Source organism: Saccostrea echinata, unplaced genomic scaffold (assembly GCF_033153115.1).
Source record: "Saccostrea echinata isolate AGI-Se365-2 ecotype Australia unplaced genomic scaffold, CSIRO_AGI_Sech_v1 ptg000054l, whole genome shotgun sequence".
Lineage (NCBI taxonomy): Eukaryota > Metazoa > Mollusca > Bivalvia > Ostreida > Ostreidae > Saccostrea > Saccostrea echinata.
The window spans coordinates 58,350,165-58,488,098 of record NW_026889803.1 but is presented as its reverse complement, the minus strand read 5'-3'; the positions used below and the strand labels follow the sequence as shown (position 1 = coordinate 58,488,098).

Sequence of the window (137,934 nt, the reverse complement as noted above, 5' to 3'; positions counted from 1 at the left end):
AAGTAATCAATTGTTAGGAACCAGTAAGTTGTAAGAACTTGTTTCCGATCCATTTGCTTGTGTCCATAAAATATGTTCAAAACAAAGAAACGATCTGTTGAAACCATGCTGTTGGTAAACTACAATTCGAATTTCCTCCATGCTAATAAGTATACGTAAGTCTTTATCAATGAATAAATACCAGACGTTAACCGCAAGATATTGGGTGCATAATATATAGGCAATGTATCATGAATAAGTATTTTTTAAAAATCATAATTTGTTATTACTTACCAAAATTTTGTCTGACTCCTATTTCTCCGAAGGTCGTAAAGGATACCGAGGATTTCCGAAAATTTTCGGAAGGCATTGCGCACGAAAACCTTGAAGTTGATGAACACGAAACTCTAAAGCTCATTTTCTCGTAAAAAGTTTTATTCTATTTAGCAAATTGTACATACCCAAAATTAGTGGGAGAACAATATCTAAAACTAAATACTAGGAGAAATAAGACATATATAGCAGATCTTATTTAATTTTGCAAGTTTTAGCTGGTCTACATAATGACGATATATAATAATACCAATATATACGTTGCTTGAAATTCAAATTAAAAAATTTCTATAATCATAAATTTTTGGCATATTTTTGGTATTTAAGGGACAAAAACATACTAAACTAAAATTAACTATTGTCAATTTAATATCAAAAAGTCATTAATTTTCTGTTCAGAGAGGGTCAAAATGTTAAGGCGACCGGTTTTGGTCTACTTATTCTACTGGGCTACTTAATGCCAATATATAAATATGAGCGGTCTCCTAAATGGCACAACCATATATATATATATATATATATATATATTTTAGTACGTTAAATTAATTGTTCGTTTTGCATTAACGTCTTTTAGACCCTTTCCGCCGCCCATAGGAAATGCTATAATTTTAACAAAGCAGACAGAGAAGAGTTCAGTATCAATGTGAAAGTGTAAAATAATACTGACAAGAAGACAAACATCGTAAACTGTTGCAAACATAAACTATAATAAACTATGTATTGAGTGCTGAAATTTTTGGAACACTGTTTCAATTCTAAGTTATACTCGACCTTTTGACAAGTAAATTATATTGAATACTGATTACTAAATTGAGCTCTGCCTTAAATACAGCCCATCAAGAATTCAGCATGCCCAAAATTTTCATGAATCTCGTAAAATCTTAAAAATTACATATACATAGTAGTTTTCATCTCATAAAAAAAAATCAGTCCCCATCTAGTGATTGAAAAATTGCCCGAATTGGGAGCGGAGATTCACAGTTTCTTTTGCACCGGGCATGTTTTGAATATGAAATGAAATACATGTACTGTCATAAAACCTATTTCCTTTTCAATGCGGTAAAGGTATGCAAGAAATGAACATGTTCAATATATTTGTTGCTCATTTTTAATATTAATACGTTTAAAATATGAGTTATTATGTGTTAATCGTGTTTTATTGTGAACATATATTAAAATACGTTGCAATATTTTCGTATGTATATGACAACTCTTGATATAGGTGCCACATTAATCAATAGTTGTACATTTGCAGACTTGATTGTTCCAGGGTAATATACTTACAACCAAACAGATAACTTTGCAATCTATTACTTTATAAAATGAAAAAAAATATTATGAATTAAAAAAAACACTGATTGCAGTAAAAGGAAAAAGAATCCGTCACGATTTGTTTATTAGGGAGGCAAGGTGGGGGGACGTAGATTTCCTCAAATATTTTGTTGACTTCACTTCTTTGAAATAATAAAGGCAAGCAACACGTGCATTTGTAAAAATGTCTTTATTCAAAACTAATCGACGATAAATATTTTTTCCCTTTAATGGCAAGTGTCTTTTATTTAAAACCGTTTTGTCTGCCAGCTGACCGTCAATGACTATTTTCATCAATGTAAAAAAGAACAGATGTAATGTTATGCTGAAATATAAAATCCTAAATTTTATAATTTTTTATTCAATCATCTCTTTTTAAGAAATTTGGATATACTTAGTAATATAAATTTAAAATCAAATGATTCTGAACATTTTAAGGATAAATAACGCAAACAATTTTTTTTTTCTTCCAAAATTCAAATATCTTTGCTTAAATAGGTGCTCCCCTGACTAAATAAGTGATATCTGGCTAGTTAAACAACTTTATGTTTAACCATACCAAATAAATTAGTGGAAAGTGGGGACTATCTTTATATTTTACACAATTAAAAACCTGATTAGACTTTCAATTGAAAGAAATATTTAAGAATAGCAATGTGTGTGTGAGGGTGTGTGTGTGTGAGAGAGAGAGAGAGAGAGAGAGAGAGAGATAAAAAAAAATTGTTTGTGGTATATGTATAGGAATGAGAGTACCAAATTCCCCGGATGTTCAAATCATTTGTTTGTTAGAGAACTGAATAGATAGGCGTTACCGAACAGATTGCCTGAATTCAGGTGTGTAATTATTTTCATTTTAAAGTAAAATATTAATGTTTGAAATAAATGATGGAATGAGGGCATGTTAAAAACATATATAAATACCAAGGGAGATTGAAGGAATGGGGGCCGATTTTCTATGCTGAGTGCCATTTACTGTCGAAGACACCTTCACTTGTTTTCCAGAGTGCTTTAACCAATATGTATCACATAAAATTGTTCTGAAAAGAACATTTAGTGATTTAAACAACATAAATAGTAAGAAAGAATTACAGAAACCCTAGCAAATAAAAGTACTGTTGTTCGCGAATGGAAGCCAATGGCAAAAAGTGAAGTAAACATTCTTCCTACACTTTTTGCTGACTGTATACAGTAGGGATTTTCCCTCTCTGACCATTCAAGTCTAAAGTCCGTTTTTTTAAATCTGATATTTCATACTCTTTAACATGGATCAGTGTTAAACAACTTTATAGGATAAATGCTTCAATTAAAAAAAAAAAGAAGAGAAAATGAGTTGAAATTACTACCATTGATATATTTTTCTAATTCTTTCACTTTACTATATCACATCATCATCCCTTCTTTCAATCACAATAATATACAATTGTATCATTATTAAGCACTAGAACCTATCTCCAACCTTACCTATCGGTAATTCATTTCTTTAATAAAATAATGAAATACCTCAAAAATAGCAAGAATATTTAATAAATAATTGTTATTATCACCTGTTTTTGAAGAAATGCTATGATTTTTAAAAGCAAGAGAAGAGTCAAAAAGGAAATTTAACTAAATGTACTGTAATATTACGTATATTTTCTATATTGAGCGCTGATTACTAGTATATTGAATACTAAATATTGATGATTATAAACTTGACCTCCCCTCCCCCCGAATACTGCACATAAAAATCAGCACACCCAAAACTTTTATGACTCTAGAAAAAATCAGAAGTTAAACATGCATGTGGTTTTGTTTTATCTCATAAACAAAATTTAGTCCCTGTCTTGTTCAGAAACCCTCGATTCGGGAGAGGACATTTCTTTCACCTCCAATTCCTTTTTTTCCCTGGGCCAAGTTTTAATACTGTTGGCTGTTGGAATACTGTTATGACACCTATATAGACATCAGACTAATGATATTAATTATTGCTCCCAAGTTTTTCTTTCACAAGCGGTAAACATTATTAGAAGTATTCATAAATGAGATAAATATTTATCAAAAGTTCATGAACATGACTGTACAACATATGTGTTGCTCATGCTTATGGTAAACACAGTCATGTTAAAACATGGCAAATGTAGATTTGAAACATAAATTGAACAAGCTGTGTACATAAGATACTTGAGCAAGATACAAAACAAAAATCATGAAGTGTAAGAATTGTTTACGCTGATCTGATACGATTGTAGCTGTGTACAAGGTTTTTTTCCCCCCAAGAATGAGTCTAACAGAGGTTTTTTGACTATCTATTTTTACTCCACTTTCCCCTTGACATTCACCGTTTATTAAGTTTTAACGTGTTTCTGTAATATTATTCTTTAAATGAATTTCTTTGGTTTTTCTATGGGTTTATTTCAGTGTTTATGATTAGTAAGATGAGAGAAACTTCACGCCTAAAATTAATTTTCAGGTATAACAATAAAAAAAAATCAGAGGGTTTGATTTGCCCTGTCGAATAATTAATGACTGGTATAAAAATCTGAAGTAAACACCAGTTTTTGCTTTTATACCCTTAATGTATTTACTAATGTGTCTGAAATCAAATCAAATGACGCACAGCTTAGGGAAGTCGCGTATTTGTCAGTATGGTTAAATGTACATGATACATCATATTTCTCAAGTTTCGAAAATATCAGATTACTGACTTTCAGGGGCCCGTTTTACAATGAAATATATGGAGATAACGAACAGTATTCAAGCTCAAAAGTCCATTAAACGTTACAAAATAGGTGCAGAGCAAACACGGACCTCCAAAACATTAGAGGTGGGATCAGGTGCCATGGAGGAGTGGGCATCCCCTGCCGACCGGTCACACCCGCCGTGTGCTCCTTGTCATGATCAGGAAATAACGGAAAAATCCGTCGACAATTCAGTGTGTAAATAATGGCCTAACAATTAGTATGAAAAACGTCAGTCAGCATTTGACTCAATGATAAATTGTATTTGCTGACAAGGTCATTGTATCGACCATAGAACTTACGAGATGATGACTTTAAACGAGACTGTTGATATTCTTGTTTCATCAACTTGTTTGTCAATAATTTACCTCGTATTAGAAATTGTACATACGTAGAGCATGCTCTTGCGTATCGAATCAACTGAGAGATATAAACCCCGTATGCAGGTGATGAAGGTATATTGCTGCATAAGTAAGGGAAGTTGACGATTGAAAAGTTAAAGTCATCACGTTTATCATGAAGCTTGGTTGTTAGATTACCATTAACGTCTTTTTCAAGTAAAATATCCAATTATGAAACAGATGTGTCAGATTCAGATTCTGTGGTATTTTTATCTCAAGCTCACCGGGATATATCGTACCGACATAAGAATGGAAATAACCATTGTTAATTGACAATACGTCGTCGATATATCTAAATGTCGAGTTGAAGGCCACAGCAAGTGTTTTCTTCTTTTCACGTATAGGATATTGGACAAATTCTGCTTCATATGAATACAATAAAAGGTCTGCTAATAATGGGGAGCAATTGGTACCCATGGGAATTCCAATAGATTGTTGGAAGACCTGGTCTCCAAAAACCACATAGATATTGTCAATCAGAAACTCAAGCATCTTTTTAATGCCAACTTCAGAGTACTTGTGTGTACAATCCGAATGTTTTTTAACAAAATAATTTTGCAAATGACCAATGACAAGGTAAGTAAATTTACGAGTTCCATTTTTATTGAAAAAGCAGCTGTCAATGATATCAAAAAGCCTGGATTTTAATTTATCGTGGGGAATGGTTGTGTATAAAGTTAAAAAGTCGTAAGTTTTTAAGCTGTTGATTTTAGTAAAATCTTGTGATTTCAAATTTTCCAAAAGTTCCTTGGAATTTTTAAGTATCCACATCTGATTTACACCACTTCTCGAATATATTGTTGCACAAATGAACTTACAACTATGACCAAAAACTTTAGTTGTCAGATTGTAAAATTTTGCAGAAATTAATGTTTCTGTTTAAAATCGCCAGCGTAAAAATATGTCTCTACATTCCTTATTAAAAGATTGAAACCATTTTAAATTTTATGTAGATTAGAAAGTTATAAGCAGAACTATATTTTGGTCTTAGTCGTAAGTTATTTTGTAAAAAGGGTCCAGGATCAAAGATCAGTCTCATTTATTTATTTAGCTTTTAAGGATTAATTCTTAGTTATAGGTTTAGTTTGTAAGAAAACAATACGAATCGTGAAAAAAGCAAATATACGGACCCCCGGAATCACAAGATATGGGATCAGGTGTCTTAGAGGAGAAAGCACCCCCTTTTGATCAGCCACACCGCCTTGCATTGAGACCGATTAAACGGAATAATCTTTAACCAAAATTACTGTAAAAACAATGACTTAAAAGTTGGTATGAAACAATTGATAGATGTATTTGCAAACAAGGTCATTATAACGATCATTTAATTTTAGAAATGCTGAATTTCAACGACATTGCTGAAAGCCTTCGCAACTTCAACATAATTACCAGTAGCCTGTCTCGTTTAAAAATTGATCATACTAAGAACATGCTCTTACATACCGAATTAGTTGGGAGACAAACACTATATGCAGGTGGTATTTACTGTGTTTATAGGGAAAACAACAAAGACTAAAGTTATCATACTTATCATAAGTTGATGCTACGGGTATTTTAACAACCTCGTTTAAAGTCAGCATTTCGTAAATTTTAAGATAGTTATAATGACCTTTGTAAGCAAATACAACCTATCACTGGGTCGTATTTTAACTGATATGTTTCATATCAACTGTTGGGCATTTGATTACGGATTACTCCGTCTACCGTGTTCAATATATAGGACTCATGGTTTTTTTTTTTTTTTAAATTTTCTTTAGATCAATCACTGTTCGTTATCTTCACATATTTCATATAATTTTGTTATTAATTGGAAATTAGCGTCTATAGTCAGTAAAAATTCCAAATATAAAACAAATGTGGCAGACTCTGTGTTCTCATATATATAAATATATATAGAGAGAGAGAGAGAGCACAAAGAAATTCACTTTTACAAGGATACCCACTTTCGCCCCAGCCAGGGGTTGAACTCTCGACCTACGGAATCTGTCTCCTAGCAGTACAGGAACAGCGCGCAAGACCGCTCGGCTATCTAGGCAAGTCAAAAAACTTGCTTTCGATGCCGATGGAATTCTCGCGGCGCTGCCCTACACTACACGGTCATTGAGAATGAAAGTGAGATACAGTTACTTGGACATTAGTTTTATTAGAGGATCGTTACATATATATATATATATATATATATATATGCAAATAACTATTGCTAATTGTTTAATATATCTAAATGTCGAATTGAACGCAGGAGAAAGAGCTTTCTTCGCAGAAGTGTAGAATTTTTTTTTTAAAATTCTGCTTCATGATAATATGAAAATACACGTAGGTGGCTAACAAAGCAGCACAATAAGTGTACATCTGAATTCCTATAGATTATTCCGAAGACAACATAGATAGCGTTAATGATAAACTGCAGCATCTTTTTGATATCAACTTCAAGGTACTTGTGTGTAAAATAGAATGATTTTAAACAAAGTATCTTTGTCAGTGGCCAATCACAACAATTAGCTTTTGATTTTTTTTTTGGGGGGGGGGGATTTCAAATTTTCTAAAAGTTCTTCTTTGAAATTTTTGAGAATCCACATAATATATACACCACGTTTGTCAATGCTGTGTTACAGTGCATCTGAAGTTTCGCTTTCAGAGCAGTTAAAATTTTTGTGATGAGTAAAGATAGGGGCTTAGTGGAACGTTTACTGGACCCTGCAATGTATCTTTGTAAAGATTTTTTTAAATGAAATTTGGAATTCAGTATAGGTACATTAACTGAAATTCACTACCGTCGACTTTAATGTTAAAATAATTTAAAACTGAAACTTTATTTTGAGGAATTTCATCCTTAGAAAGGGAACTGTGTGAATATCTCTATAGAAAGAAATACAATGTAAGTCTCGAAATTTTCGAAAAGCCCTGGTTTTTTTAAATTTAAGTAAGATTGTATTAAATGTGAAAAAAAATGAAGTACATGTATTCATAAATACACTCATGATACATACATACATATATTCAGTATCCAGATGTACACGTAAATACTGTAAATATAAAGACAATGGCCTAATAAATTGGGTTTTTTCTGTATGTAAGATCGTGTTTGGAGTATATACGATCAAATTTTTAAACCGAGGCAATCTCCTAAAAAATTGAAATGAATGAGATAGAGCTTTCTACTATCTCTTTTAAAGTTATCATTTCGCAAATTCTATGGTCGTTATAATGACCTTTGCCTGCAAACACAAACTATTCTCAGGTTGTATTTTGGCTGACATGTTTCCTGAGGCCATTACATCAATGTAGACTACGGATTACTTCTTTAACTATATAAATACAGAGGTTCCCAGCGGGTGTGAACTGGTCGACAGAGGATGTTTACTCTTCTATACATTTTATCCTACCTCTGGTGTGTCTCGGGGGTCATTTTATCCTACCTCTGGTGTGTCCCGGGGGTCATTTTATCCTACCTCTGGTGTGTCCCGGGGGTCATTTTACCCTACCTCTGGTGTGTCCCGGGGGTCATTTTTTCTGCCCTGTTCACGTTCGCCTTAACAATTGATGGTACACAGAACCAAATCAGTTGAGAGACTTACACAATATATGCAAGTGATAAAAGAATATTGCCACATTAACATCGGAAGTTTTGAGGATGAGAAAGCTGGGATCACACTGTTTGTCATATAGTTTCGTTGTTAATTTGTCCAACATCATCTTCACAATGTCAAGGTTTTATGATATTGTTCCTCTTTACAATCTTTGTGAAGAGGAACGATATCACAAACCTTGACATTGTGAAAATGGTCTAGCATTCAAATAAAACAAATGCGTCAGACTCTGTGGCTGTGACGTCTTTTTTTCTAGTTCATTGGGGTCAGGGGATACATCAGGTCGATACAGACGTAAACTAAATGGTAAAATAGTTCGATCTTGTTAGTAGACACCCTAAAATTGATTGGCATGGATTTCCCTGGTCACCTACCACCTCTGTTGCAAATTCAAGACTCCAGATGGGAGTCTATAGAACATGCCCATAACTACACTAAGAGCATGACCTTTTGACCATTTAATGAAGAGGTTTGTATCCGTGGCATATGCCATCTTTGTATCCAATTTGAAACTGGAAAGCCAAAGAGCACTCAATAATCGTGTGGACATTGTTATGGACGCAAGGCACGCACATTGGGAAAAATTACTCTGTGCACTTGCAAATTTGTTGCGAGGGAATTTTTTTTTCTGTTATAGATTTGTAATGCACTTGATCTTTGAATTTAATATAAAGTCCAAATCATTGACACAGAGAACGAAAGTACAAAGTTCGTATTAGTCAGAGCTTTGAAAGTTCTTGAGGAGATACCATGCCGTAGTTAAATAAAAAATGATACTGTACATGCATTAATTCTCTCTCTGTCCTCCTCCTCATCACTCTCTCTCACACACACACACACACATACACACATCACTCTGCATTTTACAAATACAGTATCATTAGCATCGTTTAAAATAATTTATCACATTGAATCGTGCTGTATTCTCGATAGAAAAGAAAAAAATACAAAATATTAGATATTTTTAAAGACACTTAATCCATTGAAATGAATCACGTCTCGTATCTCATTTTTCTTTGGCACCTCTTTCACGAATATGTGATAAAGCGATTTTTTCCCGGAGAATCCTTATATCAAACACAAAACATTAAAATAACTGACTCAAAAGCGCATGTTTATTTTCAAAAAATAGAGACATGTAACCAAAGATAAGAAAGGGAAATTTGTTTCTTTTTATAGAGTGGAGGAGAAATATAGTCATTATTTAACCGATCATCCTGACCCTATGACAAACGATTAAGTTCTCATTAGTAATATTCAGGATTATTGGAGTATATAAACCGCAAATTCTTCATTACAGTAATAGCCTGCTCAGTGTAATAAGCAGAAAAAGGAAACGGCCTATTATAGTGGCTAACAATATCGACTCTGGTCGATTTTCGAGGTCGGCTTCTTTCAGTGAGGATGTAGTTGAAAATGTAGCAGAAATGTAGAAATGTAAATCGGCTTATTGTGAAGAATGACGAATATCTGGTGCCTCGTGGCCCTGGTTTCGGTTGTCCAGCCGTGTTGTCTCCCCAGACAAATCCAGTTTGACATGACAGCTAAAGGATATGAGGAATTTTTCGGACAGAAATTTTACTACACGGTAGGTACATCTACATTTTCTTTGCTGGTTTTTATATCTATCATTTTTAAAGAGTTATATGAATTAAGGTGACGGTGTATTTTTTTCTTGCATACTTATACTAAGTATCCTTTTCTTAGCGATGAATATTACCTTGAAAAAATAGCTTTCTGCTTATTAAGACTATTTGGTTTTAAATATACAAGCTCTATGTTTAAAATATGAGAGTGTAAAGTATCTTCTTTAATTAATATATCTTTTTTATATAGGACCACAGAACATTTTATTATGATGAAGATAGGAATTGTACCTTTTTGAGATCAAGATCTGAAGCAGGAGATGTTCAGTTAAGCATTCTAACTAACTACTCCTCCGGAACTGAATACACTGTGGGGGACAATTGCTTTATGAGATCACTTTCTTCCACATTTGAGAAAAAGTGTTTGTCAGATAATGCTGTTTTCCAAAGGGAAATAATAATGAGAAATGATACGGTTATTTCTCGTGTGCACGTGTACAAGGCAAACATTTCGGAGAATGGTCGAGCATTTGAACGAGAATATGGGGTGGTTCCTGAAGGGGATACTTGTTATTTTCTTTGGCAGAAAGACACTGACCGACCCCGGAGACTTGAAGATATGGAATATTCTCCTGAGACAATTACCTTTACAAATATTCAAAAACAAATTTTGGATAATTCTGTATTCGAGGTTCCAGAGAAATGTGCAGACGCAGAGATAATATAAAAAGCTGTGATGTCTATTTTTTCACTGAACAATGGATAATGTCATGCTTTTATTGTTTAAGTGTCCTTGGAGCAAATCAATATTATCTATTGACCATTACTAGGGTTAATTTCTCTGTACAATGGTGTAATATGAAGATTCTTCAGCGGAAAATCAAAATCGATTCGTGGATGCATTTAATTTTTGATATTGTGCATTGAAATCCTCAAAAGCTTCTGACAGGATATTTACTTTACGAATCTGCATAATGCAAGCCTCCCTCTCAGCAGTGTACGTCTGTTATATGGCTTAGTAAACGTCGTCTGCAGACATTTGCTCTAGTGCATTGAGCGAATAATATGGCGACTGCCAAGTGACCATTACATTCAATCGATTGATGGCAATTGTTCTCTTTATTTCCCTGCGGGGATATTGTTAACGATAAGTGAGCAATACCACTGGCAAACTGTGGTAGATGAGAATTTTCCATAAAATAGCATCGTTATATATATTCATGAAATTGAAACAAAAACTATTGAATAAACAGTTATTTCTGCTCAAATATTGTAATTTTGTATCATTATTTATTGTTTTGCAAAATAAAACCGAGTAAATCTAAATCTTTTTTTTATTGAATTATTCTTTTTTTTTGATAACCCTAAGTATAACTATGCATTAGATGATTGATACTTTCAGCATGTTCAAACGTGAGAACGTGTATTTTATGACAACTTTGTATGGTATTAATCTCGTCATTTATATATGTGGATAAGATCTGCAACACATGGGTTTTACAATTTTTTAAACTTGTGATCCCATGATTTTATGAAAGCTTGTTTTAGCCTTAATGAAAGATACAAAATTATTGATGGAAGATATATATTTTCGACAAACAAAAAAATGTTTCCACAGTGTTAAAATATTTATAGGTCCTATTAACCTATTTATATTATTATTATTATCAGAAACTCGAGCTTTTAGATAATAAGATATAATTATTTATGTCGGTAAATCGTTTTGTCTGCCTATAAGAAATCGGTTATAATGTCGATCGAAACGTAGTTGTAGTTGATTTAACGAATGACAAAAGAGATAGTTCAATTTATTCTTTTAAAACCATGGAAATATTTCCAAACCGGTACTTCTTTGTACTCTTGCTTAATTTTTTTTTTTTTTTTTTTTTTTTTTTTTTTTTAATTAATTTTATTAATTTTCTTTTTTTTCTTTCCTTTTGCAATTTTGCTTCTTTTGCTTTCTGTAACTTTGTCCATTTTTGTTTTTGCTTTCTTCTTCTGTACATTCTTACTCTTGCTTTAATAATTAATTTACTATGTATTTGCCTTGGCCTTGATGTAGGGAGAGGGCTAAAATAGGCTGAGCCTGCTGCCTAATCCTATTCACTCTTACATCTGTGAATAAAATATTGTTTAAATTAAAATTAAAACCATGGAAATGTTACAAGAGGTACATAACATATAAACAATATATAAACTGGATCAAACAGTAGTATGAGAACAGGGTAACTTAATTCTACAATAAATGTGCAGAGTTTTCTTTTTTTTCAAAATTGAAAAAAAAAACGCACAAAACTTTACAATATTTTGTTTAGAGTAATCTATAGTAAAACATTCTCTGCGTAAATTAAATGATACAGGCCTTTGTCAGAAATAATGATATTAATCTCCTGTCTGTTGCATTTACATAAACAACAAAATCTTTCCTTTTTTTGTGAAAATTCTATTGCTGCAGAGTGTAGCTTGTTCTAAATTTTACAATTTTCCCCTAATCTTATGTGAAAACAATGGAAAAAGTTTTGCAATCTCAAAACTGGTTTTAATTTTTAGTATAATTTCCACTTTTTGAACATTTATGAACATTACCATACCACTTCTGTACAAAAATGATATTTTAACCATTTTTTCAGTCTTGGAGTAATTCATTTTACAACATAAAGAATGTTTGTTTATACCATAAGTTACATAATGCACAATTGTAAATAATTATTGCACAAAGACGGAAGGGCTATTTTCATTTCACCCTTTTCTTATTGCTCTTATTACAAATATACAATTCTAAACAACTTTTTTTCTTTTCCATGCACGAGTTTTGCTACTTTGATATAAATATAGTATAGATGTTAATATATAAGGGAAACCGCCGGTTTCATCACTTAAATTTAGATAGAATTGAAATTAATACAGTAAATTTCCTAATTCTTCGTATCATATCAAACATTTCTTTTGGGCTTGTTCACACAATGCTTTTCAGCTTTACGGAAAGTTCCACATCGAGAGAATACAATGTCTAAATATTTGTATACACATGAAATGACACATTATCAGCATTGTAGTAAAACGAATCTGTTGGAGGCGAATTTTTTTTTTTAAATATTACAGTTTTCTGTATACGCAATATGAATAAACTTATGTATGTGAGTGTTGCAAATCATCAAAAGATTCAGACGTAAACAGTAATAGTATTAATAGAATAAAATGTTAAGCAAACAATTTTTAGATTTGTAATTTCCATATGATGAAGGACTAAGCTCTTTAACTTGAATTAAAGATAGATAATCTTGGAAGCTCAGTGAATATTTAAAAAAAAAATATTATCTACCAAAAAAAAAAGGAATGTGTATTTGTATGAAAATCATCTTAAATAGCTATTGGGTCTCACTGAGCTATTGGTTCTGGGTTGTTTATTGAGTCTGGAATTAGAAATAAGAAAATAATGATGAGGGCAGTGGAGATCCTTAGTTTTGTTCAATTATTTATCTTTAAACAAATGTTACAGGTTTTCAGATTGAAGTACAGTTATTCTATTTTATATAATTATTTATTACTTATAATATCATTTTTATTATTTAACTAAACTAAATTCCTAAACTTCAAAAAAAAAAAAAAAAAAAAAAAAAAAAAAACCCTACGAACAGAGATACAAAGCGGGTTCTAGTAAATGTTCAATCAAGCCTCTTTCCTACGAAAATACTACGGCGTATAACAGCAGTGAAGGAGAACTGAACAATTAACATGACATATTCAAGAAGGGATACTAACTAGATGTAGATATTTTAAAATTTAAAACTTGTAGAAAAATTTAGAAGTGCAAAATTTTACCAATATAATTAGCATCAAAACGTACGGCTTTTCAACACTTCAATTAAAGACCAATGGCCCGTTTTACAAAATAACTACGACTAAGACCAAAATTTAATTCTGCTAATAACTTTCTAATTTACATTAAATAAATAATAGTTTTAATCTTTTTAAAAAGAATGTAGAAAGATACTTTTACGCTAACAATTTTAAACAGAATCATCAATTTTGCAAAATTTTACAATCAACTGTAGTTTTTGGTCTTTGTCGTAATTAATTTGGTCGTAGATTCGTTGACGTCAAAGACAACCGCTTCTTCAATAAAAATGGAACCCGTAAATTTGCATACCTTGTCATTGGTCAAATGCAGACATATTTTTTTAAAAAAACATTTCGATTCTACACAAAAGCACTCCGAGGCTGATATCTAAAAGATGCTTTAGTTTCTCATTCATAACATCTAAGTGGTTTTCGGAGACCAGACCTTCCAACAATCTATTGAAAATCCCAGGGTCATATTTATGCCCCGTTATTAGCAGATCTGTTTTTGTAATCATATGAAGCAGAATTTATTTAAAAACTTCCACATGAAAAGTAAATGTCTCTTGCTGTGGCCATCATGCAATTGGATATTTAGATATAGGTATCACATCGCTTTGTCAATTAACATCATTTATGTCCATTGCTATGTCGACTCGATATATTCCAGTGAACTTGAAATAAAAGACACCAAAAAGTCTGCCATAAGTGTTTCATATATTGATGTTTTAATTTACTGACTTTAGACGATAAGGACCGACTTAGAAATAAAATGCATGACAAAAGAGATGATTTCAGCTTTTCCATCATTAACTTTCCTTATTTATTTGGTTATATTTCGCTATCACCTGCACATGCATATGTTATATTTACGTCTGCCAACTTAAGTTTAAAATATATTTATTCAAAACAAATGAAATGGTTTGAACAGCAGGCATATTGCCTATAATCGTTCTCTCCATAGGTCAAGGTAATAGAACAATTAGTGGTACATTTAACATTGAAAAACAGTATGTAAAATAGATCATTAATTGGTACATATATAAGGTGAATCCAGAGAAAGAGAGAGTAAAATAAAGAGAGAGAGAGAAAAAAAAACAAACATAATAAAGCACATTTAACAATGAAAAGCAGTATGTAAAATAAACCATTAATTGGTACATGTATAAAGTGAATTCACAGAGATTGAGAGAGAGAGAGAGTAAATAGAGAGAAAGAAAGACCATAAAAAACATAGTAAGTCTGCCAACTTATTCGATACTCAAGAGCATGCTCTGAGTACGATCAATTTTAAACAGAGGCAGACTATTGACAGATAAGTTAATATGAAAAGGATTTTAACAACTTCGTTTAAAGTCAGCATTTTGTGAATTCTAGTTAAAAGGACCTTGTTAGGCTTTTGTTTTTATATTAAATTTGACTACGGAATATTCATCTACCTGATCAATACACAGAACTCACGGCGGATGTGACCGGTCGACAGGGGATGCTTACTTCCCTAGGCACCTAGCCCCACCTCTGGACTTTCTAGGGGTCCGTGTTTTATGCCATGTTCACAGATTTGTATTGTTTGTAGAATTTTTTTTTTCGATCAGTGTTCGTTATCTTCACCCTTTTCACGGATTTCCATTTAACCGATCCTGACAAAGAGCACACGGCGGGTGTGACCGGTCGGCAGGGAATGCTTAATCTTCCATGGCACCTGATCCCACCTCTGTTTTCAGGGTCCAAGTTGTTTCTGTGCATAATTTTGAGATTGATCACTGTTCGTTATTTTCACATTTCATTTTTTTTTCGTGATTAAGGCTTGCTCAAACCATCAAAAGAGTATCGTACTGGACCATGATATGTGTTCAGAGTTTTATTTGGAAATATGCTGAGGACGCTGTCTGGCAAAAGGACCAGAGAAACGATTGATTAAACTGTTACAAATAAGATGACTTCAGCTTTTCCATCTTCAGGTATCCTTATTTATGTAGTGATAATCCACTACCACCTGCATATGGTGTAAATGTCTTCCAGCTAATTTGACACAAAGAGCATGTTCTGAGTACGATCAATTTTTAAAAGGAGACAGGTTACTGCCAAATAAGTAAATGTTACAGATATTTCAACAACCTCGTTTAAAATCAACATTTCGTAAATTCTATGGTCGTTGTAATGACCTTATTTTCGAATACAACCTATCACTTAATCGTGTTTTTAATGACATATTTCATACCAATTGTTAGATCAATTATTGTATAATAATTTTGACCATGGATTAATCGTCTACCTAATCAATGCAATGACTCTTTCTCCTCCTAGGCACCTATTTCACCTCTGGAATTTCCAGGGGTCCTTGTTTTATGCCCTGTTAACAAATTTCTATTGTTTGTAGGATTTTTGATCGACAACTGTTTGTTATCTTCATCTTTTTCATATATATTTTCTATATATTGCAATAATCTCCATCAGTTATATATCAGGATCGTTTCAACAATGAACTATAGACATAGTATGACATAGGTAACAATAAGGATATACACAATAAGAATTAGCGTCAGAATGTGATATTTCTTATTTGCAAACATTAACTATATTAGATTAAATAGATATTGATCAAATTATTTCCTATTGGTTGAATGTTGTCACGATCTAGATCAATGCATTATGTGTAACAAAATTTTAACTGAAAATTATGATAAACTCTTTCGAAGAGCAACATGTCGCTTTATTGTAAGGGACGCATCCTTTTTAGGTTTTTCTTTTGCATCTTTTATCATGGTTCCTTGAACTAAAACAGTGGTTCGCTTTATCTTTGAAATCATCTCTAATAGTCCTCATTAGAAAAGGCTGCATAATGTCAATTGATATGCAAGAAACCCCCTTAAAGAAATGTCTAAAATTTGGCCCCCTGGAGAAGATATTGGACACAAAAATACGTTCAAATTTTCATTAAATCAAATATGAGAATTTTCCCTTAAAATACCCCAATGATCTTTCGGAATTTTACATAGCTTACTACATTTATACAGACACAAGAGGGATATAATTAATAAATATTTGTACTACAGGTAACAGACGTATTTGATATTCTTAGTGAATTAGTCAAATTACATTTTTTCAGATTGTCTGATATGACATTTTAGCCCCAGGTAAAACTCATCATTTTTACAGTCAATGATAAAAGACAAGACATCTTATTAGATTAAAGGGTTACCATCCATCCCTGCATATTGACAGATATAATTACTGAGAACGTGCCTATTGATATATCACCAAATATCTTCACTAAATGTGAAAATTTATCAAATACTAGGGAAAGAAATACTGCAGACTATCAAAATCATATTAAAAATAAAAATTTCATTTTAGTTTTATGGATAACTAATCATAGCAATGCTGTAAATATGAAGAATGAAGAATACTTTTTGAAAAAAAAAATTCCTATATATTACATTGTAAAACTTTGATCGACCACTCTGTCCCTAGGAGTTATGATTTGCACAAACTTGAATCTACACAGATTGAGGATACATTCATATAAATCTGACTAATCATAGCAATGCTGTAAATATGACTGATCATGGCTTTGCTGTACTTGAGAGGAAGATTTTTTAACGACCCTACCCAATTTTCACTTTTTTAAAATTATCTCCCTTTTGAAGAGGTTGTGTCCTTCATTTGAACAATCCCCATCACCCAAGGAAACTCTATGCACATTTGTTTAAAATTGGTCAAGCGGTTCTGGAGAGGAAGATGAAATTGTGAAAAGTTTACATGTAGGACGACAACGAAGCAAACGATAACAACGACGACAACAACAGACAACGGACATCAGAATCGAGTCCAGTTCTGTACCGCACTAGTAAAAATATAATCTAATGTATTTGTATAACATTAATCGGCAAGTGATTTTAAGGCATCCATCTTCCCATCACTAAACTTACCCTGCATCTGAAAAGTAAAGTGTTATTTTGTTTAAGTGTGGATATTATCATATAGCCTGCATGGTTCCCTGGGTCCCTGACAAATGCCGAAGATCGTTCTATGGAAGTGTTCCACGAAACAATGTCCTAATTTTTATTGTTGGGATTTTCATGAGATTCCAGTTATTTTGGTTTTTTTATGCCCCCGTAATCGAAGATTCCGGGGCATATAGTTTTTGACCTGTCCATCCGTCTGTCTGTTTGTCCGCAAAAACATTGCCGCTAACTTTTGATTGGATGGAGCTTTGGCTTTCATATTTCACATGTGTATTCCTTGTGACAAGACCTTTCTTTGGGTTCCATCATATTTGACCTTGGAGTTTGACCTACTTTTGAAAAAACTTTAACCTTGGTCATAACTTTTGAACGGTTGGTGCTAGGGCCTTCATATTTCACATGTGTATTTCTTGTGAGAAGACCTTTCCTTGGGCACCATTAATTTTGACCATTTAACCTTGACCTTGATGTTTGACGTACTTTTGAAAAACTTTAACCTTTTTCATATCTATTCAATGGTTGCTGCTAGGGGTTTCATATTTCACAGATTTATTCCTCGAGACAAGACCTTACTTTGGGTACCAACATATTTGATTTGCATTAGAAAAAGTTTAACCTTCGCTACAAGTAGCCATACGGGGGCATCAGTGTTTCTTAAATGCATCTAGTTTTTTTTTTTTTTTTTTTGTTTTTTTGTTTTTGTTTTTTGGACGCCTTGTTTTAAGCTCAAAGATACATCATTTTGAATGAAAGAAAACCGTGGTAAAGGAATTAAGCATATTTCATCAAAATGACTTAGTTCGACGGCTGATATTTTTCTTAAATTATCAAGAAGGAAAATCCAAGAACCATGGATATCTCTGATATATGTACAATTGATCTGCCAAAAAAATCCTATCTTGAAAACTGTAGAAGGATTATCCAGACAAAGGATATGCCCATAAGCAATATTTTGCATAAAAATAAAGTTCAACAACTAGAGTAGGAATTAACCGGACAAAATGAAGTACCCTTTTGGCAGCATCCCGCCTGCCTTTTCCACCATTTCAGTAACCGGATTTTTACCCAAAATCCCGGTTAAAATAAAAAAGGGCCATAAAATTTGAAATGTTTGCATATATATTAATATGTTTCACGAACCATGCTACTCTTGAAATGATTTGATCCAAAATATACACAAGGAAGATTGTAAAATTCCCCTATTAAAACCCTACCTTACCCCCATGGGCCATGATTTGAATAAACTACACTAAGCTAAGGATGCGTGCATATAAATATGACTAATCATGGCTAGCTATTCTTGACAAAAAGAATTTTAAAGATCTTTTACATTTCCATGTAATTACATGATCCCCTAAATTCAAACTATACTACATAAGGATGATTTGAATAATCATGGCCTTGCTGTTCTCGATTTTTTTTTTAATTTTACATTCCCATGTCAAACTTTGATCCTCTATTGTGATCTCACCCTATCCGCCGGAGCCATGATTTGAAAAATTTGAATCGATACTCGCTGAGGGTGCATCCTTATCAATATGACAAAATAGGCTTTGTTGTTCTTGAAAAGAAGATTTTTAAACAGGTTTATCTATTCATTCCCTTGTAAAATTTTGATCCCTTATTGAGATTCCAAATCCCGGGTTAGGGGGCATGATTTGAAAAACATGAATCTACAAAACCTGAGGAAGATTCCATATAAATATGACTAATTATATAACTTCTCTCAGCTGATAAAGCAGGTAACAACATTGCTTTTGTTTGTAAGTCTTATTAAGTGCATTTTACAGGAACGTACATTTAATTCTGCATGTTGTAATCCAACTCATACTCAAAGTTTTCTTTCTAAAGAGGAATTTTTTTTTCAAAATCCAGTGGCGGATTTAAGGGGGGGCGCACCCGGCGCGCGCCCCCCGTAAACTTGTCAAAATTAGTGTAAATCATAGTCGAGAAAATGTAAAAATTTCTACTTGGTAGACCTCATTTTTATCCTAAAAAATCTCTAGAATCCAGACCCCTGCCTACTTTTTGCGCCCCCTCTAACTTCAAATCCTGGATCCGCGCCTGAAATCATATGTCAGTTTTAAATATGTTTAATATTCCTAACAATCAAATTGAATTTTAATTATCATGCACATACTGGATGTCTGTTTACATAAAATCCTTAAAAACAATGATACATAGCGAGTTCCAGTAAACGTTCTATACAAACCTCTATTCTTTACACCTACGAAAATATAAACAGCGGTGAAGGAGAAACTGTAGGAGTACTGTACAACAACATGAGAGGGGTGTTTTTAAGCATCTATGGATACTTAAAAATTCCAGGGAACTTTTAAAAAAATTATATTCCAAAATTTAACCAAAAGCAATAGCATCTAAACGCACGACTTTTCAACACTTCATACAACCATTCTCCATAATAGATTAACGTCCATGCTTTTTGACGTCATAGACAGCTGCTCGTTCAATAAAAATGGAACCTGTAAATTTACGTATGTTCTCATTGGTCATTTGCAAAATTATTTTGTTAAAAACATTCTGATTGTACATACAAGTACTCCGACGTTGATATAAACAGATGCTTGTGTTTCTGATTGACAACATCTATGCAGTTTTGGAGATCAAGCATTCCAACAATCTGTTGAAATTCCCATGGGTATAAATTGCGCAGAATTTATTCAAATACTTCTACATGACAAGAAGAAAACGCTTGCTGTGGCCTTCAATTCGACATTTAGATACCAGTATATCGACGAGGTTTTATCTATTAACAGTTTTCATTTTCATTCCTACGTTGATTTGATATTTCCCTCTGAAATCGAAATAAAAGATACCACAGAGTATGATACCTCTGGTTTATATTTGAATATTTTACTAGAAAAAGAGGTTGATGGTAACCTGACAACAAAACTTTGATAAACGTGATGACTTCAACTTTTCTATCGTCAACTTCCCTCACTTATGTAGCAATATACCATTATCACCGGCATATGGGGTTAATGTCTTCCAGTTGATTCGATAAGCAAGAGCATCCTCTACGTATGAACAATTTCTAAAACGAGGCAAGCTATTGACAAATAATTTGATGTTACAATGATATCAACAGTCTCGATTAATGTCAATATTTCGTGAATTCTGTGGTCTATACAATGACCTTATTAGCAAATACAATCCATCGTTAAGACGAATGTTGACAGACGTTTTTCATACAAATTGTTTGGTCATTATTTTGACACCGAGTTTTCTACGGATTTTTCCGTTTGCCCAATCATGACAAGTTCACACGGCGGATGCTTATTCCTCCATGACACCTGATCCAACTTCCGATGTTTTATAGGTCTGTGTTTGCTCTGTTCCCATTTTGTATTGTTCCAATGAACTTTTGAGCTTGATCACAGTTCGTTATCTTCATATATCACAGCCCTGCTGTTCTTGAGTAGAAGATTTTAAAAGATTTTTTCCCAAATATTCCCATAAAAAAATTGATCTCCATTTGTGACCCACCCTACCCCTGCGCTCATGATTTGATGAAATTTAAATCTGCGCTATGTAAGGAAGTTTTTATATAAGTTTCATCTTTTATAGTCAAATCATCTGACTTAAGGTCAAGATCTAGTAAATGAAAGGTGCCTACAGATTTCTCAAATCTGAGAATTAAATTCCTTTAATGATGCTTTATAACTTTAGCTTGGTCAAATAAGGTGTTTCGGGGCATAATTTGTAGGTGAAAAATAATACTTTAAACTGTCATTTTCAATGAAAAATTAAGAAAACAAGTCATGAATATGGGAGTTTTTTTCCATATCAGACAAAGAAAATATTTCCAGATTGCCTACAGTCTCTCAGAAAATGGTAATTTGTGTGTTCTTGGCCTCTTCTTTAAAATAATATTAAATTGAGTATAGATATCGGGATTACTTTTCACATGATTTCAAATTAAATTCCATGAAAATACTTTATTTTCTATATACATAATTCTATTAGAGCCGTAAAGTACGGGAAAAAGAAAATTGAAATTGATTATGACGTCATAATGGATCTAACACCAAAAAAGTCATTTACTAGATCCTGACCTTAAAGACAGGTATTTTAGATAATATTTATCGTATGATATAAGTATCAATATTTCCAATTCTAGTTCCTCAGATTGGGACTTTGAAGGGCATTTTCTTCCAATCAATGTTATGCTTCCCCTCAAGTTGATTGTTAGCTGTCTACTGCAGTTTTACAAGATTTTAACTAATGAATCCTTCTGATTTAAAAACAATAGTCGAAACTTGGTTGGTGATTTGCCAATCATAATATCGGATCCCCTTTTTGCAATATTAACTCATAAAGTCTTATAAACTATACTAATTGCGAACAGGGAACCCTACTCTGAACATGCTTTAGCATACCGAATCAATTGGGAGACATAAAGACTATATGAAGGTGATAGAGAAATATTGCTACTTCAATAGGGGAAGTAGACGGAGTAAAAGCTGAAGTCATCCTGTCTGTCCTGTTCCGCTGTTAGTTTTCCATTATCGTTTATAGTCAGTAAAACATTCAAACTTGAAATATACCGTACGTATATCGGGTAATTTTGGCGCCGAGAATATTTGGCAATTTCAATACGAAATCTGCACGGGGGTATACCCTTCGCTTTCGTTACACCTGATTGCTTTATTGTCACAGGTATCGGCGTGGAATAGTGAGACGTGTTCGTGCTTGTAAATTTACATTGCCTTTGTTTACATTTTATTGCAGTTACGTGTATTTGTGTTTGTATAATACAGTGACCTGTGCAACTGTTTAAGTTTCTTTGAAATCTTTCTCTCTTGCCGTGGAAGAAGAACAGAGTGATTTTTGTCGCTACCGAGTGCTACTATAGTATGTGGCATACGTCCGTCTACACAGGTGACAACTGATTACACTGAACAGTGACCAAATGAACGGCTTATATATAGGGGCCCTTAGATATGACGACTGAATAAATGAATATGGCGGACAAATTCCTTTTACGAATCGTGTTCAGCTTTAACTCATCAGACAATGGAAGTAAGTGAGCATCATGCAGAGTAGAGATTTATACACTGGTGGTTGTCAACAAACAGCCAATATATTTTATTAACTCCCTAGTGCGCCGATAATGTGATGGGTCGCCCCGCCTGCTCCCAGCGAATATCAATTGCAGTTCTATCTAAGAGCTGGTTAGAACAACTTGTGACACAAAATAAGATGGGCTCACAATTTTTTTAAGCTCGCAATATAGAGAATACCTAGTCTCCTTGACAAAAAAAATTGTCTTATTCATTGACATATCCGAAAAACATACAGCTTCGGATTTTCAAAGCTTTATAAGTGGAACAGATATAATGCTTGTCCACCATTACTCTCGCTAACAAATACACATATACTTTGGATAATTCTCAATACTGGCAACTACTTCGTGAAAGAAAAAATACTTTTACTCAATTTTCCTGAATTTCAAACTTTGTTCGTTACGTTCCTGAGTTATTTTCTACTTTCGTTTCTTTTTTAATTATCCCCCTTTGATAAACAATTCGTCTGCATTGACAACAATGCAGTTGCAGGAAAAAAAGGGAAAGAAATCATCATACATTTGTTAAATGTTTGTCTCTGAGATGACTGGTATGAACATTAGATCTATGCAGAAATGTTTATATGCTTACAAAGCGGGGAAATGTCATTAAATTCTTAGGAAACGAATGCATGAGAAAAACGTTAGATCTATGCAGAAATGTTTATATGCTTCCAAAGCGGGGAAATGTCATTAAATTCTTAGGAAACGAATGCATGAGAAAAACGTTAGATCTATGCAGAAATGTTTATATGCTACCAAAGCGGGGAAATGTCGTTAAATTCTTAGGAAACGAATGCATGAGAAAAACGACGCGAGAGGGAGCGAGAATTCTCTCAAAGTTATACAGTCGGCAACTGACTTTTCCATATTTTGAAGCATGTTGTGTTATGCGGGACAGGTTGTGATAGATATATATATATATATGTCCGGTTTGAAATTCAGATGAAGAGATGCGCAAATGAAATCCAAAATCTCTGTGACCTAGAAGGAATTGTTAAGGTTATATTTGAGTAGCTTCCCTTTGCATTTGAGATCCTAAAGATATTGGCTTACCTTGGAAATATAAACATTGTTTTTAATGACCAGTTCATTGTAAATATAAAATTAAGAGGCAGTCCACCAAAAAACCAGGCATGGGTGGCACATCGCATGTCAGGGATTTTTGTTATTTTTTGCATGTAGACTAGCTAAAGGAAGTCTTTTAACATAGTGACAATATTTTTTTTGTTTTCTATGCCAGAAGTCGTACTTTTGAAATTGCTTGATTCTAAGTGCAAAAAGGTCAACGTGTTAAGATAATTTCAACATGTCATTTATTTGGTCTTGTAGTTTTAACAAATTTTAAGAAATGAACATAGAAATCAATAATATGTGTAAAATAAACACTTTTCTTTAATTTTATGTGGGTTTTGAATACTTTTGTTTTTTATTATGGAAAAGTGGGGTGGTCGAAAACACTTAACTTGATTATATTTGACAATATATACCACAGCCAATTAAGAGATCTCTAAAATCCAATACATTTCAATCTAATTTTTTTGTCTGTAATTTATGTATAAAACAATTGCTGATATAATGAAATATAAAATAAAATTGGTGGGAACGGGGGAAACAAGAAAAATATGAGGCGTCAAACTTTGCCAAGTTTTCAACAATTCCCAGACATTTTCGCCTTCCTTTCAGCCAATGAGGTCATTCAAAAATAAGGCAAATGTTTATCAAAATGCGTAATTTATGTCAATACAGAGTTTTAAATTTGATAAGATGTTTATTAATTTAGAATAAGATTACTAAAGATTTTCATCACCAAAAGGTTGGATATTAATGATTGGAAAGGGAGGGGGGGGGGGTAGGGCTTGCATGTAGGCCTAGATACGTACATGTAATGTCCTGCCCACTCCTGGTATATATTCATGATATACGTAATTTATTGTTTTCTTTCTCGGCAACATTTTATTAAAGTAAAAAAAACCCATTAATATACTATTTCATTACAGTCATTACAGGCAGGGAAATTCCCTGGCCACGGGGTCATAGAGACAACCCTGTATCTGATACATGTACCTGAACTTTATTATGACCCCTCCCAATATGACCTTATTGTAGAAGGTATCATTAATTATTTGGCTAAGTTTCCAGACAGGTTTTTTTATCATCTGATTAAAAAAAAGGATTATTATATTTATATTGTAAATGTGTGAAGATTTTTCTGCTTGGTTTCCTTGTGTTTTATTTTAGTGTAGTGTTAATTTTTAGTGAATACTCTGTTTGATTCTATATTGTGTATCAATTTATATTGATATATGCATTTGCCTCAGTATTTAACTACCTGGAAACATGATGATGGTGACAGTTTTTGCATACTGTATGTCAGTAACTTATAGTGATGATAACCCTTACCTGACCCTACTGGTACATGCTCATTGTACATAATGCATATGTCCCTTGATAATGGGAGGCCGATGGTGCGATCTGGCTTGCATTTGCCTTTGTGTCCTGGGTATGTGCAGTTGTTATTTGTGGGCTTCCAATATATACCCAATGCACCGCGATGGGCCTTGCATACGGATTTGTTGTCATTCACCGTTGTAATATCGTAACAGAGACCAGCTCTGTTTATAATCAAGTCCGATTCGGGAATCTCTTCATGACTACACTTTAAATATCGTAAGTGGCCGCTGGTGGATTTCGTACAAGTTTTTAGGGGCACTACTTCGCCAGAACAGCCGCCTCTCTTCAGGCTCTTGTCAACGAAACAGACGTCGGCTGCCATATTGTTTATCATAGCTACTACTTCACATCCGCACAAAATAAAGTAAAAAAAACCACCAGAGTCATCGTAAAAATTCACAATACCCATAATTTGTATATAAAAATTACATAATTGTTTTTAATGAATGTAGCTATCTTCAACAGTTTCTTTTTCTTATATTTGTATAGCTTTCGATATCAAGGGAAGTAACTCTTCTGTCAACAAGTTTACGAAAGTTGACTTCTATTTCTTAAGTTTTTTAGTATTGTTTAACCTTTTCCCACTGATTTTATTACAGATACTTAAAGATGAAATATGCCTAACTTGATTTCATTGAGAATTAAAATTCTGCTTGAAATGTATTAGAATGTGCAGCCGTATGTTTTGGAACAAGTTACAATGGTTTATATAGGGATAGCGAGAGAAGACAGATTTTATGATATTTTCTTCTCTACTTTGTTTTCGAATAAATCCACATTTACATAGGTCCAAATAAAGAATAACAATACTAATTGTACAATGAAAACCAAAATTCCTCATATTGGATGTGCCGCCTATTAATGCAATACTGCCTGGTTTTCTTGTGGAATGATTTATAAGATTTACCTCCCCTTAAATGCATTCTCCAGGCAGAGGAGGTAGAAAAGAGAAGAGAAGTCAAATGGAGGTCAAAACATGATTTATCAGAATGGGCTTGATGCAACTTTTTGATCTATGTGGTCTGATCTTTTTAATCAAAATGACTTCCAAGATTTTTCTGATTAATTTGAAATATTTATAAATGGAAATGGATGTTCATTTACAAGCACTGCCAACCAAATGCCCTGCTGTGTGTGACTTTCATAATGGAGAATCTGATTGTAATTTTGCAAACACTTTTTATGTTTATGAATGTGACAGAGATATCTTGAGTCATCTATATTCTCTACAAAGTGCGGAAATAATAGACAAGCATGTATATGATGCTCACGTATGTCCTGAGTATATATATATATATATATATATATATATATATATATATATATATATATATATATATATATATATATATATATATATATATATATATATATATATAATATGTTGACGGTGTGACCGTTAGGGCGAGCGCAGATACTTTTATAAACTGTAATTAGACCCATCTCTTCAAACCGCACGTGACATATTGTACGTCTAGACTCTGACGTCACAGGACGTCCTATGTAAGTTGCATTACCAAACCAGAGACATATCAAACCAAAGCCTGAACGCTAGCATGTTTTAATGAAGAACGTTTTATATACTATTTATCGGAAATATATCCATTAAATCAAGACCAGTTCATTTTTTGTTGAACTTTTGTTGTCATTCTCGCGAGAACGTAGCTTAAACAAGCGATGCATTGTGGGTCCAAATTTACAGCGGAAAAAATTCTATTGAATGAATGAATATTGAATGCTAATATGTTGACGGTGCGACCGTTAGGGTGAGCGCAGACATTTATTCGGGTTTAATTTAGATCGGGCTCGTTCGTCAAACTGCACGTGACATTTGGTGCGTGTAGACTCTGACGTCAGATGACGTCGTATAAGTTGCAATACCAAACCGAAGCCTGAACATTGTTGACTTTAATGTAGAACGTTTTATTTAATATTTATCTGCAATATATCCATTAAATCAAGGCGAGTTTATTTTTTGTGAGTTAAACTGTTGTTGTTATTCTCGCGAGAACGTAGCTTAAACAAGCGATGCATTGTTGGTCCAGAATTATTGCGGAAAAAAATTCTATTGAATGAATGTGCAGTAGTCCGAATTTTCTCTTCGCCCAGGCGTTGTCGTTAGAGCTCGCAGTGACGAGCGGCGCTTAGCGCCGCTCGCTGCGCTCGCTATTAATATTATATCGAAGTGAGTATTTCACGGTTGATAAAACCGTTCTTTCAATGAGAATATGTATAAAGCATCGTCAAGAGTTGGGGCACGATGGAAAAGACCCAAGAGAGCCTGTTCCTATCCTGGTCATCAGGAAAAGATGAAAACAGACAGAGGAGCCAGTCCAACAAAGTGTAAAGAACTCTGGTTAAATACAAGACTAATATTACCAGTAGGGTAAGGTTGGTTATAATTATTATGAACCTAGTAAGTAGTTACCAAATTTTCAATAAAATGATTATTAATAAAGTTGCACTGAATTATGTGTATGAAAGAAATATTTATTCCAGTAGAATAAATTTAAATATAAATTCAAGTTAAGTTTAAAGAGCATATGTATACATGGAGTAATTTGAGAAATGCAAACAGGTCACTGCATGCAAGTAGAAAGACTTATATGGTCTGTTAGGATCTTATTTGAAAATTACACAAACTATCATAATTTAAAAAATGAAAAAAAGAGAAGGGTCATTTAGGCCTATTTAATATTGGAAATCTGCATTAATTTTGTTTTTTAACCTTAATTAAGGCATTCACAGAAAGCTATAGAAAAAAAAAATATATATCTCAAAACAGTTTAAGTACAACAGGTGATCACTATTATTTATATGTTGTTTATTTACTCAATATATTTTTAAGTGTAGGAAATTTAAAGAAATTGAATTCGATAATGATGTGTATATGCCATAAATAAGTTCTATTACAATGTACTTGTACTTTGACAAATTGTGCATTATTTATTTCAATTACTTGTCTTGTAGCAATTTGCAAGAGGTGCTCAATGGAGCATAAGAGAGGAATGTTTCTCTCTCTTACATTGTACAGTTTGTGGAAGAACTTGGTAATTATAATATATGTTAAGTATACATTAGCTAGCTAGTATGCAAAAGGATACATTTTAGCAATTTTCAGATTCAAAATGTTGAAATTTTGAGAAAAAAAAAATTGAGAATGAGCAAGGACTTTGCAACATGCTTAATAATTTTATTACATATAAGACAAAATCCTTTGTTAGGTGGAAAGTACTTGTAAATTTGTTGTAAAACTCATGAAATTCTGAAACTCCAGTGCTGCATGTAATATGTTATGCAATACCATTCTAGTTTAGTACATTATTGCATATGCAACTTGTGCCATCCCTGACAAATTTAAGTTTTATATTAAAAAAAGAAGTATTTGTTTAGAAGATCACATTATTTTACTTTCAGATTGGTGTGAACAAAGTAGGACCCTCCATAGAGGCAAGTGCATGCACACAAACAAAAACTGAAGGTAAAATATTTCTGGTTTTTTTTACTTTGATAATATATGTGACTATTGCATTATCATCATTCTTGCCATTCTTACCTGAAATTATTTTCTAAGTATATGACTTTATTTTGGATATCCAATTGTATTCCAATGAAAATTTACTTTTAAATATTAAAGATCCTTTGTTTAAATCATATAGGAAAGTATTTATAGCCACATCTTAAAATCTTGACAAGAATAGCAAAGCAATGATAAGTCATAATTAGGGCCCTGCTCTGCGGGCGCCCTATAGTGATCAGTCTGTCCATCCGTCCGTCCGAGATCTCTTGTCCGGGGCATATCTTCTCTCTCCTTGGCCCAATCTGGCTCATACTTCACCATAGAGTGTCTTTGGGTAGAGGGTGTGCAGTGACCTTGAACCATGTTTCTAGGTCTAAGGTTAAGGTCATAGCAGAATTATATGAAAAATCCTTGTCCGGAGCATATCTTCTCTCCCCTTGGTCCAATGTGGCTCATACTTCACTCACAGAGTGCCACTGGTCAATGCCACTGGTCAGTGGATGTGCAATGACTTTGAACGAAATTTCTAGGTCAAGGGACTACTTTTTGACCCCTTTAGACTCAAACAACACATCCCTTAATAGTACACAAATGTTCCTCTTCAAAATAAACCCTTTTCAGCTACCTTACATTTTCATGTTCGTTGCTGAAAGTGAGGCCCTTTGAGATGGCCACCATCTCAATGATATCTAGTTGGATTTGGAAGCATCCTCTTGTAGCATTTACACATTTTTTTGTATTATGTGCTTCCAGTTTGCTTTCTAGTGAGGAAATAATTATTTTACTTACCAGCCACAAGTTCCTGTGTCCCTTCCCTACCTTCTCAGGACTGGTATGAACAGAACAAAACACCAAAAGAAAAACTAAATGAAGCTTTGCAGAGACTTTCAGGTAAGAGGAGTTATTACAGGGGTTGAAATTATCATGAAAATCCCATTAGTCCAGGGGCTACTGATCAGTAAAAAATTACTAGCCCAAACCTCAAACTAACTAGCCCAACAATTTTTATGCAAAATGAAAACATAACAAGTTTAAGTTTCAAACGTTTTGTTGACAGGAACAAATTAAACTAAACTAAGTGCTCAGTCAAAAGAAACCAGTCTTCATGGAAAAGAGAAAGTAAACTGACGAGAATTTTTTTTTTCATTCTGCTAGTCTGACGGACTATTGTTACATTTAATTTAGCTAGCCCGAGTCTTAAAATGACTAGCCCCGGGCGTCGGGCTACTGTATGTTTCAACCCCTGTATTACATGCATGTATTTAGTATCAAACAGTTTAAACCCAGGCATCATTCATTGAAAAATGTGTATTTCAACCAAATTAGATATATAAATGCTTCTTATGAGGGAAACAAAAATTGTGAATTTCAAGGTTCCTATCCCCTAGGGCCTATGGGATGGAGCAAAAACCATCTACATGCAATTTAATGCATGCAATCTACAAATTTTTATAACTCTTGGACATCTAGCAGGTACTATTGTGCAGGTACAAATTATAATAATCCATGAGCCCATAATTGTTAACTTTATGCCCATCCACCCCTTCCCACGGGTTAAGGGTTCATGCTCCAGGGTGGGTCTTAAACTAGGTCATATATTGAAAATAATCATTACATTTTCTTCTCATGGACATCTAGCAGGCAAATTAATTGTATGTTTACTATGAACTGCTAGCTTTATATAAAAAAAAAATGTAAAATTCATGTCCATGCAGTGGCTCCAGGGATAAGACCCATGGGTGGGACTAAGATGATTATATATTAAAATCAAATATACATGAATTTGATGATTATTATTGAGTTATATCAACAAACTCTGAAACTTTTTATCACAAAGTTCTAATTCAAGGTAGAAATTCATGATTACTGAAAGCTGAAGTGAGCTTTTCTCAGATCACATTTTCTCTCTGTCAGTACATGCAAATTTGTTCGCCCGCTGCAAAATTTGTGCGTCTCTGGAGGCGCACGGTTATTTCAAACACTGTTGAAAACTGAAATAAAGCCCATTACACATGACATGTGCTTGATTTATTCGTAATGTTATTGATAAATACAACAAACACATAAAACGAAATTTTATCTGACAACAACAAGTGAACCTGTCAACATAAAACAGAATCCAAACTTTGTTAAGTTCGTTAAGTTCCATACCTTCTCAGTAGTATGCAATTAGTGAACTTCGATCCCGATCGAATGTGAATCGAAGTCCGGTTTTTATGTACAGCTTCCGTCTTGAAACTAACGACTGACTTTCAACAGTCGTTCTTTTTATTATTTAGAGACTCCTTTACATTAAAATGCACTTGTCCAATCGGACAATCTGTTGTTAAATGTTGCAGGTTCTCGCTAAATGTAAAAGAGTATGTAAAGCAGATTTTTGAAAACTGTGAAAAGACAGGGAAACGCCCAAACTACACAGCCTTAAGTGGAGAACTAAAAAAAGCTTCCGATGAAAATGGATGTCGCCTCTTTAGGCCACATGAGTGGCTGACAGCAAACAGCTAAGAAACTTGTTTGCTTCTTACATTAATAACAAGAAGAAAAGGTGCAAAGGCAGAGAGAGTACAAGTCTTTCAGTTGAATTAGCAGGTACAGAAAGCATTGTGAATGATGAAAATCTCCAAGAAATTGTCATGAATCTCAAGGCAGAAGAACATCACCAGACAGTATCAGCTATGTATAAAAATGTGTTAAATGTTGTAAATATGTAATCTTGTGTATCCATGGCAACCTATTTGATAAACATGTAGGTGTGAAAAGTTTATTTTCTGCAATTTTTTTTCTAATAGTTAAAGATATTTCTAAAGATACGAGTTACAATTCCAGTATTTCATGAAATGCACTTAGCATATGAATATATTAGCATATATGTATTTCTAATTTAACACTGGATATTTTGCTTTGTTTGGTAACCATGGTACACATTTTTATGGTAGCTTTCAAGCTATGTTAGTATAACATGTTCTTTTGTTTCTATTTCATAACACAAATAATAGTCCTTTTTAGTCAGATTATATATGTATTAGCAAAAGTAAAGATCTGAAGTATTCTAAGAGTATCCAATGCCTAGCTTGCCTGAATATAAGCATTATCAGGGGTGTTGTTTTAGAAAAATTGAAAAAAATGTAAATTGTATGATGTTTCCATGGCAACATTTACATATTTTTTTCTGTATTTGTACACCAATGTTTTATTTTAAATTAATGTTTGTAAATATTGGACTTGTTTTCATGATTTTCTGGTCGAAGAGTAATGAATTGATTAAAGTAATTTTCATCCTTTTCAAAGAAAATGATAAAACTCCAAGAATATGGCATTTCCATGGCAACATGTTCTTTATATTTAAATGACAAAAATAAATTTCTTAATATTTTTAAACACTTTGCCTTTTTATATAGAACAGTGAGTGAGTTATTAATACCACAAAATAAAACTTTTTCCTGTAAAAATAAGTTCAATGAATAACAGCCATTTGATGTTTTTAAAGAAAAAAACATACCAAGATAAAACCGTTACCCATGACAACATATATGTTCTGCATTAAAATGTTTTTAAGTGTCTTTTATGTAGAATTGTGTTATAGTTGTCCTGTTTGTTTTGAAATATTATAAAGTGACATGCTGAAACATTTCCAGTTAAATTATGATATACTAGATATGAGCTTTTTAACAATTTTATTATGATTTGCAATACGTCAAAACATAGCATTGTTCATGACCTCATATCTGCCCTATTTGAAAGAGTCCAAAGATAGATTTTTTATATTTTCCTAATTATGGTCTGTACTTAGAGGTGTAATTACAATAAAACAAATTGCAGTGTTTACAGACTCTTTAAAAATACTTTGAAAGTTCATAAATATTTGAATTTTTTGGAAATGTGAACTTTGGAAGATTTGTGACCTTTTTGTACTTAAACTGGATAAGTACTAAATAAATTTTACTATCCTGACTGATACTTTTATGCCTATGAATTAATTTCAATGCATGAAATGTCATAATTTGTTGAGACTTCCTCAGATATGTCTAGATTCCATGATTTTAAGCTCCTAGTTTGACTACATGTTCTATTTTTAGTAACATGCCTCTAAGTCATGAACTAAGGCAACAATGACAAAAATATATGTGGCAAATTTAATGGTATATCAATACTATATTGCACACAAAAATTGATATCAATACATAAATCCTGCTTGTGGACTGTTTTGCATGGTTTTCTCAGAGACGCTCACTTAAAATGAAAGAAAGTTTTATTTTATTATTTTTTAATCATAATTAAATGATAAGAAATGAAAGACTACATTTATTTCTTAAATGAAAACATTTTTAGAACGTTATTACAACGTTATTTTGTGTGGTTTTTAAAACGTTTTTTTTTAAATCAATTTTACATGTTGCATATATACTGAATTACAAGATGTATTAATTATTTAGTGTTTTATTATTATTATAACCAGAGAAATATAAAATATGTCTCTGTTATGACACAAATTATTTTTACTTAAGATATGTTCATTTGAGTTAAATCTTGCAAATATATCCACAAAAAAATAATAAATATAACTCCTTTGTTAAATTTTAATAAATTATTGTTGAATTGTGTTCTAGTACAAAATGTGTGATGAAGCCATACTTACTTCTTAAATAAATATAGCATGCATTGAAAAAAAATATTAAATAACTTCTTTGTTTCAGAATATTCCTGATATGCCTACATCAGCAAAATAATCCCTCGGCAACAAAGTACAATTGAACCAGGCAAAGGAAAGGCGACCAGTCAGGAGTAGCAAGGACAAAATCAAATACTACCCCTTCCTAGTCAAGAATAATGTTCATTGTATCAAACAATGGGTCTGTTATTTAAGTCTTACTCATCCCTCCATGTGAAGACCAGGATAAAAGGTAAGCAGCTTCAGCGTGAAGCCGAGTTGACTGACAAAGTCCAGCAGTCAGTATGCATTCCGCCTGCGTTGCCCTGCTTTTCTTTATCTCGGCTTGCAGCTCCCATACCATTCGGGAGACCGTCAGCTGCTGTTCTCCCAGTGAACTTCAAGGTTATGCCTACAGTAGTGGCATCGTTTTTCAGAGCGGACAAGAAGTATCCTTCTATGTAAGTTGCTGCAGCTATTTACTGTAGATTCCTTATTTTACGCGAGTACTTTACATTGAGCAAAATGACTCGTCAAAGTGTCAATTTCATGATCGGGCAAACGGGAAAAAATCACGCCAAATCGCAGGAATATGAATTTGTGAGAGTTCTTTTGATCAAGACCTTTCACACAGATTTCAACAATGTAAGAATATAAAAGAGTAATTTTATTTAGCGAGTGGTGCTTCTCACGAAATCGCGCGATAAAAAATGTCTCGCTTACATATAGGAATCTACAGTATTTCAATGTAGAACCTAATAATCTTTCACATCCTTTACTTAATATTTATTGACCTGGCTTTTACAAATTTCTTACAGGGCAATTCATGGTACTATTACTCCGAAGTACAACAGAAGATAGCCACGTTGTCATATATTTTGATCCCAAGCCTAGGAAATCTGACGGTGCAGGTGAAAACCTTGCAAGACTACACCACCAGCAGAAAGTACACCGTAACAAATGGAATGTGTAACATCACTAGCCTGCCTGGACCCTTTGCCCGATCCTGTCTGCCATCCAATGCTGTTTCGTTTGGTTCACTCAAGTTGGGTTCCCCAACTCAATATCTTACTGTGAACAGTTACCAATACACAGCAAGCTCTGCTGTAACAAAAACGAGCGTCGAATCAATGAAGTATCAAGAGACCTCTAGTTGTTACGATGTTGTGGTGTCTGTCAGCACTCGCACCTTGGGGGGAACTCTTATCTCGAACGTGGACCTTGCTGCTGGGAACCACCAAACCACCATTTCCAATACTGATGTTTTCAACGTACCAAGCGAATGCACCAACAATTCCTTTATGAAGGAAAAGGAGCTCCTTCGAGACCTTCCGCTTGATTTCATGAAGTATATCATTTAAAAAGACCTGCTTGTGTTCCTGATGCATGATTTTGAAATGATTTATACCCTTTTTAAGTTTTTTATTTATTTTGATTTAGCATTATACTAACTGTTATGTTTTGCTTTGAACAATTACTCCCCATCATTACAATGGGACTAGATATAAAATACATGTATATGAAATTTGATTTTGATTAAATGCGCAACACAAAATTGTTTGATATTCTAGCTATATTTTCTGCGAAATGTTTTTTAAACTGTGGATATTTGTCACAAACGTTATGAATGTTCTCCAAAAGTGTATCATAATTGTTAATAAATCCTTAAAAGCAGTAAAAGTGTTATTTTTCAAGTTTTTAAATATACTAATTGAAATATTTGAAGAAAAAAATGTTAGCCGTAATGGTTATGGATTTCATTCACAGGAATTCCTTTTAAATTTACATGTATTTATTTTGTCACTTGTGCGAGCTGTCCGTAAAATTCATCAAATTATGAATTATACCCCATTGACAGGAATTTGGCCTCGATAAAATCTCGAGAAGCTTGTGTCCAGGATTTTTCCCCAGTGCATATTGTATTAACCATATCCCATGTCTGGTGTTTCCAGGGGTTCATATGAGATTGATCACTATTCGTCATCTTCATCTTTTACATTTATCTGAGTTGTGCTTAGAAAAGAACGACTTGCAATCATACGTACTCTTCGAATTCCCGTTGATGTGTAGGTTTTCAAGTTGAGAAAAAAAAAAGTTTGTTTCTGCTTTGAATATGACAAAAATTATTTTAAAATCTGATTTTTTTTTCTTTATTTTTCTTTAAACAAATTTATCTGCAAGTTGTTTTCTAAATATTTTGCATATGTTGCTCATGTGCAAACAATATGTGATTCATCTCCAAGGTAATTTTCAATCAATTTACGGGTAGAGTACAAATCTCTTCTTTTTAGCTGGAAATGAGTCTTATCCAGCGAGTTGCGTGTGTTCTATCCCTGATCTCATGATTTTTTCTGTTTACAGTATTTGTTTAGTATTCGATAATTTCTTATTTGATTGCGTCATGCACTCGAATGTCATAGGACACCTTAACATAAGAATTGTCATTTGTCAGAATTCGCCGCTGTTATATTGTAGATTCTACTTTTGACATTTTGAGGGCTAATTTGGTACGAAAACTATAGAAACGTACAGCAAAATAGTGCCCCTTATGCTTAAATTATTATTATTATTTGGTGGAGTGTCGGATAATTGGTGCTGTCTGAGATTACAGTGTAGTTCTTCACTCAGTAGTGAATATTTGATATAACATCTTTAGCAAAAATCTACTTTAGTTAACTATAGTTTACTATAGCTAACTACGGTAAATACTTTGATACTTTGATTTAATTATGAAACTTTAGAATTTTCTCGGAATTCGAAGCTATAATCTCTTAAATTCGATAGCAATGATGTAAAATTTGGAAATATTCTGTGAATAAACAAGTAATATATCCATTAAGTATAAAAAATGTGCATGTATGAATTGGAGAACATAAAATATAGCAATCTGCAACCCATATTAAAAATACTTTGATTTATTATAGTAAAAACTGATTTACTATAATAGTTAAATCGTTGATACTATAATCAACTATACAATTTTTTTTTGTTAGGGATGAATCAAAGTAAAGCTAAAAAAGAATACATGTACTTGTTGATAAAATATTCTGATTTAAACAAAAGTAATGTTTATATTTCAATCAATGGTAATGTCTAAAAAATTCACAGACATCATAGTTCATGAATGAAACTTTTTCAATGTGTTCCATTTGTACCATGCAGAAAACCACTGCTCCTCTATATAGTGAAAGTTAAAGTTTTTATACAAAGTATGGGCCATAAAAGAAGTTTAAGATAAAGGAATAAGTATTTTTTTCCCCTAAAAACTACAATACTACATATTGTCTAATTGATATGCAAGCATTGTTATGAAGTGTACTTTCCAATTTGTTTATAGTACGACCCCAGACTCCAGGTAGTGGCCACAAAAGGGGTCCAAACTTTTACATTAAAATGCACACAAAAATCTTGCAAATTGTCAAACTTTATACAAGTTTCTTCGTGTATTTTACATTCGAGATTGTTTAAACCATAGCGCAAGGGACGGGAATAGGGCTATATGTGCAAATAGGGTCTAAAATGTTAAAAAGAAATGCATTGAAAATACCTTTAACATTGTCTGTGATTACCTTAAAGGCTATAATTTGTCAGATTTGTTTACAAGGAATTTTTGTTGGGCAGACTAACCGTAGACCCTGGGGCAGGAAAAATAGAAATATTACAAAATTGTCTAACTTATAAGTTAAACATTCTCGTATAGTACAGATAAATTATTTAAGTTTACTTTCAAGATTTGGTCCTCGGAACAGGGGGAACTACAAAATGGATTCAATGTTTCACAATGAAATGTCTAAAAAGTTTCTTAAACTTAAAGAACATGCTTTTTGCCATCATAGACAATTGCATCTTCAATAAAAATAAAACACGGAAATTTTCATATCTTGTGATATTCATCTACAAAATTACTTTGCTAAAAATCATTTTGATTCTACACAAGTACTCTGAAGTTGGTATTGAAAAGATGCAGGAGTTCCTTATTGACAAAAAATAGTCTTTGGAGACCAGGTCTTCCGTCAGTCTGTTAGAATTTCGATAGGCATTAATTGTACTCTTCTATTATCCAACCTGATTTTGTATTCTTATGAAGCAGATTTATTTCCAAAAACTTACACATGAAAAGAAGAAGTCTCTTGCTGTGGTCCTCAGTTCGACATTTAGGTCTATCGATGACATTTTATCAATTAAAAACATTCTTCTTTTTTTTTCATATGGACCCAAGCTTGAAATAAAAAAAAAACCCAAGAAGTTCTACCACATTTTCTTCATACTTGAATATTTTACTTACTGTATACGTGAAGGGCCAACTAACAACTTAACTATAATGCAAACGGGTGATTTGAGCTTTTCTATCGCCAACTTTCCCTTTTTCTATAGTAATATTAAACAATAATTCGTACATGGTGTTTATGTCTCCCAACTGATTCGATACTTAAGAGCAAGTTCTGAGTAGAAAAAAATTTAATAGAGGCAAGCTACTGACAAATATAATGTAACAGGGTTTTTAAATATTCGTTTAAAGTCAGCATTTGGCAAATTTTAAGGTCGTTATGATGACCTTCTTTGCAAATACAATCGATCGCTGGGTCGTATTTTGATTGACATGTTTACACCAAATATTAGGATATTGCTTTTTATGTCATTTTGGCTACGGATAACGTTTACCTGAACAATACAAAGGGCTCACGGCGGTTGTGACCGGTCGATAGGGAATGCTTACTCCTCCTAGGCACCTGAACCCACCTCCGGTGTTTTCAGGGATCGTGTGTGATTTTGTCTTGTTGGAGATTTGTATTCTTTGCTGGGTTTATGACATTGATCACTGTTCGTTATCTTTAACATTTTAATATTTAATTCAAAGATATCATTACAACTTCCTATAAATTTGTCCTGTACTGTATCGTCTCATTGTGGCTCTAGGATCTTAACTGATCTTAAGTATAGAAAGAGTTTTCCTTAACTTTTTTTTTTTATTAAACTTGAAACTTCTGTGGAAGTCAAGATCCGATTTTTTTTTTACTTTAAAATGACACTATCATGTTTTAGAGAAGTAGAGATTAGATTGAAAGTGATGACTTTTAAACCAGTCAACTTTCTTGCAAAAATCAAATATCTCTATAGTGTAAAACAGTTTAAATTACTTCGCAGCATTTTATTCCTATGAGAGAGGTACTGAGGCACCTTCGCAAGCCAAGGTTCTCCTGTCCAATAAGAAAAGAAGTGCGGCTTGCAAAGATGGTATTGAGAATATAAAACGCGAGATAACTGCATCTAAAAAAACTGAAAAAATTAACAAATTCTACGTCCGCCAACTGTAGATTTATTTCCAGAAAAAAGTGACAGAACATTTTGAAAACCTTGACCCTTAGAGCTAAAAAGAAAAGATGTATCTTTCTTGTGATATTATACATTTTTAATGAAGATATATATAAGAACATTTAATTTGTGCCCAATTTGATAACTTGGCTCATCTAGGTACGTCTGGGATAGGAAGTAGTATTTTTAGTCTAGGTGAATTTGCTTGCACAATTACTTTTCCATAAACATGACCGTCATAACCATAATGCTTTTACATAGGAAAATACTGTCGAATGTTGAAAGGATACTGTTTTATCTGAATACATTAACGACAATCAGCGTATCTTTGAAGATCAAAAGTTATATATGTTTACACATGAATAGAAAAAGAGGGAGGAGAAGCTCATAGACACTTGTTATTTAAATGGAAAATATACGGAGCATAATTCAAGTCTTGATGTTACTATTTTAAAAATATTGGTTAAGTACTGATTTTTTTTTTTTTAAATAAATTTATGATTATATCATTAAACTCTGGGAAAACATAAATCCCATGGATTTTTTTTTTCTCTGTCGGTATGAATTTGTTTTTCACTTTGAATTGCCAAGATGTCGAGAAGGAAAACAGTGTTCGCTGACATGCTGTTCTATCGATCTGAGTGAAGGCCTCCTCACAAACGGAAAGCTGTTTATTTTAAAATGTCCTTGAGAAGATATATTATTTAATTATGAAAACTCGTACAGCTCGCAAAATTTTAAGGTTGGATAACATAAGGTTTAGTGTGAAGATTTCCGCAGCACCTCTTCCGGAAAACCGTAGTTAGAATAATCTAACTGTGTCTCGGGACAGGCCCTCACCACACCGGGTCCGTAGGACATTTATCATTTTAACGATAGAACATTCTATCCAGGAAAACCGCACCAATAAAACAAGGCTTTTTTTCATTTTGAATAAGCACTATATTTTATTTTTCTGTGAACAGTTTTCACGACATGAAATCAATCGGTGCAAAAATTGCATGAAAGGCATTATCTGATCACGATCGACAATTAAAAGAATAATGTGGAATGTTCATTGAATTCCTGAATACCCTTTCATTAGAATTCCTTTAAAACTTCAGCTGGAAAACTTGTAACTTTGTCCTTGAATTCTGGAGCAAAAAAGAATGACCAATTCATTAATGACAACAAATTTCATCAAATTAATTTAAATGATTTATGATTGCCCACAAGAAACAATGCATATGTACGTATGTCCAACGTACCTTTATCACGTGACATTTCTGCCATATCAGTCAGAATATTGAGACACATAGGAAAAGAATAAAAGGAAAGAGGAAGGCGGAGCTTAAGCTGAAATATTATAAAAATAAATGTTCACTATAAGACATTTTAATTATAACCACAATGGCGATGCTGACGTGTTTTGGGGCACTTCTAGTAGTGGTCGGGTCTGTACAGAGCTGCTGCCCCCCTCCTCAGTTGGAGGGAATCACTGTTGCTGGTGGAGTTACGGTTACCAAAACCAAGTTCTTTAACGAGACAAATGACCCGTATTCTGTAAGTCATCTGATTTTATTCATGTACAAGGACCTGTAACATTTGCATAAAATCTATTTATTATAAAGGGATGAATAAATTATTTCCAACAAAACTAGGAAAATAAATTTTAATATACTGCAAATCTTCTAAGATTGGTTTGGAAATAAACTAACTGCTGCTATATATATATATATATATATATATATATATATATATATATATATATATATATATATATATATATATATATATATATATATATATATATATATATATATATAAGGTAAATATGCCGGAATGCCATATTTGCATCTGATTTCATCAAATTGTATACCGGTACTTATGTGATTTAAGATTGAATCCTCAAGTGATTAAAAACTTCAGAAATCAAGATAGATATTAATATGTATAATAATTTTATCTAAATAGGGTTATTCCAAGATATACCACGATGAGGTTAATCGAAAGTTTGCCAAGGATGTTTACGTCACGTTTGAGAAGGCTGGGTCCATGACCTTATTTGTACTTGAAGATTACGCTGGTGGCAAAAGATACGTCGTTCTAAATGGAACGTGTAGCGTAGCACCGTTGAAGGGGGACTTTAATCGAGAATTGTGCGTTTCTCCAACGAATTATAAGGGCAAGATGGTTTTGGGACTAGGAAATAACACGATACTGATGGACTTGTATAGCGTGAACTACTCCAATCCAGATTTCGACATCACTGGGGATGCCATGGTCTTTCCTCTGACTGAGGACCGCTGCGTTCCACAATCAGAAATGATCATAGCGAGAAAAGGCTCGGTATTTGTCGCTCGGGAGTCAGCGATCCTCTACAACACAACGGACAGTATTTCCAATTCCTCGATATTTGATATCCCCAACGAATGCCAGAATAAAACACAACTGAAATTTGTACCTCATTTTCACGTGCAGTTAAATGCATTTAAAATAAGGATTTAGCTTTTAATTACATGTGCTTAATTGAAAATAAATGCCTGCATGCTTGACAATCGGTATTTGCTAATTCATTAATACAAACTAAATGTCGAAATTGAACCTCTTTGAGGACATTTTAAAATAGTGATTATTGTTCTATTATCTTTAGATTATCTAAAGACAACCCTTCATTTATATCATACGCATTTTATGTAGATTATAATTAACAATGATGAAAAAATAGCTTAGAGCAAATAAATGAGACAAGTAAAAGTCAAACAATAAATTTCTAAATTTCTATGTTGATGGTTTTATCTATTATCTATTATATATATATATTTATATATATATACTGTATATATATTTTATGAGAGCTTTGTTTAGATTGAAAATTGTTTGTTATTGTGGGAAAAAACCAAACAGATGTTATTACTTGTCCAAAAAAATCAATTGATAAAATTTCATGTAGACTTTATAGTGCATAATTAAAATGAACATATTGAATCAAATTAACATAATGAATAAATATATGTATGCTGTAGAATGATAAAAGTGAAAATAATGAACACTGATCAATCTCATAAATTCAGAAAACTATAAGAATCGTGAACAAGGCAAAACCCTATAAATATCGGAGGTAGAATCAAGTGCCTAATGGGGAGTAAACATCCCCTGTTGACCGGTCACACCCGCCTTGAGCCCTCTGTATCGATCAGTGAACGGAGTAATTCGTATTCAAAATAAGTTATAAGACAATAACCTTACAACTGGTTTGAAATATGTCATAAGTCGACCTTGGGAATAAGGTCATTATTAAGACCATAGAGTTTAAACTCTAGTTTGATAGTCAATAAATTCTGTTAGGCTGTGCCCTCCCCCTCCCTTCCCAAACTGAATTTGCTCCTATGGGCTTGCGTTGTCTTCGAAATGGAGTATCAAAAGTGGAGCTTTTTTTGGATGATATTTCTTTCCGGAAAAAAATAAAATTCATAATATGCTTTGAAATAATTTTTTTCCTTCAAAAAAATAAAAATCCTGGCTGAAATTATATTGAGATAGCTCAAATTACGTTTTCTCGAGAAAATCCATTTTAAAGCCCTTTTAATTGATATGATGACATGTCCCTTTTTTCAGTTATACATTACATCATTTAATTTCACGGCAATGTTATTATCTTTTTTAATCATCTTTGTAAGCAGCTAAATCTTAGCAAAATCAAAGCTAAATCTTAGCAAAATCAAAGCTAAATCTTAGCAAAATCAAAGAGCTCTGATCAGCAGTAGGAGAGTAAACCTCTCCCATGCAAATAAATGAGGTTATTAATTAATTTATCACCTGAAGTATCTGTATCTCTCTCTCTTTCTTTCTCTTATTTTTTCCATCTTACATATAGTTTTCACCAGTGTAACAAAGAAATAAATTATGATATATCTATTCAGGAATTATCTGATATAGTGATGCGTGCAAAATCTAGGTCCGCTTATGGGTGCGACAAAATTCCTTACAGAGTTTTGAAATATCCAGTAGTCATCAACATAATACGTTATCCTTACCAGCAATTTTTGGATACAAGTATGATTCCCTCGGAGTGGCGGAAAGCGATAATTTGTCCTATTCTTAAGGATCCTTCGTCAAACAAACGTGTTCCAGTGAATTACCGCTGAGTTAGTCTGTTGCCATGTATTAGCAAACTTTACAGATCTCTTATGAACAAAAGAATTATGAGTTATTTAGAGAAAAACGACATCCTAGCAGACGAACAAAACGGTTTTAGAAAGGATAGATCGCGTGAAGACCATTTATTCACTTTGAGTAGTTAAGTCAAAAATAATAAAAATCTCTATGCTGCATTTATTGATCTCCAAAAATGTTTTGATTTTAACTATAGAGATATGATGCTTTATAAACTTTTGTTACATAATATAGATGGTAAAATTTATAACTCAATAGAAAATATTTATCAAAGCTCAGAATTGTGTGTACGAGTAAATGTAAACTCGCAAAATGGTTTAGATCCAAAACTGGTGTTAAACAGGGAGGTAATTTATCCCCAACCTTATTTTCAATTTTCATTAATGATCTGGCAAAGGATATTAATAATCTTAATTTAGGACCAGAACTAGTTCAACCGTAAGCTACGCAGATGACATTGCTTTAATGACCAAGTCTTCAGAAGATTTACTTCTTACTAGAAGTATGTTAAACCAACTACATAGCTGGTGCAGACTTGGAGAATTCATATAAACACCAACAAATCCTTTTCAGTGTATACATTTTCATAAAACTAGGTGAAAAGCAACCAATGTTGAATTCACTATCGGATTAAATAAGTTAGAAACAGGTGTATTTTGGTATAACGTTTAGATGTATACACTGGTAATTTCATGAAAAATGCAGAGAATCTCGCTAAAGCAGGGGTGACGTGTTGTTGGGAAAATAATATCCTCAATTCATTGTAATAAAAATTTCAGGTTTGATGCTTATTAAAAACTATTTTACTCTTGTTTAATACCTGTTTTGGACTATGCATCCAGTGTCTTGGGATTCAAAAAAAAAATCCATTAAATGGATAATATTCAAAACAGTGCTATTCAGTATTTCATTGGGGAACACCGCTTTGCACCTATACATTGGCTGTTTATGGAGACACTGGATGGATACCCAGTCAATATAGACGTTGGATAAATGTAATCAGATATTGGAATTTTATCCTCTGACAATGATCGAATTACAAGAAATGTATTTGAAGTTGATTACAATAGGTACATGTATAGGGATTTGAAAGAACTATTACATCATCTAGAATTAGATTATTACTATATGTCAAAGCTAAATGTAGTTATAAGTATAGCTCAATCAAAAATACACAATTATTATTCAAACCTTGGGGGCAATGAGATTTTCAGTATTCCAAAATATATTTTTAAACAATTTTTTGGTTGGGAAAATTATGTTGTACTTGATATGCTTTAATATTTGCGCTCATTTTGGCGATGTGGAATTTTACCATTACGAATAGAGACGAGTAGATATCACGGCGAACCTGTTGAAGATCGAATCAGTACCGTTTGCTCTGGAAATAGTGTAGAAGACGAAAAACATTTTATTGCACTGTCCTTTGAATGCACTCTGAATATCGGTCAAATCTTTTTGAAAACACTGGTTGTAACCAAATGCTAGCATGGTCGGATATGGATGTACTACATACAAGTATATTATACTAAAAGGAAAAATAAACGAAGGATAAACTTTTGAAGTAATTTAATGCTATTTTTCCAAATGTATTTTCCAGTATTTCAATCTAACATTTAAACTCATATTTAGTCAACAGGTAACAAAATTCCATATTTGTATTTGACTGATAATTTATAAGTTACTGAATTACTGACGGTACCCCCAAAATTGAAAATAAAAATTTCCTATGCCTCCCTCGCGCATCTTTCACAGCCTTGATTCTCCTCTGCCTGATGTTCACATTTGTCTTTCTCATACGAATTTTATCCAACCATTCCGGTAATGCAGTCCTTAGCTGGTGGAGAGTCGCTTCGGCTTTCCGACGCCTTCAAGCCCTACCGTCCAGTTTGTCCCACAGATGAACTTAACGGAGGCCAGTCGAGTGGGTTAATATGAATGTGTGAGAGAAAGTCTTGACAAACTCTGGCTACATTGGGCCGAGGGTAAACATGCTGTAAAAATAGACATACGACGCACGTGTGCACGAGTAAGAACACCGACGTAAAGTTGACGAGCTCACAAACCAAGATTACGGAATCGGTTTCTTTAAGTTTATGGGTGAATGTAGTGATGATCATGACCTACTGTATTAATCGCGGTTTTAGTGGTTATGAGATGGCGATTATACGGGAGGCAGGGTGAATAATCCAATCTATCTTGACGTTGTAATGCGCCATGCAACCATCGTCAATGTTGGTTTAAAATCCTAACGACGGACAAGATGTACAGCAACCTGTTGTTGCTTTTTTCTCTACTTACCAAATGCTTTCTTTGGTAGTTAGTACGGGAATTAATGTCTCAGCTGTTGTAGAAGAAAATACGTATGTAAATTTTTTCTGCAATAGCTGCGACGTTAAGTTCCCATACTAATAACCAAAGGAAGACATTTTATTGTTTATATTTATATCTGTATAAATAATCATTTAAAGTAGGATTAAAAAATTAATTATTGAATTATTGATAAGTACGTCATAGTACGTTTCATTGATGGAACAGCCACTGATCAAGAAATCTGTATAGGTGATATGCCTAGTGTTGTTTATGAACTAATAAACGTCAATGGTTTTTTTTTTTTTAGAAATAAAAGGAGAAAATATTCAGTGGATGTAACTATACCCCCATGGAACTTCCGTCAGTCGTATCATGATTGCAATAAATTCTTGAAAATTGTCTCTAAATATCGAAAATCGATGTACGTGCTTACCTCCAGTGCATCAAGTGGTAGTACAAGTTGTGTGGATAAACCTGTCATCATCAATATGCACGTGTGTGTGTGTTTTTTTTTTTTTTTAGCTTTTTACCACGTTCCCTACATGATGTCATACATTTCACGGTCGAGTAATTCTGAACACCAAAATTTCCGACCAGACAGTCAAAAACTTTCCTTATATTATGTTACCATTCGTTTCTTTTTCCTTTTCAGCATATAATTTCAAACTATCCTTGACAGGTTGCAAAGTATTTATTTCAATTTAATGTATCTTTTCAGGTATTTCTTTTTTGTTTATCTCTTAACGTAGTGCTCTTTTCTTCTCTAAGTATTGTATTTAAAGAAACTGGGGGGATAAGCCGAGCCATATGCCTACATAACGATCGATAATATATATATATATATATATATATATATATATATATATATATATATATATATATATATATATATATATATATATATATATATATATATATATGTATGTAGTAATGAACTCATTTACAGTAAATTATTTAGAATGTCGGATAAAAATTAGAATAGATATTTGAATACTTTTATTCCCGTTTTTATTTATTTTTACTACAAGCGCTTCTATATCACCACTATCATTATATACAATGTTAACATTTTTATAATATCTCCACAATAAGTGGTAACACTCAATATGCAGATTAATTAACAGAAGTCCCTACCCATGTTAGACACTTTTGACAGTAAATGAAAGTCAACTGTTTAGAATATAAATATCATTTTGAGAACTACTGTAAACATTAAAATGCTTAAGTAAATTCGAACAATTGAAAGATTTTTTTCCAATAAATGTTCTTGCATAGCCGAAAAATGGGCATGGGCATATGGTTCGTCTTATTCTCCCAGATTCTTTTGTGTTCAAAGTTGCATATAGGCCCGATGGGCCCGATGTTTGATTTATTTTTAAGCTGTAAACATAACATGTGCATGAACACTTGTCACTTTAAATAAATTACTTACTCATAGTAAGGGGTAGATTTTCTATATCATAAGACAAATTAACATGTCTAGGTACATTAAACAGCCTAGCAATGATAAATAAATAAAATATCTTGAGTTATCTCCTGCCTATGTACACGCATAAATCTACCTTGACTTACTAGTGTATCTGGAAACCGGAAGAAAGGTAAATATAAACTTCTCTCAACAAAAAGAATATCTTAACTCTCAATGCAAAGGAATGATACATGTACATAACTTTTTTTTAAAGTTTATAACGAGGTACGTATTTAAAAATTGAAGATACATGCATAAGATAGAACCAGCATTTAATCATTCGGCAGTTTGGAACATTCACAATGGAACGAGGATTTCTAGTAATGTCGACAAAAATCGCCATATTCCTCCCAAAGCAAGAATTCCATTGTATTTTGGGGTTTATGATTACATTGTTTAAAGGTTACATAAAATTCTAGATGTCGAAATGGTGCTCATTTATCCAAGTTTCCGTAATATTTGATTTATAACAGAATCGTGCTTAGCATATAACACACAAAAGAATTAGTTGAACTACATGTGATTACTTTTTTTTAACTTATGAAAGACTTATTTATTGTTTACAGACAACAGATCACCTAAATTATTTATGTCTTATGACGATCGATTGTAAGCATATGGAAGCCCGTTGTGTGAAATATTAAGTATTTTTGTTATCTGCTGCGCCCAACCTTAATTTCACAGTTTCATCCATATCTGAGGCATCCGACAATGCTATACATAGATTTATTTGTGAAACCTGTAGATTTGATATTGCTTTATGTTATCCAACAAAATTCCACCTGTATTTCTTGTAAAATTCACAGTCCTATGTATAATTTTGCATGAGGTATTGCGATAGCTAAGGAAAGGAATCAGTGAGTTGTTAGAACTTGTTTTCGATCACTTGATTTATTCAATAAAATAAGTTCAAAACAAAGCATCCAATAAATCTTACCATTGTGCACACATGGCATGTCAGACTACTTTGATCCTGTAACTCGTTCATATTTGTTCATTACAGTTATTTATATATATATATATATATATATATATATATATATATATATATATATATATATATATATATATATATATATATATGCCAAAGTTTGGTCCTATACCAGGAAATCAGATATAGTATATACCCGTTCAGCCCTACCTGCCACATTTCACCCTTATTAACCTACGCTCAGTTAAAGAATTATTCAGGGTGATGTTTAATATTTATTGTTTGATTGATTAATCATAACGAAAATTTATGTTACTGGCAATATTTATTCCTAATATTCTGTGTTTTACATGAATGAATACAAATAAGAATGAAGATTAATTTTAATCAGAATTTATCCCATTCCATATATATATTAATAAATGCAGGAACAACATGAACTATTAAATTTATGTACAACAGTCTACAATTATTATCGGTAGTTTTTTTTTTTTATTTGGGGGGGGGGGAGGGGAGGGGGGTTACATTTAGACAGTTCTGACAGTTTATGCTCAGTGTCTTCTTATAGGTCTCGGAAAAGCTGCATAATTTACGTGTACATCACAATGGCCGGATTTTAAACACTTTCTTTCACTATTTCCTTTACTCAAGAACTGGTTCAACCAATATATTCATGAAATGTGTCTCGTTTTCAGTAGCCTTGAAATGATTTTGAAACCAAAGTTTTTTTTCTGGATTCTACCAAATAAAAATTTCTCTTCGAATTCCTCCTAAAACTTCGAAGAGGATGCTTTCCATTTTATTGTGCTTAAAGCATTGTTTCGGTGGTTCGAATACAGATTTGTCGGGTATTTCAAACGTAAAGTTCATATAAATAGACGTTTCTGTCATCTGGAAATCTCCATTCTTTTCCCCGTTCATCACCACTCCTACCAAGGTACACTCGCCCCCCTCCATCGGTGTCACCATTATATCTGCCTGGCCAGACATTTTGCCCTTTTTAACATTCATTCTGTACATATCGACGCTCATATTAGCCTTGCTATTCCCAAGGTTAGTGGAACCCATAAAATTTGCGCTAGAGGGAACACAGATCTTTTCGAAGGGATTTTCTAGTTCCGTTACGTTGCAGGTGTTGTTGTTGGTTATGACGTAACGTTTTCTAGCTGAGTAGTCGTATATGTCTCTAACCTGATCTGTCATATTCCCCATGGTGTTCGTTATCATTGCTATTTTCTTTTCATCCGCGTCGTAGTAAAATTTTATCATATTCTAAAAACAAAAACTCAAATTTTAAAGGTAAACCAATGGTGAAATAACAAAACTAATTTATTATACAAAAATGATATCAATTCAATATTATTTAACAAAATCGTACCTGATAAGGCTTTTGTTCCTTGACAATATATCCATAATACATGGCAGTGCCTTGGAGCACATCTGGGGAGCAGCAAGTGCGAATATAGGGAAAGTTTGCTAATCCCAATACAGCCAGCAGCAGTCGGTACATCGTGGACTAAGTATTAGAGTGTGTCAGGAGCACAAGATGCTGCGTCAATATATACAGGGTATAGATACTGGTGACGCTGGGGGAAAGTCTGTAATAAGCCGTGTGCATACGGACAATACCGTTATGTTGTCTGTTAGCTGACTAAGCAAGAACGTGTACTTTTCACTTGTATTCTCTTCTGTTTTAAAAGTTTTTGTGTCTATAATATATACTTTATGGTAGCCTTCAAAATGGTTTTATTAAGGAAGAAAGAGGTTGTCACGAGAGCACGAAAAATAGAAATAGATTCCGGTGAAAAATAAGCGCTGTGTTCTTGATCGGAAGAAACCGTTTGGTATAAATAAAGCTCCTTGTATCCTTTACATCTAAAACAAAGATGTCTATGTATAAGTATTGTTCTAAATCATTACCTATTAGTGTAAGTCTTTTAAATACAACAGTATAATTCTGATCGATAAACATTTAGAACTACTCACTTCGGATTACCGTCTCTACCTTTAATACACTGCATTCTGAGTGTAATTTATCGATGAAAAAAACCCTACTGGGATCTGTTCTGCTTTAAATTTACAACATTTAAACCATCGGGCCACATGGTAGACTGTAGAAATAAACATGATACATACCCTGTATTTTTAACTCACTTTTCTTCGAAAGAATTGAGACGATGAATTATTCCATCACAGTTAATTCTATCAATAAGATTAAAAAAAACAATGGAGGAGTGAAGAACTGGAGTGGCCAGGCTCGTTTCCAAATGACTAGATAATTCAGCTGATATAGCACCTGTCTAGAGTTTGAATCCTGGTTTGGTCTGCCCCCCCCCCCCCCACCCCCAGTTGGTAGCTGCAGATCTGTAGCTCAATAGTACTGGTCTGATTAAATGACCAGAAAGCTATAGTTTCATTCATTCAAAAAAAGTAAATATTGCGCACAAAAAGTATGGAATACTGCGCAAAAAAAAAAAAAAAAAAAAATCGGTACAATGTAAATTTTAAGGCCCAGGAAAATATTAAAATGGTTGTATCAATTAATGTTTTATTGTAGAGCAGTGAAAGAAGATAGAAACACAAGGTTAATACCATGTTATCCATGTATTTTTTTACGTATGAAACAGTAGCTCTGTAGCCGTCCATCCCAATATCTTCAGATCAGTGAGCTACAGATGTGAGTGTTGCCGGAAATTTTGAATTATTTATACATAAAACGAGAATGGCTCTTTGGCGTTTTTGTTTCACATTCTTTAATCATGATTTTAATGATGATTATTGCAAAGAGACCTGAGAGGTATTATATTCGTGAAGGAATCGTACACGACTTGTTGTGTGGCTCGGCTAATATATCGTGTTGTCTATACGACAATCGTAGGATTTATACAACTACTATCTAGGTGCTCTTACAAAAATGTCCTTCAATTATGGTTGGAATTAGACAGCCTTAATATATTTTAATAAAACCGAATACACCGTGAAGTAAAGCGGCTTCCTCTTTTAAATCGCCAGTCCCTTTTGTAGTAGTTCCTAAAAAATCCTGCAAAATAGTAAAATGACAACCAAAGAATCGAAATCCCATCCAAAACACCTTTCAAACATGTTTGTAAACAGAAAAAATTTGTTATTTTTTTAATCATCTGCAAATAGAATTGAGTTGCTAAGCTCAGTGCATTTAAGTAGGGATTCCAGATACAATGTATATTTGTAAGTGCAGTATGTCACGCAGTTACATTTATAATTGAACCTTTCATTTTAAAGTGTAAAAGGGATTTTAAATTATCAGTAAAACCAGCGAAAATTGCATTATGTGACGAGTTCGTATATATACAGTGAAACCTGTCTTATCCGACATGCTGCGGGAAATAAAATCAATGTCGGATTAGACAGTGTGTCGGATTACCCAGTGTTGAATATTTCTGAGCGTTATGATTGGTGTCAAATGACTTCAAAAACCATTTTTCATTAGGTTTAGAGTACACGTGTATTTAATTGTCAAAACGTTTGCATAATTGTGTGTTTCTTTGTTGTATAAAATATACCTTCGTTAATTAGCATCTCTTTGAGCATTAGTAAACTCTGTAATAATATACGATGTTTGTTTTGTTAATGGACAAAGCAGATGGAACTGCCGATCGCTTCGAGATGTTGAAATTTAATTTTTAGCATTTTACTAAAGCAGCAGATGGTTAAGTAAATATTTCGTTTACATGTACCTTCTTTACACAGTGGTATTATTTTTATTTTTTCTACACTACATTTCTCTCCGAATTTTCTCTACTGTTTACTTCTCAACATAGCTAGACTGTGGTATTAATACCGTCACGCGACTTTTCATACAAACCGGACGTAACTCTAAAACATTGTGATTTTTATCAAACAATCGTAATATTTTAAAATTTAATGGGCAACTTAAAGTGGTATTTTTGCTTCCGGTGTAAAGACGAATAATGACCCCCATAAAATAATGACTGAGGGTCATTTTTCGACGTCGAATAATGACCCCCGGTCATTATTCAACGGCGAAAAATGACCCCCGGTCATTATTCGACGTCGAAAAATGACTCTTTTGTCCGTAGAAAAAGTGTCATCACTCTAAAAACCTGCATACCCCACGTGAAGAAAAATGACCCCCGTAGAATGAAGATTTATCGAGTCCAAAGGGAGAGGAGAGCATTGTTTTTCGATGGTGGAAAATCACTGATCGTCCTGACAGAAAAAACAGCAATAATTGTTTTATTATATGATTCAACGATTAAATTGATACAAACTGATTAAGGAGACATGTCAAGTTTCTTGTTTACATTTGCTCAAGTCCTAACCAAACACAGTGAAAGACAGGGAGTTAACACAAGCATAACCAGTATTATTTTTGCATTTGATGCAATGTAGAAAAAAATAAATGTCAGGCATAGCATCGAAAGAGGAAATGGCACATTATAAGAGGCAAAAAATACTTTTAGTTAAAAATATCTTTGATGTACTCCTTAAAAAGTTTATTGATGTAAGTGGGATTTTCTTTTACTGTACTGTATCAAAAAGTTGGGGGTAGGACAACCAGGCTTGCAATGACCATTTTCAAGCGAAAAAATAAAAAAAAGATACGTTCATGGAAATGGAAGGGGGTGGACACCCCATCCCTGATTCTATGTGCCTGAATGTTATGTTCATCTTGTTCACACAAGTAGGAGAGATTTTTTTTACTTTACTGTATAAGAAAGAGGGGGTGGTTACAAGACTTTCAATGAACATTTTCAAATTAGAAATTGCTAAAATTTACATTCAGAAAAGGGGGAACAATCCCTCCCTCTTCTCCGATTCTTTGTGTCTTAATATTATGTTCACTTGAGTAGAATTGAGATGCAGGTGAAATAACTTTTCAGAATTGTTTTCAATCTATTTTTAGTTCAGTGTAGGAAAAATAAATCCTTATACATGTATTCACCTTGAAGGTCAATAAAATAGTCTGTGTTTAATTATAAATTGAAAACATTTATCTACTTCAATATACACTGTATTGAAAATATTTCGATATCGATTTGACAAATGTATCACTGTTTTAAAGTGGATTAAAAAATATTCCTCTTAATGTATCCTATTCTCAGACGACCATGTTACATTGTAACAGACTTGAATGTACATTTTACTGGGATTCTCCTGTACGTATTACTTCTATATACCTGAAAAGAAATTCCTACGGAGTAGACCACTGTTTATAAATAAAATTGAATGCACATTATAAGATTGTATATATTTCACACTTGCAGAAATTTTAAATTCTTATGTTTGTCACGTATGCTTCATATTTGGACGTTCTACTGACTATAGACGATAAAGACCAACTAACAACTAAAATTGTCTGACAAACGGGATGACTTCAGCCTTTTCTATTGTCAATTTTCCTTATTTATGAAGTAATATTCTGCAATCATTTGCATATAATGTTTACATCTACCAACTTATTCGATACCCAAGAGCACGATTAATTTTTAAATCGAGGCAGGCTACTGACAGATACATGTAAGTTGATGTTACAGGGGTTTCAACAACCTCGTTTAAAGTCAGCATTTCGTAGATTCAATGGTCGTATCAATGACTCTGTCAACAAATAAAACCTATAATTGGATCAATTGTTTGGCCCTTGTTTTTATACTAAATTCGACAACGGAATGTCCCGTTTACCTGATTTATTCATAGCGCTCAAGGCGGGTGTGACGGGACAACAGGAGATGCTTACTCTTTCTAGGCACCTGATCCCACCTCTGCAATTTTCGGGGGTCCTTTTTTATGCTCTGTTAACAAAATTGTACTGCTTGTGGATATTTTAAAATCATCAGTGTTCGTTATCTTAACCATTTTTTCATTAAAAAATATATATATCCACAGTATGTCGTTCGCACGGGTTGTTACGTCATTTTCGATACATTCTACTTCATTTGCAAGACTTTTTATGTCATTCAAAATATACATATATATTATATTGCATAACTTTCCGTACTTATTTCTGAAAACTTATCTCATTCTTTTTTTTCCTTCATTTTTTTTTTTTTTTTAAAAAAGTTGATCCTACTCAAGAATGCTGATTACTTTGGGAGACATATTTACCAATGAAAAGCCAGAACATCCAGCTTGTCCGTTATTTAGCTATGAATGTCTATAATCAGTCAAATATCCAAATATGAAACAAATGGAAGACAGTCATAAAGGGATATCGCGTGAACAGTTATAACCAATAGTAGCCATTTTGCGATTTTCAATATGTGCTGAGAACACAATAGGCTTAAAAGATAGAAATATGCTGGTAAATGTAATGCGGTTTATAGCACTTTAATTGCGCGTTCGTCCAGTGTTGGTCAAAAAGGGCATAAAGAAGAATATCAGACATTGAGGTTCAAACCTTGGCATCAATCACCCGTTATAAATTTTGTATCATGCATTCTGTTGGAAAGGGGGTCATTTTTCAACGGGGGTCAATTTTTTATAGGACGCACACATAAAAAAATGACCCCTAGGTCTCTTTTTCTACAAAAAAGTAATTTTTTCTACGACTGGGGGGTCATTTTTTGTCGTTGAAATATGACCCCCCGGTCATTATTCTATGGGGGTCATTATTCGTCTTTACACCGGCAAATCCTTTATGTGCACAGCCTTGCTTAATTCAGTGTATATATATACAGACCCTACTTAACTCTAAAACATTGTGATTTTTATCAAACAATCGTAATATTTTAAAATTGAATGGGCAACTTAAAGCGGTATTTTTGCTTCCGGCAAATCCTTTATGTGCACAGCCTTGCTTAATTCAGTGTATATTAACCCTGAAATGAAACTTTTTCTTTTAGACAAGATGTACCATTCAACTTGTGTATTGTCTACATGTTACGTTCGCCGTACTCTTTTTTTTTCGGGACATGGCTTTATGAAGGATTGACTGCATGTTTGATTTTAATTTCAAGCTAAAAATCTTAATGGAATCAAAATATCATGTACTCTTTTTATTTTCTGTCGCGTGGATGCTATTTCTTAAATGCGAGAATAAAACTGATAACAACAAAGAGAATTGATTGCCTAATTTTTTAATTAAAAAACTGATCATTTAACGCTTACATAAACACTTTCAAACTTACATGTAATTAACAACTCTTTAAGTAGACCAATCTTGTGGCCAAACGGGGCATTCATGTCACCTGGCCTGCGGCTTATTACGGAACACCCGTGTAATTATGTCGGATTACCCAGGTGAAATCATAATGTAATTATCTAGTTTTGATGACAAAAAAGCGCCGGAATTCAGAATGTACAGTGGTCGGAATATACAGTGTTTTGTTCTATATAAAATTTAAAGAAATTTTTGAGAATAAAATATGAGGTCGGAAAGTCCAGTGTGCCGGATTGCACAGTTGTCGGATTGGACAGTGGGTACTGTATCCCTTTTTCAGAAGAGCGATCGTGTTCAAATTACTTTAGAATTCTATTTTTATGATTCACATAAAATATACGGTGTACCTTTAAGTTCACTAATTTTACCTTTATTCAGTAATGAACATATTTACAAGGTTCATGACCGTACACAGCACGGAAAGTAAAGAGCTGTAATACCGGTGAAGGATACGTGTACGTGCCTATTCCGCTTACAAAATCTTGTAACGGACATTCACATTATACAGTATGTCTCTTCCTTAATATTAGAAATTTAGTGTGTAAGCTGGACGGATAAGTTCTTGGATGATCAATCCTGATTTCAAGGTATATGATTGTTATCAATTTTGAAAACAGTTTCTTGCATTGTATCTACTAATGATAATGTATAAATCCGCTTATAACATTGCGTTATTGCCTTAAGGAGCTCACTGATCATCATTTTGAAGTGCCACAATCTTTATGTAAAAAGATTTGAAAAGAGAAAACATGAAAATACGGTTATTTAACGGAAATCATAGACAGAAGAATGAGAAAATATTGAAAAGTGTATGATTTGCACAGATATTACATTAGATAAATCATATCTTATTTGATCCAAAGGCTGGAACATATACTTGTTTAAAAATGAATTATACAGAGTAAATTTTGGCAGTGGTGATTAACCCCCCCCCCCCCCCCCCCCACACACAATATCGCTTTTATATATAAAAAAAAAAATCTGTAAGAATACAAATCTGTACAGATTAACTAAATACTGCACATAACAAACTACCACCTCGAATGCCGAGTACATTTTTTTATTAGGGCCCCGCTCTGCGGGCGCCCTATAGTGATCATTCTGTCCGTCCTAGATCTCTTGTCCGCAGCATATCTTCTCTCTCCTTGGCCCAACCTGGCTCATACTTCACCCACAAAGTGTCTTCAGGTAAAGGGTGTGCAGTGACCTTGGACCATGTTTCTAGGTCTAAGGTTAAGGTCATAGCAGAATTAAATGAAAAAATTCTTGTCCGGAGCATATCTTCTCTCCTCTTGGTCCAATGTGGCTCATACTTCACTCACAGAGTGCCACTGGTCAATGGATGTGCAGTGACCTTAAACAAAGTTTCTAGGTCAAAAGTCAAGGTCAAAAATAGCCTCTCTGTTTAAATTCTTGTCCGGAGCATATTTTCTCTCTCCCTTGCCCAATCTGGCTCATACTTCACCACCCGAATGCCTTTGGGTAAAGGGTGTGCAGTGACCTTAAACCATGTTTCTAGGTCTAAGGTTAAGGTCATAGCAGAATTCTATGAAAAATCCTTGTCCGGAACATATCTTCTCTCCTTTTGGTCCAATGTGGCTCATACTTCACTCACAGAGTGCCACTGGTCAATGGATGTGCAGTGACCTTAACCAAAGTTTCTAGGTCAAGGGTCAAGGTCAAAAATAGCCTCTCTGTTTAAATCTTTGTTGGGTGCATAATTTCTTTCCCTTAGGTCCAGTCAGCCTCAAACTTTACCAATTGACTTAGGGTACAGAGCATTTGTGATTTTCCTTCCATATTTTGATAGAAGATATGCTAGCTGCAGAACTGTAGCTTCTGGTTGAGAAAATTCGGACAGATAAACAAGAGAGCTACAGATCCAAGCATTGTAACACAGGAGTTCGCAGTTTTATCAATAGAGTCAATAAAATCACTCGATTGACCAAGCCATGAGCTATGCGTTGGTCAATCGAGTGATTTTTATTGACTTTATTGATAAAATTGCGAACTCCTGTGATTGTAAAAACCTTCGATATACGCCGCCGCTTTTTTTTTTGTCGCTCACTTCGGGTATTATTTCTTGTATTTTATGCGTTCCAACGCTACAAACGTGGTATCCGATAATAAATTATATTGTATTTTACTCCCATTCCTGACACTTTATTTACCTTTCAACGATTCCAAACAGCCATATGTGTAGTCCGAAGTATCTGACGTTTTCCAGGCTTTTTTCATGATTTTGATATTTTACGTGCCAGGAAAAAATATCAAAACCGTGAAAAAAGCCTGGAAAACGTCGGATACTTCGGACTACCATATGTGAAGTCTTGGAGTATCAGTTTTAAAAAATGCATTCCGACATGTCCGAGCTCCATGTTAGTGTAATGCTAAAAATAACACGCCCGATCGGTTTTATTTATCTCATTTTTTAACACACATATTGTTTTTTTTATAGGCAAGTGAATATACATGATACTTGAACCTCCAGACTTTTTTATTTACATTTTCTCGGCAGATGGATGTTCTTTTAAAAACTTTTTTCACTTCTAACATGGACGTTTTGGATGGAATTTTTTTTTTACCTTTATTGGCTTTAAAATATAAATGATACTCCAAGACCACAGAGGGCCATTTGGAACCCTTGAAAGATATAAAGTATAAAGAATGGGAGTAAAATTTGTAATTTATTATCGGATACCACGTTTGTAGCTTGGGGGAATGCATAAAATACATGAAATAATACCCGAAGCGAGCGACAAAAAAGCGGCGGCGTAAATCCAAGGTTTTTACAATGCTTGGATCTGTAGGTCTCCGGTTTATCTGTCCGAATTTTCTCAACCAGAGAGCTCAGTTCTGCAGCTAAGGATATCCAACAATTTTCATAGAGGATATGCAACATTCGTGATTTTTGTGCCGTTTTTTGATAAAGGGTATGGAGCACTCGTGATTTTCGTGCCATTTTTTTTATTATAACAAGGATGACATAGAAGCCCTTTAGACTCAAACAACACATCCCTTAATAGTACACAAATGTTCCTCTTCAAAATAAACCCTTTTCAGCTACCTTACATTTTCATGTTCGTTTCTGAAAGCGGGGCCCTTTAATATGGCCACCATCTCAATGATATCTAGTTTAAACGTAAGTATTCCATCCCCCCCCCCACCCCCACCCCCCCCCCCCCACATCTCTTCTACTCGGTTGGTAACCCTGGATCCGCCTCCGAGTTATATTATGTATTGATTTTAAAAGTCTTGAATAACAACATTTTTGGTCTGATAAACAAACCCTTCGTCTATATGTTAGAAGTCTATAAATAAAGTAGATATGTTCACATTTATCCTGCTGTGGATTTATGTTTATGTAAAGAGTATCTTTGACGAACATAAGTATAAACTATTCATGATATATACAAAACTTGTTTGCTTTTTTTTGGGGGGGGGTTAATTTTTTCCTTACTTTTTCTTCGCAATTTTACGAGATCTTTTTCTATATTTAAGATCTCTTGTCATAAGTATCCGGGGGATTTTTTCCCCGTATTCACAAGGTCTTTTCTCGTTATATAATACGATATCTTGTCTCGAAATTACGAGAGTCTTCTTGTAATGACAATTCGTTTCTCATTATTTCTTTTCTCGACATAACGAGATTGTTCTTTTTATAACGACACCTTGATTTGTACGAGATTTTTCTCGTTTTAAGTAAGTGTACTTGAGTAACTTTATCTGACACACTCTACAGTACAAATCGTAAATTTTAGATGGACAGCAGTCGGAGACTTGGTGCTGCTTTATTTGGTGTGGGTAGAATCGGACAGGTCCATTTAAAGAACATGGTGGACAATGGGCGTCTGGCCATAAGATGGCTAGTGGATGTGCCTGCACAACATGGTATGATGAATGAACTGATAGAGAAACATAGATTGACAGGGGAAACTGAAGTGATCGATATCGAGGCTAGTGAAAAGGTGTTCGAAGATCCCAGGTAATGCTTTTGTATCAGTTCATCTTTGCACCTTTGAACTGTTCAACATTTTTTTTAAGTTGAGCAAGTATTAAAGGCACGCTATATTGTAAAGATATATATCCTTATGATTCATTTTCTTCTTATTTAAATGTTATTGCTTGTTAATTCTGATTAAAATCTTACCAACGATTTAAAAACGTCAATGCAGAGGATCGAGAAATCGTTCAAGGTTGGTTAAGGTCTCTGGAAGGAAAAGTATGAAATTCTCTAGTGGTAACATTAAATAATTTTGCTTTCTTAGTAACAGAGGAACTTAAAAAAGGGTCTTTGAAGTCAAAACAAAATGCTGAAAGTTTTGTCAATAAATTTATAGAAGAGTAGTGTAAGTAACGTGGTAAAGACATCCAGGTGGCTCAGTTCTCAGTGTTTTAGACACACGGGTGACCATCAAGGCCCATGGGCCTCTTATAAGTTTCCTTTAAGGACAGGGAGTTGGTAAGATGCAATGAGATCTAGATGTTAACTGGGCTCAGATAAATTCCATTTAATTCTTTAGACAGGAAAAATTAATATCACCATTTTTCTCTTTTTATATATTTACACTCATTGTTACGTATAATTTGTTTATATTAACAGGGTTGATGTTGTTATAATTTGTACACCAACACCATCTCACTCCGACATAATCAAAAGGGCCTTATCTGCAGGTAAGACTTATGTTAATACAGATCTACATACACTACCAGTAAACAAGGATTGTAAACAAGGACATATATCCATTAATTTTCAACAACATGAAATTTGAATAGTAAAATTGCTAAGAGTAGTAATACATATCTCTATGGTGTTTACAAAAAGTACAGATTTTGCAGTATTGTCTGAATAGGGAAAGTTCCCATTATGCATTATGATGTTAGATTTTTAATCAAAAAGGTGGTAGAGATTGAAAATTTGTCCCAAATTATCCATTAATTAAGGAACTTATAAATGTATTAAAATCTTTTTGTGACTGGCAAGCATTCATAGTTTGCATTTAAACACAAATTACGAAACAATCAATTAACAGAATATCAGAGAGAAATAGTATGTTATGGGAATCAGCCCGCAATAGAACCATATAAGACTATTATCATTATATAACAAATTGATATACAAGTCAACAAACTATACTGATGGTAGTACATATGTGAAACTCGGAACAAAAGGGGGTTGTGAGAATTATTTTTAAGCAGATAAAAATTTTGTTCACAGATGACCTGAATGCAAATTAAAAATTTCCTATCACAGGTTAAAAATTCAAGTAGGTAAGTTTAACCAACATCCCTAGAAAAGAACGCTTATGCACCAGATGTCATTCTAACACTATAGATGATGAAATCCATTTTTTTATGCCCCCGTATCGAAGATTCGGGGATATATAGTTTTTGCCCTGTCCGTCCGTCTGTTTGTCTGTCTGTCCGCAAAAACTTTAACATTGCCCATAACTTTTGATTGGTTGGAGCTATGGCTTTCATATTTCACATGTGTATTCCTTGTGATAAGACCTTTCTTTGGGTACCACCATATTTGACCTTGACCTTGGAGTTTGACCTAGTTTTACAAAATTTTACAAAATTTTAACCTTGGCCATTACTTTTGAACAGTTGGAGCTAGGGCTTTCATACTTCACATGTGTAATCCTTGTGACAAGACCTTCCTTTGGATACCAACAACTTTGACCCTTTGACCTTGACCTTGGACTTTGACCTACTTTTGAAAAACTTTAACATTAGCCATAAATTTTGAACGGTTGATGCAAAGGCTTTCATACTTCACATATGTAATCCTTGTGACAAGACCTTCCTTTGGGTACCAACAACTTTGACCCTTTGACCTTGGAATTTGACCTACTTTTGAAAAACTTTAACCTTGGCCATAACTTGTGAACAGTTGGAGCTAGGGCTTTCATACTTCACATGTGTAATCCTTGTGACAAGACCTTCCTTTGGATACCAACAACTTTGACCCTTTGACCTTGGAGTTTCACCTACTTTTGTAAAACTTTAACCTTGGCCATAACTTTTGAATGTTGGTGCTTCAGCTTTCATACTTCACATTTGTAATCCTTGTGACAAGACCTTCCTATGGATACCAACAATTGTAATCCATTGACCTTGACCTTGGAGTTTGACCTACTTTTGGAAATCTTGAACCTTGTTCATAACTTTTGAACGATTGATGCTTCAGCTTTCATATTTCACCAGTATATTTCCTGTGAGAAGGTCTTTCCTTAGGCACCATTATTTTTTACCATTTGACCTTGATATTTGACTTACTTTTGAAAAACTTTAACCTTTTCAATATCTATTCAATGGTTGCTGCTAGGGCTCTCATATTTCACAGGTATATTCCTCAAGACAAGACCTTACTTTGGGTACCAACATATTTGATTTGCATTTGAGAAAGTTTAACCTTTGCTATAAGTTGCCATACGGGGGCATCAGTGTTTCACAAACAAATCTTGTTTTGTTTTGTTTTTTTTTTTTTTTTTTTTTTTTTGATAATGATGTATGTGAAAAATATGAAAACCAAAGAAAATGCAATTTTTTCAGCTTCAGACAATGAACAATTCTTTTTCTGATTACTCAACTCTGGGGACAAGGAAATTCTTAATTTTGCGGCCAATTTTAGATTAAGATAATACGTTATAGTAATCATTTTTACACAATGTAATTTTTTATCTGGAATAATATATTGTTAGATGTAGATATTCTGTTCTATATAAAACTATTTTGTCTCTATGTAACCAATGTTATTCTCTCGCTCCCATGGCTTGTGAGATGTGGATTGCTTTCAGATTTTGCATTTTCTTTAACAGAAAACGTTCAAATGTATTTTATTTACAACAAACTTGACAATTTTTAATAAAAAACAAAATCATTGTACTATAGTGTGTCTCTAATTTTAAAAATGCCGAGATACCAAAATATATAATCTTGCATGGTGTCCTTGACATGAATGCATGGACAGAATGATTACTAGTATTCCAGCTTAATTCCAGCCAAATTTGTGATCAACTTTTTTTTTTTAGGAAAACATGTGATGTGCGAGAAGCCATTAACTTTAACAGTTTTAGATACAAAAGAGTGTTACGAGGTGGCGAGAAACCATGACAAGATTTTATTCTGCGCCTACAACAGGTAAATCAAGACATAAAGAATTCTATTTTTATGTAGTGATTATTATTGTGTAGCGCTAAAATACAAATTCCACTAAAATAGGTATAACATGGTTTCTTTCAAAGGCTTCAGTTTTCCTACACTTGTTTATCACTTCCTGTGTTTTAGCTCTACTGTTCAGAGACCAGAAGAGCTTATGCGATAGTAAGGTGTCCGTCGTCCGTCCGTCTGTAAACAATTTTTCAAAACGCTACACAGTTTTGGTCCGATTTCAATATAACTTAGCACACAAGTAGACTACACTAAGCTACGTAATTCTATTTATCAGTTTTTGATTTCGATGAACGGTGTTGCCATGATTACAAAAATAAAGATTTCTGGGAAGTACTTTCAAAACCCTACCCCTCCTACATCAATATAACTTAGCACACAAGTAGACTACACTAAAAAACATAATTCTATATATCAATTTTTGATTTCGATGAACGATGTTGCTATGGTTACTAAAAATAGAAATTTCTGTGAAAAACTTTCAAACGCTACTCCTCCTACAGTTTTGATCTGATTTCAATATAACTTGGCACACAAGTAGACTACACTAAGATACATAATTGTCATTATTGTTTTTTTTTAATTTTGTTGAATGATGATGCCATGGTTACTAAATTCGAAATTTCTGTAAAATTCTTTTAAAGGGCTACTCCTCCTAAAGTTTTAGTCTGATTGCAATAAATCTTGCCACAAAAAGAGACTAATAAACCAAGGATCATTATTCTATTTATTGCTGTTGCAAAGTTTCAAGTCCGAGTGCTATTTTTATCTTCCTTTGTTATAAGTACAAACCAGTAGAGCTACAGTTTTGTCAGAGACTTATGGCTATTTGTATGTTTTATTATGAGATTCTATTCTTTTCTATGACAGACGTTTTGACAAACAGTTCTATACTCTGTACAGCCGTTACAGGAAAGGTGAAATTGGAAAGCTACGTGTGGTAAAATTTACCAGCAGGGAAGGTGGGCAGACCAAGGAATATCTAAAGAACAACAAAAGTAAAATTAAATTTTCATCATTGATGTTTCTAAAGATTTTGTTACAAGAACCGCCAATAAAGAAACTATACAAATTTCTATTCGCTACGCTTCTGATGCTGATTAGGACTCATATTTTACTGAGGAAATATTTTCTAAGATCTGTCGGACAGACCCATGCCAAAATAAATATTGACCATAGCTTCTGAGGTTCCCGAAATTGGTTTATTCTGCATTGAATAAAACAGATGAAGCTTTAATACACAAGTGAATAAAGTGAAGGATCGAGTGCATCTTTGCAAGTTTATTTTTGCAATCTGTTGTTAAAACCAGAAACATTCTTTTTTAGATTTTGCTTTTTAAGAAAGAAAAAAAAAAAAAAAAAAAAGATTTTCTTTTGTACCCCCCCCCCCGCCCCTTTCTAAAATTCTGATCTGTTTCTGGTACTATACTTGTCATTGTTTTCCGTCAGGTAGAATTTTCCTTGATATGGCCATCCATGATATTGACTACATTTGCTGGTTAGTAGGAGAAAAACCCTCATCTGTCTGTGCATTTGGTTCAATTTCTTCAGACAATGCGGCACTTTATCAAACATTTGATGATTTTGACTCTGTGACAGCCATTTTGAATTTTCCGAATGGTGTAATGGCACAGATGGAAGCCACTAGGGAAGCAAACATTGGATACGAGCAGAAAGTTGAGGTAATTTATAATTCCACATAAATTATGATTAAAAAAATATAATTATATGCCATAAGTATAATGTTTAATAATACATGTATAGGCAAGGTTTTCTTTTAGTACTTGGCAAAAATAACGCAGTTTCATTAATTTTCTTGCTGTCAGTAAGACATTTCCACTTTAAGACAATGACATCATGTAACCCTTCTCTCTCGATCTAGAACTGAGTAAAAAAGTCGACTTTTTTGTATGCTAGCACTTGCTCTACTGAGAAAAATGCATAAAAGACACTATTAAGGCCCACTTTTTTCCCAAACATAACTTTTCACTATTGAAAATGTTTGAAAGGAAGTTGGATCCCCCCCCCCCCTCCCTCGATATAGGATTTTTGAGTTTTGGATTTTTTTTTTGGCTTGTCAAAGGTTTTTTTCAGGTACATGTACCTGGTAGGTTGTCAATTTTTTTTCCGACTGCCCCCTCCTTTCAAAATGATACTATACTACGTGCCTGAAAGTCAGAAAACTCAGAGGGTAAAAGGGGTATAACATGAAGACGTTTAGACTGTTCTAGAGCTATAAACATGTATCTGTAGGTGTTGGGAACCAAAGGACTGATACAGACACAGAGCATTAAGACAAGTGAGTTGTATACAGTTACCCAGGAATCCTGTAAATCGGAACCTCTCCTACAAACATTTCTAGATCGCTACATGGACAGTTTCCCTACAGAGTTAAACCACTTCATTAATGCTGTCCAAGGTATGTTAATTATCTACAGATACATGTGTATATTGGAGGCCCATGGGCCTTAATGGTCACGTTTGTCACAAGGCTGAATTTCTGAGCCATGTTAGTCATCAATGATATCCATTGTTAACCTTGAGTATTCTACGTACGATAACCCTACTGAGTAAAAAAGCAATTATGTAAAATTTTAATGCCCATCTCATAAGGACACCAAAGATAAAGTTAAGTCTGCAGCCTTATATTGAGCAAAATATTTTTAAACCTATTTCATTACCATCCCTATGTTATCCTATCATGCTTTGAACAAAATTGATGACATCTGATATTTAAATCAAAAAGATGTCTCCTCATTTACAGCACGATCTGAACCTATGATCTTGTCCTTAAAGCAAAGCATGAACTTGCTCTAATCAAACAATGCATGATCACAAATTCGTCATATTTTTTTGTGGATTTTGCAATTTACATTTAAGGATGGATGTCATATTGTAACATACTGTAAATATTTATTTTTTAGGAAAAGAAGATATTTTAGTGACAGCTCAGAGCTGTATAACTGCCATGGAGGTCTCTGATGCCCTCAGTAAATCATTGAAAACCAACAGTATTGTTCATTTATGATTGTTATATACATATGTTTGATGTTTATAAATTATATTTACAAAAATTACAGATTAATTTTACTAGAGGTTTTATAATATCTTAGAGTAAGTTATTGCAGTATTGGTATATGTGAATGTTAGTGTGTCTGATAAGTGGAAGTAGTAATAAAATCAAATTTTTAAAAAAAATCTTGAATTTTATCAGAATCTTTATTAGTGGATGGGTGTGTTGAACATTTCATATCAATGACATTAAAAATACATAAAATTCACAACCATAAACTAGTAAGGCATCATGATAGGATACTACCATTCACAGCCCTATTGTATCGGAAGACAACACAGAAATTCACATTGAGCAGGAAACAGTATCAAAATACAGATCTTTCAAATTTCTAAAAAAAAAAAAAATTATAAAATATAAACAGTTAGTAAATATGGAAATGATTCTTTGATTTCCAGGAGTAAGTATTCATATCTTATGTATGTAAATTATTTGAAATAGTTGTGACATAAGAATAAACATTTTCATTCCTCAATCAAAAAAAAAGTATTCCAAAGTAAGTCAAGAGAATGAATGAATGTATATATTAAGAAAGATACAAGCTAAAGCTAAAAGAACAGTACAGACTTAATTAATCCTAATCTGGACTAAAAATATTGCACTAAAAATATTTGTAAATATTGAATAAAAAATCAATGATTTACCTAAAAAAAAAAAAGAAAATAGTGAATGAATTTTTACCAACTGATATTTTTTTTTTCATTAACATCAAATTGCTAGTAGGAAAGACCCAGTACAATTAAACAGAGACAATTACAGTCAAACCTCATTATGTTGATGTTAGAGATATCAAAGTTTACCTGTACATTACATTTTTACAAGACTGTGGTACAGGAAGAATGACATATAGTATGAAATTGTTACAAAAGTGGGATATCGAAAGAGGAATTTAACAATTATTTTTATAACTTGTACACATGTACATGTTTGTACATGAAACTTTGAGAGAAAATACACATGTGTAGTGAAGTGGTACACTAAATCTGATATACAATGGAGAACTGCTACTTCTTGTCTTCAGTAGTGTATGCTGGACAGGCTGTCTCCTAGTATTCATCAGGCTAAAATACAATTGCAGAATGTTTTCATCCTGTCTTCAGTTAATGTTTAGAAAGACTTATCTATGTATTTGCAATCACCTTAATTTTTTGCATTTGATTCAAGGAATATCCACTCATATAAAAATACTGCTAAATTTTGAGAAAAATTTTCACCGAACAAAATTTACACAAGAAAAAAATCTTAAATCATTAATGTATGACATTGCATTTTGGAAGTATATCAAACTCACAAAATTGTTTTATGTTCATGTATATTTAACAAGTTACAGTGATAATGTGCCCTAAATTTTAAAACCTCATCCAGGGTCATTATCCATGTACATAAAATTGCTGTCAATGAATTTGGCCCCATACTATATTAGAAGTACATGTAAGTACATTTTTCAATCAATGACTAGATTTGATTATTTAGTATAATCCTTAATCAATAATGAATATAATCCCTTGATGATTTTCATACTAATCACTATTTTGTGGAACACATTAATTCTAAAATCATAGCAAGGGTTACTGTAAACTATAATAAAAAAATAATGGAGGAAGATGTCTTTATCCAAACATTGGGGAAAATATTAAACCTTGAGAAGAAATTAAAACTAGTACAAATTAACTAGCTGTGAATGGTGAATAAAATTAATAAAGAGCAAAATATTTTGGGGTCAATAACTGGACATCATGAAAAAATATTTACTCATTCTAGAATGCATGCAAGGATTACAGTATAAAGAAATAAACTCACAACACAACATTAAATAGGGTAGGGGTGGGTACTGATTTAAACCTCTGGGACAAGCTCAGCTGCCAGGGTGTGCCAGCGCTCAAACTTGTGGTCTGGGTTCTTCAGCGTGTCATACCAGTGCTTTAGGCGGTGACCCTTAGAGTTAATTCCCAGCTGAACACCACCTAAAAATTCAAATTTATCTATAACAGCTGAAAACATCACAGAATTACAGTACATCACCAACTTATTTTCTTTGCTTATTAAAGTAGTCTGGGATTAACAGAAATGTCACATAGATTATATATTTTTTTTTCTTGATTGCCTTACCAATGAAGTCATTAGCTTTGCCAATATCCCTGTCCCAAACAGTAATCTCTAGGGTTTTCTTAGCTAGTTCATTATGCTTAACTTCATAAATAAATTCCTGAAAGAATTCAGACAAATTTTAAATTTGTAAAAGTCACACAAGATACATGTATGTCAGTTTATATTTATTGAACCAATATTTAACAAAGGTCCTTTTCTATCTTTAAATGAGAAATCGATAATTATTATTTTCTAAGCTAGTAAATTGTTTATAGACTTAAAATCTTTTAAAATATGCATCAAAATATGCTGTCAAGGATATAGATTCCAGATTTCAAAGATTTTTAAAGTCCAATACAAATATGATACATGTACATGTATGTCCAAATTATATTGGGAAACCTTGACCTGTCCAGTCTGTTGTTTTGTAATAAGTACAATGATATAATCAATGTAATACATGTACCTGTAAGTGCAAATGAGACTAAGAAACCTTGCATACTACAAGTTCAAATGTCAAATTTGATAAACTATGGGGTTTTTTTTGTTCTTTTTTTAAATGAAATTATTGAAAATTTCCATTATCTATGACAAAATAATTTGCCATTTTGCCCCCATGATTAAAAAGTTTACTATTTGCTTTTCTTGCTACCATGACTACTTTTGCTAACATTTAAAGAAGGAGGATAAATGTCACACCTGTATATATTCCTTTTTTGAATTTCTATAAAACAACTAAAATTTTTACCTCATTATACTCTGGATTTAGAGTTTTCTTTTTAACCGCTGTTTTGAACTTGGACCTCTTCTCTGGGTCTGGTTTTAAGTACCTAAAGTGAAGGATTAATACTTATTAGTTTTCCATGATAACACGTGAATGGAATTAAACATTAAAATCCAGTATTCAAATGTAGCTCAAAATTTATTTCCATGATATACAGTCAAACCTCATTATCTCAAACTCAATGGGGGTCAAGAAGAAACAGATATATCTAGTGAGGTTAATTATACATAAAAGAAAAAGTGTTTGGGACTTCCAACTCACTTCAACCTATCCAGAGTATTCCAGGTATCACAGAGATACCAAAGTTCAACTGTACATGCAAATTTAACAGCAAATTCATACTAATATCAGCTGACTTCATGTTAATTTCTTGATAGAAAGGAAATTATAGTACAGGTACTTACAATTTGACATACGGGTCAGAGTATCCATTTGTGTCACACGCTGCTAACTCAGCACATCGGACCACTGACACCACTAGAGCCTGCTTGGACGTGGAGTATTTCAGCCCCAGTAAGATCTTACCTCTGTCATGTGACAGTAAGTCATCATCCTTGTCAGTCTGGAAATACAGTGATCTATTACAAAACATGTCAATTTATCATAACAAGAGGATTACACTATCTTCCTAGCAAATGGATGTGTACATGTACTTGAAAACTTCAATTAAGGCACTTTTTCCTAAATAGAATTTATTTATTTTCCCTATACCTTACGTAAAACTTTGACCCCCATCCCCATTGGTCATGATTTGGAAACACTGTAGACAAATTTGACAATTTAAATTTGAACAATTATTATACTTCTGTTCTTGAGAAGATAACTATAACCAGAAATGTTTATTTTTCTTTTAAAATAATAAAATCTGATCCTTTTTTTTAGCCCCATCTTCAGGCAAGGTTTTGAATAATTTGAATCTACACCAGAGTGGGGATGCTAGCATATCAGTAAGACTACCTGTTCCTGTGGCTCTTAGTTTTGAGAAATTTTTAATGGGATTTCCTAATAAGCATTCTCATACAAAATGCTGATCCACTATTATGGCCTCATCCAAGCCTCAGAGGCCATTGGTTTGCATAATGTTTTAAGCTCAGGTGAGTTAAAAATAACAATTTTAAAGAAAAGATTAATGATCAAGAACATATATATTCCTGAAAATATTTTTCAGCGACTAATGACTACAGGTTGGGGCTGCAGAATTTCCATTCACTTTAACTCTATAATCAATTTGTGAAATATTTTACAAAGAAAACTCCCTTTTCACATCTTCTAATTAATAATGATCAGTTATAGAAAGGATAATCCACTTACTGGGATTTGTTTTTCCAGACAGACATTGAAGTGTTTGGTCTCATGAGGCTGTAGCCTCTTTAGAGGAACTCTCGTCTCACCAATAAAATCAAACCCAAAGGCATCCTCATCTAGTACAGCTAATCTGTCAGGGAATAAATTATAGTTTTAAACAAAATTTTAAAGTTGCCTAAATATTTAGTAAATTTTAAACTTTTGTATGCTGAAAAAATTATGAATAAAGCATAAAAGCATAGTTTAGTTCCAAAAAAACAACATAAGATCTCATAAAAGTCTTCACTTGAAACCTTTTTCAAGCCTTGCATCAAGGAAACAAACTGAACTCTTCATTTTCAAAAGATATGGAGATTTAATTATCAAAAGTTACTAATGACAGGATTCATATTTTTTTCACCTGAGAGTCTTTTTAATCATGTCTTCCTCTGTGATGCCGTAATACGTCAATGTTTCATTCCAGTCCGGATTTAGGGTCTTGTGTATTGTTTTCGTTCTTAGTTTGTTTGACTTAAAATAAAATAATGAAATTAAGAATTATATATATATATATATATATATATATATATATATATATATATATATATATATATATATATATATATATATATATATATATATATAATATTTTATAATAATATTTTATTTCCATCTGCAGTGTCCTGTAAATATATTCTTTTTTTTCTAAATTAAAACATACTAGGCATAATATACATCAAAATGTACTGCAACAGCATAACAACACCTGGTGTGTTACAAGAGTTTTCTCCCCTTGTTTGTTTTACCTATAACCCCCTTACCTTACTGGCACCAGGAAGTAGATGAAGTTTGACATAAGGATCAGATAGACCATTAGAATCCATAGCCTTAAGTCCCTACAACAGGTAAATAAGATCAAATTAAATTGCTCACAAGAGTTCTCTGAAATAACAATATCAAGTACACAATCCCCCCTGCTTGAATGTAATTGTTTAGCATTATTAATTGCAACCATATCTTCTTTGTCACATGGATTAAAGAAATAGTAATCAATAAAACATGAGGCTAAAAATTAACATATACACTATATTCTTCTTATATTCTTTCTAAATAATTCTGAAAAACAAAAACATATACAGAACACAAGTAAAATGTACTCGCTCTGGCCCTGACAAGAACACAAGTAAAATGTACTCACTCTGGCCCTGACAAGAACACAAGTAAAATGTACTCACTCTGGCCCTGACAAGAACACAAGTACAATGTACTCACTCTGTCCCTGACAAGAACACAAGTACAATGTACTCACTCTGGCCCTGACAAGAACACAAGTACAATGTACTCACTCTGGCCCTGACAATGGTACAATGTACTCACTGTGGCCCTGACAAGAACACCAGTACAATGTACTCACTCTGGCCCTGACAAGAACCCCAGTACAATGTACTCACTCTGGCCCTGACAATCACAAAAGTACAATGTACTCACTCTGGCCCTGACTAGAACACCAGTATAATGTACTCACTCTGACCCTGACAATCACACAAGTACGATGTACTCACTCTGGCCCTGACAAGAACACAAGTACAATGTACTCACTCTGGTCCTGACAAGAACCCCAGTACAATGTACTCACTCTGGCCCTGACAATCACAAAAGTACAATGTACTCACTCTGGCCCTGACAAGAACACCAGTATAATGTACTCACTCTGTCCCTGACAATCACACAAGTACAATGTACTCACTCTGGCCCTGACAAGAACACAAGTACAATGTACTCACTCTGGTCCTGACAAGAACCCCAGTACAATGTACTCACTCTGGCCCTGACAATCACACAAGTACAATGTACTACTCTGGCCCTGACAAGAACACCAGTATAATGTACTCACTCTGACCCTGACAATCACACAAGTACAATGTACTCACTCTGACCTTGACAATCACACCAGTACAATGTACTCACTCTGACCCTGACAATCACACCAGTACAATGTAATCACTCTGACCCTGACAATCACACCAGTACAATGTACTCACTGTGGCCCTGACAATGGTACAATGTACTCACTGTGGCCCTGACAATGGTACAATGTACTCACTCTGGCCCTGACAAGAACACCAGTACAATGTACTCACTGTGGCCCTGACAATGGTACAATGTACTCACTGTGGCCCTGACAATGGTACAATGTACTCACTGTGGCCCTGACAATGGTACAATGTACTCACTGTGGCCCTGACAATGGTACAATGTACTCACTGTGGCCCTGACAATGGTACAATGTACTCACTCTAGCCCTGACAATGGTACCATGTACTCACTCTGGCCCTGACAATGGTACAATGAAGAGCATTGTTGTTAGCATCATAAAGTAGAGACATCTCTAGACTTCCCAACGATCCTAAAATATCAAATGAAACATTTCAGTGATACAGTAAAGGCCGTGGAAAGACAACAGCCAAATTTGTCTATCTGAAGATAAATAGTCTAAAAAATTAAAAAGTGTCCTTTTAGACATACATGTATGAGTAGTCATATAATTCAAACTTCCAATTCTTTCCCTTACCCCCAGTAGGACTTTCAGGAGAAGATAGGTTATCTTCATGGTCCTCTGAATGGGTGTGGTTATTTCCATATTTGGTAAAAGCATCATCAATATCTGCCTCATCAACAAGTCTGGTTGGAGGATGGTGATCATGTGCCCTATTTGTTCCATGATGACTCACAACTAAGTTTTAAAATGAATTTGATTAACAACTTTACATATCATTTCTATGATTAATAATAAAATACTTATATGATTAACTTACATACAATATAAAAAAGAAAGATAACAAAGAATGAAATGCATAACCTGGATGAATTCTTCCAAAATGTTACAATAAATCTAGGAGTATAAAAGAATTGATTTTTAATTAATAAAAAAAAGGAAGCTTATGTATAGCTAAAAATGAAAATATCAGTATTTTAATGCTAATTAAGACTCTCAGCTGCTTGAAATGTTATGTAGTCTTGTATAAAAGACCATGTCTAAAAGGATGCACTATAAAAAAAAACAATTCTCAACATCATCTCTCATTAAACAGCTAATAAATGTGTACTTTTATCTTAAAACAAAATTTTTTTGAAACCATGCAAACATTATATCCCTACATTAATTATATAACTATCATAAAACATTTGGTTAAACTAAAGTGAGCAAAAACAACATGATTATTCAAACTGAAAAATAAAGCTATAAATGTCATTTAATGTTAAGGCAGTCCTTACTCCAAGAAATGTGTGATTACGAGCGTAGGAAGAGAGATACTAGATTAGAGAATGCTGGAAGTCGTTTTCTGCTGATGAAACTATTTAAGTAGTTTGTAATCAATTGCAAAGTTTAATGAACATACCAAAATCAATAATGGCATCTCATTGATGATGTGTATTTTCTGTTTAATGTTTCTGTTGTAAATAATTCTTAATTTTACAAATGTTTCAAATCTTATTTCCAAGAACTTCTCTCTGTGACTTTGTTCCAGAGAGTAAGGGGCAATGTTTCATCAATATCAAGTCTCCTAATTTTCATCACAACTTTTCAGTAAATATAAACATCTTAATACTACTTTGTGTTGGCACACATTCAAACAGTCTAGTGTTTGGACATGTCTAATGCGTCTTATGTTTTATGATCAGATGACAGACAACCTACAACTGATAAAAGTACCCTAATTTTCAAAGAATTCACACACTTAACAAATACAGTAAAACAAAGCTGTATTGTTCATTACACATCATTATAAGTAAATGTCTAATGTAGAGTAATATCTATTCATAATGCATATCATTAACCTACTTTCTTCATTGTTTTTTTTTTGGGGGGGGGGGGGTATTCTTCTGATAATATTCAGTTTTGAGATTTTTCATGTGCTAGTCAATTCCTGTAAATCGTTTTTGTATACTTCTGATAATATTCAGTTTTCATGTGGTAGTCAATTTCTGTAAATTGTTTTTGTATACAGTAAACTTCTTTTATAACGTACTCGGTTATAAAGTATCTCCGGATGTAAAGTAGCCATTCCGTAGTCCCGGCAAAGTGTCTATATATTTCATTGGAAAAAACACCGCTTACGACGTATTTGTATATAACGTAGTATCGCTTATAAAGTATTAGAAATTTGGTCCCGTTACATAATTACACCTCTTATAACGTATTCTGACACCTGGTTTCACACCTTTTCTATCAGCTCAGGGACTGCGGATTAGTCACGGTTTGTTGACTTCATAGCTTCTCCCTAATGGGTGTTTTTCTAACGAGGTTTCTTTGTTGTTTCAGGTAGATGTATTTATAATAAATTGTTTGAATAAAGTTCATCGAGTAGATGTATTCATAATAAATCATAATAAAAAATCATCCTTGAGTCAGTAAATAGCAATAAAACTGAAAATGATATAATAAACAAGTGAAAGGAAAATACAGTGATTCAATATCAGTAGACCGCGACGACAGCGAGGATGACAAGGCCGTGCCTGACACGTGCATACTATCTACCCAGACGATCAAAGGGCATTAGTCGGAAGTTTTCACGACTCTGGGAACTCTGGAGACTTTTGTAAATAAATGTCCTCAGGCCAAACAGACAAACATTACGGACTTTTTATATGATCTGACAATAAATAAATAAAATGTTACTGAATATCAATCTTTCTTAATATAAAAAACGAAACCAAATATACTTGTAAATCATTTACAATGTACACATACTTTTAAATATTAATAACACACTAGCAGTTTGAAAACTGTTTACGGTAAAGGTACTGAGTACTTCCGGTCTCCGTTTATAACGTACACCAGTTATAACGTAGGATTTATCACAGTCCCCTGAGATACGTTATAAAAGATGTTTACTGTACTTCTTATTTTAAAGTTATCAAAAAAGAATATGGTTTACCAAAGGCCTTATTTCTTTCTGTAAAACTCTGAAAAATCAAATTATGTCTTTTGTTTTAGTGAATAAAGCACTACACCATCTTGACTATATATCTATTAAAAATGATACAATTTCCTTGCTATAAAAGCCATGAATTGTGTCATTGCTCCTATTTCTGTTCATAAAGCTTCTTCCAAAAAAAAAGCCAATATTTTAAGCTGTTTTTCAATGTTTTAAATTAATCACAACTTCCAATCAAAAAATTACAAGAATATTCTGATTCAGTAATATTGTTCATAATTTCATTATACGCATTTCATTTTTTGATTCGAGAAATGTGCTCATACATGTATTTCAATTCTTTGTTGAATTAATGAATTTACTCCAAAACACCCTTTTCTCATAAAATGCAAAAACTACTGTTTGTCTTTACGCACAGTCATCAATACATGGATTTTCAGAGGGAACTTTTTTAAAGGTCATGAAAGCATGAAGTCTCTATATTGATATAGTCAGGACCATTTTATGCATAAAGTGAATCTAGTTCTTTTATGTGAAAAATACCAAAAACATTTATACATCCTCCAATTCTGTATTGATAAAAAAGCACTGCTGCAAAAATTCAAAAGATTTATTCAACAAGACAAATGTACAAAATCTAAGCCTTAAATTGAAATATAAATCAAAAATATTGCACGATTGTCACTAATACTAGTACGAGGAGTAACTTACACTTTATTTCAATTTTTAAGAAAAAAAATATGTATGCACCTTTAAAAATATGATATTTTTCTTAAACATGTAAGAAGTGAATAATTTTATAACAGTTTCTCTTAGATATTCAATGCATTAGTAATTTATCACAATACATTGCAAGATACATGACAAAATAATTTGCCTATCAATCTCAAAAGGTACGTATTAAAGTGAATTAGTAGGTTGTATACTATATGATTAGTTTCGTGACAACATTCATAAAACAATTTTGATTCTACACAGAGAAATTTTTCATGTACACAATTTCTTCTTGCTATTTTAAAGCTTTTCTCTGACTGAGTGCATATTTGATCCATTACATCTCGTCACCCACATTTCCTCTTACCCAAATCCTGTCAGCTCAATGAGGAGTGGGTTATAAGACAAAACTGTAAGAATTTTACATTTTAATCAACAAGAGACTATACCGTAACCAGAGGATATTACAGTTGTAAAAAGAAACTAATTAAAGCAAGTGTTAATTGTTAGGAAAATTCAGTTTGGACACATCCAGAGTTTACAATTTTTTGCAGTTTAGTAATATAAACAGAATTATATATATTGCACTAATTGAACAAATAAAAAATTGTGAGGTAAAAAAATATTTTTTTAAACATAAAGCAGTGCAAGGATATCATGTTCTCTGTTATATCTACCTGTTATATCTACCTGTAATGTGTGCTGAGCTTAGATATTGTGTGTGTTTTGCTGATTGCAAACATGCTACAGGGGGTAACAAAAATGGAGTAAGGAGGGTAGCAGGGGTTGGTTAAAAAGACTAGAAAATACAAAGGAATTCATAGAAGATGAATACAGGATAATAACACAGACTAACTAGCTACATAACACAGATTAAAAGTACAACAGACACTGACCACAGACTGTTTCCATACACTACCTCTGGCTTGACTTAATCACATGTGGAAAGTCAAATAGAAATTGTATTTTCTTGGTATATTTAAGCTTTAATTGTGATATAAAAAAAATTCTGAATCATTTTAATTTGCAATTAGGAGCAATATCAATATTTAAATCATTCTTTCCCATTTTAAATGAAGCATATATGTCACAATTTTCTACAAATAAATTCTCAGATTGCATAATATGACATTTCAGATCAAGGAAAAGATGAATCAATTTGTCCAGTTGAACTTTGAAATCTTGTTTCCTAAATATCCTCCTCCACTGAATCTATCACATAATATCAGCTAGACCAAGACAGTTAAAAATAATTATAGCAGTCAGACTATGATCAAGGAAATATAAAACACATCAAAGACTAAGCTGTCCAACAGGTAAGAAGATCGGGTCACAGTCATGGTGAAGCTTAGGTCAATGATATCGGTAACGATTGTCCCGAGCAGGCTGACTCTGGGGGGTAGAAGAATGGTGATGTCGTGGAGTGGAGGAAATGCCTACGAAAGCAACAAAATAAAGAAGACGTAAGACCACCACCACAGGAAATCACAGGGAGGGGGAAAACAGGAGAAATACAGAAGCAATTAGCAAAATATGTGGTAAAACATGAAGTTTAGTACAGAAAAGATTGAGTAGACTGTTATGAATTTTTTTTCCTATATCTGCCTAATTCCGATTTCTCTCTTAACATAGGTTGTATATCTATCTGTCTGCAATCTGAACAGCCTGTGTGATTTTTTTGTGCAAGCCCATAAATGGTCAAATCTGACATGATAAAATTTTTATAAAAAACATATACTATAAACAAGGTTATTTATGCTAAAAACGTGATAAGAAAGCTTTCACTTAAATATCCCCCCACGTATCTATACGTTTTAATATTCATTTTATTAAGTTTTAAAAATATAATCCAATTAGTATCACATAAATTACCCACATATAATATTCTTGCTTCTAATTTGCATAATTAACAACATGCGTAAATATCCACATTTATAGTACCCTGCTATTTTTAAGACCTCAATAAGGTCATATCTGACATCATGCACTGTTATTCAAGATCTCAATAAATGGTATTTGGAGATTTGGTAAGTCATATAAGAAATGAGAATAAATAATACATGCAAGCTAGGTTAAAGAGAAAAATCTTAAATTTTAAAAATGTCTTCAGATATTTTAAACACTCTGATTACCTTCTCAAGGTCATGTATATATCAGTACGTCTTAGATTTATATAAATAAAACATTCACATTTGTGCAGAGAATACATTTCTGTATCAAAGAATCTCAAGTTTTTTCAAATAAATAAGAACTGGGAAATGATTTTGTTTATGTCTATTTGAAATGTTTCCCACCTCTTCTTTCTTGTCAGTTTTTTAATACACATGTACCATCTGCAAAAACACTTTAATATTTTTACACTGGAAAACTTTCTTACAATTCATTTTAAAAAAAAAATAGATGTATACTGTGAAATCACTAATTTTCGTGGTGGTTTAATTTTCGTTGTTTCAAGGTATGAAGAGGCCCAAGAATACATGTCCACCTCACCAAAGGCATTTATGCATAAAATTATCAAGCAATCCAATTGCTTGATCATCATCATAAAACAAAAAATTCAGACAGTTATTTCTTATATTTGCATGATTCAGTAAATTCATATGATCAGTCAAAGCCCTGCCCACTTCTCTCTCTCCTACCCACCCTACCTAACCACGCCTATTGATGAACCAAAAGCTTTATGAAGAAATTAAGTTTTTTATTACTTGTTTTTTTGTATCTTGGATGAAGAAGATTGAAAATGCAAATATTTGAAAATGAATTATTGACAAAATTTCACATCCTTACAAGTTATGTTTTATTACATGAACATCTTGGTAAATAAAACTTCAGTTTGATAACTTACTCTGACAAAAGTCAGAGTTCCTACTTCAAGTATTATACATTATGAGACCATGTGCAGTATCAGTGATAGAACAGAGAATGATAAAAATAACAACATTAGTATTTTCTGATTTGTCAACAGTACATGCATGAAAACATGATGTTCTTTTAGTGCTTCAGGTTTGGGAGATTTCAGCCAAATGAAAGGATATATCATCTGTCTATATTTATACACTGAAGTCCGAAGCTTATTGTGATGGCTATCTAGTAGGTTCTCCTTCACAATGGAGGGAAAAACTCAAATGTTGACAAAAGATACCACAACAGGAAGTCTATTTTTTTATGCAGTCTCATTTCAACTATCATAAACCATTTATTCTTTAGATAACAATGCTGTTATATTGTATAAATAACTGCACAGAATACACTGTGGAAAATAAAAATGACCACCTGAGCTTTAAACTGCTTTCTGAATCTTGCAATAGAGAAAAACAAACATAATAGGAAACCTAGCCCTGAATTAAGACTCCTTATTAGAACAGATCCTTGATTTAGTATGTTTTGTTAGTGGACTCATTTTTTGTGATTTGAAAAATGCAGCTATGTAAAATTACTACGAAGCACAGATCCAGTAGTAAATTTCAAACAGTTTACAAAGTGTGCTATCAAGCTTTAGTAGAGCTTAAATTCAGTCTTTTAAATACTTAGTACTGAAGCAAGGAAAATCAGTTAAAGTTGCCATCTTCTTGTAAAGAAAGTGTTAAAAGGTTATCATATTACTAATGTTTTTTGCCTTACCTCCAATACTTTCATTGTCTGTGTCGTCATGGAGATCATCACCACGACTACTCTCTGTAGCACTAAGATGTCCACCATAATAGTTACTACTGGTGATACTCGGGCGCTGGTCCTTGTTCACATGGCTACTGTAATACTGACCACTAGTGGAACTAGTTATACTGATATTGTCACTTTCTGAAAATTCAACAAAATTTATTTTGCCACGTAACAAACTGCATGATAAATGATCACTAATATTTACACAATATACAGTAAAACCAGTTATAGCTAGCATGCTTATAATGAATTTACGCTTATAGAAAAGTGACTTTCATTCCACATAGTTTAAAACCTTTTGTGAACTGAATTGCTAAAATGAATTATATTTATAACAAATAAAAATTGTTGGTCCTTGGCACTTCACTATAAGCGTATTTTACTGTACAATGTTTTCAAAGAGACCAAGAACATATACATCACACCAATCTTAGTTTTCCTGTAAACATCAAGATAAACACAAGAGTACCTGGTAATTTCCCAAAAAATGTCATACTTAATATTATTGTATTTAATTTTTGAAAGAATTTTTTTTATTAAAAAAAAAAGATTATACATCTGGATTGAACTTGTTAACACAATGATCACTTGGTCAGACAAAAATCTAATAAACTGACCTATTCAGGCCTGAGAGAATTTAGACTGATATTTCTAAGTTGTTGTTATAAAATCAGAAATTTCTTCTTTCATTTTCTATAGAATTCATATTTCCTGATGTTCACTGATATGATTAAAATACAACACTTTTTTAAATTAAAACTGAGAAGAAATTAACATGTACAAAATAGAACAGAAATGATTGATTTCTGTACTGTCATAAGAAATAAGAACATAAATCTGAAACTATTCTACAGAATACAGAAACCACAGTGAAACACAAAATATAAACCAATCTTTTGTAGGGTAGAATGAGTTCAAAATCAAATATACTCTAACTGAATATAATGCATGAGGCACATGCAGCTCATAGAAACTGACTTAAAAATGGGAGGCCCAATAATCATAAGAGGAAGGGGCCTCAGTATTCTGGTAGCTGTTTCAGAATCAAACCTTATCCCAACCACCAATATTGAGATACTCTTCTCACCTCCAGAGTCACCTGAGCGTTTGACTGCCTTTCTTTTCCCAATGCTAACTTCGTCATCTGAGCTACTGGATGTTTCCTGCTCACTGCTCTCCCCGTAACTTGCTAAAATACAATAATTTTATCATTAGTCTAATATAGTCTGTCCTCCTCCCCCCCCCCCCCCCTCCAACTATTTCTCTATGCCTCACCATGACTTGCCCTTCCCCTGCTCCATGTGTTGTAACCTCTGCCCGATCCTGGTCGAGATCTCAGGGAACCCCGCAGCTCTCTTTGACCTTTATGACCTCCAATTTTGGAAATTTCAGACTTTTTCTCTGGAATTACATATTTTGGAATTCCTTTGAAAAACCAGGCTCCCGATCTTTTCCAAACCTAGGTGAAAATATTGAATGATTCTTTTTACTAACATGATGCAATACAATAAGTATTAAAATTTATGCTTGTGGGTTATTTATGCTAGCTACAGATTCCCTCTCATGTTTGTGGAGTGGAAAAAGAAAGAAATCACACACATGAAGTCTATCCCAAGCATCCCTGCTTTTAATGTAGAAATTTTAAGGAGGAAACAACATCAGATAATAAATGTATAAATACTTGCATAATAAAAGTGTGATGCAAAGTGGTCCATCTTGGATTTGGTATTTTTTTTTTAACAAGCTTTCCCTAGGTCAAAACTAGGGGGCATATCCTTCAATTTAATTGCACAATGTGGAAGCTATATAGGAGTTACACTCTTCAATGTATCCCTGGATTGGATCTGGATTGGATCTCATTGTGAACTTCAAACTACCTTCATTTTTATCTAGGAAGGTTTTGTCCATGTGTAATAAAATAATAACATGATCTTAGAATGTTTCCTCCAACTCCAACAAAAGCTGTATTTCAATTTTTTTCTAATAAGCTTTATTAATTTGTTGTGTTTGTATGAAGAACTCCTGAGCATACGTTCAACAACAGAGAGATAAATGCATAAAATATTCCTAGATAAAATGATCTCTACATGTCTGGCAAGTATAGCAGTTTGTTCCTAAATTACTAGAATTGTAATATCACTTATTTTTGTGGGGTCAAATTTTTTGTGGTTTGAGGGAAAAGTATTGGTTCTTGAGAATTTGATTTCATGGCTGAAGAAGCAATATAACTCTGTAGTATGAAATTTTAACATTTCATGGGGGACATGAATTTGGGGATCTCTTTATATCATGTAAACAACATAAATAAAACCTAAACAGTATTCAAGCAGATTTAATATGTCAATCTTTCACTTAATAATTTTTTTTTTTAAAAATGTCAAATTAAGTAAGGTGATAAAGACTTAATATGTCAATCTTTCACTTATCAATTTTTTTTTTTAGAAATGTCAAATTAAGTAAGGTGATAAAGACTTAATATGTCAATCTTTCACTTATCAATTTTTTTTTTTTAAACGTCAAATTAAGTAAGGTGATAAACAATTCTAACCTCTCTATATTCGCTGCAGATTTTACATAGCCACAGCTGCTGTTTATTGCTATTAAAGGTGTCTATTCCACACTTTGTACAAACAGCCTGAAAGTATAGTCTTATCCAATATTATGTGACAAATACCAAAAAATCTGAGAATGAGTTAATTAGCAGCATATTTAATCAATACATGTACAGCTGTATATAGTTGTTTACTTTCCCTCGAGAAATAAAGAAAAAGTTTACCAGTTTATCAATTATGAACAAGTTTTTTTTAGCAAAACAATAAACTTCCAATGCAAAAATAGTACGTTAATAATATCATTTTAATTCTTTACTAACTTTGAGCATAACAGCTCATCAGTGAAATAACATGTTGAATTAAATATTTATAATACTAACAGTAGCTAAACCAGAAATCAGAAAACTTTAGAATAAAATCAATTATTAATAAACAATTTAATTCAGGTACAGTCAAACCTAGTTATCTCAAACTCAATGGAACTGAGAGATATCCGAGGATTCGAGATATCTTGGGTAAAAAAGAATAAGGGTTTGGGACTTCCAAATCACTTTGATATATCCATGGTATTCGAGATACCGAAGTTCAACTGTATTTATTTTGTTGTATCTGTATCCTCTATCTTAAGATGGTAATGCTCACATTTTTACAGTCATCACAGTGAGTGGGACTCGCCCCCAGCAGACCAAACTCATCCCCACACAGGATACACTGGGTGGTTCCATTCCCCATGGCATTCTTCTTCATGTTGTCTAGCTTTTCCACCAAACGACTACAGAATAAATATACAAGCATTTTCAAATTAACTCTACTCATGTATTTCCCGAAATATAATAAAATCCATAATACACTAGAAATATGTCCGAATGTTCCATCAAATGGTGCACACAGTTTCTTTGGTCTGATCTAAGGGTAAAATATGATGAAAGAAGATCTTTTTTTCATAAACAGATCTGACACCTGTAGCACAGTTATTGCCTTTTGTTGCAGAGTATGCAGTCATGGTGTTGAATCACCCTGATCTTAATCTTACAGCTAAATGATATATTGTCTCTCTATATGTACATGGAAAATTTATGATTATATATCATTTCTTTAATAGGTCTGGTTGAATTGATCTCTCAGAGATTTATTTGAGTATGGAGCTGTATAAAATAATCCTGTAAATGGAATTCACTAAGATGATGTTAGAGCATAATGAGGAAAAAGGTGAATTTCCTAGGGAATATCAGGTCAGAAATTATATGACACTATTGAAATGCTCCAACTAACTTTTGTCAGTGTAAAAAAATTGATGAAAACATCTTGAGCAATTTCTTTGAAACTGAGGTAAACACAAAAGGAGGAACAGTGATTTAAAGGTCATAGGGAAAGGTCAAGGTCAAAAACTTGACACATTTAAATTTCTCTAAACAGCATGTATCAGTGCATGAATTTTGCACTTTGAAATAGAGCTAACACAAAAAGTGACAGATGGACAGATAGAAGGACAAAAGACAGAAACATAAACCAATGGACAGAAGACAGACATGACAAACACTATACTCCAGCCATATTCATGGCATGGCATACATAAATACAATCTTTTGTACAGATCAAGTTCTCTCTCAGACATCTTTCCAATGGGTACGTAACATCAAGATTTATAATGAACAGCAAAAATAATTATATTCCAAGGATCTGCGCTGTAGCTCACTCAACAGTCATTTATTTTCCTTAAATATCAGCAATTGACATTGGAATATGATTTAGTACATTGTCAGAATTTTAATTGTAATGATGAATTGTTTCAAATCAGGAATATTGGAATTTCTTTTTTACATATTATATAAATTAGCAGGATTTGGATAGCAAGATGTTCATAGATTTTAGTCAATTCATGTTCCACTGAACAACTAAGAAATCCTTGAGCATCTATGTCATACGGTATATTTTTCACATATGGTATATATTTATTCACCTATTATATACAGTCAAACCTCGTTATCTCGAACTTGAATGGACTGAGAAAATACTTCCAGATAACCGAGGATTCGAGATAACCAGGGTAAAATACTCAAGGAATAAGCAGATGGGACTTCAAAATCACTTCGACATATGCATGGTATTCGAGATGTCTGTGTTCGAGATACCAAAGTTCAACTGTATTGTATACATGTAAATTTATTTACCTGTGTCTTATGTTATATATCTAACATATGCCATATGGTATATATTTAGTCACCTATACCTTAAGGTATACATATTTTTTTTACCTATGCCAATTGGTAAATCTTTATTCACCTATGCCATATGGTATATATTTATTCCCCTATGCCGTATGATATATATTTATTCACCTATGCCATATGGTTTATATCTACTGACCTATGCCATATGGTTTTTAATTTATTCACCTAGCTATGCCTTATGGTATGATATTTATTCAATAGATACAGGGATGCATTGGCTGAGGCTATGCGCTTTTATATAGACTATTGCTTGTAAGCCATTGTAAGTAATCACTAATTGTCAGACCATTAGAAATATTAAATGAAATGTATTTTTATCAGATACATTGTATCAGTTAAAAGCTTTATACAGGGATATCTGTTTAGCAAACACTTAATTTATATATCAAATTTCTCCATATATTAAAAGTTACAATCAGCTTTTAACAGATACTTTATGGGAAATGAACTATTTGTACATGCTAAATTATCTATAAAAAAAATTAATACAAGGTCTACTGATGCAAGTTCCATTTCCATTATAACTTGACTGAACTGTCCACAGACAAATCTTCTGAATCAATACATTTCCAAACATTTTATTATGATGTAACCACAACATTCTTGTGTCTGTCCTTATCCAAAATATCAGAAAGTCTTCAATAAATCAATTTCAGTCTAATTTTCATCTTGGTAACATCCATCAGACACTGCACAAATTTAATGGAAATTGATTAGGTCTGGACAAAATTCTGCTTCAATTTACAAAGGATTCTTTGAAGATGCAGTGGTCCATTATCATGCTTATCGATTGTTTCCATCGATTTTCAAATAAACATGAAGTTAATACACATATAATTTTGACGTCAATTACGTCCCATAATCAAAACTGATGTAGTAAATTGTACAAAAAAATGGGTACCAATGAAACAGAAATGTCATTTGCTATCAATTATCATGGAATGTCCAATGGATAATTGTTAATACAGTCATCCACAGATTTTTTTTCCAAGTCTGACATCTTCTGGGTACAGTCAAGCTAATTTATTCTAATGATACAATACAAAAAAATTCCCTCAAAATTTATTCTATACATGTAAATCATATTATTTTTAACCCTGAATTATGTTTTTTTTATACAATATTTTATTTCAGTATTATGACTATTTTTTACACTGTCCTTTTACAAAACTAAGGATACCATGGGTTATCAAAATGTTTGTGGACTGATGCAATAAAATTAATACTATATAGGCTGTGTGATTACAAAATTCAGAAGGAATATAAAACCACAAAAAATCAAGAAGTGTTGAAAATTTTAGCTTGACACATTAATAATTTAATTTTGTTTGTATTCTAGCCTTTGATTGGTTAATATCCAAAAAGGAACACAAATTATTTCTGTATAACCTGGTTTGGTATGGGGACACACCCCCCTGACGACCAGCTGAATCATCTGTATCCATACAATCCTCTCATTTCCAGTCCTTGGGATTCATGGAAAATTCCAGATTTAATAAATGTACCTTTAACTTCAAACAATAATTCGATCTTACCACATGTAAACAATCAAAAAGGCTGCTAGGCCTATGTATCAGTTTTTACCTCCCCTCGCTTCCCATCACTTCCATTACTATGGTTGTATTATTGAGCGGCAAATTTGAACTAATAAAAAGCAACGAAATTTTACACCCATAGTTATTTAATGATTTTAAAATTAAATTATAAGGAATGACTCTAATTCTTGGCCAAATTATTCGAGTATAACCTGGTTTGGGTCAGTTTACGTTGTTTTATAATCCGCTTCACGGATTATAAAGCTTAAACTGACCCAAACCAGGTTATACTCGAATAATTTGGCCAAGAATTAGAGTCATTCCTAAAATAATTTGCCAACTTATCATTAAATTCAAAAGACATTACATGTTGCCGTTTTCTTTTAGTACGTTTGACAATGTAAATGGTTCTAAGACTAGATGTCTGCTCCTTCTGCCTCAATATACTCTTTCTTGACGATATACCCAATTGTTAAATACAGATTGAAACCAATTTTGTTCATATGACTTTAATATTTCATGAACAGCTGATTTCGAAACACAACATTGTAAATGGACAGATACTTAAGATAAAGATCCTCTGTTGACATTGGCAGCTTCTTCCACTTGTTTGATTCAATTTCTACCACACGCAAGCAACGTTACTTTTCCTTGTGATTGACTTTGGACACACGGACCGTGAATCAGCATTAAATATATCTCTCCTGTCTTTGAATCTTTTGTGCCATTTAAAAAAAGATAATATGGACTAATTTTGTCTTTTAGTTTATTCTATAAACAGAAAATATGATTTTGAATAAATATTTTTAAAAAATTCATTGATGTACCTGAGGAGGTTTTAATTTTATGGCACCAGTCCACAAACTTTTTTATAACCCCTTGTACTGCTTTCAACATATAAATCTGATATTTTCAGCTAAAAATTCATTTAAAATTGATTTTCTAGTTACTTGCACTAATTTTGGTATTTTGGATTTATTACTCAGAATTTTTGCCAACTTACAATATAGTTAATTGCATATTTCAATCGAACATCAAAGAAGAAGAATTTGATCTCTTTGAATTTCTAGAGGACAACTTCTCTTTATATAAAAGGACAAGACTGACATTTGTCTGTCTGAACATAAATAAATGATACTTAATGTTTTGTAGTTGGTTATGGAAGAACAGTGAACAACAGTACTGTTCTGTCACCTACCTTGAAGTCAATTTTTGAAAAGTTAACATATTTAAATGACTTTTTCTTTTAAAGGGAACGATAGTATTGTTCCTCTGCCTACCTGTAAGTCAGTTTTGAAAAGTTGACATATTTGAATAATTTTTCATATTTATGTTGATATTTATAAGAATTTTTTTGCAAAATTTAACTTATTTGGGAAATCAAAGAGAGATATATAACTCTAATACTATAAATTTGGTACAACTTATAATGCAACACTGTAAGTATTATTTAGAGAACAAGACAGGTACTGTATTGTAGATACAAATTTGGGGGTGGACGAGTGCGTAGCATGAGTCTCCACCCCCAAATTTGTATCTACGTTACAGAACCTGTCGAATTCTCTAAATGATTTGTGACACGACCAATCAAAAAAAAAGCACCGCCCACTTCATAGCTGTGCAGCATCCAAACTTCCGCCAGAGTTCGTTTGTTCTCTCTGTAGATGAGGCCTCGACGGGGAGTATACATCTGCAGTATAGATAGTTTTCATATGACGTATTTTCTCTACAAGTCATTTCCCTTGGCCGCCATCTTGGTGGTCAACCTGGTAATTTTTCCTCTTTGTCCAACCTGGTAATTTTTCCTCTTTGTCTTACCAAATCTAAGAGGGTGTAGCAGAAATATTTGGGGGAAAGCCTTTATAGAATAAAAATAATGAAATAAAGGAGGCTTAAGCAAATGTAAATTTTTCAGAAAAACAATGTTTCCTACCCCACAAAGGCCAGTATAAAAAGTTAAAGTTGGTTGAATAATGAAGGAATATGAGCGGCCAACGGGAAATAACTCTTGGTAATTTGGGTCTACTGAAAACTATCTATATATATTTCCACGGACAACGTAAGATTTAGTCAGATTAGTTTTGACAACGGGGTAGACGTAACAGACTTGAAGTCAGTCTTAATTGATAAGGTGGACAATTTAACCTTGTTGTAGATGGAGATTGATTCTAATTTATTTCAGGGGTCTTAAAATCTCAGTTAAACTAGATACACATACAGGCGATACAGACAGTTTTTCGATGGACTTTGATGTTACAGATTTTTATTTTCTTATTGAAATGCGACATAAAAAACGAAGTGAAAGAGATGTGCGACAGTCTTCAGCGATAAGGATTTAAGGCGAAATTAAAAAAAAAACTGAAAAATGGACTTGATTGAGTTTGCACGAGAAGAGTGGAAAATGGGGGAGGGGGTGTGAATTTCACGTAGTGTATGCTGCATCCTCGAACCCATTGGCTTTACTATTTTGAAGGGGACACAAAAAGCAGGGAAAGCAAACAGGTTTTCAGGAATTTATCCAACATAGGATGTTTTCCATAATTGCAAATTTTCCTTTTCGTTTGGATCGAAATAACGTGTAGATTCTGTGTGGAATAATTTTTTAAAAGTGATTGAGAAATTTTGACATTTTACATTCCTAAGGAAATATTTCTTCAAAATTTATAATAGGAAAAAAATCAGCATTTACTATTTGTACGTGCTTTTGATAAATTGAATCAGATTTATTTTTAGACCGTGCTGTATTTTAGATACAGAACAGTTGGCTAATACAAGACAGTATACAGGGCTAATACAGAACGGAAAGTAGCTCCGCCCACTGTAGTCTCGTTCTGTATTGCTAATACAGAACAGCAAACTTCAAAGAAAAACACTGCAATCGTGTCACAATGGATCCATAGAAGTAGAAAATAAAACAAAATGAACTGATAGATGAAGATTTGTTGTCCAAAGCAAATACCTTATCTTTGAACAATAACTGTTCTTCAAAGACCAAGAAAGACCAATATGAGTGGGAATGAGATAGGTTTACTGTATGTGTTCAAACACTATTGTTTTGTGAAATCTGCATAGTGATCATTGACAAATGGGTTGTATGATCAGCACTGGCAAATACACACAAATAAATAGAACCATTTTTGGTACTAGACTAACTATTTTATTGATCCCTGTTTATCCTATTTCTCTTGTTTTGGACAACAAATCTTCAGTGATTTTTTAATGTTTTAAGGCCTGAATTCAATGAATGAAATTGTCTATCCTCCTTATAAAACAAAAAGAGTTAAAAATAAGAGAAATTAACATTGACACTAGTTTTTGAACTATTGATAAATTACTCATGTACATGTACTCTACTTTGCATTAAAAAAAGTTTGAATGACCAGATCTCAATTAATATTGAATTACATGTAGGCCCTATATGTGTGTAAAATGTAGGTAGGAATCAAGAGTTTATTATTTCATGAGTGGGACAGGATTTTTAAAAAATATTTTTATGAGTGCAATTTTTTGAAAATATAAAAAAAAATCCTGTCTCATGAGTGAAAAAAATTCCAAATAAAATACAAAATTTTGAATATTCTGTTCATTACATTTTCTTTGATTTTCCTTTTGCCTCTGTCTGTTTGTACCCTGTGCCATAAGCTTGACATCATAGTTGAATGGTTGTGAGACATCATGGCTAAGGTATTATGAGATTGAAAATTGTAAACATGGATATTAACGACAATATGGAGAATCTTTGGCAGTCAGGCTGTGTCGGATTGGTTTATTTACTCTATCTTATAACAGGAAGTATTTTCTTTGAAACTCTTCATAAGGGAATGAAAATCTCACGTTTTGCCACTCTTCTGATATTTTTCGCTGTGAAAAATACTTTTTTCTAAAACATCACATTTAAATAATGGATAAATTACAGTATAATCCCTGTTGAAAATGTAATAAATCATGCAATAAAAATATGTGATTATAAAATCAAAGGTGAGAATTGTTGACAGACAATTAATTACCCTATGCTAAGGAGTGAGATGAACACTTCACGTGGCTTAGCAGGCTCTTAAGACAGTCATCTCAATGACTCAGCTTACAAAAGCCAATAATTACAAGGATAATCAGAAAGAAAGACAATACTCGTAAATGTAGGATAAACAGGGAGACTTCAATTGTGCATTGATCATTGATATCGATTAAAATTTTTCAAATTCACGTTAGTTTAAAATTTCAGCCACAGTACAGATACACCCCTAGATTTATGTAAGTCATCTCTAGAAAAAGACTTAAAATGATTCTTATTTCTTACAACAAAGGCTTAATTACCAGGAAAACATTTCCTAAATTCAGCAATTATAATTGGCAGCTTTTTTTTTTTACAAAACTTAAATCATCTTTTCCAGTTATTTTTGTTAGAAAATCAGTGAAACTGTCTGCTAACAATTGGTCCCCACAGAGAGTCAAAACCCTGCCATATGATGGACTTTCTATCAATAAAGATTTGAGATTATTATGCATAGAGGCAGCAGCTGGCCCATTACTTGTCAGAAATCTGTCTCCATTGAAATGTCTGAGAGATTCCTATGTTGCTTTACATATAGACTACACCCTGAACAATAAGACATATTGATGACTAAAGGAAACACACAGAACCACAAAGCTGTATACACATGTGTGGATAGAGAGGAGAAATATTTCAACTTGTTTTTATAAGAACTATAGTAAAGGAATTGAATAGGTATCACATTCAATAACTAAAAATTCTATTTATTTCTTCACAAATTAAATTAACTTCAATTTTTTTTTTTTTTTTTTTGGGGGGGGGGGGGTGTGTGTGTACAATTTTAATGTTTATATTACAAGTAGATCTCTGTAAAGAATCTCCAAAATCTATATATGATATAATCACACTGAAATAGAAAATTCAGTTCTGTTTCTGCTTTCATTTGGCAAAACTACTAAAAACGAGACTGATTTCAATAAAAAGGGAGATAATTACCCTATCCTCTCCTGCTCGACTTGATCAAGGTAATCTGCCTTGGCAATGACATTCATTATGTGTTCTTGTTCTTCCATGCTGAGTTGATCCCCTTTGTGGAATGTAGATAATTTGTTGGTGTGGACTGACCACCCTGTTCCCAATCTGCCAAAATATCAAATCCATGGTCTTTAACTTAAATTTTTTGAAGACCTTGACAAAACCACAGTATAATTTTAATTTTTATCAGAATTCTTTAACATCTACTTCTACTGATTTCTGAAATTATTTAAACTCAACTTTCTCCATTAAATTAATATACTCTTTGTGTATCCCAAAATATGCATTTTACTTATTGGAAATGGAATTCACATTGATCTGAAAACTGCTTATTAAATACCCCTGATGGAGCTATAAAACTTGCATAACTAAGTGTAATATAGAGGAAATGTCTGATTCAATGACTGGCACATATATCTCCTGTCTAAGTCTGCATCTACATGGTTATTAAATATGGCTATCCTCTTTCTAGCACTTCTGCTTGTTATTAATTCATGTACAATATTCTTCATTTCCAGTTCATATCCATTTCCATCATGATAAAGCATAAATCATTAGCTAAAGAAATTAAACACTCCATTTACTCCATATAAAAATGATTTGACATGATTCTTTGTTCCCATGATAAATTCTGAATCTCACAAATACACTGTATGTACATGATTAAATATTATCATCAAGGTTTACTTACTTTGCCCTGAGGGCCAAATGTCTGTCATTAGGACACACCCATCTATCCATGGCCCCTGACCCAGTGATTTCTCCCATATAGGTCCTCAGAACACCTTTATGATTGGGTCAATCCGACGACTCCTCTCCTCGAGATCCCTACATCAGTCTACTACACCTCCAATCATCGCATGCCAGACAGAAATGAATAAACTCTTATCGGAAAACCTGCAAGACAGCAGCAGAACTTTGAGAGTGGAATTGATGAACAAACTGAACATCAATAGTTGACCAATGGCAAAGCAAAGGTCTATACACAATTAACCTACAGTAATCCAGACAAATCCTGTGATGGCATTTGTCACATCAAGTGAATAAGAGACAAGCTCTAGCTGATTATTAATTTACTAGTCCTAAAGACAGAATACTGGAAGTCGTTTTAATTCTAAGGTACTACAATTTCACAATTTGTTACAAGGGTACTTATAATCACAGTGGTACGTGTATTACTTTCATGCTATAAGGAGGATCATTGTGATTAGATCCTATACATAATTACGTGATCCAATATTATTCACTATTACTATAGTAAGTTTAATTTAGTGAAAAATGATAAATCATGTTCTTAGTAAAATTTAAACAACTGTGTTCATTTCCCAATCAAATCTTTAAACCCTGGAAATTGTCATATTTTTCAGCAACAATTTTTTATGACTTATCTGTGAATACTGCTATGTAGAGGTTAATTAAGAAATGGCTATTTTTGGTGTTTATGGCATATTTTCTGACCTCGGGTAGTATATGATAATTCTCATAAGCTACAACACTGCTTATGCAAGAAGTATCATGTACTCCTAGGTGTATTGTCCTAATGAAATACCAAGTGAAACATAAACACTTGTACATTTTCATTTTTATTCTAAATTCTTTTATATTATCTCCAGAAATCTAATTTAGTACATGTATTAGCCATGCCCTCTGATATCGTGATCTCATTATGATGTCATATCCCTAAGTTTTACCGTCATGGACACTACTGGCAACACATTGTCAGATGTAAATATATGATATTTAAAATGTTTGATAAGCTGTCTGTTATCAATCTCCATGTCACAGCTGCAGACCTTTATATAATTTTTGGATAATTATAGACCAATATGTTCTAGACTAATACCTGAGTTGTCTACACAATTATAAAAGCATATAATTATGTTCAAAGCCATGATATTATTTAGTCAAGAAAAATCTTACCATAAAGTGTTGTGTTATTTAAATAGGTCTGGCATCTTCCTAGCTCATATTATGACTAGCTGCAGAAACTGTACCTCTCTGGTTGAGAAAATTCGGACAGACAAAGCAGAGAGCTTCTGAGAACCAAGCATTGTAAAAAAAATTTTGATTTACAGTGCCGCTTTTTTTGTCACTTGCTTTGGGTATTATTTCTTGTATTATATGTATTCCCCCATTTAAAGAATAGTATCCTTTAATTAAACGTATATTTTACTCCTAATCTTTGTTACTTATTTACCTATAAAGGATTCTAAACAGCCCTACATGGCCTTGGAATGTCAGATTTAAAAATTCACATTCTGACATCCATGTTGGGGTTACGGTAAGATAACCCAATATAATTTTCATTTTGATTCTCTCTGCATGTGTATGTTCTTCGACAGACATATTTAAGCATGACCCCTACATGGACTTTAAAGAAAGTGACATAAAAGTGGCACCATAAATCAAAGACTTTTACAATGCTTAGATCTGTAGCTTTCTGATTTGTCTATCCAATTTTTTTCAAACAGAGAGCTACAGTTTCTGCAGCTAGTCATAATATGGGCGAGGAAGATGACAAGGCCCCCTCTGTATCTTGCTCTCTCTGACAATCAATACATGTATGTAATTAGACCCCTTATTGAAGCCCTAAACTTAATATAAAATCACTAATTTATTAATTCATTAATTTATAATACATATATTTTAAATGTTAAATATATGCACAGATGAATGCATACATACACTAAGTTGTCATTAAACATATAGTCTGTTTCCCCTCCCATCCAACTTCAGGGCCATAACTTGCACAGATGCTGAATTTTAAAAGGAAATATTCAAATTTTCACATGGTGATTTCTGGAGATTTCATTCGCCAAGCACCCAGCATTTGACTTGAAAGTCAGGGACCTAATAAAAAATGTAGGTCCCATGTTTCAGCATTGGCATGATAAATAATTCTCACTGCTCAATGGTGGCAAGTGTTGACGATAGGTCTAAAATTGAAGTCCTTCACCGTTTTTGGCGACATCTCATATAAGTGAAAAATTCTCGCAAAGGACGTAAAACATAAAAATATTGTCTAACAAGCTATTTAAGTTAAGATCAGAGCTTGAAATTGAAACAATAACTACAGATTAATCAAAAAGATGTGAAATGTATTTTAATAATAATTAGATTTATATCAACACAATACAACTACAGTGCATTAACAGATGTTACTCCATGAAAATTTGTGAGATTATTGCCCATGGCATTCTGCTATATTAAATCTATTTGTTTTTACAGTTTGTGGAGTCTATAAACAGTTTGATACTTTATTCATCTCTTTGATTAGTGACCAGGATGTAAACTATTTGAAAACTGTTTGAGCTTTTAATAGGATTGGAAAATATCAGAGGTTTATGTATGCATTATGGTAAAAGAAGTCTAAAAAGAGTGTATACAACGCATATATGGCAATAATTCAATAATAACTGAAATAAATTGTGATTAAGAAAGTCAGCACACTAAATTTACACTAAAATTTTAACATCTCCACAATGGCTTTATCATTTCAGTATATACTGAGAAAGACGGACATATTATCTGTATACATGTACTGTAATATGAGAGTGTACAGTAATATAATCATTAAAAAAAAAACATTCTGAAATACAATATTTTATCAGAATTGTATTGCCAGCACTGCATAATGACAATTTACCACAGAATTATTTCAAAACATGCAAACATGTATAACTCAAACCACCATAAAATCCTTAATACTAGTTTTCAACAGAGCTCAAGGTGTCCAGTGAATTTGTCACCAAGACAGCTGAAAACTGGATCCATCTTTTAATGCTAATATACTTTTGAACGTAGGCTAATATATTGTTGTATTGCTGTAATAGAAACTAGAGAATAGCAGTACATTGTATATGTATACTGCCATATAACTTTCATAGCATTATCCAGCTTTACTAAGAATCATATTCCTATGGTAATAACCCAAAGACAAATGTACAAGCATGCAGACAGATTATAATAGATATATTGTTGATTATTTAGTATATCAAACATAGGTATGTTTAAAAGTAAAACCAGTCATAACATTTCAACAACCAGGTGCTAGCTGGTTTCAATTATCACTCATTTACCATAGGCAACTTGCATAAACTTCACCCCTGAGGCTCAGTACCACAAGAACCAATGATTCAAATACATACATTTACAACAGGAGGTGCAAATCAAAATATGACAACCAAATCACTTTAAATTGCCAAGTAACATCTTCAGTCAATATAAGTGAGCTCGGCTCTAAAAACCACAGTCCAGATATTTTAAATCCTTGGTTCAATATCTTATAGGAGGGTTCATTATTCTGATGTGAAATTGAATCCAATTTCAAAGTTCAACATTTGTCAAATTATTATGACAACAAGACGAAAAAACTCCTTCCATTAATTACAATTACTTCTGGATATAAACTCACTTACCTCAGGTAGTAATGTATACAATGTAGTTACCTTACATGTACAAAATCACCCCCTTAAAATCCATCATTTGTTTAAAGCTAAACATTACTTTCAATGTTTTGTAGAATGGATATATGAATTAAAAGAATCACATATATCCTTTTTTAAAGTCAAAAAATCACACAACCAGGGAAAACAAAACACTGTCTAAACCCTGTGTGTGTGTTTACAAATCAAGTGTATTATAAATTGTCCCACCTCCTGACAAACAGCTATAAGAACTTGACATGGTGTGACAATATTCTTCATGTGGAGGGAGTGTGTTTAATATGTAAACAGCTGTTATTCGGAGAGCTATCATGATGTTATCAGAATTAAACTTGTAAGTATGAAGAAACTTTGTCAAAGGGTCTACTTTACTGATATAGGATTTTAAAAGCTTACAGAATGGCATTTTCAATTCATCCTATTTCTAATATGAAATGAAACCTATCATGTGTAACATTAAAATAGATTCATTTCAGTTAAGTAGTATCAAGAAATAACCTTTCCAAAACATCAAGAATTTTTTTTTTTAATAAAAAGCAAGTGGAAAATATGAGAAGTTTTTGAAGTTTTATGCCTGGGCAGGTTTAAACAATTACTCACAGAATCCCGCAGACAAGCATTAGTTTCAGATATTACTCATGAAAAACTAACCTGCAAAATATAATCACCAAGTTGTAACATGAAATCCAGTTTTTATGAAATTATAAACACATTTGCCTGTCAATAAAGCACAATCAGTGTTAAAATCGGACTGTATTTGACTAATATGGAGTAAACACACAGTCCCAGACAGATGTACAGTATAGGGAGACTTCCGAATCAATATACACTGGGCTATAGCTACAGCACACAGCTATATCTAGCCTAGAAAATCAATATGTCCAATAAAATGCTTCCTATTCAAAAACATAGAATAAGCAGTGTCTCCTTGTTAATAATATATAATTTTTAACAGACTGTCAGAGACACACATAAAGGTCACGTGCAGAAAATCATATTTCTTATTTGATGTTTGTAAACTATAAAGTGTTGTGTTCATTAAACTAGTGTTCCAAAAAAACAATCATTGATCCTTAGACATGTATGACTACATTATATCTATAGATCTATAAGATGGCTCTTTATATGCAAATATTAACAGAGAATGGAATTGTGTTCATAGAGGATATTCAATGTTTTATAGTTGGATATGGAATTTATTTCATGAGTGGGATAGGATTTTTTTTTAAATATTTTCACAAGTGCAAAGCACAAGTGAAAATATAAAAAAAATTCTGTCTCACAAGTGAAATAAATTCCATATTCAACTACAAAACATTGAATTTTCTGTTTATTAGCTTAATTTTTCTCTGATTTTTCCTTTTGTCTCTGTCTTTTCATAATGCAGTGTTATAGACTAGTGTGATGTCATAGTTGATTGACTACAAGACATCATAGCTTAGTACATGTAGCAAAATTTTGTGAGATTGAAAATTGACTATGGGTTTTAATAACAATCTGGAAAACTTTAGCAGTTTTATTCTATGTCGGGATGGTTTATTTACTCTAGCTATCTTATAACCGTCCAGAGAGTAAGAATCTTTGTTAAGAGAAGCTAGGAAAATCTTGAGTTTTGCCAATGTAGAAGAAGACACTCAGGTTCATATAGAGTCACAAAAACTACCTTAGATTTCTCCATTGGTTCTCAATACAATGTATATCAGTGGTCAAGAGATAAATTTCATACTTTGTAGATAAGACTGGAGAGACTTTTCCATTGACTCTTACCATTATCATGTGAAAAAGTTTGTAGTTACTGCCACTAGTACATAAAAGTATAATCATTTTTAACTAACTAGGAAAGCTTCAAATCAATGTTCGTGTTTATTCCTTGAACTGTAAAATGAGTTTCTCACTGAAAATTAGGCAGATGGAGAAATAATGGAAAATCCATCAAACTAACGGAGTAATCCCCTAGAGTCTTTATCCTGACAAAAAAACAGAAATTCTTACATTTCACACAGCCCTGCTATAATGCAAGTCAGACAATTAATCTTCATTTTCTAGCTGAAGTAAGAGATTTCCAAAGAACATTTTACTCCAATTGTATTAATTTTCACTTGATAATTTCCCAAGCGTGCAACTAAAGTGACTAAAAAAAACATACACTATATATCAATTAAATAATTGTAAGTTAGATTGTTTAATGTGCATTATATATTGAATATAATGGAAGAAATTGAAAATACTGAATTTTTTTTTTTTAGATGTGCCTACAGTTTGATATTATTTTTTTTTTAAATTTGGCAGCTTTATTGCATACATGTTGAATATCCATGTGGAAAGTAGAACACATCTCTAAATTCAACACAACCACAAGCATATACAGAGATACTGGCAGTACACAGAATTTACTCAAAAACAGTCTTTTATAAGAAGAAACCAAAATGGTTCAAATTCTATAAATCACAAACCTTCAAATGTGAAATGAGAAAAAGAAGGATATAATTAACAATTGATGATACCAATTAAACTACGTCTCGATTGTTCTTCTTGAGAAACTGGATTTTTCAACATCACACCTATATCTACAAATGGTGCAAGAAAACTTGACAGAACATAATGATTAGATATATTTATATTGTAAAGCTTATTCATTTCACATTTACCTACCCTGGGCTAAAATGAAGTAAATAAATAATAGGACACTCTGAAATTTGCTTATCCTGCACTATTCCTACCTAGGTACTTAAAGTAATGAGTACATGTAAGTCAAATTTACAATTCTGATTTGTGACCAAATTTAAAGATATCTGAGAACCTAAAAAATAATAAATTCTTGGCATTTGGTTTGAGATCAAGATCTTTAAGTTTGTATAAAAAAAAATTCTCTTGAATATCACAATGTTTGAAAGTGCGTATCTTGTAATCCAAAAATATCTGACATTTCCCAATTTATGCACGAATAGGGTGTTTGACAATTCCTGGTATGTCAAATAACCAAATTTCTTAAAGCTTTGAAAACATTATATGTTTTAAACTTGAAAGCACAAGGATTTTCACATCATTGACTTTTAGTTTAATCCATTCATACGTAATTGGAAAACAGAAGTACAGAAGTATTTCAAGTCTGTTGATTTCAGTATTCATACCTGCTTCTTAAAAATAATGCCCATATTAAGACAGTTCAAAATATTTTATTTATTGTAAATTGTTTTAAATATTTCATTTAAAGTGAAATTAAGACATTGTTAAAACATAATTGAACAGCTGCAGCTGAATGATCATATTGTGCATCACATGGACACTTTTTGGCAATGACGTTCAGAGAATTCAGAAGGCAAAGTAGACCCTTTAATAAATTTTGTCCATAAATAAATGCTTCTTTAAAACATGGTCTGTTTATATAGCGTTGATTGCTTGTTATACTCACATTTTCGTTTTTTTTTCGGGGTGGATCAAAGCCAATGCAATGCTAAAGGTAGATATTGACTTTCTGCTGACTGACAGCATCTACAGATATATTTTTAAAACTCTAACAATTACCTGATTTGAATAGCGTGTGGCTTTCGAAAAATCTATTCTTGAATCAATAAATTTGCACATTTCAAGTTCTGTCATTATGGGAGATATCGAGCCCGATGTTAAAAATGACTAATATTCGAACCCGATGCTTTAACACATAAATTCCACCTCTCTCGAGATGCAGAAGCAATAATTACTCACATTTGACTCATAGAATTTTTAAGATGTCTGTCAAATACACATATTAACTTTTTTTCAAAGCATTGGTCTGAATAATAATGTTGTAACATAAAAACTGAGAAATAAATCCCTGCTATGCTTCTGATAAAAACATTCTCAGAAAGGGTCCTCAAAACAATACGTTGGAGCATTCATTCATTTCTTGACTCAGCAATAACTCTATGGAACAGGAATTCCAGAATTTTGAAGAAAAGTTTCTTTATTATTACCTCAGGTTATGTCATTAACCTTTGTCACTGCATTATAGCTAATAATGATCAAAAGTTTAACAAGAAACTTTTGACTGGACAATGGGCAGACAGATATTACCATTCCAAAGTCTACAATTTACTTCAACATACATGTACTGCCTTATTTTTATTTATCTGGGAGAGATATATGCACTACCTGTACAAGAAAAAGATGCATCAATGTTGTATGTATTTATCTAGGAATAGATGTTCAACCAAACACAGTACATTACATTCACAAAGAATGTTTCCTTTTTAACATTTTGGGACAAACAGTATGGAAATCAAATAGCACACAACAGGTTGTAGAAAATGAAAACACTTTTGATTTATCCTTTTTTATTTATTTACCAGTATAAAAATAAAAATATCAAGAAATTACGTGCAGAGAAATTTATTCTTAAAAAAAAACATGAATCAATGAATTTTATGCAGAGAACAGCATTTTTCAAAATGTGCTGCAAGGCAGATAACTCTGTGTCTTGAAAAAAAATGTAAATCAAACATCAAATCACACAAGCTTAAGGTTCATCAACCCTCTGATATGAAAGATAATTCTCACTGGGAAAAACGACCATTATTCCTTTATAAAATTGTCAAGTTGAAAAGATATTTGTCAAATTTTGTAATCTGAAATTTTGTGCATTTTAATTCTAAATAAGATTTCTGTTGGAAAATCATAAGTAGTGATCAAGGAAATTTAAATAGGAGTGAAATAAGAGATGATGAACCTTATTAGGAATGTTTGTTAAAAAAATAATAAATATGAAGTAGATTTATCACATTTTCTCACAATCTTTTGTCATTTCCCATACAAATGACTTTAGCAGATCACATCGTTTGACAGGCATGCAATTTTCATTTCAATATTTGGACTACATATCTCATATTCTGAATGGTCCTGGTTTGTGTTTCCAAAGGCGAAAATCCATTCTAATATTCTTATTATTCAGTTAAAAACAGATATCTTCTATAATGTATAATATGAATGCATATGAATATATATGTTCTTTTAATGCTATATGCAAGTTGTTAAAAGAGCCATGGTCTATTCATCTGTAAAACAATACAGCTCCTCATAAACACAGTCCTTTAACTTTCATTTCATAAAACAGGACAGCCCCTTGAGGATCGTCTTCTGATGACCACCTCACAGTTGCTCTTAATATGGCACAGTGATTTATTCTATTTCATCAAGAATGGTATTGAAATAAAATTGGAAAAAATTCATAAACAGTTAAAAACAGACATCTTCCATAATGTATAATATGAATGCATAAATTTCATTTTCATGTGTAAATTAAAAAGAACAAGATTCTACATTAAAAAATTCTATTAAAAAAATATACAAAACATTCTAATGGATGGACAAATGTATATAGAAGAGTCTAAATTCTACACCATAAAAAATGAGTGTGAATTACGGAATTAAGTATGAGCATGTTTTTTTCGTTTTGGACCTGTATCCTCTACATATGGACTGGACTGTCGGGCTGTGTGATAAAGTCTTAATAGATCCATAGCCTCTGATGTTTGGCTACGTTCATCTAGATGGCGCTGGCAGGCTTCCTGGATGGATTTGGCAAAATTTTCTGTATCCTGTAGGAGGTGAGCCAATACTGAAATGTCCATATCCACAATGACCTGAAAATTCACAAAAACATTAAAGGGAATGCAAGGTCAAATATTTAAGTTATGTTTATAAAATCTCACATCTTATTATAAAGAGAAGCAACATCTTAGAATAGTGCACTGTAAAGTAAATATCATTTGCTAAACTGGAGCAGCATGGGAAAGAACTATGCACACTAACTCTCGATTCCTGGGGGGAAGATGTTTTAAAAATATGAGGAATATTGATTTCTATAGTGAAAAACACAAGTTTTACCAAAATTATAGAGTTATCTCTCTTTCTTTTTCCAAATAAGTAATATTTTATGAAAATTCAGATAAATATCTATAAGAATGTGAAAAATCATTCAAATATGTTAACTTTTGAAAATTGACTTGGAGGTAGGCGGGAGAACAATACTATCATTCGCAGTTCTTCCACATCAGGGCTGATGATGATGTGGTAAGGACAATTCAAATGCCATATGTATCCAGTCAATGAGTGTACAGTTGCAGAGAAATAAAATTCCTCACATCATTAGATGAGAGTTAAAAATATTTGACAGTCTAATGAGATTAAATGCAAATCATTATTTAGATATATTGCAATGACTTCAACTGACAATGATGTAAAGATTTCATGAACAATACCGTATTTGGCTGAATATAATACGCATTGGTGTAAAATATGCACCCCCCTTTTTTGGCTTGAAAATTTGGGAAAAAACGCAGTTCGGTTGTATTATACACTATTATACATATTATACCCTGTGAAAAAATTGACCAAGCAGTAATGTTGTCTTTTTTACATCGCGGTCATTTTAACTTAAAAACTTTGTGGAAATAATGTATTGAAAATTTAAGCACAGTAACTTTTCATACGCGGACTTTGTTTTTTGGGCTTACGGAACTCCCAATTTTAAGCATGGCAGTATCATTCATAGAAATAATTAAATTTTGCATTATAAATCATTTTTAAGCTAACGGCAATGTTGTCTTTAAAAATATTATTTTATTAATTTTAACAAAGCACAAAATGTCGTCCCATTATATTTATATCAGGCTAAATATATAAATCTTGTATCATCTTGACAATCTGATGATTTAACCTGTAAATTTGACAGATTATTTAACCTGTAGATTTCACAGTTTGGTAATTTTTACCTATATATCATAGTTTATCAATCTGCCAATTTTACCTGTAGATCATCATTTGATAGTGTAATGATTCTTGTGATGTTTTTATGAAGTCCTGCTATTAACTGCTTCATTCTCTCTGATAACTCAGTACTTCCATCTAGATTGTCAACCTCATCTTCTCCAAACTTATTATCTGTATAAAGAAAAAAATTATTATGATGTACTGCATAAACAATTTCTGCTCTATTAGATAAAGAACATGTCTATGTACCACAATGTTCATCTCAGTCACACTACTTAATTGACAGTTTGTAGATTTCTTAATCTTGAGACTTTTTTGCTAAAGATTTCTTTGAAAACTATTGAAGCCATTGTTGTAAAACATTGAATTTGTACTACATGCAGCTTCTTGCAAATCAATTTGATAATATGTATCCTTGATGTTCTTAAAATAAATTTTCAAAGCTGATTTTTCCTATATATTTCTTTCAAAAAAAAATTTAAAAACTACTTTAGCCTAGTCCTAAACTCATCAGCTATGATCTGAATAAACTGAATTTGCAGCTTTCACTTAAGATTTATTTTATCTTTCTGGTCCATAATTTCAATATACAAATATTTGAATTCTGTTTATTTCTGAGGATGGTTTTATGGACATTGTCCCATAGGTTCAGGAGTAAATTATAGGTGTACATCATGTGAAAGATGATGACAACATATAAGTGTACATAATGTGAAAGATGATGACAACATATAGGTGGATTCACAAATAGACAAACTTTGATTTCAAGTGCTTGATTACAAATGCCACATATCATTTATATATGAAAAAAAATACCTACCAAAACTGTGTTGAAATTTCCTGTTGAATTTATCATTTACAGAATGCTTTACTCACCAAAACATTTAGTGTAAACATACATCTTTATTATGAATGTGGTATTGAATTTATGGCAAAGTTTACGGATAAAATTATCAAACATAATCTTGATAATACACACATGTATGCATTGTGTTGTCTGAATGTTGGTAAAATAATACCTGCTCCAACTGGCTGCCACTTTTGACTATTTCTCAGTAACATAATGGTGGTGTTATGTCTGATGAAGGCAAAGTAATCTTCATCTGAAATCTCTGTACCATCCTCCTCTAACACTGCTGTAACTCGCTCAGGCTCGGGGATTCCTAGTAACAACTTCCCTACAAATGCCACATAATACTCAGAGACAATCTAACAATTATTTATGAATTAAAAAGATTTATTTCATGTGAAAGTAAAAAGGAATTGTACATAATCAGTCTATAAATTTTACAAGTAAATGTCCTTAGTTCAAAACTACTGCAACTGTAGTGCTGTCAGATCATTTATAGTAAAGTCAAACTTCACACCTGACTGCCATCAGTTTAAATGTATAATTTTCTTTTATTGTATTTGTTTACAGATACATTACCCTTTGAAAAGATAAGTTATCATATATGAAGTAGATTCTTATTTATTGTATACATAATCCATAAATCAGACATCAAAGAAGTTAACCTTTTCTAAGTAAATCCTCTAATGATGCCGCTACCGTTCCCTTTTTTACAGTTCGCTCACAATTCCAAACCTTAAAAGGACGAGCCTCTGACATGGCATATAATCAATTTTGAGATTTTCAACCTAGAAAAAAATATATACATCAATTTTGTACTGTCCAAGGATGCTCAAAATGAAGTAAGCACCTTGTGATTCAACCTGCCAGGGAAAACTGCTTGCCAGAGAAATTAATAAATAACATCTCCACTATTGCGTGATGTAAAGGGTTCTCAGACATATAGATCTATGATTTCAATGAAATGAGAAAATGTACCTCAAAACATTTAATCATACAAAAAGTAGTCTTCACTCTTTACCTAAACTCTAAGGCCAGTAAAATTAGATAAGGACCATTAACTTTGAATAATCAAGCAAGTTGGACAGGCCTATTGATTTTCTCTTCCCCCCCCCCCTTACCCACCCAAAAACAGCCCTCAGATTAATTAAACTTTTGACTGCATTATGTCAGTTAACTCACATGTAAACTTACACTCTAAATAAAAATGCCCTAAAAATTAAAGTAAACAACTTGCACCATTTAAAGTTTTTCTATAATGATAAATTAAATAAAAAACAACTTATAAATTACATGTAAATATGATGGCAGATTTATTCAGTGTTATGAAGTATAGGAATGGTGCTGTGTCTGGAAAAGTGTATACCTAACATGCTAAATGCAGTCAAATGGGTTAACTGAAGACATCGTCATCAGGATTATTGATTAAGAAACACTTTTCCCAATATTTTTAAATGTATAGAAAATGTGGGGGTCTCCTAGGCCATTTTTTTCCCTAGGGACCTGCAATTCTCATTGACTGGCTAGTCCTATCATGCCTATGAGTCAGTGAAATAATTGTGAAAGACTGTAATTTATTAATTTGTACTGCTTAGTTGTTTATTAAACCCTACAAATAATTTTATCTATGGCATCAATAAACAGGATTTTAAAGTAATGGGACTTCACTTTAAAAAGAATTTGGGGAGATGAAATACAGAATTAATACACTTTCCATGCTTTCTGGTATACTGAGTGTACCCTTTCGCAATTATTTTAAAATTTTAGTTTGGCTAGAGTTAACTGATTTAGACTGAACTTTTATTGTGATAAATGATAAGATATTTTGCCTTTTCCTTACTGTAACTTGTTCTTTTGATCAACTTTTGCTTTCAACTTCGCCGCTTTAGAATTCGGTTATCATCGGGAGCGATCTTTTGAACAAGATGTTCCGATATAATTAGCCAATCATGAATAGCAAAACAAGACTTGTTCGGCTGATGTGACAAGATGGCGGAAGAAGAAACAAAGGTAAAGTAACATGAAATAAAAATGTTAGTTTGCATTTTAAATGCATTATTCTTACATAAATATTCCTTGTTTTAGTAATAATTGGCTGTAATTTTCACATTGTTTTTCTTAAATTTGATGACAAATCCTTTTTATGTACATAACATCAATAATTTCATGATTAAATGAAGTGTCAGAAAGTAGCACGCAGTCAGTAAGATTAAATGGAAGTTAATTTACTTAGCAAACAGGGATTGCTTCCGCAACAAATCAACCTTCTCACCAAAGGTATAATGTATATCATTTCAGATATGAAATAAACATCGCAGCTTTTTTTTAAGTGTTAAATGATTGCACTATAAAGGATTGCACTCCTGACCTCCATATTTGCTTCTGTTTTAATCCGTTATTATTTTAATTAAAAAAGTACTGTGTGTCTACTTTTGAATCTAGTCAAAACTGGTATACTCTTTCAAGGCACTTTTGTCTAACTTAAGTTTTTTTCTTCCTTTTTTCTGTATCCAAATTCTAATTGTACATGAACAGACCAATGGAGCAAAAAATTCCTTTAATTGGATTGGATCTAATTTAAAACTGCCTCAGAACACACTCTTCCTCAATAATCCAAACCAACTAATATTTGTGACAACTTTCATTTCCAAATAGTCATTTTCAAAACCATCCATGACAAGTAATTTTCATGCTTGCAGAAAAATTCCTCATAAATGCTCAACAGAATGAATGATTCCAAATGATAAATGCTCATGGGTTGACCAAGGAGGGTTGCAAAACTCATGGATATTTCTCAAATGCAAATAAAAGTTGATTTATAGTATTTCATTAAAATACTGTAAACATTCTTTTTCCAGCAGGGTCATAATTCTGAAGAATCACAATTTCTGTTCAATCAGTGGGTAGAAAATTACACAGATTTCTTGAATCCCCATTATATATCTCAAATGCACTTTAAGTACGTTTTGACAAATTTCCAGGGAAAATTCTTACTGCGTACACAGTGTTAATTAATCCCACATGGAAAAAAGTGCAACTAAAGTACATCCATCACTTTTAGAGATTGCTTGATAATACTGTGAAATTATTAAAATTTGTGAGGGTCAATTTTTTGTGGATTGCTTAAATTCTACAGGTCACAGGGACATAATTTTGTGTATTCATCCATATTTACAAAATAAAAGATGACTATGCAACCCAATTTTTTTTTAATTCGTGGAGGATGTTAATTCATAGATGAGGGGCACCAACAAATTCCAGAAACATTGAGCCACCACAAAATCTAATGATTCCACAGTATTTGGCAGAGGGGAAAAAATAAGGTTGGGAAAGAAATCTTCTGTTTCTATCATTTTTACTTAAATCTGATTCCTTCTGTCGGGCCGTGTGACATTCAAGTTCCACTGTATTCACTGAAATTCATTCATAACATTTTGAGATATCCTGTAGAAAGGCAGATGAACAAATGAGGGTAAAAAATGAAACCTTCAGTATTTTGATGGAAATTGTAACAATTCCTGAAAATGATGTGAATAAGCATCAGAATTTGGTTAACTTTAGCTTCCACTTAAAAATGACCATAAACTAAACCAAATACCTGTCCTCTTAGGATGCCTTTTCTATAATTTTCCTCTGACTGAAAGAGCACATGAAACAATGTTATTCTCAGCTAACATAAAAGTTGTTTTTTTTTATTTGTCACTTCAGTCAGTTGATATACCAAAAGAGATACTGGCACCACCAGAGGGACCCAGGGAAGATATGGTATGTGAAAATTTTGCATCATTTGAAAAAAAAAATTGTCACTGTTGATCTGAACATATTGCTCAAATATTTTACTACATGATTTTTATGCCCCCCCCCCCTCCCTTCGAAGAAGGGAGGGCATATTGCTTTGCTGCTGTCGGTCGGTCGGTCTGTCTGTTGGTTGACGAACAGTTTCTGTTCATTTTCTTTGCAGAGGTTGCACATACTGAAATGAAATTTGGTATACAGATTTATCATAAGAATATCTAGGTAAAGTTATGTTTTGGGTACGATCAAGCAATTTTTGACAGAGTTATGCCCCTTGGACTTAGGAAAATTCGGATTATTTGCAGTTTCCGTTCATTTTCTTTGCTGAGGTTGCACATACTGAAATGAAATTTGGTATACAGATTTATCATAAGAATATCTAGGTGGAGTTTTGATTTGGGTAGGATCGAGCAATTTTTGACAGATTTATGCCCCTTGGACTAAGGAAAATTCCAACTAATTGCAGTTTCATTTTCTTCGCTGATGTTGCACATACTGGAATGAAATTTGGTTTACAGATTTATTATAAAAATTTCTAGGTCAAGTTGTGTTTTGGGTGTGATCAAGCAATTTTTGACAGAGTTATGCCCCTTGGACTTAGAAAAATTCCAATTATTGGGGGGGGGGGGGGGGAGCATAAGTGGTTTACAAACATCTCTTGTTAATTTTTGAAGTTGTGTAAATTGATATAGTCTTTGTTTTATAGATTTCAACAGCTGTTAAATTTCTGCAAAACCCTAAAGTCAGGAAAAGTCCTTTGCAGCAAAGAAAGGCATTTCTAGAGAGAAAAGGTATGCAACCAAAAGGTGCCCACCTTTACCAATTGTCTTCTTTTAATAAAAGCTGTCATTAACAAAAACATTTATTATCTGTACACATTTAATTTGGTTAAAACTTGGAAGGATTCACTCAGGAAAACCAGCTTCACACCTAAAATCACCTTGTCTGTTTTACTGTCCTTGAAGTAAAATTTTATGTACCAAACATGTTATTTAAATGTTCAAAGTTTTTCTTTTGAATTAAGGTCTTACAAAAGAAGAGATAGAAATGGCAGTCAAAAGGTCAGGGGTTACAGAGGAGGTCACTGTGGCTGACCACAACACACAGAATACAGTTGTGCCTTATGGCTCTCCAGTTACTGGACCTCAAGTCAATCAACAGAGTAAGTCTACTGTCGATCAATTGTTAAGTGATATTATAATCATCATTATAATGATGAACAGGAACAGAGATCAATTTTCTAAATGATTTACCTTTCACAGTGGCACCATACAGTGGGTGGAGCAGAGTACGTGAGATTCTGTCAGTCATTGCCTTGGTTGGAGGACTTTCTTATGCAGCATACAGGTTTTACAAGGTATGAATGACTGAGTGATGTTAGGTACAGTACCAACCAGACCCAACCTGACACAAAGCAGTCCCAGAGCAGTCCCGGGGACTGCTTTCTGGGACTGCTTTAGCAGTCCCACAGCAGTCCCAGAGCAGTCCCAGAGCGGTCCCAGAGCAGTCCCACAGCAGTCCCACAGCAGTCCCACAGCGGTCCCAGCAGTCCCAGCGGTCCCAGAGAGCAGTCCCAGCAGTCCCAGAAAGCAGTCCCAGCAGTCCCAGTGGGCGGGGTTAATTAATTTAATGGGCGGAGCTTACTCAGAATGAGATTACCAATAAACAATGCAACTATATAAAAGGCAGTTGAAATTGATGAGCAATTCTTTCTGAGTAGTATCAACAAATATTTACAATTCTTAGGCGACAGTCATTTCTGAACTGTTAAGAAAATCACAGTACGCGTATAGAAACAAATTATAATTATTGAATGAAGAAGACGTTCACACATATTAATAACATGAATATTTAAACACAATTATTTGATATATTAATTTTTAACCAAAGCGGTCCCAAAATAAACCAATTTCTTTTTTTTTTTTGTGATTGATATTGGTTTTCATATTTATTTTTTTATATAGAAAATTAAACTTGAATTGTTTATTTTATACCAGAATTAGCTGTAAATAGATAATAATAATTATAGAGCAAGGCCGATTCCCATACTATACTCTGAATGCATTTTTGTTAAGTATTGGAGCTTTTGAAAAATTCTTTGTTAAACATTGCCGAGTATTATATTTCAGTCATGATTATTTTCAATGACTTCTTAATTAAATTATCTTTAGATTCTCAGTTTCAAGTGTTTTATTATATAAATGTTCGAGTGTACATCTGTAAATCACGCAAATGGAACCCTTAGATTATGTTCAAAATTAATTAATCCCGAAATAAATTTATACACAATTATTGAAACTAAGATTTTTTGCAGGATATAGATTGAAATAAGGGTCAATGTTGACCAGCGTGTTCAATGATGTGTAACACTGATACCCAAATAACATGCATTGACTTTCTGCTAATTATGCCCAAAGGCGATTGAAAGCTCAGGTGTTGACACCATTTTATACAATCCAGCTGTATTAACCGGCCTGGTAAACACAAACAAAGAAATAAGAAACAAGTCACAATTCCCGATATTTTCAAATGTTTATTTTCTAAATAAATGTACTCTTTTAATAACTTGTTTATAAATTAAAAACTAATTCATAAATAAATCCCCGAATAATTGTTCACATTGTTTATGTGACAGATGAATGGTAGAATAATTTTATTTCATGGTCATTAAATAAATTATTAGGTTTGATTTGAGGATGGTAAAAAAAAATAGCATGGAGTGCTCTTTTTTAAGCATGGTATTAGCTTTTTCAATTAAGAAAAAAAATCCAGTACAGTACGTTCCTCTGAATACATGTATCTTACTGAAATGACAAGTTTGTTTGTTTTTAAATAGTGCTAATGCAAACTTTGAGTACATATGTAATTTGACAGCATTAATTTATTAAATAGGCCTAGATAATTTTTTTTTCAAACACCTGTATTGAAGTGTAATTTAAGGGATAAAAATCATCCCCTGACTTCCCTTTTTTAACTACTTTTATTTTCTTAAAATTAATTCTAGACTACAATTGTGTAAATTTACAGCCGTCTTAAGACATTTAGTAATTACATGTATAACTATCTCTATTTATTTAATTTTTGTAAGAAATTAATACTTGTTTTTTTATATTTGTTTCTATCTTAAACACCTCTCTGCAGAAAGTAAACAAAACAACAACAAGGAGCTGCAAATTCAGAATACACAAGGGGCGGAGCTATCATGTCACTCAGAACCTTTTTCACGCATGAGTGAACAAAGCAGTCCCAGAAAGCAGTCCCAAGGACTGCTGGGACTGCTGGGTCTGCTTTCTAGAGCAGTCCCACAGCAGTCCCAGAGCAGTCCCATAGCGGTCCCAGAGCAGTCCCACAGCAGTCCCAGAGCGGTCCCAAAGCAGTCCCGGGGACTGCTTTCTGGGACTGCTTTGGTGTCAGGTTGGGTCTGGTTGGTACTGTGGGAAGATTGATTCATAAATGTTCTATTAGGTTAGAAGCTGCTGTAAATGTTCTATGAGGTTAGAAGCTGCTGTAAATGTTCTATGAGGTTAGCAGCTGCTGTAAATGTTCTATGAGATGGCAAATGTTGAATGTAATCAAAATATTAGATAATTTTAAAAATTCATATATTTATATAGATTTTCTTTCAAAATGGGAGAGAAAGATTTTTTTCAGTTTAGACTGCATTTCTCTGTTAATTAGGAAGTGATAGGACCTTTATTATTTGGAAAATCAAAAGAGGAGGATAGACTGGAGAAAATGGAGAGAACCATTACTGAACTACAGCAGAGCATCGTTACAACCCTGGCTAAAGTACAGGAGTCTTTGACAGTGCTTCAAAGCATGGTATCTAAACAGGACGAGAAACTACAGTCGATCTCTCACGATGTATACAATAAACAGGTAATCACATTGTAAAACAGTTCATATCACAGACACTTCAATAAATATCTATAAGCATCATTTATGTCAATATTTTATTTTGTGAAATAAGATGGTGAATTTACATTTGCTGTTTAAAGGAAATGCATCTATACATGTATTTATTTATTTTCAAAAGAACTCTCTATTTTAATAAACACCATTGAATATTGAATGTCCAACTCAGTTTATGACAAATTCAGATACATGGATAAAAATTCAGGTAAGCACAATCTGACTGGTCATAGTCTGATGCATTCTTCCCTGAAACAGCATATATACAGTACATGTAAGTAATTTTTATTCTTGTAGTCCTCAGAGACACTTGCCAGAGTGCAGGAGTCGCAGTTCTCAACAGAAATCAAATCAGAACTGACATCTATAAAGGGATTGTTACTAAACAGGTAGGTACATGTATTTCAATTCCTTGTTATTTCTAAGCAAGCAAATATTATATAATGTCAAATCTAGAAAGAGCATATTGATCTAAATAAAATAACATACCAGTATCAAAATTTAACACAATCATCCTCTTTGTCTGGGCAATCATAAAATTTTGTACTCAAGTTATAAAAATGACATGTATTGCTTCAACATTTTAGTGTTGCTTGAATTTTCAGACAAGAAACAAGATGAAAGGCCCTAAAATATGATGAGTGGTATAATAAGAATGTGTACGGTTACTATATATTTGTTCTGAGACTAAATTTCCAATAAAAGCTGATTTTTCAAAACAAGCAAAAAAATTAGATAAATAAAAGTAATAAATTATAGATAAGAGGCTCAATTAATCAGAGCACACATTTGATAATTAGTATCTATCCTGTATACTGTCAATGGATAGCTAATCATAAATAAATTATTGATGAAAAAAACAATATACATTTATTGACTGGGTTCGAGGGCAACATGCATTTTGTCAGACCCAAGAACCAAACTGTTTGCCTGAGGCTGTTAGGCCAAAGGCAAACAGTTTGGTTTGAGGGGTCGAAAAAACACATTTTGTCCAAGAACAAAGTCAATAAATGTTTTGTTATACCTTTTATGTACTTTTTTTTTTACATACAAGTATTTTGTGCTGGCTTTCATGATGTAAATTTCCTTTATCTGCACTGCAGTAAAATTCGGTCAATTCTATCACTGTGGAACACCAAAGATTGCAAATAAGATTTAGTTGATCTCACCCACAGTGTGATGTAAGCGGTCCAATATCTCACTCTGCTGTCAAACATCAATTATTTTTTTTTGACAGCTCAGTAAAACATTGGAAATGTTACAGGGCTGACAAATAGATTTTTTAGACACTTGTCCAAGGGCAAGTGCATGGTCAAAATTCACTTGCCCTACCTGAATATTTGCTTGCCCCACAATAAACTATTATCAAATTTTATATATTCAAAAAAAAAGAAGAAGAAGAAGAAGACAAATACCGAGTTGATCATGCAAACCCCTGTGCCAAGCTCTAAATCTATGACTTATATATCGATTTTATTTTTTTTTCAAGTCACTTGCTCGCTGGAAGTGGTTGATAAAATTTCACTTGCCCACCCTTAAAATTCACTAGCCCCTGGTGTCGGGCAATGGGATTTGTCAGCCCCTGATGTTAGGCTTATTTTTAGTATAGAATTATATAGGAACCAATTTTTAAAGGTATAACAGTTTTGTTTATTATATATCTTTCATCAAAAGGCATATTGTAAATTTATGTTTTGCACATTTTAGACGACAGTTTCCACCTACCCCAGTGTCAACACCTGTGTTACCTGCCTGGCAGCTTGCCAGTAGTTCACCTGGTACAGCTACACCAACAAAGACACTAGTGACACCTGGTGGAGACAGGGAGGTGTCAGAAGATGCACTTCTAAATAGCAATGAGAAAGACAAGTCAGAGGAGGATCAGAAGGTGATACTGCACTGACTAATCATCAAAGTTACTGGGTAGGGTAAAGGTTATTTGTGAAGTATTATGGGAAAAATATTTCTGTTTACAGCCAGTGGAAGTACAGTACAGCTCCACCAGTATGGCTGACTCCACCTCCCCGAGGAAGGATTCGCTGAACCGTGACATGAACTCAGCAGAAGACAGTCCTGTTATTCAGCAGGATGATGAGGAAGTGGATTAAAGCGTAGACAATCAATCTGTGATATGTTAGGACTCCGTGATTATACAAGGACCCAGTCAGTGTTTTAATTCTTATGAGATGTTAAAATGAATGCAGTGTTTGTTTTAAAACATGAATAATGAATTGTAATTGCCCATATGTAATTGTTCATTAACATACAATTTTTATAAAATCTTTATGTTTTGACTCTTTCTTTTCAAGCCTTTAAAGGTTTCGGATCTACTTTTGTTTCCGCAATATGATTTACAGCTGATATAAAACTGTTGCTAAACAGTGGACAAAATTGTGCTGAATAACAAGATATTGCTCTGTTGCTCTATTGCCCTTGTGTATTTGTCTGGATTAACATTTGGGTCATTTACCTAATGAAATGAACATTTATTTAGAAACAAGAAAGCAATATTCGTTGCAATGTTTTATGACAACCCACTCACCTGAGCACTTTGGTTAGAGAAAAGCAGAAATCAGTTCAGTACTGAAAAGTTTAAATATATAAGTGGTCCCACTCTACCCCCTCCAGGGTTGATGATTTGAACAAACTTGCTTCCATATGACTAATCATGGCTTTGCTGTCCTTGAGAAGAATTTTTTTTCAAGATTTTTCCTATATATTCCCATATATTTGACTAATCATGGGTTTGCTGTTCTTAAGAAGAAATATTTGAAAGATTTTTTTCCTATATATTCCCATATAAAATTTTGATTGCCTAATGTGACCCCACCCTATCCCCAGGAGTCTTGAACAAATTTTATCGACATTTCCTGAGGATGCTTCTTTGCTTTTCTTTAGATGATTTTTATGCCCCACCATGAATATGGCCGCATATAGTGTTTGTCATGTCCGTCTTCCGTCCTTCCGTCACACTTTGCGTTTAGCTCTGTTCAAAGCTAAGTTTCAAAGAAACTATCCAAGATATTTTTATCAAACTTCATATGCTGATAGATATTGATGAGAGCTATGCAACTGCATCAACCTTGACCTTTCCTTTGATCTTGACCTCACTTTTCTTAAGTTAGTGTTTAGCTCAGTTTTAAAGATACCATTCAAGATAGTGTAATCAAACTTCATATGTTGATACATACTGATGTAAGCTATTCAACTGCATCAACATTTTTTGACCTTGACCTTTCCTTTGACCTTGTCCTCACTTTTCTTAAATTAGTGTCAAACTTCAAATGCTAATACATACTGATGTAAGCTATTCAACTGCATCAATATTTTTTCACCTTGACCTTTCCTTTGACCTTAACCTCACTTTCCTCAATTTGTGTTTAACTCAGTTTTAAAGAAACCATTCATAATATTTTTATCAAACTTCATATGCTAATACATACTGATGTAATCTTATCAACATTTTTTGACCTTGACCTTTCCTTTGACCTTAAGGTATGTCACTCGTCAGCCTTTTAGAAAATTTCAGTCAGAACCTCTTACTTAAAAACTATTTATTACAATTCAATCTTTATAACATATTTAAATTAAACAATGTAAAATGTTCAACATCCAATTAAAAAACTGCTCAAAAATTCATAAAGAAGCAAGATTTATAAGGGACTATTTCTTGTGGTGGAAGGATATTTAGCAGAAAATTCTACAAATCTACACATTTATTAAATTTAATATATTCGAACTTTAGCCTCACATACTTTTACTCAGAGAATATTTTCCGTTATGATATGCCTGGAATATTAAATATAGGTCTCAATTTATATTTTTATAACAAAATTTACATCTTCGCTCAACAAACTTTGCCAAGAAATGAAGATATATTAAGGAAATCGAGATAAAATTTATACAGTTTTTTGCCAGAAAATCGCATATTTTGACCCATATTTCAAAATTTACATCACTGACCCCAACTTTTTCTTTCATTATTTTAAACTACTCGATACTTTTGACCAATCAGCACTAAAGTCGTAAAAAGTTTGATACAAGAAAATATTCTATTGCCTATTTAGATTTTTAATACCCCAAATATGAGACTTTTTTTAGTGCAAAAAGGTCACACAATAATTTACGCGCATTAATTTGCATGATTTGTTCAATGATAAATATTATTCAAACTATTTTACGTGAAATAAGATTATGTTTATTGCCATGGTTACATCTGATGAAATATGATAACGGTTAAAGTGATTAACCAAAGAGTTACAATTTAAGTGCAAAAAGGTCAACTTAATTGTACCGTAGCTTAGTTAGATGCACACTGACCCCCCATTTTCTCTGCGATTTTGAGTCATACTATATGAGTACTTATCCAAAATATACTTCTCAAAAAATCCTTGATATAACAAATTTCACGAGTGACATACCTTAACATCATTTATTTTAAATTAGTGTTTAGCTCAGTTTTAAATAAACCATTCAAAATATATTTATCAAACTTAATATGCTGATACGTATTTATGAGAACTATTTAACTGCATCAAAAACATTTGACCTTGAACTTTTCTGGGACCTTGACCTCACTTTTCTTAAATTTGCATTTTGCTTAATTTTAAAGAAACCATTTAAGATATATTTATGTAAGCTTATGCACTTATACATAATTTGGTGAGAATTCATCATCTATATCCAACTTTTTAGATTTCAATTTCAATTTTAAAGAAACTATTCAAGATATTCTCATCAAATTTCATACACTAATACAAATTTTCATGTTGCATTACTAATATACCCTCGGCGGGGCATTCATGTCCTATGAACATATTTCTAGTTTAAAAATATTTCCTTCATACATGTATTCCTATGTATAACTTTGTTCCCCTGTTGTGACCCCACCCTATCTCCAGGGGTCATGATTTGAAAAACAAAAAACAAAAACTTGACACTACACTTCACTACCTGAGGATGCTTCTGTGTTAATATGACTCATCAAGGCTTTGCAGGTCATCAGAAAATGATTTTTTAAAGATATATTCCCTAATTATTCCTTTGATAACTGTTGTGGCTCCACCCTACCCTCGGGGATCTTGATTTGAATAAACTTGAATCTACACTACCTAAGGATACTTCCATATTAATGTGACTAATCATGGCTTTGCTATTCTTGAGAAGATTTTTAAAGATATTTCTTATAGTGTTCCTATATATGACTTTGATCCCATGATGTGACCCTACCCTTTCCCTGGGGGGTCATGATTTGCACAAACTGGAATTTTCACTATGTAATGAAGCTTTCACATAAGTTTCAACTTTTCTTGCTTAGTTGTTTTTGAGAAAATTTTTGAAAGATTCCATTAAATTTTCAAGAGATAGAATTGATTTAGGTCATGATCTCAGTCAACACTGACTGCAACCCATAGGAATAATTTCTCTTCAAACTTTCCTATCAAGAAAAATGGTATTCCTCCAATCCTTTTTATGATGGTGGTGTTAAGACATGGTCACAATCATATACACATGTAGGCAAGCATAAGGTAACTTTGGCACCTCTGGAGTTGAAACAGAAGCCTCAATATTTGTGCAAAATATTTTCAGCCATAAATTTCAATGTTGACAATATCATTTAATGTAAGCTTTGGGTAATTATTGTCTTTCTATCACACTTTGGTTTCTAGAAGAGATTAGTCCCATAATAAGAAGTAATCACTCAAAATTTTTGTACGTTTCTGGGTCTTTTGTAGATGCCTTAGACTATTTGTTCTGCAAAGACTTTCTTTACTACTTTCAAAATACAGTTGAACTTAAGTATCTCAAACTAATACACTGTACCTCTAATACCATGGATTTGTCAAAATGATTTGAAAGGTCGAAACACTTATTCTTTAAGTATATTATCCCTGATATCTCAAATCCTTGGATATCTCAAAGTTTTTACTCAGTCCTATTGAGTTCAAGATAACAAGGTTTGACTGTATGATCTTTATTAAAGGGAGTGCCAATATGTCAATGTCCAAATAGAAAGCTTTGCTAAAACAGTTTCTATTAATTTATATATCTTATCTCGTATCTTAGGCCATATAATTTGATAAAAACCTTTACGATGGGATAAAGAACAAAAGGAAAGGATTTGTCCAAGGGGCATAACTCTGTCAAAAATTGCTCGATTGTACCCAAAGCAGAACTAGACTTAGATGTTCTTATGATAAATCTGTATACCAAATTTCATTTCAGTATGTGCAACCTCTGCAAAGAACATTGGTAATCAGAGATTACAGAGCTCACCTCAACGAATGTTGCCTTTAAGTAAGGCAAAGTCCCACACTAAACTAATAATCTAGTAGTATGCATCTCTAGATGCAACATTTAGGCAATTTTGGTCTGATAGGGCTTGCAGTTACTTGGGAATAGACTTATCAACAAACTTTAAACTAGTCACTCATCCAGAAAATGTAAGTCAAATCCAGCATCTGAAGCAAGTTTGAGAGTGTTCGTTCCTTGATGCATCATCCATGCAAGTTTGGTTCAAATCAGCCTTATAGTTACTTAGAAATGAGATCTGTTCCAAAAATGTTAACCTGGTCACTCATCCAGAAAATGTAGGTCAGATCCAGCATCCCAAGCAAGTCCAGTAGTGCATCCTTAGATGTATCACCCATGCAAGTTTAGACAATATAGGGCTTATAGTTACTTGGAAATGGGATCTGCTCCAAAAACTTTAACCTGGTCACTCATCCGGAAAATATAGGTCAGATCCAGCATCCCAAGCAAGTCCAGTAGTGTGCATCCTTAGATGTATCATCCATGTAAGTTTGGTCAATATAGGCCTTATAGTTACTTGGAAATGAGATCTGCTCCAAAAACTTTAACCTGGTCACTCATCCGAAAATATAGGTCAGATCCAGCATCCGAAGCAAGTTCAGTAGTGTGCATCCTTAGGTGTATCATCCAGGCAAGTTTGGTCAATATAGGGCCTATAGTTACTTGCGAATGAGACCTGCTCAAACCCCCCCCCCCCACCGAAATTCAATTATAGTTAGGAAGTCCACCATGCACAATTGTAGCTCAGATTAAATGATGCATTTAAGTTCATCATTCCCGTGGTTTGAGCAAAATATATACCAGTATTCTTCAGTCTTTCTGAAGTGCCTTTTTCTCAGATGCTGAAGTCAAAATTCCTCAAATCTGAGTAGCAACCCTTGATCTTCCAATCCACAGACTATTATTTTAGCAAATGATAATGCATCTTTGCATCTGCAACTCTCCTCTTAATTTTGAGAATTTCCAGCTAGAAGCAATTGAAAGCATGCTTAGAGCCTTGGCATCACTTATGAGAAAGAAACAAAAAAATTATTCTGGAATATTGCTGCAATACAATGCACTTACAACACACAGAAACAACTCTTCTAAATCCAAATAATAGGCATGTTTTGTTAAACATGCAATTTATCATTTCCGTTAAGTTGGGCTCAGATTTTGATACAGAAATGGAATGAAAATCATTCAACCTTCGAATTTCTGACTAGTTAAAGATTCCATAATTTTAATTACAAAATTATACCCTATATCTGATTTTTTTTTATTAGGATTTTTTTTTGTATGTCAGTATACATAAAGAGGAGAGTAAAACTGTTTACAAATTTCCTTTATCTATTACAAAGTGAATTTATTTACAAACAGGTATAAATAATTATGTTACAATATAAATGATTGTGAACACTTGAATGATTTACAATACTTAAAAAACTTATTTGAAAGTTTCAATTTGAAGGCCTTTGTTGTTAAATTATTCAGCACAGCTACAACTTTTTTGAATATTGGAGAAATGAGGTATGAATAACAGACTAGAACATTATTAATATGTACATGTACATGTATATTCTACAACAGTATTGCAGAGATGAAAATAATAGAATTTGCATAATTTTGATAGAAGGTACTGTACATTAAAGTATCTATCATTTCTAAGAACTAAAAATTTCATTTATATTTTTATACAAACAATGATAGATGTTTTTCAGTGCATCTTAAATTAAGGTTTTTAAGCAAATTTACTTCAAGGACAATATAGGTTTACACTCTTCAGTTCAAATATACATACAACTAATGCACATCATCTGATTGACTGTAATACTTGTAATACAGTTAAAACATCAATTACTTGTCATGTCTTACATCACAATTGCTCCCTTGCCTCTATTCACACATACACACACACAAAAAAAAAAACAGAAGCTTATACTTTACATTTGTAGCTACCAATAGTTTTGCATGAGCAATTATTAATATCAGTAACAGGCATGTGACTGCTTTAAATACATGCATAATGCAAAGCAGCACAGGACATGTGCTTCGTTATTATTAATGTAATGAAGTGGATCAAAAATCTCTATGAAAACTTCTGAAAGTGTGCTTTCACTGAATTTTCACATTCATCTTGACTCAGGCTGAACTGAATTTCACATATTGACATTTTCCTTATTCATACTCATTGTCACAGCCTCCAGGGCACAACTCTTTGCTTTCTGTGATTCAATGTTTTTGGACTGTTTCTGTTGCACTATTTTTCTCGGGGAGTTCATGTCAAGTGTTCTGGTCGCCAGAGGTGAACGAGTATTGTCTTTGTTGCCAGGCGCCATTCGTTTACTTGGAAACAATTGCTTTGGCTGGGGAACTTTGGCTGATCCTTTTGACACCCTAGATGGAGCATCTAAAAATAAAGTTCAGATTAGTTAAAGAGGGAATCTGACATCAGTATACTTTTTTTTTTAATAAAATACTTACACACAGTATTGTCTTGTGACCTTGAGATTTACAGGAACATTTAACCAAGATTAATGCATACATCTGAGTTACAGGCATCAGTAAAGATTAAAACAATTCCAATTTTTTAAAGCTTTAACAGCAAGTTGATTTGGAAGAATTATCAGTTCCAACCTATTCAGTATTTTCTCTCCATGTTTTGAAAAGAAAAGATGGGGTGGATTAGAAAATTCTGCATGTAGTCATTTGATTTTTTTAGTCCCTGTGTAGTATACCGTATTTGGTCGAATATAATACGCATTGGTGTAAAATACGCACCCCCCTTTTTGAGCCTGAAACTGGGGGAAAAAACGCAGTTCGGTTGTATTATACGCAGCAGAAAATTTTACCAAGCAGTGTTCTGAACTTTTGAAAATCGCGGTAATTTGCTATGAAAATCGGCGCGGAGATAAAGTGCCGAAAATTTACAGAACACGATATTTTATTCGTTTTTATTTCTTAATCTTGACATTCCATATCGCGGCAATCTGGAGGAAATTATTTATTTTAACAAAGCACGAGATAATGTTGCATTAAAGTATTAACAGAGTTTATTATTAATTTTTTTTAGCATACGGGGATAAATTGAAATTATACGTCGCCGTATTCTGACTATTCTTTGTGGAAATAATTTTATTTCAACAAAGCACGAGGTATTTTTGCAAGTTTAACAGTTGTCATATTTATTTTTAGTTTAAGGTAATCTTGTTGAAAATTATGTAAATTTAACAGGGCAAGAGATATTGCAACATCAAAGTATTCATAGACTACGATTTTCCTCTTTTGAACTTGAAATTAATTAATTAAATAAATAGCTGATGTTATAAAAATAAAATCAAAATTTAACAAGCGTGTAAAGTGTAGTTATCAACACACCTCCAAAGCTGTGAAAAATGATGTAGAAAGGTAGGATATATGTCTTCATACATCGAGTTTATCTTCGTGGATATCTTATTTTCTACAGAGCACGAGTAAATGATAACACTTAAGTTTCAACATACTTCATATTTTCTTTTTTAACTCTCGATCATTTTAACACGAGGCCAATATAAGATAAAGTATAAAATTACATTTAACAAGCGTTTAATTGTTAAATATGTCGTAATTTACAGACGCTTATACATACGAACAATCATAAACCAACCCCCGATTTTTAACAAAGAAAATAATCAAAGCCATTAATAAGGGCAGTAAATGATCAGTGTTCTAACTGTAAAAACAATGCTTTGGAGTCGGTAAGCAATTTAATTGCCTGGAGGGGTGTTGAGGGGTAATTATCAAGTGACAAGCGCACGTGTTCACAACATTGGCTTCCATTCATTGGGACATATAGAGGGATGTTTATATTGAAATTAATTTTCACTGAGTTATTTAAAACCTAAAATAAATTTTACTTTATTGTATTTCATTAAAAAATGACTTATTACTTTTTGACCAAGTGTCCGACTGATTAGGTACAGGTACTATGATTACGGAAGCACGTGGCAAAGGAATGTGTCAACATCTATAAATAACATCGTTAATGGCGGCCTACACGGAGACGATGAACATGCAGCTCAAATTAATTTTAACTTGCTTTTAAATTTAACTATCAAAAGGTTATAAATATAACATTTTTAACAAGCCTACATTCCAACAATAACTTTCCGAAGTTTTAAATATGGCGATAAACAGCAAGAAATTGCACAAGTCTCTAGGTAATACTACGGTATGTGCGTATGATAGCCGTGTTTCACATGAAAGAAAAACCTATCAAAATCCCATTGTGGTGTAAAATACGCACCCCTTTTTCACAGAAAATTATTTTGGGAAAAAAGTGCGTATTATATTCAGCCAAATACGGTAGTATCTCAAATCAAATATTTGTCATCAAATGGTTCTATACAACCAAAAAATATTAGTGAGAGTATTAAATGGACACAAGGACATTAACAAAGGTGGTTACTGGTAGATGTACTTAAGCACTTAGGTAGGAGTTGTACTCTTAATTCAACAGCCACCCTTCCACTTCTTGCCTCAAGATGTACAAAACAGTTACTAACATTTACTATGATATCCATTTGAAAATTTTGTACTGGTAACTGACAAACAATGTTTGACAAGACCTTTTTATAGCTTTTTTTTTTCAATAGTACCTTCAAATATTTTATTTTTATCTTTACTGGCAGGCAGTTTATGTGGAGGAATGTCCTTCAGAGTGGTACTGGTGAGGGATTTGGTTGTTTTCTTTTGTTTCTCTAACAGATCAGTTATCTCAAGCTTGTCTAGATCTGGGATTTCCTCCAGATCCATCAATAATTTGTCTGTGTCCTCCATTTCTTCCAATGATTTTCTTATATCTGCCTCATCATGTAAAATAAGTGGGGCAAGATCATGTGTCTCTGTTACACCAGCTGAAATTAAATGTACATTTTGTAGTAGCAATGGTACAGTTTATTCTTTGATGATGTGGAATTTTAAATAAATAATCATCAAGCATGCATATTTTATGGATTACAAGTAAATTATAAATATTTTACTGGAAATAACAATATTCTGATATTAAACAATTTCAAGAACCCTTTTAAGAAAGTGTAAAGACACACTTTTGTTATTAAGTGACCATGATAACACTTAGATGTACAGAAGAATGTTTGTTGTAGATAGTGTGTTTACCATGTTTACTAGTCACTGTTGTAATGGTTGTTCTAGTAATTCGTTGTAGATAATGTGTTTACCATGTTTACTAGTCACTGTTGTAATGGGTGTTCTAATTATTTTTTGTAATTATCACTACACGCATGTAACGTTATATATGTACATGCAGTTTCCTTAACACATGCATATTTTAATCAACAAAAGATGTTGAAACTCAGTAGCCTAAATATTATGTCATTTCAGGATATTTATGGCCATTGTATAGTTGACATTCTACAGCTTGAGTATCTCTGACCTTTTATCAGTAAATAGTTTTTTTAAAATTAGAAATCATCTGAGCATAATGAAAATTCGAATAAATTAAAAGTCGAATATCTTGGAAATGGGGTAACCCATATATCTGTTCTTGTTGTAGATAATGTGTTTACCATGTTTACTAGTCACTGTTGTAATGGGTGTTCTTGTGATTCCTGTTGTGGGGGACCTTGGGTCTAGCAATCCCTCTGGGGTTTTATCAACTACAATAGGTGTCCTTGCTATTCCCACTGAGGGTGATCTTGGATCAAACTCCTGATCGATGATTCGACGATGTGTTCCAATCTTTGGTGGAGTGTTGAAGTCCTCCGACTCATCTTTACTGCCAGAGAGTCCCATTTTCACTAAAACAAAAGTAGATAAGATTAACAACGCTGATAGATTGATAATAGTTTATATATCATAACAAAATTTCTAAAGCATTAACATTATCATGACATTAGCTTTAATAGATTTAAGTGAACTTGTGTGGGGTTTGATTTTTCATGTTCTGACATGTGCAAAAGCAATATTAAGTTACAAAAGAATTATTCAAACAACGTGTAAGTAATAAAAGTTATGATTTGATCAATTCATATACAGTCATTTTACCAGTAATGAATATTTGCCATTATCAAATATTTTTTTTATTTAAATATTCTCTAAAGTAAACATAGGACGGGTTTAAAAATTTCTTACTAGGTAAATACAATAAAAAGATGAATATTCTGTAGAAGAATCATATCAACGAAGTGCATCCTTGAAAGTATGGAAATTCCTTCAAAATTTATTAAATTTTCCTTTTTAATATGTATCAATGGTAGCGGGTTATTGCCCATGGCCTATTAAGATGGACTGTATATTATTCAAAATTAGCAGGTTTATATTCATTAATTTTCCTCCTGAAATAAAAATGTTGAAAACGTTTTCTGATTGTTTGCTTCAACTGTGGGTAAAAATATTTCACGTTATGAACAGAACTGTGAAAGTCAGCAAAGTACGCTTTCCATAATTTTACGATAGAAACATTTAATTCAAAATACATATCTTGAAGTGAATGAAAACATGGAATTTCATACAAGTGGTGTCGAAATCCCCAAGAAAAATTGAAAATGAAAGACTGTGGACAGGAAAGTATTTGAGATTATCATAAGAAATGATTTTTTTTTACCAAGTGAACAGAAAACAGTGGGTCCCAAAATATCAATGTTGGCTAGTAAAACTTGTGAAGTTAAAGTGCATGTAGACGAAAGCCTGTCCACTTCCCTAAAGAGAATAGGGGCCCACGTGGCCCCTGTAAGTTTAAAATGCTATTTGCAACCCTGTTTAACCAGTTGCGCATCATATTCGGAGTACTCTAATCTGAAGGGATTAGTACCGAGAGATGAATAGATCAACAAATAAAAATGTAGCTCAATAAAGCAACATATAGTAATTTTTAAAATCATATAATTAAAAAAAAAAGCAATGTTTATAAAAAGGCATTGCTTAGAATATTGTATAGGGTGTATTTTTGTTTTGGATAATGGCATTTAAATGAAAACTTACAATTTATAAATAATGCAGTTAACCATACACGAAGATGTGGCAATTCTTATCATACAAAAAAACGCCAGATGGATATTGTTTTTGAAGTTCCCGCTACAGCCAATCAAATTAGCTATCTAATTTTGTTAGGTTGTACAATAAGTTAATAATTTATAGGAAGTCAATTTAAGACATTCAACCATCTGATGACTATTTTTAATACATCAATTCAAGTAACAATTCAAGTGTTGATGTATCCCATAATATCCTGAAAATTTTATTGCATTTAGAAACAAATACAATTACCAGAATAATGATGGTATGATGTAACAAAACTAAAATTTGTAAAGTTGGATTTCATTGGCCTAGGTTTGGAGATGTCACGCTCAATCCTGCGTTTGAGATAACGTAAGATTGAGAGAATTTTAAAAAATAAGTTTGACTTTGATCAAAGTAATCGGTGAAAAAAATCTTTTGTCATCATACGTAGATACAACATTAGGTAATTTTATGTTCATTGAAATTATTGATATACATGTGTGAACTTTCAAAGTATAGAAATCATATCTCGCTACAGAAGATTCAACCTTTCTCAGACATCTGTGGCATCCAGACGCCTTGGCTTATTTCGACCCATCAACAGATCAAATCTGACAAGTCAACAAAGACTTAAGATTTAAGACTGGTCTGTCCAATATTTAAGACGGGTCAGTCCAAATATAAGAAACCTTTGCCCAAGAACTCAGGGTTGCAAATAATAACTTTTAAAACCTGGTGGGTCATGTGGGCAATTAGTTTTACTATCCCACATTGATATTTTGGGGCTTACAATTTTTTGTCTTGATTGGGTTCTGGGAGTTTCCAATAAAATTCTTACTTGCCATGTGGGTGATACCATCTTAAAGAGTTGCCCATGGACAGAATTACTCGCATTTGTGAGTGGGCGAGTGGTTATTTGCAACTCTGGAAATTAGTTTGTCTTAACGTGCAATATAGCTGCAATAATGTAGCCCTCTCCGATTTTTTTTAATCTGATATTTTCAGGAGAGGGCTACAATTCCACTGCATCTCCGTAATGGTGCAAATATATTTTTTAGATACGGGCGACTGCAGGCAAAAGAAATTGTTTTTGCATTCAACTTACTTCCAATAAGACGGAATTTTTATTCACTATCAACATCATAGCCCTTTATACGCGAAAACCAAGTAAAATAAATCTGCGTGTTTTCCAGTCGTTCACCTCAGCAGCCATGACAGTTCTCGCGTGATGTACTGAGACTTGCGCTTGAAATTAGAATCACTTGATAATGTAAATGTCGGTGTTGATAAATGTTTGTGTTGTATGATATAACTAAACATAAAAACATTCCACGTGATATTTTTATCATAAACAGTGATATTTATGCTTATAATAAGGGAAATCCATACAGATCCGCTCCCCTAGTTCCCAAATTCTCATTGGTTGTCCCAAAATAAAATCGATCAAGGTCAGTAAACATGGCGGATAAATTCAAGTTGTGATGTTGACATACACGAAAAATAACCATTATACGGATTGTTCTGTATATTTTTGGATCAATTCATGTCCTGCATAACTACATTTTATGAGTTCAGGTAAGATATGTTAACAAAATACCCAGTTACTGATAATTTGAGCCGAAATCTGTGCGGTAGTGAATCACTCCCGCACTTGCACCATTACGGAGATCCTAAGGAGTTGTAGCCCTCTCCCAAAAAAAAAAAAAAAAAAAAAAAAAAATCGTAGAGGGCTACATTATTGCAGCTACGTGCAATAACATTCACAAATATTCCATTAAGTCTACCAGAACTTTGAATATATAACAATGGAAAAGGTATTCATTTCCTACAACATTTGAGCAGTGATTTTTTTTGGGTCAAAATGCCACCGATATTTGGCTGTTTCCCCTCACAAAAATTAGCTATTTTTTCCCAATTATTAGCATATTTTTCCCAATTTCAGATGTACAGAAATTGTTTTAATTCTGAACAAATGTCGCTAAATTTGCTGACAGAGTAAATATGTTTTTATTCTTCAATTTTATTCTCCAAATCCATGCATATGCAGCCGATTTTTGAATGTGTAAAACAATGCAGATATCCATATAAGCAGATAAGTAGCTTATAGTATCCTTAATGAATTGGTAAATAGTTCCCAGATACAAGTCATGTTGACATAATGATTTTGTTTTGACCGCCATTATTACATAGAGGGTCAGGCTAATATCAGGAAATGGACAAAATAGGGATTCGCTAAAATCAGGTAAAAGCAAACTGTAAAGACTGTAAACTTGATTATCAATATAAGACAGTTTACTAGATTATGAGTCTAAATGCTGGTTATTTTTTTAATGAAATTAGACAAAGCAATTCCAAGAAAATAGACGCTACAAGGTGTGACTAATATAAGCCATGTTCACATTCAATAAAATATTGTTATTTTTTTTTAAATGATTATTTTATGAATTTAAATCAAATTCAAAGTTAAAATCAAACAAAAACTGTTGTTGTAACTTAGTTTGATTATTTTATGTATTTTTTAGCATTCAAATTTACTATAAATGATTTTTCCCAATTTGAGGAAAATGTCACTAATTTTTCCCAATTCAAAAGGAGGGGTGGTGGTTTAAAAAACAAAAAAAATCACCGTTGAGTAATATGTTGACCGTGTGACCGTTGGGATGAGTACACTTGTGTATATATAATTTATTACTGGATGCTTACTCCACATTTAACTTAGGCCAGAATAAAATATCCCTGTTTCCTGTCCCCAGATGAAAAAAATAGGGAAGGTATGCAGGAAAAATATTTTATCCACCTCCTAACCCTCTATAGTCGTCTCTACAGACCAATAATCTTGCTTGCTTTGAATTTTTTTGTTGGATGACCGAAAATTCAAAACAAGCGAGTTTATTGGTCTGTAGAGACAATTATAAAATGTTAGGAGTGGATAAAATACACAGGTTGGTAAAAGAATATGTCTAGAACTAGGGAATGAAAGGTAGTTGATTGTCCAATGCTGGAAAGTGGAGAAATACATCCCCAAAGTGCGCCGTAAATTGCACCATATTTGCATTACGGGATCTGTAGTGTTATGGTCAAAGGCTGAAATATAAAACCATAACGCTACAGTTTTGCAGCTAATTTGTAATGAAACATGAAAATAATTGAACCTAGTGTTTCATCAGTTGTTTTAGACTACATCCACATACTTATTTAAGACATATTTTAATTTTTGCATGTACTCTGATAACAAATTTGGAACATTCTCAATGAATTAATAGAAGAAATTCCCTTTTCTTGTTTGATCACAGTATTTGCCATAAAAACTTTTACAGTCTGGAGGTAAATTGTAGAGAAGGTAGCATGATAGAAAACAAGAGTATACTATTTTTGGCCGTAGATCTGCATAAAAATACCTAAAAAGCAAAAACTTTTGGTAAATATGTTTCATAAATTATTGTCATGAAATTTATGGATAGAGTATTAAATTTTTCAATCAAGTTTTGCAGAAGGTGCACATAATTTAGGAAGTATTATAAAAATAGAGATGAGTATTGATACACAAAAATGTATCATGATATATCAATATTTTTGATTGGTATATCATGATACCTACTAAAACATCTCAGTTATTTATTTTTGTTCTATATAAAGTTATAAAAAAAAATGATCTCTCAAAATTATCATTGTAATATTGTTGGGAATAAATTTAAATTTCAATCTACAAACACAACCTTAATGAAATACCAATAATACAAAATTTTATTTCTCAAAAATATATTTTTTAAAGCAGTTGAATGATTTGTAAATACTAATTTTCAAACTGTGTCCTAAAAACCGGTGTCAGATTGCTCTACCACTTAGGGACTTAAAGCGAAACATATCACAATATCATTACACCCTTAAAGTATAAATATTTCCCAAAGTGATTTGAGTTAAAGTGTTTCAGTGGGCTGACCCATTTTTAATCTTGGGCCGACCTGTCTTAAATATTGGGCCATCCTATTTTGGCCAAAGTGTCACCGGGCCTAAATGACCATGGTTCAGTGCAGTTCTGTCAGATTTGTCAAAGGAGATTTTCTTGGATTGTTAATAATCTTATAGACAGTCCCAACACTTGTTGATTTTGCATTCATATGCTAGGATCTTACATTGCCAATGTAACATTGGATGCAAATAATTTTTGAATCTTTAAATAAGTACCATACACTTCTATTAAAACAGCATGGAGGACTTAATGCCCCAGCTGGCTAAAATCAAAGCTCCATTTGGACAAGAAAAAGTTTACAAAGAAGAATGCACCTTTTCTTTTGATAATCCAGTAAGTAGAATGCTGACATCAATTTTATCTAACAAAATGTTATCATCCTGTGTGGGAATTATTCTGAAAGCTATAGTATTCCTCTGGAATATGTGTGTTATTTTAGATTTATGTGTATTTATGAAGTGAGAACAATATTCTGGTTAACATTTGTATTAGGAGAGTGACACAGGGCTTTATGTGTGTATGTCGACATTTCTTGGGCTGGGGAAGAAATATGTGGAGTGGTACTACAATAAGACAGGAAATGCCGTGTTTCTACACATTAGAAGAATTCGCAAAGAGGTACACCTCATAATATGCTACTGAAATATGGAAAATGTCACAATTAAGCTGTGTTTAATAAATAATTTTATTGCAGAACACATTTTCACAATTGTATTAGACTGCATAATTTTATTTCTAGATTGAAAAAAGCAGTGAATCTCCACCAGAGAAAAAGCCCACTAAACTGGCCATAGGTATGTGAAATAAATGGATCCTTTGATAAAAGAAAGTTGCAATGATTTTGCAGAGAATTTTTATGCCCCCAGTTAATGAAGTGTGGGAGGGAGATACATTGGAATCACCTTATCAGTCTGTCCATCCCTCTATCTAGCTGTCTATTTGTCCATGGATGCAATTGGGTCTTGGCCCTAACTTTGTAATGGGGAAACATTGGAGGCTCATACTTGGTACACAGATTGTTCATGACCCAAAAGTGTGTCTTGACCTTGACCCATGGTCATTCTGGCAAGTTCAAGGTCACTGGCAGAACAAGTATAAAATTTATCTCTGGTCATCAACTCCCTGGAGAAACAGGGGAAGTTCCTATCCCATACAGAGATTGCCTAGATGACCTGAAGGTGTGCCATGATGTTTACCTAAGGTCATTTGATCAAGGGTCATTTCTACAAAAATGTGTAAATCCTGAAATGACCATATATTGTTCTGGAGAACATTAGAAGCTCATATTTATCACAGCGCAGGGTTTGACATTAACTTTTACGAGTGCTAGACCAGTCGGGCTACTTCCCATAATTTTTACTAGCCCTGGCCATAAAATCACTAGCTCTGACCAAACTTGCAAATTTTATTTATTTCTTAAAATCACTGATTTTAATGAGGTAAATAATTTTGAAATCGTTTCTCTTGCATATTATGATCTTTACCGACTAGCCAATTGAGTCAGGTTCATCAAGACATGCGAATATTGTAAGCTTTAAAGATCATTCAACGAACTTTAATAATTTTTCTATCCTTAATATTGATAAATTAATTGCAGAATATATCTTTTCAGTAACTATTTATATACCATATTGATACTGAAGGACGCTAGTTTCTACCGCAACTCCTCTGTTACAGCTGTGGCTAGAAATAGTGACTGTGTCATACGGGGATTCTTGGCTGTGTTTACAATTGAACAAATTAAGAAAAATTCTTTAAAAGTTTTTGAAATAATAATTTGAAAGACTGAAAAAAGTTTTAACAGTTATTTTATCAACACGACCAATCGGTCTAGTTCACGAACATTTCACACGACCGGACCACTCATTTACTAGACTGGGTCGGTCGGACGTGCCTTAGTGTCAAACCCTGCAGCAATTGCTTATGATCTGAGGGTAAGTACTGACCTTTACCCAAAGTCAATCCAGCAAGTTCAAGATCACTAGTAGAAAAAAAGTGTGTTATTTGTGTCCAGTCCATAAATCTCTAATGGAGGCTAATTGAAAGTTGATACGTGATGTAAAGATTGTTTATGGCTTAACCCTTTAACTACCAGAGATTTTGCATTTTTTCTGCAAAACTGCCTAAAAATTTCAAATTGAAATTTTAACATTTTATAGTCACTTTTGCATAAAGTAACCTTAACATTTTCTGAAAGATAAAATCTTAAAGTTTTTAATTATGCAGAGTAAAATGACGTCGTGGTTGCCATGGCAACGAATGAAACCCATAATTGCCAAAATATGTGTTTTTTTCACCCTTTTTCATCCCAGAAATACAAACAAATTTACATATAATGTTTCTATAACAGAGGATTTAGTGATATTATTTAAACAAAGCATGCAGTCAATTAGCTTTTAGTTATACTGGTCAATTTTATTTGTTAGGAAGACACAATAGATAGGAATCACACAATGTCCGTCATCCTTAAGACTTTGGCTATACAGCTGTCTGATTGTCGTAATTATAAGCAATTTTCAAATAGCTTTCCCTAGCTCCTACAGTTTTTGCCTGACTTCAATAAAATTTGGTACACATGTGAAGTACACTAAGATACACAATTCTTTATTTTAGTATTTTTATTTCAATGAACAGTGTTACCATGGTTACAAAAATAGCAATTTTGAGAAGGGAACTTTCTAACAAAACATGGGTATACTATATTCAACGCCATTGTACACATTAAAATTACAAATATCTACGTTACAAAAATTGACATCTATAAAACGTTGGTCGAAGTGAGAGGAGGAGGAATTTTGCTGATCATTGTCTCTTATTCGTTTGTTAAATGTTGATTTGATGTCCTCGGAATCATGCGAGAAAATATTTTGCCTTAAATACCCGTTTTTTCTTCTTTTTGGAAAACCCATGTGTTTTAGAGGAAACAATGCACAGTCGTTTTAAATATCAAATGGGCCCCCATTTACTTCAGTAGAGTTTTACCATTGAATAAAATTACTTGCCTGGTTCCAGCGACCTGCATCTGAGAATTCACGACACCCTGATATGTACTCGAACATACAATATCACTAGTTCCTCATTAAGTTTTAAAAGATGGCTATGGGGAGAGTTGGTAAAGAACTACGCACACTAACTCTCGATTCCAGCCTACATTTTATACGCCTTTATTTAATAAATGACAATTTTGATATTATTTTTTTTATTTCAAAGAAAAGTTTACTAGTGATTGAATTATATTACAAATGTACTGTCATGTTGTAATTTTTGAATTTACCGAATGGAAGTAAATACAACAAATTACAATATGACAACATGTCATATAATTGTAATTTTTAGCTAACCTGAGCCGAAGGCTCAAGTGAGCGTTTACCGTTCACGTAGCTCAGTCGGTAGAGTGCTCGCTCCGTGATCGGGAGGTCGTGAGTTCGATTCTTTGGATGAGACCTTAAAAACCTAGGTCCCGTGTCACGGTTGGTGTTGGCACGTTAAAGATCCCTCACTGCTCAATGGCCCTGAGTGTCGAGTAAAGGTCAATATTTGAAGCCCTTCACCGGTATATGGCGACCTCTCTATATGCATGAAAAATTCTCGAATGGGACGTACAATCAATCAATCAATCATCAAGTGAGCTTTTCTGATCAAAGAGTGTCCGGCCTCCGTCTGTCGTCTGTAGTCCGTAACCTTTTCACATTTTCGACCTCTTCTCAAGAACCATCCAGCCAATTTCAACCAAACTTGCTACAAAGCATCCTTGGGTGAAGGAAATTAATTTTAAGTTTGTTCACAGGAAGTACTGCGTCGTCTTTCAAAGGAAGATAATTAAGAATTTATGAAAATCTGATGGCATCTTTTAAAAATCTTCTCAAGAACCACGGGACCAAAAAAAATTAAACTTATGTGCAAACTTCATTACATACTGTAAATTCAAGTTTTTTTTATATCATGACCCCGGGGGGTAGGGCAGGGCCGCAAGAGGGGGTCGAATTTTTACATAGGAATATATAGGTGTAATGGTTAAGGGGCATATTCGAGTAAAGACCTCAAATAATGGAATGATCTGACAACCTTTGGAATGGAGTAGCCAAACCAAAGGGTAACGGCAAAGCTTTGAGAAAGTCAGGCATTCAGAAGCTGGCAGAAGAAGTTGGATGCTGAATCGGCAATAAAGAAGTTAAGGTATTCCATCTCTAACAGCAACAGATTCAATGAAATTGAATACACAACAGATGTGTAGGTGCATGTTTAATACTCACTATATTTTGACGTAATTACCATTTATTACTATTAGCATGTAAGGGTGGGATGTGTCCTAATTTATGACCTTGAATTTTGGTAAGGGTTATCTCCCTCTGTTTTTAATCAATGAAAAAAATCAATTATAAAAAAAAACTTATTTGGTAAAAAAAATCGTTTTCAATTGTTATTCTATTTCTGATGTTTTAATGCATCTTTCCACCACAGTATTTATTAATATTCATATTATTTGAATATTTATTTATATCTTTGTTAATTAATTACTGCTCAGTTAATAACATTTTTGAAACTATCTCTTGATAAATCCTTTTCTACTGTGAAATGCTTTTACATTGGAAATATCTTTAAAATTTTCTTTTCAAGAACAACTTAGCAATTATTAGTCATATTTATACAGAAGCAACATAAGGTATTGTAGAATCAAGTTTGTTCAAATCATGGGGGCACAACGGGGGTCAGTTAGGTTTTGCATAAGAAAAAAAAGATTGGGATCATCTTGAAAAAATCTTTTACTCAAGAACAGCAAAGCCATGATTAGTCATATTATTATAGAAACATCCTCAGGAAGTGTTGATTCAAATTTGTTCAAATTTATGGTGGGTAGTGTGGGGCCACAATGAGAAATAAGAGTTTTACATAGGAAAACATAGGATTGACTAATTGTATGTTGTTTTACGTCCTGTTCAAGAATTTTTCACTCATACACTGGTGAAGGGCATCAAATTTAGACCTTTACGCGGCTGAGTGCCGAGGGCCATTGAGCAATGAGGGATCTTCATCGTGCCTACCCCTGCTGTGATATGGGGCCTCGGTTATTAAGGTCACATCTGAAGGACTCGCAACTTTCACTTCAAGGTGGTGAGCGCTTGGTGAAGGAACAGCTGCTACCTATTTTTTATCGACTTAGGTCAGTCGCAGCCGGGGCTCGAACACCTTACCTTCCAATCACGGAGCGAGAGCTCTACAGAATAAGCTACCGTGACGGTGGAAAACATAGGAAAAAAATCTTTAAAATTCTTCTGTTTAAGAACAGCAACGCCATGATTAGTAATATTGATATGGAAGCATCCTGAGGTAATTTACATTAAAGTTTGACCCCCTTCCCCGTTCAATATTGAACTGATTTCTGTTTCTTCCCAGCCAATGAGCTCAGGTGAGCGATGTGACCCATGGGCCTCTTGTTGTTTACTACCACTCGGTAAATTCAAAATTACGATATGACATTTATTTATTAATACCAGTGTAAAATTGTTAATTGCTCTTAATTGCAACTCTTTTTATAAGGGGGCTAAAAGATGTATATCCATTGAAATCAGGCTTTAAAACATCACCAGATTTTAAAATAGTACTCAGATTTTAAAATATTCATGGACATGGATAAATGATCCTTTATTTTTTTCATATTTATCTTAAGTTTAAACATACCCATCCCTCCCCCCCCCCCCCCCCCCCCCCCCCCCGTGAAACAACAAGAGCTTTGCTATAAATTTGTTAATTAATAATTCATAATCGCTGTAAAAAGGAAAGGGGGTGTTTTAAAAATATTTTCCGTTGATTTCTATAGTGAAAAACACTTCGTTGTACTTTTGATATATTTTTTCATTGTGACAGTTTTTTTTTCCGCATCTTTTAATCATAAAAAAAGGCTGACTGCGTTATCTATCCTGTCGCTTTAATAAAAATGCACTACACCAAGTACTAGAAGAAAAAAAAAAATTTCAATCTTAATAATAAATCTGAAGATTAGGGAAATGGTAAGGATGATATTTAATTATTTGATTAATTATTCCTACTACATGTAGGACTGACACAAAATTCGACAGGGATTTCTGATATGATGGGTGCACGTTGGGCCAAAGACTATTACTACACGTATATAATACATCTCCCAAAGCTATGGAAAAATCCTTTTATTACATGTTTATGGCTCAAAACCTGTCGTACGTTAACTCCTCTTCACAAATAATTCATTTTTTAAAAAATAAATCTGTTCCATATATCAAAAGAACGAGTTTGTTTTACACTGAGCTCATGAAGATTTCATTGTGCATGTAAAACGTCAAATGACGTCATAGTGCATTTTGTGTGTTTTACTCGTAAAAGTTCCAATATTCAACGACATATATCTCTGTAACGGATGCACGTACCTTATAATGTCCATAAATAAAAAATGTAGGGAAAATTCCCAGCTTTCAGGTTACGGCATTCATTTTTTATTTTATTGTGTTTGTAATTAAGATAAAGCCAACAGAAAATGGCACAAAATCAGTCATTTATGCGTAGTTTTATCAACTTCTTGCAATGATATGCAATATTCAATTCAAGTTTATGATGATTTCTCAACATCGCACAGAAAAACGTTGAGTAGAAAAATTGTTTAGTTTCTTCTCTAGTTTCAGGAAATATCAATTGTTTTTATGTAACCCGAATATTTAATAAACGCCAACAGTTAAATATCTGTAATGCTGAAAATGCGTCCAAATGCGTCTCTGGGGGTTAAAGGGTTAAGTGTGTGTCATGATCTTGACTCAAGGCAGTTTAAGCAAGGTCAAGGTCACTGACAGAAAAAGTGCTAAATTCGTGTCAGATCTATACTCTCTAATGGAAAAACATTGGAACTTTATACTTCATAGATATATTACTTATGTCCTGAAGATATGTCATGACCTTGACCGAATGTCATTCAATCAAGTTCAAGGTCAGTTGCAGAAAAAGTATAAAATTTGTGTGCTGTTCATAACTCTCTCATGAATAAGTATTGAAAGTTGATACTTGAAACAAAAATTACTTGGAGGAGAGGGTATGTCATAACCTTGACCAAAGGTCACTCTGGCATGTTCAAGTTCACTGGCAGAAAAGTGTAAAATTCATGTCAGCTCCTTAACTTTCTAATGGAGAAACATTAGATGTCCATATTTCACTCAAAGATTACTTAGACCTCCTTTTTTTTTAAACCAAGGTCATTTTGGCAAGTTCAATGTTACTTTGAGAAAAATGTATATGATACTTTTTAAAAAATTGCAGGGGTGGGGTTATTATTTTGTGAGCTTGCTCACAGTACCTCTAGTTTGGAATGTTCTTTTCCTCACAAAAGAGTTCTTTTTCAGGTGTAGAAGGGGGCTTCAATCCAGATGAGAAGCAGTATGAATTTGAGGAGATGAACTCTATTGTAGTGCTGCCTAAATGGACTGTGATTCCACTTCCTAATCCAGAACTACCTGACATTGCTCAGATCTCGGTGGCAGCCATACTTTCAGCTGAGGATCCTTTAAAGGCAGCCGAGGCAGCAGCCATGTCCAATACATGGGAGGGGGAGGAGAGAAAAGTATCCAAGTAAATAGACTAAGGGATAACTAGCCTCATAAATTATTTACCTGATTTATTTAGCATATTATAATATAGAGTGGTTTGGAAGAAGTTTTAGAACTTTGTACTTTTGGTTTTCATTTTAAATATGCATGGATGTTAATTTCATTTGATAAGTAGTAAAAGAATTTTTTTAATTTTTTCTTCTTAATTTCAAAACTACTTGTATGTCTTCACAAAGTAGAGGCATACACTCTTCAGTATGATGTATGACATTATACAATTAATTACCCCTTATGAGTTCAACATGGTGAAATAAGGCTCATAGACCTGGCCTACGAGGTGACCTGACCTGACCGAGGCCACGTAGCGGCCGAGGTCAGGTCAGGTCAGCGATTAGGCCATGTCGAGGGTCCTTATTTCACCATGTTGAACTCATAAGGGGTAATCAATTGTTTTATTATACCGATGTAAGTTAAGGCAATTTTTGTAGGCTTAATTGCTAAAATAATCAATTGTGTATTAGACCTACGGACTGTTATTATCAGTGTTCCATCGGATCGGGATTCACTAGTGAAGTTGTTTACTTTTCGCCTGCAAGTCTTGTAAGTTTTTGCACCGCCGATTTATTAAAAGAATCTGTGATTGTCAGTAACATGCATTTTTATAAATTCACAAATACCATTCCCAAGTACAATGACAATCTGGAGCAGACTTTTACTGTACAAGAGAGTAGAGTCTGCATTTGTTGAATTTGACATTGTAACGAAAGTTTCAATGAAAATGATAAATGTTATGACACATCTAAAGGCCAATCGTGTTCCATATCCTAAAAATACTCTACATATTTTTAAAACGGCAATTTTGTAATGTACAATCATTACCGTATGCATAATTTTTTTTAATTTGAATGGAATTTGGATTAACAGGTCATTTTTAGCGGTCATTATTTTTATTGACCGGTCATTATACCCCACTTGCAATGATTCCTAGGTCATTATTGCTGTAAACGGTACTTTTTGGAGTCATTATTGAGTTTAAAAGCCTTCTAACATGCCAATCAAATTTGAGTATTCTTAATAGAGGTATAATAAAAACTTTTTCTAACGTACAAAACTATTGTTGTGAATAACAGGCATGCTGAAAATCTGAAACAGCTGGACAATGGTAAAAAGATTCCTCCCACTGGCTGGAAGTGTGAAATGTGTGACCTAACCTCTAACCTCTGGCTGAACCTGACAGACGGCAGCATCCTGTGTGGGAGGAGGTTTTTTGATGGCAGTGGTGGTAACAACCATGCTGTGGATTACTATCAGAAGACAGGGTATCCCCTCGCTGTCAAACTAGGGACAATCACTCCAGAGGCAGCGGGTGGGTGTCTTATCATTTACAATTCAGAAAGGATTTCAGATTAATTCACTTCTGTAAGATACATAATCAGTTGTGTATCCAATAGCATATGGTCAAATACTTTCACTAACTCAATCGCTCACCCATGAAAATCAATCACGAGCTCACTAAGTCATGCGCTCATAATCTCATCTCATAAACTCACTCAAGAACTCAAGAATTACACTCCCCATGAATGATTGAAATAATTAAAGGACAGTCAGATTGATATTAATTTTTCACTTTTGTTCTAGATGTTTACTCTTATGATGAAGATGACATGGTGTTGGACCCTTACCTGGACAAACATTTAGCTCATTTTGGAATCAACATCAAAGCTTTAGAAAAGGTCACTTGTTTTAAGAGTTAGCTCTTTTCATTAATATTACATCCAGCAATTTTTACAGACTCAGATGGCTGAAAAAAATGTTTTTATTTTGCTAAAATACAACATTGACTAGGGTTTCACATATTAAAAATGCTCTTCTGAGATTGTTTAATTGTATAAATTTGCTTTTTAAGCTAATTTATTACCTAAGTTAGATGAAGGTATAGAAATTATTTAATGTTTTGTTGTTGGATATGGAATTTATTTCACGAGTCCAACAGGATTTTTTTTTTTTATTTCATGAGTACAAAGCTCTCTTGTGAAATAAATTCATATCCAACTACAAAACATTAAATTTTCTGTTTAGGCCATGATAAAAAAATATTTCTAGATTCTCATCCAAATTTTTTAAAAGATTGAGGCAGGCGGGCAGATTTTATTTCATATTTTTATTTCTTCCATTGTACAGATTTTTTGGTGAACTCATCAATCAATGCAGGTTTATCTATTTTGCCCAAATAAAAGTCGTAGTAGAGGTCCATTTAAATGTACACATCTCTTACTACTCACCCTCACCAATCTTTCACCACCAATGATCCTTGTTTAATACGTAATACAGCAATTACCATCTTGTACATTTGTGAGACTTAAAACAAAAGTTGAATGGTAAGTTGAATATTGATCCCAATTAGAATCAAGACAAAGAAAAACAGATATAAAAAATCGAGGAGGGGGTAAAAATTTGGTAAGGGGGATGAAAATCTAGGATTATTTTTATTTTGGCTTAATACATTTTCTTTGGTTCTCCTTTTGCCTCTGGCTTTTTGTAATGCAGCATTGTAGGCTGTGACATCCGAGTTAAATGGTTGTGAGATGTCATACATGTAGGTAGTTGATTGTGAGATTAAAATTATAAACATGGATTTTAACAATTTGGAGAAACTCTGTCAATTTTTGTCCATTTCAAGATGTTTAATATAATCTTATAACAGGGAGTATTTTTTAATAACACTTTTGTGAAGGGAAGGAAAATCTGGAGTTTTTCTGCACATTTTTTCTGTGAAAAATATCACTTTGATATTTTTTTCACTTTGAAAACTATCACTTTTATTCAGTGGATATATTACAGCATTTCACTTTTAAAAATGTAGTATTAATTTTTTTATTTATTGACACTGTAGACAGAGAAGACAATGATGGAGCTTGAGATTGATATTAATCAGAAAGTGGGAGAGTGGGACGTCATACAGGAAGCTGGCAGTAAGTTGTCTCCCCTCTATGGCCCTGGCTACACGGGAATGAGGAATCTAGGAAACAGCTGTTACATGAACTCTACAATGCAGGTCATCTTCTCCATCACAGACTTTCAGAAAAGGTAAGAAATTGACAGGTGTAATATGCATGTATATGTAACTATATAGAGGATATTCAATGTTTTGTAGATGAATATGGAATTTATTTCACAAGTGGGACATGACTTTTTGATATTTTCACGAGTGCGAAGCACAAGTGAAAATATTAAAAATTCCTGTCTCACGAGTGAAATAAATTCCATATTCATCTACAAAACATTGAATTTTCTGTTTATTACATTTTCTTAGATTTTCCATTTGCCTCTGTCTTTTCGTAACACAGTGTCGTAGGCTGTGACGTCATAGTTGAGCGGTTGAGACATCATAGCTAAGTGAAAGCAAGATTGAAAAAAGTTGTAAACATAGATTTTTAACAACATATTTGGAAAAACTTTGACAGTATAACTATTAGTCTCTGTCAGGATGGCTCATTAACTCTATCTTATAACAGGCCAGGGATTTTT

The 137,934-nt window shown here is 33.0% G+C and overlaps 10 protein-coding genes and 1 pseudogene across 14 annotated transcripts in view; 7 read left to right on the top strand and 4 right to left on the bottom strand.

Annotated features, from left to right (window-relative positions):
* Positions 1–9,556: 9,556 nt before the first annotated feature.
* On the top strand, positions 9,557–11,240 carry LOC133205398 (uncharacterized). Its single transcript, XM_061341202.1, has 2 exons — positions 9,557–9,916; positions 10,165–11,240. The coding sequence occupies exons 1-2, from the start codon at positions 9,788–9,790 to the stop codon at positions 10,639–10,641; spliced, it is 606 nt and encodes a 201-aa protein (XP_061197186.1). The 5' UTR covers positions 9,557–9,787; the 3' UTR covers positions 10,642–11,240.
* Positions 11,241–26,344: 15,104 nt separating this feature from the next.
* LOC133205047 (uncharacterized) lies at positions 26,345–31,287 on the top strand (annotated as a pseudogene).
* Positions 31,288–33,720: 2,433 nt separating this feature from the next.
* LOC133205105 (uncharacterized) lies at positions 33,721–35,110 on the top strand. The gene is made up of 2 exons (XM_061340848.1): positions 33,721–33,891; positions 34,249–35,110. The coding sequence occupies exons 1-2, from the start codon at positions 33,736–33,738 to the stop codon at positions 34,789–34,791; spliced, it is 699 nt and encodes a 232-aa protein (XP_061196832.1). The 5' UTR covers positions 33,721–33,735; the 3' UTR covers positions 34,792–35,110.
* A 5,020-nt stretch (positions 35,111–40,130) lies between these two features.
* LOC133204529 (uncharacterized) lies at positions 40,131–41,506 on the top strand. The gene is made up of 2 exons (XM_061340277.1): positions 40,131–40,285; positions 40,697–41,506. Exons 1-2 carry the CDS (start codon positions 40,133–40,135, stop codon positions 41,228–41,230), a joined length of 687 nt encoding a protein of 228 aa, XP_061196261.1. The 5' UTR covers positions 40,131–40,132; the 3' UTR covers positions 41,231–41,506.
* A 6,475-nt stretch (positions 41,507–47,981) lies between these two features.
* LOC133172654 (uncharacterized) lies at positions 47,982–49,149 on the bottom strand. Its single transcript, XM_061307594.1, has 2 exons — positions 48,989–49,149; positions 47,982–48,882 (listed from the first exon to the last, which is right to left on the bottom strand). The coding sequence occupies exons 1-2, from the start codon at positions 49,118–49,120 to the stop codon at positions 48,349–48,351; spliced, it is 666 nt and encodes a 221-aa protein (XP_061163578.1). The 5' UTR covers positions 49,121–49,149; the 3' UTR covers positions 47,982–48,348.
* Positions 49,150–55,307: 6,158 nt separating this feature from the next.
* On the top strand, positions 55,308–64,989 carry LOC133171761 (myo-inositol 2-dehydrogenase-like). Of its 2 annotated transcripts, XM_061306559.1 has the most exons (8): positions 55,308–55,356; positions 58,531–58,754; positions 59,373–59,443; positions 61,807–61,915; positions 62,816–62,943; positions 63,395–63,627; positions 64,199–64,364; positions 64,870–64,989. In XM_061306559.1, exons 1-8 carry the CDS (start codon positions 55,336–55,338, stop codon positions 64,971–64,973), a joined length of 1,056 nt encoding a protein of 351 aa, XP_061162543.1. In that variant the 5' UTR covers positions 55,308–55,335; the 3' UTR covers positions 64,974–64,989. The 2 variants fall into 2 exon arrangements, with proteins under 2 accessions (XP_061162543.1, XP_061162544.1); XM_061306560.1 differs by lacking the exon at positions 62,816–62,943 and having other exon boundaries at positions 63,399–63,627.
* A 611-nt stretch (positions 64,990–65,600) lies between these two features.
* LOC133204695 (rabphilin-3A-like) lies at positions 65,601–97,867 on the bottom strand. Of its 3 annotated transcripts, none has more exons than XM_061340439.1 (18): positions 94,929–95,055; positions 90,524–90,729; positions 89,794–89,937; positions 81,683–81,812; positions 81,037–81,123; positions 79,764–79,947; positions 79,588–79,677; positions 78,450–78,626; positions 71,747–71,908; positions 71,502–71,581; positions 69,996–70,070; positions 69,596–69,705; positions 69,202–69,325; positions 68,295–68,452; positions 67,855–67,936; positions 67,128–67,224; positions 66,819–66,982; positions 65,601–66,079 (listed from the first exon to the last, which is right to left on the bottom strand). In XM_061340439.1, the coding sequence occupies exons 2-17, from the start codon at positions 90,598–90,600 to the stop codon at positions 66,855–66,857; spliced, it is 1,905 nt and encodes a 634-aa protein (XP_061196423.1). In that variant the 5' UTR covers positions 90,601–90,729; positions 94,929–95,055; the 3' UTR covers positions 65,601–66,079; positions 66,819–66,854. The 3 variants fall into 3 exon arrangements, with proteins under 3 accessions (XP_061196423.1, XP_061196422.1, XP_061196421.1); XM_061340438.1 differs by lacking the exon at positions 94,929–95,055 and adding an exon at positions 97,803–97,867 and having other exon boundaries at positions 65,602–66,079; positions 79,576–79,677; XM_061340437.1 differs by having other exon boundaries at positions 65,602–66,079; positions 79,576–79,677.
* A 762-nt stretch (positions 97,868–98,629) lies between these two features.
* LOC133205956 (DNA fragmentation factor subunit alpha-like) lies at positions 98,630–103,771 on the bottom strand. The gene is made up of 5 exons (XM_061341854.1): positions 103,715–103,771; positions 102,540–102,662; positions 102,044–102,202; positions 101,062–101,195; positions 98,630–99,895 (listed from the first exon to the last, which is right to left on the bottom strand). The coding sequence occupies exons 2-5, from the start codon at positions 102,631–102,633 to the stop codon at positions 99,680–99,682; spliced, it is 603 nt and encodes a 200-aa protein (XP_061197838.1). The 5' UTR covers positions 102,634–102,662; positions 103,715–103,771; the 3' UTR covers positions 98,630–99,679.
* A 15-nt stretch (positions 103,772–103,786) lies between these two features.
* LOC133205954 (peroxisomal membrane protein PEX14-like) lies at positions 103,787–111,863 on the top strand. Its single transcript, XM_061341853.1, has 9 exons — positions 103,787–103,884; positions 105,583–105,639; positions 106,376–106,460; positions 106,694–106,831; positions 106,932–107,026; positions 109,348–109,548; positions 109,879–109,970; positions 111,289–111,469; positions 111,558–111,863. The coding sequence occupies exons 1-9, from the start codon at positions 103,864–103,866 to the stop codon at positions 111,687–111,689; spliced, it is 1,002 nt and encodes a 333-aa protein (XP_061197837.1). The 5' UTR covers positions 103,787–103,863; the 3' UTR covers positions 111,690–111,863.
* A 5,630-nt stretch (positions 111,864–117,493) lies between these two features.
* The window catches only part of LOC133206411 (cell division cycle-associated protein 3-like), a 54,246-nt gene continuing 33,805 nt past the window's right edge, over positions 117,494–137,934 (bottom strand). The window contains exons 1-4 of one of the 2 annotated variants that reach the window (XM_061342383.1): positions 122,854–122,934; positions 121,440–121,670; positions 120,510–120,767; positions 117,494–118,282 (exon numbers count right to left, since the gene is read on the bottom strand). In XM_061342383.1, coding sequence (XP_061198367.1) covers positions 118,032–118,282; positions 120,510–120,767; positions 121,440–121,665 — 735 coding nt within the window. In that variant the 5' untranslated portion in view covers positions 121,666–121,670; positions 122,854–122,934 and the 3' untranslated portion in view covers positions 117,494–118,031. Of the gene's footprint in view, positions 118,283–120,509; positions 120,768–121,439; positions 121,671–122,853; positions 122,935–137,934 lie in introns of those variants that run through there. The other variant, XM_061342384.1, reaches the window with a different exon arrangement.
* LOC133172699 (ubiquitin carboxyl-terminal hydrolase 5-like) overlaps positions 123,260–137,934 on the top strand; it is a 24,032-nt gene continuing 9,357 nt past the window's right edge. The window contains exons 1-8 of the mRNA XM_061307649.1: positions 123,260–123,334; positions 127,078–127,174; positions 127,334–127,459; positions 127,581–127,635; positions 134,203–134,428; positions 135,537–135,772; positions 136,045–136,139; positions 137,300–137,493. Coding sequence (XP_061163633.1) covers positions 127,079–127,174; positions 127,334–127,459; positions 127,581–127,635; positions 134,203–134,428; positions 135,537–135,772; positions 136,045–136,139; positions 137,300–137,493 — 1,028 coding nt within the window. The 5' untranslated portion in view covers positions 123,260–123,334; position 127,078. The remainder of the gene's footprint in view (positions 123,335–127,077; positions 127,175–127,333; positions 127,460–127,580; positions 127,636–134,202; positions 134,429–135,536; positions 135,773–136,044; positions 136,140–137,299; positions 137,494–137,934) is intronic.

What these genes read in the sequence shown, in the direction of transcription:
- LOC133205398 (XM_061341202.1), top strand. Translation starts at nt 9,788, where the DNA reads ATGACGAATATCTGGTGCCTCGTGGCCCTGGTTTCGGTTGTCCAGCCG. An exon ending in GACAGAAATTTTACTACACG is followed by an intron (nt 9,917 to 10,164) that starts GTAGGTACATCT and finishes TTTTTTATATAG; the next exon opens with GACCACAGAACATTTTATTA.
- LOC133205105 (XM_061340848.1), top strand. Translation starts at nt 33,736, where the DNA reads ATGCATTCCGCCTGCGTTGCCCTGCTTTTCTTTATCTCGGCTTGCAGC. An exon ending in GACAAGAAGTATCCTTCTAT is followed by an intron (nt 33,892 to 34,248) that starts GTAAGTTGCTGC and finishes AATTTCTTACAG; the next exon opens with GGCAATTCATGGTACTATTA.
- LOC133204529 (XM_061340277.1), top strand. Translation starts at nt 40,133, where the DNA reads ATGGCGATGCTGACGTGTTTTGGGGCACTTCTAGTAGTGGTCGGGTCT. An exon ending in AGACAAATGACCCGTATTCT is followed by an intron (nt 40,286 to 40,696) that starts GTAAGTCATCTG and finishes TTATCTAAATAG; the next exon opens with GGTTATTCCAAGATATACCA.
- LOC133172654 (XM_061307594.1), bottom strand. Translation starts at nt 49,120, where the DNA reads ATGTACCGACTGCTGCTGGCTGTATTGGGATTAGCAAACTTTCCCTAT. An exon ending in AGGAACAAAAGCCTTATCAG is followed by an intron (nt 48,883 to 48,988) that starts GTACGATTTTGT and finishes TTTTGTTTTTAG; the next exon opens with AATATGATAAAATTTTACTA.
- LOC133171761 (XM_061306559.1), top strand. Translation starts at nt 55,336, where the DNA reads ATGATCAATCCTGATTTCAAG. An exon ending in TGATCAATCCTGATTTCAAG is followed by an intron (nt 55,357 to 58,530) that starts GTATATGATTGT and finishes CGTAAATTTTAG; the next exon opens with ATGGACAGCAGTCGGAGACT. An exon ending in TTATTCTGCGCCTACAACAG is followed by an intron (nt 61,916 to 62,815) that starts GTAAATCAAGAC and finishes TTTCTATGACAG; the next exon opens with ACGTTTTGACAAACAGTTCT.
- LOC133204695 (XM_061340438.1), bottom strand. Translation starts at nt 90,600, where the DNA reads ATGGGAGAAATCACTGGGTCAGGGGCCATGGATAGATGGGTGTGTCCT. An exon ending in TCTGCAGCGAATATAGAGAG is followed by an intron (nt 79,948 to 81,036) that starts GTTAGAATTGTT and finishes ATTTTCACCTAG; the next exon opens with GTTTGGAAAAGATCGGGAGC. An exon ending in TCCTGAAAGTCCTACTGGGG is followed by an intron (nt 71,582 to 71,746) that starts GTAAGGGAAAGA and finishes TTGATATTTTAG; the next exon opens with GATCGTTGGGAAGTCTAGAG.
- LOC133205956 (XM_061341854.1), bottom strand. Translation starts at nt 102,633, where the DNA reads ATGTCAGAGGCTCGTCCTTTTAAGGTTTGGAATTGTGAGCGAACTGTA. An exon ending in GTGGCAGCCAGTTGGAGCAG is followed by an intron (nt 101,196 to 102,043) that starts GTATTATTTTAC and finishes TTCTTTATACAG; the next exon opens with ATAATAAGTTTGGAGAAGAT. An exon ending in TATCAAATGATGATCTACAG is followed by an intron (nt 99,896 to 101,061) that starts GTAAAATTGGCA and finishes GTGAATTTTCAG; the next exon opens with GTCATTGTGGATATGGACAT.
- LOC133205954 (XM_061341853.1), top strand. Translation starts at nt 103,864, where the DNA reads ATGGCGGAAGAAGAAACAAAG. An exon ending in AGGGACCCAGGGAAGATATG is followed by an intron (nt 105,640 to 106,375) that starts GTATGTGAAAAT and finishes TTTGTTTTATAG; the next exon opens with ATTTCAACAGCTGTTAAATT. An exon ending in ACCTCAAGTCAATCAACAGA is followed by an intron (nt 106,832 to 106,931) that starts GTAAGTCTACTG and finishes TACCTTTCACAG; the next exon opens with TGGCACCATACAGTGGGTGG.